At 42.9% G+C, this 143880-nt stretch overlaps 8 protein-coding genes across 11 annotated transcripts; 5 read left to right on the top strand and 3 right to left on the bottom strand.

Moving 5' to 3' along the window:
* Positions 1 to 28122: 28122 nt before the first annotated feature.
* On the top strand, positions 28123 to 50628 carry LOC115109116 (adenomatous polyposis coli protein 2-like). Its single transcript, XM_029633720.2, has 14 exons — positions 28123 to 28280; positions 30037 to 30127; positions 30295 to 30586; positions 30792 to 30900; positions 31779 to 31892; positions 32160 to 32246; positions 35575 to 35661; positions 38464 to 38851; positions 38962 to 39060; positions 39184 to 39323; positions 41001 to 41078; positions 41239 to 41355; positions 41491 to 41705; positions 41826 to 50628. Exons 1-14 carry the CDS (start codon positions 28140 to 28142, stop codon positions 47407 to 47409), a joined length of 7542 nt encoding a protein of 2513 aa, XP_029489580.2. The 5' UTR covers positions 28123 to 28139; the 3' UTR covers positions 47410 to 50628.
* A 5235-nt stretch (positions 50629 to 55863) lies between these two features.
* On the bottom strand, positions 55864 to 56670 carry LOC115117907 (UPF0449 protein C19orf25 homolog). The gene is given in 3 exon segments (XM_065009924.1): positions 55864 to 56327; positions 56530 to 56649; positions 56652 to 56670. Coding segments are annotated over 3 exon segments (603 nt in total).
* A 621-nt stretch (positions 56671 to 57291) lies between these two features.
* On the bottom strand, positions 57292 to 70693 carry reep6 (receptor accessory protein 6). Of its 2 annotated transcripts, XM_065009631.1 has the most exons (7): positions 70369 to 70692; positions 68078 to 68171; positions 67389 to 67527; positions 66251 to 66419; positions 60946 to 61025; positions 58628 to 58671; positions 57292 to 58186 (listed from the first exon to the last, which is right to left on the bottom strand). In XM_065009631.1, exons 1-6 carry the CDS (start codon positions 70499 to 70501, stop codon positions 58630 to 58632), a joined length of 657 nt encoding a protein of 218 aa, XP_064865703.1. In that variant the 5' UTR covers positions 70502 to 70692; the 3' UTR covers positions 57292 to 58186; positions 58628 to 58629. The 2 variants fall into 2 exon arrangements, with proteins under 2 accessions (XP_064865703.1, XP_064865704.1); XM_065009632.1 differs by lacking the exon at positions 58628 to 58671 and having other exon boundaries at positions 70369 to 70693.
* A 1101-nt stretch (positions 70694 to 71794) lies between these two features.
* zgc:113223 (uncharacterized protein LOC541424 homolog) lies at positions 71795 to 77123 on the top strand. The gene is made up of 8 exons (XM_029633428.1): positions 71795 to 71967; positions 72300 to 72357; positions 72618 to 72742; positions 72965 to 73039; positions 73212 to 73307; positions 73908 to 74036; positions 74546 to 74707; positions 76790 to 77123. Exons 1-8 carry the CDS (start codon positions 71899 to 71901, stop codon positions 76943 to 76945), a joined length of 870 nt encoding a protein of 289 aa, XP_029489288.1. The 5' UTR covers positions 71795 to 71898; the 3' UTR covers positions 76946 to 77123.
* Positions 77124 to 91256: 14133 nt separating this feature from the next.
* Positions 91257 to 106084, bottom strand: LOC115109114 (thimet oligopeptidase-like). The gene is made up of 14 exons (XM_029633717.2): positions 105968 to 106084; positions 104781 to 104987; positions 101230 to 101378; positions 100559 to 100666; positions 100221 to 100323; positions 99785 to 99942; positions 99312 to 99447; positions 98508 to 98650; positions 93916 to 94139; positions 93250 to 93451; positions 92700 to 92886; positions 92398 to 92526; positions 92111 to 92247; positions 91257 to 91852 (listed from the first exon to the last, which is right to left on the bottom strand). The coding sequence occupies exons 1-14, from the start codon at positions 105978 to 105980 to the stop codon at positions 91691 to 91693; spliced, it is 2058 nt and encodes a 685-aa protein (XP_029489577.1). The 5' UTR covers positions 105981 to 106084; the 3' UTR covers positions 91257 to 91690.
* Positions 106085 to 106143: 59 nt separating this feature from the next.
* On the top strand, positions 106144 to 112193 carry LOC115109115 (small glutamine-rich tetratricopeptide repeat-containing protein alpha-like). Its single transcript, XM_029633718.2, has 12 exons — positions 106144 to 106252; positions 106856 to 107004; positions 107136 to 107242; positions 107327 to 107417; positions 108184 to 108283; positions 108456 to 108560; positions 108675 to 108810; positions 108881 to 108943; positions 110614 to 110651; positions 110813 to 110989; positions 111169 to 111291; positions 111434 to 112193. The coding sequence occupies exons 2-11, from the start codon at positions 106905 to 106907 to the stop codon at positions 111278 to 111280; spliced, it is 1029 nt and encodes a 342-aa protein (XP_029489578.2). The 5' UTR covers positions 106144 to 106252; positions 106856 to 106904; the 3' UTR covers positions 111281 to 111291; positions 111434 to 112193.
* Positions 112194 to 113815: 1622 nt separating this feature from the next.
* Positions 113816 to 119478, top strand: LOC115109113 (zinc transporter ZIP3-like). Of its 3 annotated transcripts, none has more exons than XM_029633713.2 (3): positions 113816 to 113898; positions 116656 to 116987; positions 117365 to 119478. In XM_029633713.2, exons 2-3 carry the CDS (start codon positions 116778 to 116780, stop codon positions 118100 to 118102), a joined length of 948 nt encoding a protein of 315 aa, XP_029489573.2. In that variant the 5' UTR covers positions 113816 to 113898; positions 116656 to 116777; the 3' UTR covers positions 118103 to 119478. The 3 variants fall into 3 exon arrangements, with proteins under 3 accessions (XP_029489573.2, XP_029489575.2, XP_029489574.2); XM_029633715.2 differs by lacking the exon at positions 113816 to 113898 and adding an exon at positions 113906 to 114767; XM_029633714.2 differs by lacking the exon at positions 113816 to 113898 and adding an exon at positions 115270 to 116359.
* A 1755-nt stretch (positions 119479 to 121233) lies between these two features.
* LOC115109112 (excitatory amino acid transporter 5-like) lies at positions 121234 to 140513 on the top strand. Its single transcript, XM_029633712.2, has 11 exons — positions 121234 to 121532; positions 123592 to 123671; positions 124339 to 124554; positions 132341 to 132383; positions 132528 to 132735; positions 134219 to 134318; positions 135280 to 135513; positions 136843 to 137037; positions 138021 to 138155; positions 138427 to 138529; positions 138827 to 140513. The coding sequence occupies exons 1-11, from the start codon at positions 121287 to 121289 to the stop codon at positions 138989 to 138991; spliced, it is 1725 nt and encodes a 574-aa protein (XP_029489572.1). The 5' UTR covers positions 121234 to 121286; the 3' UTR covers positions 138992 to 140513.
* The last annotated feature ends 3367 nt before the right edge of the window (positions 140514 to 143880 follow it).

The raw sequence follows: 143880 nt of genomic DNA, 5'->3' as shown, positions 1-143880 counted from the left end.
GATCACGAATATCCCACCAACGGGACATAAGAAACTGTAATATCCTATGCTTCACGGAATCGTGGCTGAATGACGACATGGATATCCAGCAAGCGGGATATACACTGCACCGGCAGGATAGAACAGCACACTCCAGTAAGACGAAGGGGGTCTGTGAATATTTGTAAACAACAGCTGGTGCACGAAATCTAAGGAAGTCTCTAGATTTTGCTCGCCTGAAGTTGAGTATATTGTGATAAACTGGAGGCCACACTACTTGCCTAGAGAGTTCTCTACTTTTCGTGGCTGTTTATTTACCACCACAGACAGATGCTGGCACTAAGACCGCACTCAATCAGCTGTATAAGGAAATAAGCAAACAGGAAACCACTCACCCAGAGTTGGCGCTCCTAGTGGCCGGAGACTTTAATGCAGGGAAACTTAAATCAGTTCTACCAAATCTCTATCAACATGTTAAATGTGCAACCAGAGGAAAATAATTCTAGATCACCTGTACTCCACACACAGAGATGCGTACAAAGCTCTCCCTCGCCCTCCATTTGGTACATCCGACCACAACTCTATCCTCCTGATTCCTGCTTACAAGCAAAAATTAAAGCAGGAAGCACCAGTGACTCAGTCTATAAAAAATATGATCAGATGAAGCAGATGTTAATCTACAGGACTGCTTTGCTATCACAGACTGGAACATGTTCCGGGATTCTTCCGATGACATTGAGGAGTACACCACATCAGTCACTGGCTTTATCAATAAGTGCATTGAGGACGCCCCCCCCCCCCCCCATCACAGTGACTGTTCGTACATACCCCAACCAGAAGCCATGGATTACAGGCAACATTCGCACTGAGCTAAAGGGTAGAGCTGCCGCTTTCAAGGTGCGGGACCCGGAAGCTTATAAGAAATCCCACTATGCCCTGCGACGAACCATCAAACAGGAAAAGCATCAATACAGGGCTAAGATTGAATCATACTACACCAGCTCCAGGGGCCGCCAGTCTGCAAGGAGCCGCCAGAGCCGCCAGTCTGCAAGGAGCCGCCAGCACCGCCAGTCTGCAAGGAGCCGCCAGAGCCGCCAGTCAGCCAGGATCCGCCAGAGCCGCCAGTCAGCCAGGATCCGCCAGAGCCACCAGTCAGCCAGGATCTGCCAGAGCCGCCAGTCAGCCAGGATCTGCCAGAGCCGCCATTCAGCTAGGATCTGCCAGAGCCGCCATTCAGCCAGGATCTGCCAGTGCCGCCATTCAGCCAGGATCTGCCAGAGCCGTCAGTCAGCCAGGAGCTGCCAGAGCCGTCAGTCAGCCAGAAGCTGCCAGAGCCGTCAACCAGCCTGAGCTATCTCTCAGTCCTGATCTACCTCTCGGTCCTGAGCTACCCCTCGGTCCTGAGCTACCCCTCGGTCCTGAGCTACCCCTCAGTCCTGAGCTGCCCCTCAGTCCTGAGCTGCCCCTCAGTCCTGAGCTGCCCTTCAGTCCTGAGCTACCCCTCAGTCCAGAGCTGCCCCTCAGTCCAGTGGGGCCCATTAGTAGGGTTGCCAGTCCAAGGTCGGTGACGAGGGTCGCCGTTCCTAGGAGGACACTAAAGCGGACAAAGACTATGGTGGAGTGGGGTCCACGTCCTGCGCCAGAGCTGCCACCGCGGACAGATGCCCACCCAGACCCTCCCCTATAGGTTCAGGTTTTGTGGCCAGAGTCCGCACCTTGTGGGGGGGGGGATACTGTCACGTTCTGACCATAGTTATTTTGTGTTTACTTTGTTTTAGCGTTGGTCAGGACGTGAGCTGAGTGGGCATTCTATGTTTTGTGTTTCTATGTTGGGTTTGTTGTTTGGCCTGATATGGTTCAACGGAAGAAAACCGTTACACCCAGACCATTATTCCTCCTCCACCAAACTTTACAGTTGGCACTATGCATTGGGGCATGTAGCGTTCTCCTGGCATCCGCCAAACCCAGAGTCCAATGGCGATGACCTTTACACCACTCCAGCCGATGCTTGGCTTTGCGCATGGTGATCTTAGGCTTGTGTGCGGCTGCTCGGTCATGGAAACCCTGTTGTGGAAATTCACCACTAAGGACTCAAAGTCAAACTAAATTAAGTAATGTTTATTAACGCACAAACTCAATACAAGACTGATGAAACTGAAAAGGGGCGTTCCCTTTCAGTCCCTTTATACTGCTACACAAACAAGTCATATAACCTTGATACTGAGAAATGTTATAACTCTTCTAGTCCTAAGATAATGTTTTACAAATACTGCCAAATTGCTTATTAGTGATAGTGTGGTTTACTTCTTTGTGCAGTCAATCTGTCACTCGCATGAACCCAACCAAGACAGGTTATTACAAAACAGCATTGTGCTAAACATACGATCTGATACACACAGAGACTATTTCCATTACAAACCATTCCATGAAGCTCCTGACAAACAGTTCTTGTTCTGACACTGCTTCCAGAAGCAGTTTGGAACTCAGTATTGAGCGTTGAAACTGAGGAGAGATTATTTTTAGGCACTACTCGCTTCAGCACTCGGTGGTCCCATTCTGTGAGCTTGTGTTTCCACTTCAAAACAGAACTTACTTTTTGAAGCTCTAGCAGGGCAGAAATTTGACAAACGGACTTGTTGAAAAGGTGGCATCCTATGACGGTGCCACATTGAAAATCACTGAGCTCTTCAGTAAGGCCATTCTACTGCCAATGTTTGTCTATGGAGAATGCATGGCGGTGTGCTCGATTTTATACACCTGTCAGCAACAGGTGTGGCTGAAATAGCCTTATCCACTAATTTGAAGGGGTGTCCACATACTTTTGTGTATCTAGTGTATGATTATCTTTGATTAGATGGGGTTCTTTAAGTCAGTCAGTTTAATGTAGTGCAGCCCAACATGCGGTGCTTTAGGCTGCCACATAATTTGTGTCAGTGAGTGGATGCTGTTTGCTGCCTGTTAAATAGCATAGTGGCTCCAGAGTGGCATGGTGCAGAAGGAACAGCTCCCAGGTTTCTCTCTCTCTCGCTGTCTCTCGCTCGCTCTCTCTCTCTCTTTCTCTCTCTATTGGTGGGAGTGGACATGAAGCTAGGCTTCAGGCCTCAACCCTATCAATACAATGAACGATTAATTTGCCCCTCCCCCACTAAATGGCAGAAAGGTAGGCCTCACTGACCTAGAATTAATGTGCTTTTGAGTGACATCGGCAGATGGAATCACGCATGGGATCGTTCAACAGACGCTTCCGATGAACGCAATCCAGCATCTGACCATGTGAAATGAACTCTTCACAGTGAAAACTTGGTCCCACAGAGAGTGGGAGGAGAGAAGGAGTCATTAGACAGACAGAGGTGTGAAAGAGGAGAGTGAGAGAGTAGGGAGAGAGAGATGAGGGGAAGGCGGGGAAAGATAGAAGGAGAGAGAATGGAGGGGCGAAATGGAGAGAGAAAAGGGGAAGAGAGAGGGAGAGGATGAAGGAGGGATGGGAGAGAGAGGGGAGAGAGATTAGAGAAGGGGAGGAGGGAGAGAGAATGGATTAGGTGGGTGCGAGAGGGAGGGAGGGAGGGAGGGAGGGAGGGAGGGAGGGAGGGAGGGAGGGAGGGAGGGAGGGAGGGAGGGAGGGAGGGAGGGAGGGAGGGAGGGAGGGAGGGAGGGAGGGAGGAGAAAGAGGAGGGAGGGGAGAGAGAGAGTCAGTCAACAGACAGACAGAGGTAGGAGAGAGGAGGGCGAGAGACGATGGAGAGGGAGAGAGAGACGAGAGGAGGGGGAGGCAGGGAAAGAAGGAGGGAGAGAGAATGGAGGGGGAGGAGGGAGAGAGAAAGGGGAGATTAAGGGAAGGGGAGAGAGAGAGGGAGAGGGTGAAGGAGGGATAGGAGAGAGAGGAAGGAGAGAGAATGGAAGGAGGAGGGAGAGAGAGAAAAGGGGAGAGTGGGGGAGGGGTAGAGAGGGGAGAGAGAGACAGAGAAGGTGGGGGCGGGGTGAAAGAAGGGGGAGGAGAGAGAAGAAAAGGAGTGGGAATAAAAAGGTGGAGAGAGAGAGAGAGAGACAGACATGAGATGAACAAGAAAAACGTTAACCCTGTGACACTCATATTTTCCCATTGACTGCGATATACTGAGAAAACATCGCTGATGTGAGGGGGGTGGCGCCACTGTCTGTACATTTTCCCAGACAGCCTTTCTTGGTGCAGCTGACACTAAAGATTAGCTGTTGTCTCCCTCCAGTGGTAAATTGAGAAATTACAAGAATAAGAGGCAACGCCCACCTCCAAAACAATGACGCATGGTTAACCAATTATGAACGGGGTCATGTGCCTTTCTTCATTATTTATCAACGAGTTGGGTCAGGGGACTGAATAACTAAATAATACCTGGAAAGGCAAAGTACTCAGGGGATCTGTTCGTTCAGCACCCCTCTGCCCTGGTCAGGAACCTCTGTCAAGGCAGCGGCACCATTCACCTGTTCAGCACCTTGGACAGCAACCCCTGGCAAGGCAGCGGCGCCATTCACCTGTTCAGCACCATGAACAGCAACCCCTGGCAAGGCAGCGTCGCCATTCACCTGTTCAGCTCCATGGACAGCAACCCCTGGCAAGCTTTGAGCAGAACATGTCAAAACTAAGCCTTGATACGACCAAAATGTGCACAGTATTATCATTCACAGATGCACACATTATAGGTGGGAACCAAATCTGACATCTGTGTGCTTTCCCGCACTTCCATATACACGTTTACAGTTAAAGTTAAAAGTTTAGGGTTAGATTTTGCTAACCAGTCTTTACGCCGAACGTATGAAGCACATTATAATACGTTCTATATTCAAAATTGCCTACCAAGAAAAATAAATAGCGTTTTTAGTGAAATTGAGAGACAGCGAGAGAGAGCGCGAGAGAGAGGGAGAGAGGTTGTGGTGTGTGACAGACTAGCATCACAACAGTAACACGCATCTGCTAGTGGCGAATTCAGTATCACTCCCACAGAATCCCGAGGTCTCATTCCACACCCTATTGAAATCAACACAGCTCGGGAAATGAGGTAAGAATAAAGCACAATTGTATGTCTTATAATTATTTTACATGCCAGCAACGAATGCATCATCAAACGTAGATTTTAAAGCTACGAATTGTTTGTTTTATCGGTTTCTTACGATGCTGCATGAAAATGGAGGTCGGGTTGGTTACGTTGCGAGCTGAGTAGAGGGAGAATAGTCCTGATGCGAATAGAATGTTAAACAGGCGGATGCATGGAAGTGTTTGTTTTTTCAAGATACACATGACGCTTTTAGCCTTGAATGCATTTTATGTTCAATCATCACTGCAAAAATGTATTTGTAGCCCAGATTGTCCAATGTATAGGCAGGTACTGAAAATGTATTGCAAGGTCGATTGAAATAGGTGGGCTTGTCCAGGTGACCTAATGTGATGGTTTCGAAACGGTACATGTGCAGGCTATTTCTCTAACTGATCATCTCTCCACTCGACGTCAATAAATCATGGACATATTTTGCATTGACATCGATTCGTGTATTTTCATAGCTACGCGGTGGCCTATTTGACGACGCCAATGGAAGAAAACAGTAGACCATCGCTGTTGTGTGATTGATGGACTCCTAATTGCAGTTGTTTTTATTATGTTGTTTGGCTGAGCAATGTAAGGCCAAATGGATATGCACAATGTTTAACAACTATGCATGCTGTTTTAAGCAGTTACATTTTTATTAGGTCTATATGGTAAATTCCAGAGGTATAAGGCCTACACTTGATTATTGAGAATGGTGGATAGACATTTAGAGCTGTACTGGCTGATGCGCAGGAGGCTGCGTGTGTGTCTGTCCTTATTTTGTAGCATGTGGATTACAAAATGTATCGAATTTACATTAGAATGCATGCACACACAAAAAGTTAATAAAAGTAGGTTATTTTTGTCAGTTTGAATCAATCACCGGAACCTCATCAGTGTAAAATATATTTTTGTGACATTTGTGTCAAATTACATCACACTTCATTAGAAAAATAAATATTGTATGCAAAGGAAATTAGTAGCCACATACAGCACAATACTACATGAATAATAATGTGTAAACCCAGAAGTAGAGAAGACATTTTAATACCTATTTTTTTAAATCATTGCTCTCACTGTAGACACACAATGGTAATCAGTACAGATCTTACACTAATGAGTCTCTTAGGGACTGGCCACCCACTGTGACCATGGCTTTGATTATCCTGTGAGTGGCTTCTATCATACAACTAGGGTGTGGCTGTGCCCTATTTGTTCTGTTGCCATCTGTGTATGTGTAACAGTATTGCTTCCGTCCCTGTCCTTGCCCCAACCCGGGCTTCAACCAAGGACCCTCTGCACATATCAACAACTGCCTCCCATGAATGGTTGTTACCTATCGCTCTACAAAAGCAAGGAAAACAACTACTTCAAGGTCTCAGAGCGAGTGACGTCACCGATTGAAATGCCACTAGTGTGCACCGCTAACTAGCCAGCCATTTCAGACCGGTTACATATGTCTCATATCAAGCATTCACAACAACATCCAGGAATCCAATGCTATTTCCTCAGTTTTCACTTCCCCACTGCAGTTGGTTAACTAGCGGCAAAACTGTATGTCATGATGTTCTGAGCTGTCTGGACACTGTCTGGACAAAACTGCCCAATGGAACTGAACTTGACCACCGAGAGAACTGCCAGGTTAAACAGACCCTCGATTCATAGCCCCTTTTGGCCTGGAAACTAAGCATCGCCGGCTTTAAAAGGCCTCAACATGGAAGGCGCTTACATAATGTTATATAGTGTGATGATTATTTAGGGAAGGGATGGGCTACTACACTACATGACCACTTGCTCGTCTCATTCCACCATTATGAGCATTAATATGGAGTTTTTCCCTCCCCTTTGCTGCTATAGCAGCCTCCACTCTTCTGGGAAGGCTTCCTACTAGATGTTGGAACACTTATGTGGGGACTTGCTTCCATTCAGCCACAAGAGCATTAGTGAGGTCGGACACTGATGTTGAGCGATTAGGCCTGGCTCGCAGTCGGCATTCCATTTCATCCCAAAGGAGTTTGATGGGGTTGATGTCAGGGCTCTATGCAGGCCAGTCAAGTTCTTCCACACCGATCTCAACAAACCATTTCTGTATGGACCTTGCTTTGTGCACGGGGGCATTGCCATGCTGAAAGAGAAAAGGGCCTTCCCCAAACTGTTGCCACAAAGTTGGAAGCACAGAATCGTCTAGAATGTCACTGTGTGCTGTAGCGTTAAGATTTCTCTTCACTGGAATTAAGGGGCCTAGCCTGAACCATGAAAAACAGCCCCTGACCATTATTCCTCCTCCACCAAACTTTACAGTTAGCTGTAACGGCTTTCTTCTGGTGGAGGAGAGGAGGACCAAGGTGCAGCGTGGTAAGTGTCCATAATGTTTTTAATAAAGACAAATGAACACTCGAACAAAAACAATAAACGATGACGTAAAAATATACAAAACCGAAACAGTACCGTGTGGCGACAAACACTCACACGGAAACAAACACCCACAAACCAACAGTGAAACCCAGGCTACCTAAGTATTATTCTCAATCAGAGACAATTAACGACACCTGCCTCTGATTGAGAACCATACTAGGCTGAACACAAAAACCAACATAGGAAAACAAACATAGACTGCCCACCCCAACTCACGCCCTGACCATACTAAAACAAAGAATAAAATAACAGAACTATGGTCAGAACGTGACATTAGCACTATGCATTGGAGCAGATCGTGTTTTCCTGGCATCCACTAAACCTAGATTTGTCTGTCGGACTGCCAGATGGTGAAGAGTGATTCATTACTCCAGAGACCGTGTTTCCACTGCTTCAGAGTCCAATGGATGTGAGCTTTACACCACTCCAGCCAATGTTTGGCATTGCGCATGGTGATCTTAGGCTTGTGTGCGGCTGCTCGGCCATGGAAACTCATTTCATTAAGCTCCCGATGAACAGTTTTTGTGCTGACGTTGCTTCCGGAGGCAGTTTGGAGTGTTGCAACCGAGAAAAGGTGATTTTTACGCTCTTAAGGACTCGGCGGTCCCTTTTTTGTGAGCTTGTATGGCCTACCACTTCACGGTTGAGCATTAGTTGCTCCTAGACGTTTCCACTTCCATGTCTAAAAACCTGTTTTTGCTTTGTCATTACAGGGTTTTGTGTGTAGATTTATGAGGTGGAAAAACGATTTAATCATTTTTAGAATAAGGCTGTAACATAGCAAAATGTGGAAAAAGTCAAGGGGTCTGAATACTTCCTGAAGGCACTGTATAGTGTAACTGACACGCCAGATTTTGTGAAGGTAAACAACTGAACCCTGATGTGGTTGGAAAGAGGTGGACTGTTTATTCTTTGTAAGAACAACAAGAAGTCTGGAATTAAGATTCAACAAGGTTGATGAATCAATTAGGTTAGTTTCTTACCAAGAGACCATTGTCATGTCTTTGGCTATGCCGGATTAAGTGATATGACATGCTACTCTATAAAATCATTTCTCTGTAATTAATAATACCTGATTAAGCTAATCATGTAAATGTAATTAACTCGAAAGTCAGGGCACCACAAAATAATGTTTATAGAGCTGTTATCTTCTGAATAAACTCTTAAAGACCTAGTAATCTTCACGAACCCTGGCTAAGAAGTTGGATCAGCTATACAACATTTGGTTTAATTATTTATTTACTAAATACCTAAATAATCACACAGGGTTACATGTACACAGAATGTATCATACATTGATTACAAATTATGTCATAAAGGAAAAAATCCCTAGCAGACGGAACAGATATGACGGCTGGTTACACAAAGAAAGGGGGTTGGGTTTGAGTGAAAGAGCGGGAAAACTGAGGAGCAAAAAGGTTTTGTGTCTCTATTGGGCCGTAGGCAGCTATGCTATCGTAAATGCAGTATGTTATGCATTCTAAATAACCGCCCATTTGAAAAAGGAAAATGCAATAAATATTTACTCTGAGCTGCGCTTCGGTAGATTGGTCGTAGATAGAAGGCGGGGTGGTCCAGCATGGATCTCTGGTCCTCTGAAGAATGTCTAGTGGTGAATTGGTGCGTGGTAGAATGGATACTCTGTCCTTCCTCTCCTAGCCCACGTCTATAGTTGCTGCACTAAGGCAACAGTTTAGGAGGTATCACTTCTTTAGTGAATAAGAGTTCAAAGTTCATACCAAGTTGCCATACTTTAAGCTCATGCTATATTCTGGCTGGTATAGTCGAAATTCATCCTTTCTGCGTGTGGATTGTCATCTTCACGTTGAAATTCGATGCTAATTTTGTTAGGTTCTTGTCGTTCAACCAGAGCTCACGCTGAGGTTGGCTTAGTTCTGTAGGTGACCTTGTCCTTTTTAACGCGGGGACCGCAAGTCCTGACGTCCTTGGAACAGGAAGTTGAATTTTCGTCAACGGGTTTATATAGTGGTGAAAGAAGGGGCGTGTTAAATAGTTTACAACCAAAGTCTGTTCACTTGGACGGGGCCTCTGAGTGAGCAGAGTTTCTCTATGACAAACCTTTCTCTCATTTAAGAAGCTAAAATTACATTTAATCTTTTCACAAATAGTTTCATTTTTAAACATTTAGATTGAACAACAATTCCATATGAATCTGATAACTAGAATGTGTAGACTTTCCAAGATACAGTTTATGTTGTCCTGTCATCAGTAATAATGTCTCAGATGCCAACTGATCTGACATCATGTTCATTAAGTACCAACACATATTTTCAACTGGTTGGATTACCGAAATTGGGTTCCGTTTCCCACCTTTTGATGTTCCCAGACTCTCTATGTTAACAAAGGGATTTTCAATAGTCACATTGGTAGAGTAGAGAGAGGAAAAATGGGAAAGGTATTTATGGGGGTCATAAACCTCCCCCAACAGGCCAATGTCATGACACCATTAATTGGCTAGTCTCCCAACATTTTACTGACTAGTCCAAAGCATTTAACATCACATTTGAAGCAAATGTAGGATATAGCACTTTATGAGTGTCTAATGACATGGTCAACCAAACCCAGAGAATCAGTATGAATAATTGGTATTATATATTTCTTTGTAAGACATGGTTCTTGAGGGAGGCATTTGTTACAGTACAGTAGCTATGATATATTCGTTTTTCCAAAGGATGATGTGTATTTCTTGACACTCTCAAGGGAATATCCAAGTTCAGCAATGTTTTCAGATTACAAATGTATATCACCTAATCATATACATTTCTATTTTCCTAATATTTCGGCAGTTGGTTGCTGAACCTCAGCTCAGATGCATGTCTATTAAATTGAGAAAATAACCATCTAGACATTTGAGCAGTTTGCCAGTTTCTCTCTATATAGCCTACTGCAATTGACATTCCCAAACATTGGTAGGAAGGAACGCAAATCTCCTACAGTTAATAAGGGCCTTCCTTCCACTTTCACTGAACGCATTCTTTCCTGTAATGGAGGCTGAAATGTTGCTGCTTATGACGCTGCTTCAGATACAATCTCTGAGGCAGTGCCTTTAAACTCCAAGCCAAAGTCATTGACATAATTAGCCAATGTGAACAAAGGCTTGCCTTGCTCACAGTGAATGTACGTCATTCAGAATGCAATGGAAGATCTCTTATCCATAGAGGCTATAGTGGGATATTGTTGACCTCTGTCACCTAAACTATAGGAAATGTCATCCCTTCTTCCCATGGAAGCCTACCACCTCTTTCCATTGTAAATTCATCGGTTGATGGTGTAATGCTAACCTCCTCTTTTGACTCATCCTTACTGTAGTAGTCGCTAGGAGACCCCCTTAGGTTACATACCATAGGGTTGGTCTATCTAGTGACTGTACGTACATACCCCAACCAGAAACCATGGATTACAGGCAAAATTTGCACTGAGCTAAAGGGTAGAGCTGCCGCTTTCAAGGAGTGGGACTCTAACCCGGAAGCTTATAAGAAATCCCGCTATGCCCCCGACGAACCATCAAACAGGCAAAGCGTCAATACAGGACTAAGATTGAATCGTACTACACCGGCTCTGATGCATGTCAGATGTGGCAGGGCTTGCAAACTATTACAGACTACAAAGGGAAGCACAGCCGAGAGCTTCCCAGTGACACGAGCCTACCAGACGAGCTAAATAACTTCTATGCTCGCTTCGAGGCAAGTAACACTGAAACATGCATGAAATGACTGTGAGATCACTGTCATGTTATGTCTTGTCCCTGTGCTTTCTCTTCTCTTCGTTTCCCCCTGCTGGTCGTATTAGGTTACTTTCTCTCTTTCTATCTCTCTCTCTCTCTATCGTTCCGTTCCTGCTCCCAGCTGTTCCTCATTCTCCTAACGACCTCGTTTACTCTCTCACACCTGTTTCCTCTTTTGCCCTCTGATTAAGTCTCTATTTCTCTCTCTGTTTCTGCTTCTGTCCTTGTCGGATTCTTGTTTGCTTTGCCCTTGTCCCGTCCTGTCGTAATCTGCCTCTTCATCAGATGCTGCGTGTGAGCAGGTGTCTCTGTCCTCTACGGCCCGCGCCTACCCAGAGGGACCTGCAGTCTGTTGCCGCTAGCCCTGCAATTCTCCTCTACTACTAGAAGGAGGACTCTCCTGCAAAGATAGAGGATTTATGTTTTCCCTGTTTGGACATCTCCTGTAAAGATTGAGGATTTATGTTTTCCCTGTTTGGACATTAAAAGACTCTGTTTCTGTTGAATCGCTGTTGGGTCCTCACTCACCTGCATAACAATCACGCTCTCCGACGGCCGATGTGAGTAAGACTTTTAAACAGGTCAACATTCAAAAGGGCCAGATGGATTACCAGGATGTGTACTCCAAGCATGCACTGACCAACTGGCAAGTGTCTTCACTCACATTTTCAACCTCTCCCTGTCTGCGTCTTTATTACCAACATGCTAAATGACTTAAATGTAAATGTAAATGTTTCAAGCAGACCACCATAGTCCCTGTGCCCAAGAACATTAAGGTAACCTGCCTAAATGACTACCGACCCGTAGCACTCACATCTGCAGCCATGAAATGCTCACATCAACACCATTATCCCAGAAACCCTAGACCCACTCCAATTTGCATACCACCCCAACAGATCCACAGAGGATGCAATCTCTATTGTACTCCACACTGCCCTTTCCCACCTGGACAAAAGGAACACCTATGTGAGAATGCTATTAATTGACTACAGCTCAGCGTTCAACACAATAGTGCCCTCAAAGCTCATCACTAAGCTAAGGAACCTGAGACTAAACACCTCCCTCTGCAACTGAATCCTGGACTTCCTGATGGACACGCGCCCAGGTGGTAAGGGTAGGTAACAACACATCCGCCACGCTGATCCTCAACACGGGGGCCCCTCAGGAGTGCGTGCTCAGTCCTGTCTGGTACTCCCTGTTTACTCATGACTGCACAGCCAGGCTTGACTCCAACACCATCATTAAGTTGTCTGACAACAATGAGACAGCCTATAGGGTAGAAACCTGACCATGTGGTGCAAGGACAACAACCTCTCCCTCAACATGATCAAGACAATAGGAGATGATTGTGGACTACAGGAAAAAGAGGACCGAGCACACCCCCATTCTCATCGATGGGGCTGTAGTGGAACAGGTTGAGAGCTTCAAGTTCCTTGGCATCACCAACAAACTAACATGGTCCAAGCACACGAAGACAGTCGTGAAGAGGGCACGACAAAACCTATTCCCCTTCAGGAGACTGAAAAGATTTGGTGTAGGTCCTCAGATCCTCAAAAGGTTTTACAGCTGCACCATCGAGAGCATCCTGACGGGTTGCATCACTGCCTGGTATGGCAACTGCTTGGCCTCCGACTGCAAGGCACTACAAAGGGTAGTGCGTACGGCCCAGTACATCACCCGGGCCAAGCTTCCTGCCATCCAGGACCTCTATACCAGGAGGTGTCCGAGGAAGGCCCTAAAAATTGTTCAAGACTCCAGCCACCCATGTCATAGACTGTTCTCTCTGCTACCGCACGAAAAGCGGTACCGAAGCACCAAGTCTAGGTCCAAGAGGATTCTAAACAGCTTATACCCCCAAGCTTTAAAACTCCTGAACATCTAATCAACTGGCTATCCCCCTCTTATATGCTGCTGCTACTCTCTGTTATTATCTATGCATAGTTACATTAATTACTCTACCTGCATGTACATATTACCTCAATTACCCCGACACCAGTGCCCCCGCAAATTGACTCTGTATCGGTACCCCCTGTATATAACCCTGCTATTGTTATTTACTGCTGCTCTTTAACTAATTATTTGTTTCTCTTATTTTCTTAAAACTGCATTGTTGGTTAAAACCTCTTATGGCTGAGACCCCGCTAACGGGATCAATATGACAACAGCCAGTGAAAGTGCAGGGTGCCAAATTCAAACAACAGAAATCTCATAAATTAAAAGTCCTCAAACATACAAGTATTTTACACAATTTTAAAGATACACTTCTTGTTAATCCCACCACAGTGTCCGATTTCAAATAGGCTTTACGGCGAAAGCACCACAAACGATTATGTTAGGTGAGTGTCTATTCACAGAAAAACACAGCCATTTTTCCAGCCAAAGAGAGGAGTCACAAAAAGCAGAAATATAGAAATGAATCACTAACCTTTGATGATCTTTATCTTCAACACTCATATGACTTCATGTTACACAATACATGTATGTTTTGTTCGATAAAGTTCATATTTAAAAAATCTCAGTATACATTGGCGCATTATGTTCAGTAGTTCCAAAAAATTCCAGTGATTTTGCAGAGAGCCACATCAATTTACAGAAATACACATCATAAATGTTGATGAAAATACAAGTGTTATAAATGGAACTTTAGATAAACTTCTCCTTAATGCAACCGCTGTGTCAGATTTCAAATAAGCTTTACCGAAAAAGCAAACCATACAATAATCTGAGTACAGCGCTTAGAGACCAAACAAGCCAAACAGATATCCGCCATGTTGTGTAGTCAACAGAAGTCAGAAATAGCATTTAAATATTCACTTACATTTGATGATCTTCATCAGAATACACTCCCAGGAATACCAGTTCCACAATAAATGTTTGATTTGTTCGATAAAGTTCATTATTTATGTCCAGATACCTCCTTTTGTTAGCCTGTTTGGTAAACAAATCCAAACTCACAATGCGCGTGCAAGTCCAGCGGAAAGTACGGACAAAAAGTCCAAAAAGTTATATTACAGGTCGTAGAAACATGTCAAACGAAGTATTGAATCAATCTTTAGGATGTTTTTAACAGAAATCTTCAATAATTTTCCAACTGCAGAATTCCTTTGTCTGTAGAAATGCAATGGAACAGAGCTCGCTCTCACATGAGCGCGCGAGACTATGCTTGTGGCTCTCTGCCAGACCTCTGACTCATTCCCCTCTCATTCGCCCCCACTTCACAGTAGAAGCATCAAACAAGGTTCTAAAGGCTGTTGACATTTAGTGGAAGCCTTAGGAAGTGCAATATGACCAATATCCCACTGTATCTTCAATAGGGAATGAGTTGAAAAACTACAAACCTCAGATTTCCCACTTCCTGGTTGGATTTTTTTCTCAGGTGTTTGCCTGCCATGTGAGTTCTGTTATACTCACAGACATCATTCAAACAGTTTTAGAAACTTCAGAGTGTTTTCAATACTGCCCCCAGCCATAAGAAGTTAAGGGCTTGTAGTAAGTATTCGAATACAAATTCCTGTTGTATTCAGCGAGTGTGACAAATAACATTTGATGTGATTTGATCATATGTCTGTCATTGGGACCCATTTTATGGTTTTAGAATCTGTAGAGACAGCTATAGCTAGCAAAAGCCTTTCCCTTCTTGTTGTAGGCTTGTATAAACAAAAGGCCCAGGGCGTGTCACTAAGATTATGCAATCTTCTTTAGTGGTTTTTACCATGCGCATATCTCCCTTTACATCTGACATGTAATACATCCATGTAATTGATGAAAACAAAATGTTGCGGACACTTTTGAAGGACATGTCCCCAGAGAGATAGATCGTTTTGTGTCTGGGTCTTTTAAGAACTTGTGCACAGAGTCAAAGGTCGCTGAGAGGCTTTTTGGCAAGTGAATTCCAGTCAACTCTGATGATAACACCGTATTGATTCTTCACATAGTGAGCATGTACAGAATAGTCAATCCCAGCTGTGACAAACTGATAGAATCAGACTAGCTTTTACAGTCCATTCCCTAAGCTGGGATGGCCAGTCAGTTCCAGGCTAGCAAAGATCTGTGCTGTTAGCATTAGCTGTAACGTTAGCAATGTTCTAGCTAAGAAGGCCTACTAACTATGTTGTGCTAGCTATTGTATGTGCTGACGATGCTGTGTAAGCTATGTGCTAGCTATTGTATGTGCTGACGATGCTGTGTAAGCTATGTGCTAGCTCAATCAAAAAAAAACACTCTGCTCTATGATATTTCCCCATGCGAGGACAATCCTTCTGTAAGCTTAGCATGTGTCCACTTGTCATGACAGTCACCATTTTGAAAGAAGAAAAACATCTGTGTCTGGAAACCAAACGTAACATTACCATTAGAGAATAAGCATTTGATCAGTGCACGACTTCTTCCCCCGTTTACAATATCTGAATAATTCATGTTCTGGGTTTCATTTTGGATGAAATTGTGAATGCTCCTCCTACTTGGGTCAATCAAAGTGTTTTAGAATGACAGTATATTACCTGGCCTTTTGACCCCAAAAGCTCCATCTCTGTCAGTATGGGCTGGTCTGACCCCATGCTCAATCCATGGAAGTGGGTTCCTCCATTATTGGAAAATGGGGCTGTGGTGAAGCATTTCATGTAAGATGGAAAATGTCCCTTATACTGCTTCATACGTATAAGAACTAGTTTTCATTAAACACCTGTGTTTGACTGTATGTTTTGGACCAAATTGACCATAATAATAGGTAGGTTCCAACAACCTGAGCAAGGCCTCATTGTTAATCCGTAGCCTATGGCTATTATTCTATTGCATTTTATACTAGCAAAATACTTAATAGCGGTTTAGACATACATCAACACCTTGAACGCGCCCATGGTACTGCCCTACTGTAAGAGCCATGTTGATTCTTAACCTACACCTACAGTATGATAAGATTGATTCTATTCAATTGTGCACAAGGACAAGACAGCCTGGTTGAGGAGAGAGATTCTCAGGCTCGGCATCTTCACTGGCAGGTGCCGTTGTCGTGGTAACCAGACAGTCTTGGAGTGACAGGGTGATGAAGGAAGAAATGCAGTAGTGGTGGGCGGGCGTGTTGGTTGGGGGAGAATCCTATTATGTATGCTACTCCTTTTCTTTGTTCCGGCTCACATTCATGGCCTTCGTTTACTGTATCCATGACTCACACTGTCAAAAATGTAATAATAACAATGATAGCGTAATAAAAGTAAACCTATAGCATTGATAATCATGATAATGCAAATCTAATACTAATCTTTTTTAAGACTGAAATACATGCAGAAGTTCAGTATTTGTATTATAAATAATTACGAGTTTTTATTAATCATTACTAATAACAATATTGTTACTACAGTTTAAGTTATGGTAAGAATGTTTTTAGGGATTCAACTAGGGAATGAATTATTTTGTACAAGCTTCCATTGACAGACAACAAACCTGCTATTAGTAGCTAATTACTTAAACAAATTACCATAATTAGGAAAAACAAGATGGGAGAGGCAACAAACAGCCTGTTTGGCTCTGACTAACACTCATGGACCCCTGGACTTGAGCCCTTGACTGCTTAACCACAACAGACAATACTCAGAAACCAAGTCTGCTTGTTCTTTCAAACTCAGATCCCCATTTATGTCCACGCAGTGTTTAAGTCATCGTCTGTCAGGAGAAAGTGCTCTTGATTAGCCTCTGTTTCACCTGACTTGGTTCGATGGCTACACAAGCGGCAGTTGCATCCAGTGGATGTGGCTCAGAACTTTGGCTCCTATTGTGTTTGCATGACTGGGGATAGAAAGAGCCGGCTGTACAGAGCTTACTAGCTAATCACAGCACTGCTCGGCCCTAGCCCACTGCTGCTGTGGGGCATCTATGCTCTAGCATGGTTGATGTTCAACCTGACCTTATAGGCGTGGAATGAGGCTCGGTTTTACCCTTTGTTTGTTTAGATTGTCTGAACATGGTTTTTACAAAATCCTAATCTGGCCATAAATCCATTCGGGTTCATCTTGCCACACTGCTCCATAGAGAGTTGCTGTGTACTGTGTTACTCACAGTAGGTGAGATAGTAGTGCCAGCTGAAGGCTGACTTCTTCCAGGTCATGGTTTGTGTAAGCTCTGGCTACTGCATATATTAGTCACTCACTGATCAAAATAAACAGTCATTTAATGTCAGATTGCGGTTCTGAATGGAAACTGCACGACCAGTTGTGAAGTAGGCAGCACATCATGTCAGTGGCATTCGTTTAGCTTGTATCAATAGCCTTACACTATATGAGATGCCCACTTAACCACATACAGCAGGGGTGTGATGTCCAACATGGTTGCAGGACAGAGTATACGAGTATATGATATGGCGTTGTTTTGCTCTATGACATCGATTACCCTCCTAAAACCCCTTCTGCTTAGTTTGCCTTTATTCATCTCATCCTCTCTTTTACCACCTTTTCTGAGCGTTGCCATAGAAACTGTCTCGAACTGTAGCACACCATTGGCAGGCTCGCTAACACTCGCACGGCTCCGTCTGAATTATATTCCTCTTGGGGACGATTTCCTCCTCCAGATTATCCAGCATGCATTGCGGCCCCACCAGCAGCAAATAGGACACAACATAAAGAGCCATGTTTGGGGGGAGAAAGAGAAAGGGAGGGAAAAAACGCCAGAGAAATAGACATCACCTGACAAATGTCACTGCAATTAATGCTTTTGCCACCGGGGCAATTAAGATGGAAGAAGGTCGCGATAACATTGGCCCGCAAGCCAGCTCATGAATATATTGCTTTGATGGAAGATACCTAATGGGCAAAATCAACCGACTGTATTGAATTCCCTTAGGACCACCATTCAGCACTCCCCCTCTCAGTCTCTACTCACTATCAGTGGCTGGCCTTCAGTAACACACTGCCACACTGCCTTCAAAGCTGTCCAGCAGAATAATAAATGTGTTTCATGTCTCCCACTTAGAAATGATAAAGAGAGTGGTGTGTTCAAGGCATGGCCAATGATGTCTCTCCATATGTGCACAGCCATTAGCTAGACGTGCTGAGGCTGCTTTGTGCAGGCCGGATGCATATATTATCTTGCACCTGCCTATTTTCAGTACATATTGCCTTGCTTATCTCTATATGTGGATACAGATAAATGTGTTAAGAAATGCGACTCACTGATGGAAAAAAAAGTAGGAAAAATACCATCTCTCTCATTCCTCCAACCCTCTGGGTTTATGGTAGAATGGCCAGACGGAAGCCACTTCTCAGTAAAGGCTCATGACAGACCGCTTGAAGTTTGTCAAAAGGCTCCTAAAGGAATCTCAGACCATAAGAAACCAGATGGCCTGAATGCCAAGTGTCACGTCTGGTGGAAACCTTGCACCATCCCTACGGTGAAGCTTGGCCATATACCACAACCCCCTCGGGCCTTATTGCTTAAATATAAAACATTTAAACATGTACAATACTACATCAGCCTGATCTCTATTTTGTTCCACTGTGAATTCCCTAAGTGGTGACAGACACGCGGTAATGAAATGCAACGCTATTCCAGGGGAGGGTTTTCCGCACTGACATTGCCTGCCTGCCCGAAAGCAGTGGTCCATAGCCTGACCTTTGTGACCCGCCAAAGGCGAAGATGCCCTCCCCAGTAATATAAAAGTGGCCTGAATTGTGCTGGTGTGTGCAGAAATACCTCTCATGTCTGGAAAGCACCTCCCCCTCATCAACACTGCCACTGCGGGGAGGAAATCTCATCACTCAGGCTGACAAAGAACTGGCCGAGGTCCTTTAGCAATTCAGAAGACCCCTTTTTTGTGTGTATCTGTGTGTATTCATAGGAGTAATTGTTAAACAAATTCTCCAGATAATATTTACAAAAATAAATGCTGCGTTAACTTTAATTTCTTTGTTAAAAATAGCAATCATTATAATTCCATAATTAAAGAAAATGACTAGGGTGGACTATAAGGAGGCTAGGTAAGGAGTGATGTTGCCACTATGGTGCATCATTGTTGGAGACAATGGTTTGGTTTTCCAGTTCAGGGTATTTATTAACTAACAATTAAGCCCAGCACAAGGACACAACAAGTAGGATGGAGATTTGATGGCTTCTGAAGCAGGTAGGTTAGTTTGTGATACAAGTTATGGGCTTATGGTAGTGGCTGGAGCGGAATTAGTGGAATGGTATCAAAATACATTCCAGCCATTATTTTGAGCCGTCCTCCCCTCAGTAGCCTCCACTGAGAGGTAGATACAACACATTAACATAGAAGACAAAGTGCCATAACTAAGGAGAAATGTAAAAGTATAACAAACATGCTAACCAAACAAAGTTGGCAGGAGAGGGGGCATGTCCAGGGGGTAATTAGGGAATAGGTGGGCTGGCATGATCCTTCAGAACAATAGTAGGGCAGACGGTTGCGCTTGCTCTCCCTAAAAGCCAACTATGTTTACATTTTCAAACTACTTGCCATGCAAGCTTTATTCTTGAAAATGATGTGTGAAATTACAGGCCCAGGAGAATCACTGTCGCAGGTGCTGTTATCACCAGTCATGAAGAGCAGGAAGGCGTTAATAATGCACACCTGTCGTCTGAGTCTCCATAAAACGCAGAGTGATTGACTGCTTCAGGCATTATGCACAAATGCGTACTGGCTTCATTTGTTTTCATTGATGTCAAGGTGACTAGGGGATGAATTTGATTTGTTTCTATATAATTGCATTAAAGCCACCAGAAGTGAGTCATATTCGATTTTTTTTGCATGCGTCATATATTTATGATACACTTTCAAATCCTTGAAATCTCATTAGCAAAGCAGCAATGGCTCCCTGCACACAGTCATTTATCAAAATGGCTGCGCTGTATTCCCTCACTGACAGCATTTCTGATGTTGTAAGAAGAGGTCCAAATCATCAAAGAACATAGCCCAGACAAAATCTATGAATTTGATGCATACATAATTGATGGGCACAGAGGTTTTAAAATCATGAGTAACTGTAATGTCAATTTGATATGGTTTGGTATTCAACTTTTAACCAGCAAGGCTCCCAGGTGCCACAGAGGTCTAAGGTACTGCATCTCAGTGCAAGAGGTGTCACTATAGTACCTGGTTCGAATCCAGGCTGTATCACATCTGGCTGTGATTGGGAGTCCCATTGGGCGGTGCACAAATGGCCCAGCGTTGTCCGGTTTTGACTGGAGTAGGCTGTCATTGTAAATAAGAATTTGTTCTTAACTGACTTGCCTAGTTAAATAAAAAATCTTATACCATAATAACATCCAATATCTGTACCAATAACAGTTTCTTAACCAGATTAACAAGATGCTTAAACAAAACACAGAGCATCTGTGTTACCATGTCATGAGGCTTGAAAACGGGATAGACCCTCGCTGCCTTTTAGTCCTGTGTCTGTGTGTTTTGTAGCATATTGAATGGCCACACACAGAGTGAATACAGGCTCGGCCAAGCGCAAACATTGATCAAAACGGAGCTAAACTTGATTTGACAGATGATACGTTTCTCTGTGTACCATCTGCTACCAACCATACACTGCAGAGAGGACAGATGTGGCCATTGTTTATATGTATGGAAGAGCCCCAAGCATTGCTCTTTCTATGTATGTTGTTTATACAGTGCATTTAGAAAGTATTCACACCCCTTGACTTTTTCCACATTTTGTTGTGTTACAGCCTGAATTGAAAATGGATTCAAAGTGGAATTATGTACACAAAATATTCAATGACGTCAAAGTGGAAATAAGTCAATAAGTATTCAACCCCTTTGTTATGGCAAGCCTAAATAAGTTCAGGAATAAAAATGTGTTTAACAAGTCATATAATTTGCATAGACTCACTCTGTGTGCAATAATAGTGCTTAACATTATTTTTGAATGACTACCTCATCTCTGTATCCAACACAATTACCTGTAAGGTCCCTCAGTCGAGCAGTGAATCTCAAACACAGATTCAACCACAAATTCCAGGGAGGTATTCCAATGCCTCACAAAGAAGGACACCTATTGGTAGATGGGTACACATTTTAAAAAGCAGGCATTGAGTAATCCATTTGAGCAGGGTGAAGTTATTCATTACACTTTGGATGGTGTATCAATACACCCAGTCACTACAAAGATACAGGCGCCCTTCCTAACCCAGTTGCCGGAGAGGAAGGAAACCGTTCAGGGATTTCACCATGAGGCCAATGATGACTTTGATGGCGTAGCAATGCAGATGTTGTTTGTAGTTCTCCCGTGTACATTTTGTATTTTTCGTCTTTTTGTATATAATTCAATATATTTTCAATCTCTTTTTCCATTTTTTAAATTAAATATACCTTCCGGCAACCCACCTCACCCAATGTGATACGGATCTGCTATTTTTAGACCTTATAGCCAGAACCTCCATCAGAAGCTATCCATCAGAAGCTAACCAGCTAATTAGCTACTAGTCATTGTTAGCCACTGCTAGTGGCCTTTACCTTTAGCACAGACACCAGCCGCTTTTAGCCTGGATAATACTTGCCAGCCTGCCAGTCTGCCAGACAGTTTTTCTCCACTACAATACCGGATTCCAACCATAAGCCCTGGACCATTACTCCAGATCATCGCAGTTGCCACCGAGTGGCCCAGCCCCGAAGCTAGCCTTGAGCCAGGCCCATCTCACGGCCTGCTCAGTGGACCCTATAATAAGTCGGCTACATAGCTGATGCCTCCCGAACTCTTCACTAACACGACTAGAATCCACTACACTACCGGATTCCTGCCGTAAGCTCTGGACCTTTGCATCAGATCATTGCTGCTAGCTAGTTGCTACCGAGTGGCTATAGTGGCTAACACTATAACACTATAACACTCGAAGCTAGCATTAGTTAGCCGCGAGCCAGGCGCATCTCCTGGCTAGAAAACGAAATTACTCCAGCTACAATACCTCTTTTGCCAACTGGCCTGGACCCTTTGTCGACACGGAGCCCCGCCGCTCCATCACGACTTGTCTGCCGACATAATTCCATCCATTGTGCCCCCAACCGGCCTTTGCCGGACATCGGCGCAGACGCTTCTACTAGCCCCGGAATGCTAACTTTTTTTGAACGCCGTGTCTCTCGCTTGCTAGCATAGTAACGACTACCTAGCGGCTTCCCTGTTTCATCTATTGCTGGACCCTATGATCACTTGGCTATATAGCTGATGCCTGCTGGACTGATCATTAATCATGGTACTCCATTTTGTTTATTTTGTTTATCTGTCGGCCCCAGCCTCGAACTCAGGCCTTGTGTAGTTAACTGACCCTCTCTGCTCAATCATCGCCATTTTACCTGTTGTTGTTGTCTTAGTTGATTAGCTGTTGTTGTCTTAGCTAGCTCTCCCAATCAACACCTGTGATTGCTTTATGTCTCGCTTTATGACTCTCACTAATGTCAAAAATGCCTTGTATACTTTTGTTTAGGATTGTTATCATTGTTTTGGTTCACTGCGGAGCCCCTAGTCCCACTCAACATGCCTCAGATACCTCCTTTGTCCCACCTCCCACACATGCGGTGACCTCACCCAGCATAACTAGTGTGTCCAGAGATGCAACCTCTCTTATCGTCACTCAATGCCTAGGTTTACCGACGCTGTACCCGCACCCAACCATACCCCTGTCTGTACATTATGCCCTGAATCTATCCTACCACGCCTAGAAATCTGCTCCTTTTATTCTCTGTCCCCAATGCACTAGACAACCAGTTTTGATAGCCTTTAGCCGTACCCTCATCCTACTCCTCCTCTGTTCCTCGGGTGATGTGGAGGTTATCAGAGGCCATGCATGTCCCCAGGCGTTCTCATTTGTTGACTTCTGTAACCGTAAAAGCCTTGGTTTCATGCACGTTAACATTAGAAGCCTCCTCCCTAAGTTTGTTTTACTCACTGCTTTAGCACACTCCGCCAACCCTGATCTCCTTGCCGTGTCTGAATCCTGGCTTAGGAAGGCCACCAAAAATTCTGAGATTTCCATCCCCAACTACAACATTTTCCGTCAAGATAGAACTGCCAAAAGGGGAGGCTTTGCAATCTACTGTAAAGATAGCCTGCAAAGTTCTGTCATACTTTCCAGGTCTATTCCCAAACAGTTCGAGCTTCTAATTAAAAAAATGTATCTCTCCAGAAATAAGTCTCTCACTGTTGCCGCCTGATATAGACCCCCCTCAGCTCCCAGCTGTGCCCTGGACACCATATGTGAATTGACTGCCCCCATCCATCTTCAGAGTTCGTTCTGTTAGGTGAACTAAATTGGGATATGCTTAACACCCCGACAGTCCTACAATCTAAGCTAGATTCCCTCAATCTCACACAAATTATCAAGGAACCCACCAGGTACAACCCCAAATCCATAAACATGGGCACCCTCATAGATATTGTCCTGACCAACTTGCCCTCCAAATACACCTCTGCTGTTTTCAATCAGGATATCAGCGATCATTGCCTCATTGCCTGCATCCGCTATGGATCCGCGGTCAAACGACCATCCCTCATCACTGTCAAATGCTCCCTAAAACACTTCTGCGAGCAGGCCTTTCTAATCGACCTGGAAGGATATAGACCTCATCCAGTCAGTAGAGGATGCCTGGTCGTTCTTTAAAAGTAATTTCCTCACCATCTTAAATAAGCATGCCCATTTTGTAGAACTAAGAACAGATATAGCCCTTGGGTCACTCCAGACCTGACTACACTCGACCAGCACAAAAACATCCTGTGGCATATTGCACTAGCATCGAATAGTCCCCGCGATATGCAACTGTTCAGGGAAGTCAGGAACCAATAGACACAGTCAGTTAGGAAAGCAAACAGAAATTTGCATCCTGTAGCTTTAACTACAAAAAGTTCTAGGACACTGTAAAGTCCATGGAGAATAAGAGCACATCCTCCCAGCAGCCCACTGCACTGAGGCTAGGAAACACTGTCACCACCAATAAATTCACTATAATTGAGAATTTCAATAAGCATTTTTCTACGGCTGGCCATGCTTTCCTCTTGGCTACCCCAACCCTGGCCAACAGCTCTGCACCACCCGCAGCTACTTGCCACCGCCTCCACAGCTTCTCCAACCAAATCCAGATAGCAGATGTTCTGAAAGAGCTGCAAAACCTGGACCTGTACAAATCAGCTGGGCTAGACTATCTGGACCCTCTAAAACTATCCACCGCCATTGTTGCAACCCCTATTACCAGTCTGGTCAACCTTTCTTTCGTATCGAGATCCCTAAAGATTGGAAAGCTGCCGCGGTCATTCCCCTCTTCAAAGGGGGTAACACTCTAGACCCAAACTGTTATAGACCTATATCCATCCTGCCCTGCCTTTCTAAAGTCTCTGAAAGCCAAGTTCACAAACAGATCACTGACCATTTCGAATCCCACCGTACCTTCTCCTCTGTGCAATCTGGTTTCCGATGCTGGTCATGGGTGCACCTCAGTCACTCCTAAGGTACTAAACGATATCATAACTGCCATCAATAAAAGACAGTACTGTGCAGCCGTCTTCATCAACCTGGCCAAGGCTTTTGACTCTGTCAATCACCGTATTCTTATCGGCAGACTCAACAGCCTTAGTTTCTAAAATGACTGCCTCGCCTGGTTCACCAACTACTTCTCAGATAGAGTTCAGTGTGTCAAATCGGAGGGCTTGTTGTCCGAACCTCTGGCAGTCTCTATGGGGGTACCACAGGGTTCAATTCTCGGGCCGACTCTTTTCTCTGTATATATCAACGATGTCGCTCTTGGTGATTTTCTGATCCACCTCTATGCAGACGACACCATTCTGTATACATCTGGCCCTTTTTAGACAGTGTTAACAAACCTCCAAACGAGCTTCAATGCCATACAACACTCATTCCGTGGCCTCCAACTGCTCTTAAACACTTGTAAAATTAAATGCATGCTTTTCAGCCGATTGCTGCTCTCACCCGCCCGCCCAACTAGCATCACTACTCTGGACGGTTCTGACTTAGAATATGTGGACAACTACAAATACCTAGGTGTCTGGCTAGACTATAAACTCTCCTTCCAGACTCAAATTAAACATCTCCAATCCAAAATTAAATCTAGAATCGGCTTCCTATTTCGCAAACAAAGCCTCCTTCACTCAATCTGCCAAACATACTGTTGTAAAACTGACTATCCTACCGATCCTTGACTTCGGCGATGTAATTTACAAAATAGCCTCCAACACTCTACTCAGCAAACTGGATGCAATCTATCACAGTGCCATCCGTTTTGTCACATAAGTCCCATATACCACCCACTACTGCGACCTGTATTCTCTCATCGACTGGCCCTCGCTACATATTCGTCGCCAGACCCACTGGCTCCAGGTCATCTATAAGTCTTTGCTAGGTAAAGCTCCGCCTTATCTCAGCTCACTGGTCACCATAACAACACCCACCCGTAGCAGGCGCTCCAGCAGGTATTTCTCACTGGTCATCCCCAAAGCCAACACCTCCTTTGGCCACCTTTCCTTCCAGTTCTGCCAATGACTGGAACGAATTGCAAAAAATGCTGAAGTTGGGGACTTATATTTCCCTCACTAACTTTAAGCATCCGCTATCTGAGCAGCTTACCAATCGCTGCATCTGTACACAGCCCATCTGTAAATAGCCCATCCAATCTACCTACCTCATCCCCATATTGTTTTTATTTACTTTTTTGCTATTTTGCACACCAGTATTTCTACTTGCACATCATCATCTGCACATATATCACTCCAGTGTTAATTTGCTAAATTGTAATTACTTCGCTACTATGGCCTATTTATTGCCTTACCTCCTCCCGCCATTTGCACACACTATATATAGACTTTTTTCTATTGTGTTATTGACTGCACATTTGTTTATTCCATGTGAAATTCTGTGTTGTTGTTTGTGTCAAACTGCTTTGCTTTATCTTGACCAGGTCGCAGTTGTAAATGAGAACTTGTTTTCAACTGGCCTACCTGGTTAAATAAATGTTCAATTTAAAAAAATGTATAAAATAAAATTCAGTCTACTTTCCACCAGACACTGTGAGATGCAGGACAACAACTAAAACATCAAATCTACACTGGAGTTGCTTACCAAGAAAGCAGTGAATGTTCCTGAGTGGCCGAGTTACAGTTTTTACGTAAATCTACTTGATAATCTATGGCAAGACCTGAAAATGTTTTTCTAGCTGTAATGAACATGATGGGAGACAGAGAGCTGGTTTCCTGTGCAGCGCACAGCAGGTGTTTATTTGTGAAGGACCACAGGTGGAGGCAGGTAGCTGGGTCCAGGGGCAGGAAGGTCATACACAGGGTTCCAAAAGGCAACAGTACAGGCAACGAAAAGGCTAGAAACGTCATCTGGGAGATCAGGCAATAGGTTGATAACAGGAAATCCGATGAGGCTGAGGTACAGGCAGGGAATAGGCAAAAGGCTTCGTTAGTGAGGCAGGCAAAAACTAACATACACGGGAGGAGAAAATCACGGGAAAAAACAGCGCTCCAAATAGAAGTGTGTCACAAAACAAACAATACCTCACAGTAATGGGGGGCAACGAACTGAACCAAATAGTGTGTGATATTGACATACCGGTGTGTGAACAGGTGATCAGAATTCAGGTGATTGGGATCTGGAGAATGAGCTGCGTTCAGGGGATCTAGGTGTTTGAGAGTGTGAGCTGGAAAGTGGGCTGGAAAGTGAGCTGCGTTCAGGGGATCTAGGTGTTTGAGAATGTGAGTTTTGACAAATTTGACAGAGCTTGAAGAATTTATAAAAGAATAATGGGCAAAAGTTGCTTGAATAATTTTGAAAATTAATGATGTTGCACAATCCATGAGTGGAAAGTTCTTAGAGACTTACCTAGAAAGACTCACAGCTGTAAGCACTGCCAAATGTGCTTCTACAAAGTATTGACTCAGGGGTGTGAATACTATTGCATATATTTATTTATTTTATTTTCACTAAATGTGAAAAAAAAATATAGAAACATGTTTTCACTTTGTCATTATGGGATAATGCTTTTAGATGGGTGAGCTATTTTGTATATAGGGACCGGGAGATTAGTCAGGATCGAGGGGAAAATGCACAGAGCAAAGTACAGAGAGAACCTTGAAAAAAACCTGCTCCAGGGCACTCAGGACCTGAGACAGGGTCAAAGGTTCACCTTCCAACAGGACAACACCCCTAAGCATACAGCCAAGACAACGCAGGAGTGGCTTCAGGACAAGTCTCTGAATGTCCTTGATTTTTATTTTATTTTATTTGGATCTCTTTTAGTCCCCATTTGGACTAATCTTCCAAGAGTCCTTAAACATTAAAATACCATTTAAAATACAAACACATTTTCACATATAACACACTATTACAAACATACATAAGTGACTTGGGCCTTGAGTGGCTGGGCCTTGAGTGGCCCAGCCAGAGCCCGGACTTGAACCCGATCTAACATCTCTGGAGAGACCTGAAAATAGCTGTGCAGCGATGCTCTCCATCCAACCTGACAGACCTTGAGAGGATCTGCAGAGAAGAATGGGAGAAACTCCCCAAATACAGGTGTGTCAAGCTTGTAGCTTCATACCCAAGAAGACTTCAAGGCTGTAATTTCTGGGGGTCTGAATACTAATGTAAATGCTATACATATATTTTTTTTTAAACAACAACAAGAACAACAACATTAAAATCTGTTTTTGCTTTGTCATTATGGGGTATTGTGTGTAGATTGATGAGGACCATTTTAGAATAAGGCTGTAATTTAACAAAATGTGTAAACAGTCTGAATACTTCCCGAATGCACTGTATTAGGAAATAAACTGCCTGTTTTCCTATAACTGTTGCTACAAAGACACAATGGAATTATAATAAGCAATGCGTAATGTGCTGGAGTTAGCCATGAAACTCATCTCCAACGCTCATTAACCTCCGGCCCCACTTGTTCTTCTGCCTTGCAGGAACCACAACATTGTCTGAAGATGGCAAACTCCACGGCTTCCTATGACCAGCTGGTCTACCAGGTGGAAGCTCTCCGCCAGGAGAATTCCCATCTGCGGAGAGAGCTGGAGGACAACTCCAACCACCTGTCCAAGCTGGAGAACGAGACCACCGACATGAAGGTGAGAGAGGTTAGAGGGACGACCCCAGGGCTAAGGGAGAAATAAGAATAGGAGGCTAACATTGGGCTGTTGATTTGATGATTGGTTAGAAAAGTGGATTTTCAACCATTTCCAGATTTCCTTGACCTCTTCATTTGTTGTTTGTTATTTCTATGCATCTGGAATTAAGATTTTTTTTTAAATATGAAGACACAGATGAGAATATGTTGCTTTGATGATAGCTCATAATAATTACAGCAATTGTCATTTGTTTTTTAAAAGGACACATTTTTCATTTGGGATTTTCTCTATGCCTACATTCCCTCCATTTTGTCAAGCCATGGCTAATAGTATGATTTAGATAGAGATAGGATATTTCCCCAATCAAAATCCACTCAGTTCTGCCTCAGATGGATAGAGTTCATCCCCAATTCTGAAGGATGCTGTAGACTTAATGTAACTCCTTCGCTAGAGACCCGGTTTCTCTCCTGAGTGACTGAAGACACTAATGCTTCATGGCTAGAATTCCTGGCCTGGATAGACGAGGCACTGAGCTACCCTTAAAATCATTCCTCTTTCTGCACTGATCTAACCAGTTGTCCTCGTTACAGTAATGATACCACCAGGGATTGAGACAAGCTGCTGAGGAAGAAGGAAACCATTAGACCACATAGCCCGCTAAGACATTTTCTCATTATCGATTATTTTGCTGCTTGAAATCCCAGCTTGTCTGACAGGATATTTCTTCTTTGATATAGTCATTTTTTTCTCTGTGGCTAAACCTGCTTCAAATTTCTGTACACTCCTCCCTGTCACACCATGTGCAATTAGGGTTTACTGTTAGGTCTGTTTGTCAACAAAACATTTGGTTTTTATAGACATGCTGCCAGACTGTCATAATAGGATATCTGTGTCAGAGTCTGTGGGGATATTATAGCCTAGGTCACAGTTTTGTGCCAGGCTAGCATTAAACGTTGCCAGAATCCCAGTTTGTGGGGAGTTTGGATTACTGGCAGAATTAGGGACCATCCCAAGAGGGGTGGAATCAGGGTTTCCAATGTGCTTTAGTGTGGCTTTAGCCTAAATGCGGTGTACTGTGGACACCCACTGAAACACTGGTTACCTGATTCTGAGTTATGAGCAGAAAGGTCAAAACATATATCATAATCTGGTTATTGAAAATGTCCCACTCGTCCTTCTTTCATAACAAATTATATCAATCTAAATTGACGAAGTGAACAACAAAACATACCAAAACAATTTCTCCATTCCAGCCAGAAACATCAATCATATAATAGTCTGGATAGGTCACCATTTTAAGATTTAATTGTAGGTGCCATCCCCAGGTCATGCTGGTACGCCCTATCACTCCTCTGGCACACAGCTGGATTATCCCCAGCTAAAGCCTTTATATTCCTGAGGGAAGCTTGAGCTATCAGCAGACAACCAGGACGCTCTGTAGGGAGCTCACAAAGCCAGACACTGGTGGCAAATAGACCTAACCTTCCAACCTCAAAACAACCCCTTGGAGAATATTGATTTGAGGAAAAGGCTTGGATTTGACATTGACTTGGCTGTGATTTCAGGCGGCCTACTGAGGAAAAAGAAATGACAGGAATAGGAGGCATACAGTAGTTGCTTTGCTTTTTTCATCTCTAGGAGGACATTGTAATTCCAAAAGGTTGTGACTCATTTTTGGATTCACTGTGGCCACAACAATTTCATTTGACTGGGATTCTGGTTGGACACAGATAGTGAATTGCTTTCTCTTCCCTAGGGGGTTCTGAAGGGGCTGCAAAGCAAACTGGAGCTGGAAGCTGGCACTTTGGCCTCTTCCGGGAGGACTGATGTGCTGGACCAGCTCAAAGGTATGTGTGCCTTAACCCTGTGCTTTTCTGTCTATTTTCCCACTATTTAATGTCTGTTTAGACTGATATTGTACAGAACTCATTAATTAATTCAATATCAGCTATTCCAATCATTCATTTTTAGAAAATAAAATCATATTCAAATATTAATGACATTTCTCTCTCAGAGTTGCACATGGACTTGACCAACTACTATGAGCTGAAGTACCAGCCGCAAAACATGCGCGTTCTCCCAGACAGTCTAGCCAGTCTGGCAGCTCAGTCAGGTGACATGGACGATTGTCTGGCCTGCTTGCCTCCCTCCTCCTCCAGAGCCAGGAGCCCCCTGCGGCCTTCATCCCGCCAGAGCTCCTCTCTGTCTGGGGAGGGCACGGCTGTGAACCCTGGAGCCCTGACCAAAGTCATGCTGGGAGACAGGCGCATCACGGCCCAGCATCTGGAAGACCTCTACAAAGAGAGGTTAGCACTTTACCGTAGTTCAATCAGATGTATGTATTACTAGTAATACTAAATCAAACATCTTTAAAATAATACCTTAAAAATAATAATTCACTATAAATCAGTAGTCCCTTCAACAACAACAAAAAAGTGAGCTACTATGAATCCCCAGTGATGTTGTGGTGGATGGTAGTCAAAGTGTTAAATGTAGCTGGGTGTGTTCCAGAACGATGTTGCTAAGTGAGATAGACAAGGAGGAGCGGGAGCGTCACTGGTACTACAGCCAGCTCCAGGGACTGTCTCAGCGGCTGAACCAACTGCCAGGCATCGACACGGTGAGAGCACTTTAACACCACTGAGTCTTCAGAATATTCTCTCCTGCACAGTGCTCAGACACAGTGGACCATAACGTACAGTACAAAGTATACTTACACTCAGTTGCAGGAAATGTAAACTGTCGCCCCCTCGTATTTCATTGTGTGCTTGTTGTTTGAAAATGACTCTTTGGAAACAGTTTCATAGACAGACACAACATGTCTTATTGCTCATTGCTTTCTTGCATGTTCATTGTCATGAAATCAACTCATTATTGTTTTAACAGGCACACAGGCGAGAGTTAAACCATCAAGTAGAACAATGAGCCAGATATTTCCCAGGATGTATAAATGTGAAGCATCCACTTGGTGTTTCCACTCACTACCAAATATGGTGATGAGAGGAAGCCCAGCGGCAGGCAGTGTGAGAAAATGGAGCGTGATGGATTTTGGCCGACATTCTGCAGATTTTTTTGTCAATGAAGCATTTGGTCTCCATGCAGTTCTCTTTCCAAAACTATAATCTGTAACAAACAGAGTGGACCGCTTCTTAAAGACTTTACCCTTTGCCTAAGTTTCACATTTTTTGTTGTTGTTTAGAAGGAGTGCAAGGGCGAATTCAGTTATTGCACACGCGCACTTCACAGAGTAGGTCGTTCCATAACAGAAAAATGCAAATAAATGCTAGATTGCACCAGTAGGATCTCTCTAGCTCATGCTTGGTTCTGCCCACTATGATTCATTTGGTCCCATTGTAAACAACAGGCTCTGGTCTATCTTGGGTTGAATCTTTGGTTAAACTCTTTGGCAGAGAAGCTAGCGTCCATTTTGTTTCAGAATGCCCCAAAATGGAGGCTTGTGTTGTGCGGAAACAAATCTCTTTTTCCTTATCTTAACAGTTCTCCATACAGATTGACCTCATTCGCCAGCAGCTGGAGTTCGAGGCACAGCAGTTGCGTTCTGTCATGGAGGAACGCTTCGGAACCAGCGATGAAATGGTCCAGAGGACACAGGTAAGGAGAGGCACTCTCTGCCATGTCTGTCTCTGTCATTGCAACACACACAGTAACATTTGGCAACTGTTCTCAATATCTTCACTTACATTATTGCGTGTGGAACTTCTTTCTGAAACATGTTTTGGATGCAACACACACATTTTACATGAAAAACCAAGAAATTAAAACTGCTCTCAGAGGTTGTTGTACAATGTTTGGACAATGTTTGTCGTGCCACAAAATGACTGTGGCGACTAAAGACTCTCTCTCTGTCTCCCCTCACAGATCCGTGTGGCTCGTCTGGAACAGCTGGAGAAAGAACTACAGGAGGCCCAGGAGTCCAGAGGCACCCAGGAGAAGAGCCTGTGTGAGGTGAGAACACAGTTCGGACATATAAAGTTTGTATTTGAAAACTATTTCTAGATGCATATTTTCAGTTTTTCCCGAACCCACTTCAGTCGCGCAAAAGAAGTAAGCTCGCCCTGCTCTTGCTGGCACATGTGCAGATCAAATACAACACAGTAAGTATGATTAAGAAGTTTACATGAAAGATCGCTCATAAAACCAGGTGTTTTAATCGGCGTATGCATACTTCGATTATGACCTAACGCCGATTTAAGATAAGCAGAGTAAGGTTTTTACATTACTAATGCCATACTTGGCTTACTGCCATACTCAGTTTAATATCAAATTATTAGTCTGCATGTGAACATACTGTATTCAGAGATTGAGACAAGCAAGTGACAGTGACAGATAATCCTGTGTTCAGTTTTCACAAAATGATTTTGTACTGTAAAAATGAAAGATGACAAGGATTATTTTCTGTATATAGCCACGCTACTGTTGTTTTTATTTCTTTACATACCTATTGTTCACTTTTTTTTTTTTTGCACTATTGGTTAGAGCCTGTAAGTGCCTCCTTGCAGCATGCCTAAGGCATGTTCTCGCAGATGAGCAGGGACCCTGGGCATCTTTCTTTTGGTGTTTTTCAAAGTCAGTAGAAAGGCCTCTTTAGTGTCCTAAGTTTTCATAACTGTGACCTTAATTGCCTACCGTCTGTAAGCTGTTAGTGTCTTAACGACCGTTCCACAGGTGCATGTTCATTAATTGTTTATGGTTCATTGAACAAGCATGGGAAACAGTGTTTAAACCCTTTACAATGAAGTTATTTGAATTTTTACGAATTATCTTTGAAAGACAGGGTCCTGAAAAATGGACATTTCTTTTTTTGCTGAGTTTATAATACTGTAGATTGTGGAATGTTGTGTTATCCTGTAATATACAGTTAATCCACTTTTTTTTCTCTCTCTCTCTCTCTCTCTCTCTCTCTCTCTCTCTCTCTCTCTCTATCCCCCTCTATCTCTTTCTCTCTAACCCCTCCCTCTCTTGCTCTCTCTCTCCATCCCACTCCGTCTCTCTCTGTCCCCCTCCGTATCTCTCTCTCGTTTTCTCTATCCCCCTCCATCGCCCCACTATCTCTCTCTCCATCCCACTTACCTTGCTCTCTATCGGTGCCGTGCCGCTATGCAGAACACAGGCTTTGCCCCTCTTTAGCTTGGCTCCAATTGGTAGCTCCTCCCAAAGACTATAGTGTTGCTTGGGCACTGCAAGCTTGGCACAGCAGGAGTGGGTGTTTCGGGTTGAGTGGGTCTCAGACCGGCCCGTTTAGGTGTCTGTGTATCTATCCTCTGGGGCTCTGTAGGAGAATAGCAATGAGTTCTCTAGTACCAGGATGCAGGAAGAATGTGAATTGAAAGGGACAACAATAGACACATTGTTCCATGTTTTTCTGGGCTATTGTCAACCATCTTGCATCACACAGCAGGTTCCTATGCAATCCATTGTAAGCGTTTGATTATTTATTTGAACTGCGTGGCTACGACAATTAAAGGGGTAAAATCCACGGCAGATTCAATCCATCAAAACACAGACATATTTAGCATGTTTATCTTGTTATCGGCGAGATCACACTTTATTACTTACAACATGGTGGAGCTATTCAGACTAGCATATGTCTAATAGCCCTTCCCCTTTGTCTGAAAGCTTGTCTTCGGTGTGATCAGGCACAAGCCTGGTTACCATGGTGATCGACTGGGGGAATGAAAGAGTTGATAGATGACTCTCTGAAGATTTGTGATGGAGCCAATCGGTTTGTTGAATCCAAATGGAGTGTGTCTGTATGCTGGGAGTGTGCAACTCATACCTTATGAGAAAAGACATGAATGTTTGTCTGCACGGCCAATATTAAGATGCAGGAGGTGAAATTAAATGTATTGATATCAGTTAGTTGTCTACTGACAATAACATCTCACTCTGGTGTTCACTTCAGGAGATACTGATGCTGATTACTAAATAGTTTTTTAAATGTTTGGACAGCAAATTTAGGTCATTTATTTTTTTCCTATTATCTACTAATGCCAGAGGCTGGATACATTTGTTATTTATTCTGGCCTATTTATCGGGTATAATTATATTTGCACGATAATTTTAATGGAATATTAACAAACATTATTTTAAATTAGATGTTCATAATCTTTCTATTCAGATGTAATTATTTCAAAATAAGTTTGTTAAACCCAATAAACTTAACCAACTCCAATTGTGTACATTCAGTATTGAGTATAATTATAGAATATAATTTATCTACAAAGATATTAGTCTATTTTAGACAATTTATTATATTTTTAATAATCAATAAGATTGTAATTTAGACTGAAATTAATAACCAAATACATTTTTTCAAGGGAACTTGAAGGCCAGTCTTGATTTGTTTTGGATGATATTATATCAGTACTTTGACTCCAAGTATCGATTTTGAACCATTTTTGTAATATATACAGTAAATCAAATCAAATGTATTTATATAGCCCTTCTTACATCAGCTGATATCTCAAAGTGCTGTACAGAAACCCAGCCTAAAACCCCAAACAGCAAGCAATGCAGGTGTAGAAGCACAGTCAAAGGTTTGGACACACCTAGTCATTCCATTTTTTTTTTTTTTTGCTATTTTCTACATTGTAGAATACTAGTGAAGACATCAAAACTATGAAATAACACATATGGAATCATGTAGTAACCAAAAAAAGTGTTAAACAAATAAAAATATATTTTAGATTCTTAAAAACCCTTTGCCTTGATGACAGCTTTGCACACTCTTGGCATTCTCTCTGTGATGTCTTCACTTTTGTTCTACAATGTAGAAAATAGTAAAAAATGAAGAAAAACTCTGGAATGAGTCACTTTTGACTGGTACTGTATATATATATTTATTATATCATTTTTTTCTAGGTAGTATTAGCTAGCGCTGGTCGGCTGTAACTCCACAAAACTCTGGTATTTTTCATCCTGTTCTTCTTTTGTTTTTCTCATCTTCTATTTAAGTTTTTTCAGCACTTTTATTTCCATGACTGATCAACATTTTTCTCATGCTCTCTCGTCCCTCTGCAGCCGACATATAGTGAGCAATATGCTGAGGAAATTGCAATAGAATCACAGTATGGAATCGCAATACATATACAGTAGAATCGTGATAATCGCAATACATACCGTATCAGCAGCGATGTATTGTGATAATATCGTATTGTGAGGCAATTCCCAGCCCTAATAGAAAGTTCAAAGCAAACCGCCTGCAATTGACTTTAATGCTACAAAATGAGAAATTTGAAACCATGTCATTTACGATCCCTCTCTTTCTTTGCAGATCTCAAGCTGTGAAAAGCAGCCTATTCCCGAAACTGAACATGCGTTGACTGCTTCTGCTCTGGATGCACAAGGAGATGGAAGCAAAGTAAGGTCATCATCACATCTTTAGTAATAATGAATGGAGTTTGCATTAGTGGCTCTGCATTTTTTAGATGACTATTTGTGTGTGGACAATAATCAGATCCCATCGAGCCATGTGTAGTGAAAGTAGATCTTACATGCTTATGATAATATTCAACCACCATTTTCCGACGGGGTATTTCGATGGTTTTACATATGTAACCCTCTCACCAGGCTCGAATTTGACTCTTACAATATTACCTTACTTAGATTTCTGAACGAGATGGGATATTAGGTGAGAAGGACATAAGAATCCCTATTGTAAACTCGCCAGGGTGATTACAAACTAGGGTAATAACTTCAGATAAAATTTTAAATTGTAGGTTTCTTCCTAGGTTCTGGCCTTTCTAGGGAGTTTTTCCTAGCCACCGGTGCTTCTATATTTGCATTGCTTGCTGTTTGGGGTTTTAGGCTGGGTTTCTGTACAGCACTTTGTGACATCGGCTGATGTAAAAAGGGCTTTACAAACGAAGCACCGGGGAGTGCTGGCTTTCCGGTTGGTGGTGACGTCGGGTCCGGGGGCCGCCACCGATAGAACCGGGGGTGCCTAAGCCAGCTCGTCAGGCTGTCACGCCCTAGCTGGCTCAAGAGATTTTTTGCCCCGGTTGGCTCGGAAGGCGGCCATCCCACGTCAAGCCTCAGCCAGATCGTCAGGTTTTTACGCCCAGCCGTCTCTAACAGGCCTTCATGCCCCAGCCGTCTCGTCAGGCTGCTACGTCTCCGACGGATCATCTGACTACCACACCTCAGCAGGATTAACAGGCCTTCATGCCTCAGCCGGATCGTCAGGCTGCTACGCCTCCGACGGATCATCTGACTACCACACCTCAGTGGGATTAACAGGCCTTCATGCCTCAGCCGTCTCGTCAGGCTGCTACGCCTCCGACGGATCATCTGACTACCACACCTCAGCAGGATTAACAGGCCTTCATGCCTCAGCCGGATCGTCAGGCTGCTACGCCTCCGACGAATCATCTGACTACCACACCTCAGCAGGATTAACAGGCCTTCATGCCTCAGCCGGATCGTCAGGCTGCTACGCCTCCGACGGATCATCTGACTACCACACCTCAGCAGGATTAACAGGCCTTCATGCCTCAGCCGGATCGTCAGGCTGCTACGCCTCCGACGGATCATCTGACTACCACACCTCAGTGGGATTAACAGGCCTTCATGCCTCAGCCGTCTCGTCAGGCTGCTACGCCTCCGACGGATCATCTGACTACCACACCTCAGCAGGATTAACAGGCCTTCATGCCTCAGCCGGATCGTCAGGCTGCTACGCCTCCGACGAATCATCTGACTACCACACCTCAGCAGGATTAACAGGCCTTCATGCCTCAGCCGGATCGTCAGGCTGCTACGCCTCCGACGGATCATCTGACTACCACACCTCAGCAGGATTAACAGGCCTTCATGCCTCAGCCGGATCGTCAGGCTGCTACGCCTCAGCCGGATCGTCAGGCTGCTACGCCTCTGACGGATCATCTGACTACCACACCTCAGCAGGATTAACAGGCCTTCATGCCTCAGCCGGATCGTCAGACTGCTATGCCTCAGCCGGCTCGCCAGGCTCTCACACCTCTGCCGGTTCGTCGGGGGTACTGTCACGCCTGCTCCCACTCTTTCCCCCTGGTGCTCGAGGGCGCCAGGCTCCCCAGCATTACGCACTCCTGCCACCATCATTACGCCCACCTGCCTTCCTCCGTCACGTGCATCAGCGATTATTGGACTCACCTGGACTCAATCACCTCTGTCATTACCTCCCCTATATCTGTCTGTTCCACCGCTCTGTTCCCGGCTTCAGCATTGATTGCCATATGTCCTTGTATACCCGTGTGCTGACTCTGTTCCTGTCTTGTTTCATGTCTGTTCCTAATTAAATGTTTGACTCACCATACCTGTTTCTCTACTCTAGCGTTGGTCCTTACAGTTACTGACTACTCATAGATATTTCCTCAGCACCGTATAGCAGTTTGGTGCAGGTGAGGTGTCCTCACAAGATCCACAGCAAACACAGTTTTCAATGCAGCCAGTACTCCGTAGCAGCAACCGATATCCCGTGGAAACCATAATTCGCCGATCGTCCACAAGTAATTCTCTCCAGACCTTGCAAGATGCTAGGCTAGCCTTGAGGATGTTGAATGTATCCACAATGCGAAGGCAGCTCCAGTCTCCAATAGGTCTTTCTTAACAATATAATAATACTCTCTTGGAAAAAATAAAATCAGTATTTCCCTTCAAAACTCTGTAGGTATGTCTTTGTTCCCTCCTTATAGTCTTCTTTAGTCGTTTTTCTTCACCAACACTGATAACGTCTCTCCTCTCTCTTTTTTCAACGTCCCCCCTCTCTCTTTTTTTCAACCCAAGCCTCCTGTTAACCAGGTCAACTCTCCCATTGGCCACATCATAACAAGCTACTTCATTAGTCACAACTTAACCAGATACATGGGAAACTTAAACTTAACAGTAAACCAACCTATTCACTTGTACATTAAAGAAACATTGCTTCAAAAGAAATGCATTAACAACATAACAAATCAGGAGCAATTCAATCACCTTTTAAATATAATATCAATGAATTATAACAAATAAACTCTATGCTTGGTTTTAACAAAGGTATTAGACATAATATGCAAGTTATGCTTATAATCATTGCTATAAAATATTGAGGCATCTCTCAGTCGACTTATCTGCCAAAATAAAGGTAAATAAATGAATGAATAAAATATGTACTCTCCACGGCCATGTATTTCACCTGGATTAGGTGGAGATGGTGTTCTGGCTGCTCTCCATGCTGGCCAACCGGGACAAGGAGGAGATGTCCCGCACTCTGCTGGCCTTGTCCAGCTCCCAAGACAGCTGCATCGCCATGCGCAAGTCCGGCTGCGTTCCCCTGCTGGTGCAGATCCTGCACGACGGCCCAGGGGGCGCCGGAGAGTCGGCCAGGAGTGTAGCATGCAGCCGGGAGGCCCAGTCCAGAGCCAGCACTGCCCTGCATAACATAGTGTACTCCCAGCCCGACGAGGGCCAGGCCCGGCGGGAGATGAGGGTGCTGCACGTGCTGGAGCAGATCCGCTCGCACTGTGACAGCGGCTGGGACTGGATTGAGAGCCATGTGCATACTCCCTCTCCTGGAGGTACTACAACCACAGGTTAGTAGAAGAGGATTCTTTTAGGAGATTAATGTGATCTCTATAGTAGACTGTGGATTATATAGTGATGTGAGAGTAATTCAAGATGAACTTGTCCGTGTTCCGTTCAGACATCCCTGAGCCAGTGGAGCCCCAGATCTGCCAGGCCATGTGTGCTATCATGAAGCTTTCCTTCGAGGAGGAGTACCGAAGAGCCATGAATGAACTAGGTTAGTGAACAACACGTCAACGGGAAATATACAGACGATAAAGCATAACCATAAAGAAAAATATGATATGTGAATGAATCTATTATTCAGTTTGTGATGTGCTTGGCGGGTGTATCTGTTTAGGAGGGTTGCAGGTGGTTGCAGAGGTGATGCACTTGGACCAGGAGCTGTACGGCATGCAGAACGATCCCATCAATATGGCACTTCGACGCTACGCGGGAATGGCACTGACAAACCTTACTTTCGGAGATGTCGTCAACAAGGTATCATCCGAAAAGCATCGAACCACTGAAAGGGATACATATTTATCTGATTTGTAAAGGCATTTTTCAATAAAGACAAACACCTTAGCCAAATACATTTAAACTCAGTTTTTCACAATTCCTGACATTTAATCCTAGTAAAAATGCCCTGTCTTAGGTCAGTTAGGATCACCACTTTATTTTAAGAATGTGAAATGTCAGAATAATAGTAGAGAGAATTATTGATTTCAGCTTTTATTTCTTTCATCTCATTCCCAGTGGGTCAGAAGTTTACATACACTCAATTAGTATTTGGTAGCATTGCCTTTAAATGGTTTAACTTGGGTCAAATGTTTTGGGTAGTCGTTCACAAGCTTCCCACAATACGTTGGGTGAACTTTGGGCAGTTCCTCCTTGCTCGCACATACTTTTTCAGTTCTGCCCACAAATTTTCTCTAGGATTGAGGTCAGGGCTTTGTGATGGTCACTCCAATACCTTGACTGTGTTGTCCTTAAGCCATTTTGCAACAACTTTGGAAGTATGCTTGTGGTCATTGTCCATTTGGAAGACCCATTTGCAACAAAGCTTTCACTTCCTGACTGATGTCTTGAGATGTTCCTTCAATATATCCACATAATTTTCCTACCTCATGATGCCATCTATTTTGTGAAGTGCACCAGTCCGTCCTGCAGCAAATCACCCCCACAACATGATGCTGCCACCCCCGTGCTTCACGGTTGGGATGATGTTCTTCGGCTTGCAAGCCTCCCCCTTTTCCCCCCAAACATAACGATGGTCATTATGGCCAACAGTTCTATTTTTGTTTCATCAGACCAGAGGCCATTTCTCCCAAAAAGTACGATCTTTGTCCCCATGTGCAGTTGCAACCCGTAGTCTGGCTTTTTTATGGCGGTTTTGGTGAAGAAGCAGTGGCTTCTTCCTTAGTGAGCGGCCTTTCAGGTTATGTCGATATAGTACTTATTTTACTGTGCATATCGATAATTTTGTACCTGTTTCCTTCAGCATCTTCACAAGGTCCTTTGCTGTTGTTCTGGGATTGATTTGCAATTTTCGAACCAAAGTCCGTTCATCTCTAGGAGACAGAACACGTCTCCTTCCTGAGCTGTATGACGGCTGCGTGGCCCTATGGTGTTTGTACTTGCGTGCTCTTGTTTGTACAGATGAACGTGGTACCTTCAGGCATTTGGAAATTGCTCCCAAGGATTAACCAGACTTGTGGAGGTCTACAATTTTTTTTCTGAGGTCTTGGCTGATTTCTTTTGATTTTCCCATTATGTCAAGCAAAGAGGCACTGAGTTTGAAGGTAGGCCTTGAAATACATCCACAGGTACACCTCCAATTGACTCAAATGATGTCAATTAGCCTACTAGATGTTTCTAAAGCCATGACATCATTTTATGGAATTTTGCAAGCTGTTTAAAGGCACAGTCAACTTAGTGTATGTCAACTTCTGAGCCACTGGAATTGTGATACAGTGAAATATTAGTGAAATAATCTGTCTGTAAACAATTGTTGGAAAAATTATGCACAAAGTAGATGTCCTAACCGACTTGCCAAAACTATAGTTTGTTAACAAGAAATTTGTGGAGTGGTTGAAAAACAAGTTTTAATGACTCCAACTTAAGTGAATGTAAACTTCCGACTTCAACTATATGTCTGACCTTTATTTTACACAGGCCACTCTCTGCACAAAGAAAAGCTGCCTGCAGGCCATTGTCACCCAACTTGCATCTGATAGTGAGGAACTACATCAGGTTCGATGTTGTTACTACTATACTAAAGCTATTTCCAGAGTGTATTAATTCTGTCACCCTTTCAGGATCACTAGGCATTACTCTTTTTAGTTTCAGTGCTTCAAATACATTTTTACAATACCACATGGCTGAAGAGGTTATGTCTATTGTTCCCTCACAGGTAGTGTCGAGTATTCTTAGAAATCTGTCATGGCGTGCAGACATCAACAGCAAGAGGGTCCTTAGAGACGTGGGGAGTGTAACAGGATTGATAACCTGTGCTCTTCAAGCTACAAAGGTAAAATCACACCTAGATTATGTGATTAATTCATGTTGGCAATTGTAAGCAAAGCAATTATCAAAGGAAATAATTGCAAAAAATTAAATATTTTTTAAATCTCTAATGCAATGTTAATGCAAAATCCCATTTTAGGAATCCACCTTGAAGAGCCTCCTCAGCGCTCTGTGGAATCTGTCAGCACACAGTCCTGAGAACAAGGTGGCCATTTGCTCAGTAGATGGGGCTCTGGGCTTCTTGGTCAGCACCCTCACCTACAGATGTCAGACCAACTCACTGGCAATCATTGAGAGTGGAGGTGGCATCCTGCGTAATGTGTCCAGTCTTGTGGCCACCAGGGACGATTACAGGTATTTCCTTGAATGGAATTCTACATCAGTGCAACTGTTCAATGATTATTGTCATCAATTTCTGCACATTTCATTCTGACATGCTTGTATACTTAGTATGTTCTCATTCTTTCAACACAGGCAAATCCTCAGGGACCACAACTGCCTCCAAACGCTGCTACAGCACCTGCGCTCCCACAGCCTGACAATTGTGAGCAACGCTTGTGGGACCCTCTGGAATCTCTCTGCCCGCAGTCCCAAGGACCAGGAACTGCTGTGGGACCTGGGAGCGGTCAGCATGCTGCGCAACCTCATCCACTCCAAGCACAAAATGATAGCCATGGGAAGTGCCGCAGCTCTACGGAACCTGCTCACGAACCGGCCCTTCAAGTATAAGGATGCCGCGGTCATATCCCCTGGTTCCTGCATGCCCTCACTCTACATGAGGAAGCAGAAAGCACTAGAGGCTGAGCTAGATGCAAAGCACCTTGCGGAGACATTTGATTCTATTGAAAAAAAAACCTGTGCCAAGCATCCAAGCATCAACAAGCCACTGTGGCACATCGAGAGCCTGGCAAAAGATTATGCATCTGACTCGGGCTGCTTTGACGATGATGAGGCCCCTAATGTCTCCAGTAGTCTGGACACAGGGAGTTTCTCCATGCTCTCCATGTTCTTGACCAACTCCAACTTTCTTCAAAACCAGCCTCGCAAGAAGGACAGTGAACCGGAGAGAGATGTGGAGCCACCACAGACAGAGGAAAAGAAGCCAGTGCCTCCAGAAGATGAGGTGTCTGTTGCAGCAGAAAAATTAGCAAAAAAGATCACCAACACTGTGGCTAAGATTGATAAGCTTGTGGAGGACATTACCATGCATACATCTTCGGAGGACAGCTTTAGCCTTAGCTCAGAGGACCGTTTTGCAGACCTGCCCTATGGATCAGATGAACTCCATGAGGCCCGGGCCAAGTCATGCTCCCCCTGCCGCCTCTCTGATACCAGCAGCTATGCACACAGAGAACGTCTAAACAGAGCCCATGCTATCTTACGTCTCAAAACTACCCATGCAAGTTTGTCCACTGACAGTCTGAACAGTGGCAGCACCAGTGATGGCTATTGTGGTAGCAAGGACCAGATTAGGCCCTCAGCGAGACGGCCTAACAAGCTTGATCTTAAGGTGGCCCATCAAGAATACCTTAACGTCGGAGCTCATGTCCTCAATGAGGCAAGTCAGATCGACGTACCAGAGAGAGATTCTGTGGACAGCAAAAATGTGAAATTGCCTGATCTTAATAGCACAGAAACAGAGAAGAGCCAAGCGTTGCCCCCTCAAACACCAGCTAGCCTATCAACTAAATTCTCTTCTGATGTCAGCATGACTTCCATAAAGCTGTCCCCTTCCTATCAACATGTCCCTCTAATTCAAAGTGTCGCTAAGTTTGGTGTTGCAAAGACTGCCATCAATGTACATGCAGCTCAAGCAATGAGGAGACAAGCCTGGGTCCCAACTGTGATGACTGGGGGGAGTTTAACCAAGTTTTCTCCAATGAGCTCTGCTAGAAGTCCTACCATTGGACCAATGGAGACACTGCAGAAGTATTCAGTGGAGAACACACCAATCTGTTTCTCCCGTTGCAGTTCCCTGTCCTCCCTCTCCTCTGGTGATGAAGCTCTTGACGGGCAGAGTCAAAGTGAAAATGAGTTAGAGAGTGACTCATCACTTGAGATCATTGAAGTGGAAGATGAGGATCTGGTAAAGAGGGAGGAGGAGAATGAGACCTTGGAGGATCTTAGTGATAGCCAACTGCTAGTCACTGATTCAAAAACCTGTCAAAGCCTTGGGACTGATCCAATTGAAATTCCCTGCCCAACCAAACATGAAAAGGTGTTCCTGAGGGGTGTCTCACCAGGCATACTTGAGGACAGATCACCTTCAAGTTCGTCAGAGAACTACATTCATGAGACCCCACTTGTGATGAGTCGTTGTAGCTCTGTCAGCTCACTGGGTAGCTTTGAATCTCACTCAATTGCCAGCTCCATACTAAGTGATCCATGCAGCGAAATGATCAGTGGGACCATAAGTCCAAGTGATCTTCCTGACAGTCCAGGGCAAACCATGCCTCCCAGTCGAAGCAAAACTCCATGCTTTGCTGAATCAAATGGTACAGGAAGCCAAAACGCCGGGACAGCAGGGCAGTGGGAAAGCAGCTTGCGCAAGTTCATGGATATTGCAGACTTTAAGGAAAGGTTCAACCTGCCTCCAGATTTAGACACCATGATCTACTTTACAGTGGAAAAGCCGACAGAGAACTTTTCATGCGCCTCTAGCTTGAGTGCTCTACCTCTTCATGAGCACTTCATTCAGAAGGATGTTGAACTGAAATTGACCCCCATACTCCAGCAAAAGGACAACAATCCAACATTCCCACAGGCTCAGGGAGAGCCAGATGACAATGAGCATCCTTCCTTTATGGACCAAGGGGAAAGATATAGTGAGGGCAATTCAGATGATGATATAGAAATTCTCAAAGAATGCATCAATTCAGCAATGCCCTCCAAGTTCAGGAAAGTAAGGCCCTCCCTGATCTCCACCTTACCCACCCATGTTCTAAACTCACAAACCCGAAAACCTATACCTGTTTATATGATGGTTCCTAACAATGCCAATCAAATGTGCTCAGGGAGAAGGATTGTAATGCAACAAAAGGACTTATATCTGGATGATTCCTCATATACTGATTCTGCCGAGGGCACCCCTGTCAACTTTTCCAGCACGACATCGTTAAGTGACGAAACACTTCAGTACCCAGTGAGGGACAAGGGGGCAAAAGATTGGAGGGTAAGAAATATGAACAAACAGGAATTGTTGGATAAAGAGGCAAAGAGAATTGAAGACCTTCGGGTTTTCTCGCACTTCCACAAGAACACTAAAATGACCAGTCAGCCTGACATACCAGTCAATCAAATGAACAGGTCAATCAAACATGTCATTCCCACTCAAAGAGTACTGATGCAGAGCAAAGAGGTGGCTGATAGAGTGGCTAACCAGAGAAAGCATGATCAATCACCCATTCAACAAAGACAAAAGCAGGGACAGGTCCTGACAAGGAAACTGGATCTGCCTATCATAAAGCCAAACACAGAGGGGAACCAAAATCAGAGAGCACTCCAGGGGAACAATGCTTTTCAGTCCATCCGCTGTCCCACAGAGGAAGCCATTTACTGCTTATACAATGAACAGACAGACAAAGAGGAGGGAGTGATTAAAAGGGCAGGGAAAAAACAGATGAGAGAGTCCAGCAAGAACACTCTCTCCCGAAGTATGACTAATATTGGTCGGATTGACAATTCCCAGACAAGACCCAAAGGTTTTAATAGGATCAAGCACAAACTAATAATGGACGAAACACCCCCATGTTATTCTCTTAGTGGATCTCTTAGCTCTTTGATTGATGCAGAATTTGAGGAACACCAATCAAAAGCCCAGCAAATATGGGTGAAAAACAAACACAACAAGATATCTAACCAGGCCCAACAAAAAAGACCAATGCACATCCACAATCAGTATGAGGAACAAAGCTCACCAAGCTCAGTCAGTATGGATCCAGAGGATGATCTTCTGCAAAAATGCATAACATCTGCAATGCCCAAGCAGAGGAAGAAGCTTTCTGCAATGCCCAAGCAGAGGAAGAAGCTATCTGCAAGAAAGAAAGCAGAGAAGAAGCAGAAACAAAGAAACGTCATGCAGAATGTGGCCAGTGGATGGAACAAAGAACAAGAATTTGACAGTGAGGATATAGCATCTGATAAAGACTCAGACCTCAACAGTGTTGAATGGAGAGAAATACAAGAAGGCGCTAATTCTGTTGTCACACGCTTACAAGCATCAAAGTCTCAAGAACCGTCCTCTGAAGAGACCGAATCTGTCCTCTCTTTTATGTCTGGATCTAGTTTTACTCCTAAAGAAAAGAAGATCTTTAAGGACAAAAAAGCTAACAAACCTCTGGACTTTAACCAACGTAAGCCAGTTCCAAATCTGCCAGTGGTCTTCAGAGGTAGAACAGTGACATACACCCCTAAGAAAGAGATAAATCTCTCACAAATACCTCCTCCTAACAAAATGTCACCCAAGACAGATGCTCCAAAGAATCCAAACCTTGCTCAACAGAGGTCAAGGAGTCTCCACCGTTTGGGACAACCCCATGACTCCACACAGTGGTGTTTGCCGAAAAGAAGCTCAACCCCACCTCCGAGGATACCAAAGAGCTCATCATCTGGATCATCTCAAAGCTCTACTCCATCGAGACAGTCACCGAAGAAAATAACCTTCCCTTCACAAACTAGTCAATCTGTTTCCAAAAAAGATACCACACCAGCAAGTAGTCCACCTGAAAGGAATGGACGTTCCACTGTTCCTTCAAATCCAACCCCAAAATCTCCAGCACACAAAACACAGAAGTCACCCGTCCGAATACCCTTCATGCAGAATGCAGCAAGACAGTCCAGAACTCTATCACCATTGGTAACCAACCAACACACAAGTATCAGCAGGCAAAACAGTCAGGTGGCAGGAAAAAGAATACCTCCAGCCACTCGCATGACATCTGTCCATTCAAGCTGCAGCGAATCTGACCGCAATGGGTTCCTGAGGCAATTGACCTTCATCAAGGAATCAAAGACTATGATGAGACGTGACGGTCCGTCCTCACGCTCTGTTCCTACCTCGCAGCATGCATCGCCCAGAAAAGCAATCCCAGGTGCTCCTGCAGTCTTCCTCTGCTCATCTCGATGCCAAGAGCTAAAGGCAGTTGCTCAGGGACCAAGAAGGATGCAAGAAAGGGGGCCAGGGCAAAGGCAAGAGTCAAGGCAGGGGCTACAAAGTCAGACTGTGACTCTGTCCAGAGCCTGCTCTAGTGACCGAGACCTCTCAACCAGGCATCCAGCCAGGAGAACCAGCTCAGAGAGTCCCTGCAGGTTGCCTCAGAGGAACATCTCTGCAACCAAGCAGCAGGAAAGAGACACAATCAAGCGGCATTCCTCATCGCCCAGCATTAACATACTGAGCAGAGTAACCAGCCGTTCCTCCCTCCGCTCCTCGTCCTCTGACTCAAGTGGGCGAGCCAAGAGTGAGGACGATACAAATAAGAAGCAGCAGAGAACTGGATCACGTCTCAATGACAGAGTCACCTGGAGGAGAATTCGGGATGAGGATGTTCCTCAAATCTTGAAGAGCACTCTGCCATCTACTGCACTGCCTCTGTTGCCTGTTCCTGAAGGGCCAAAACCTAAACCACCGGCACTGCCAGGGAAACTGCCGACCATTTTACTTAATTCAAGAAAGACGAGCGACGCCACAGTCCAAACAGAGGATTTCTCATCCAACAAGACCAACTCAAGCACTTCTCCAACTGTTGAGACAGCTCCAGTCATCTCAGAGGAGGCAGCGAGACTAGCCCTCCTTAGAAAGATCAGCATTGGCTCCGGCCAAGATGGAGGCTCTGATAGATCCCTAAAGAGCTACAGCACAGCCTCTACTGGAAATTCACACTCTGTGGAAACTCACACAGGTGGCGTCGGTCATTTCCGTCAGAGCTCCCCCAGCATGGCGGTTAGGGTTACCCCATTCAACTACATACCCAGCCCCATGGCTTGCTGCCTGCAAGACACACAGAGCCAAGAAACAACAATCAATGAGAAGTCATGTGATAAATCTGAAGCGCAGTAGCTACTACGTAGTACCGTATGTACTTCTGTACATTTGAGATTAATAAAATCCTACTGTGTTCCTGATTGATACTAACACTCAGATGGCTTAGTTGTGAATATCAATCATTTTACCTCGGGTATTGAACCTTTTTTCCCCTCACTGCTTCAGAAATATGTCTTCAAAAAAGAACACTTGTCATGTCAAATCATCTGATCCCACATGCCATTCATACAAGTTGGATGTATGCATAAGACAAGACTTCAATGGATAGACTAACACTATCCTTTAGAGAGGAGTTACGGGGAATAGCCTATTCTCTTACAAAATAACATTTTTGTACTTTTTGTATTTGTATATAAATCATTGCCTGTTAGAAAAGTAGTGTAGACATGACAACATACAAAAAAAAGAAAATTGTATGTGGATTCCAAGACATACAGTACCATCATCAAAATGAAGGAAGTACCATTAATGAAAAACAATATGCAAATTATTGAGTGAAAACCTGGCTGGAAGAGTTTGTGTTTTTGGAAAGGTACTACTGTGTCTCCAAACTAATTTGAGAAAGACCATTGAAATACATCAAAATAAGGACATAATCTCATGTACAGTATTTCTTATGTACTCACATGTCACTGCTTCGCCTTCACCACACTACTCACTACTGAGGATACAACACTGTTAGCATTCACCACACTACTCACTACTGAGGATACAACACTGTTAGCATTCACCACACTACTCACTACTGAGGATACAACACTGTTAGCATTCACCACACTACTCACTACTGAGGATACAACACTGCTTCGCCTTCACCACACTACTCACTACTGAGGATACAACACTGTTAGCATTCACCACACTACTCACTACTGAGGACACAACACTGTTAGCATTCACCACACTACTCACTACTGAGGATACAACACTGTTAGCATTCACCACACTACTCACTACTGAGGATACAACACTGTTAGCATTCACCACACTACTCACTACTGAGGATACAACACTGTTAGCATTCACCACACTACTCACTACTGAGGATACAACACTGTTAGCATTCACCACACTACTCACTACTGAGGATACAACACTGTTAGCATTCACCACACTACTCACTACTGAGGATACAACACTGCTTCGCCTTCACCACACTACTCACTACTGAGGATACAACACTGCTTCGCCTTCACCACACTACTCACTACTGAGGATACAACACTGCTTCGCCTTCACCACACTACTCACTACTGAGGATACAACACTGCTTCGCCTTCACCACACTACTCACTACTGAGGATACAACACTGCTTCGCCTTCACCACACTACTCACTACTGAGGATACAACACTGCTTCGCCTTCACCACACTACTCACTACTGAGGATACAACACTGCTTCGCCTTCACCACACTACTCACTACTGAGGATACAACACTGCTTCGCCTTCACCACACTACTCACTACTGAGGATACAACACTGCTTCGCCTTCACCACACTACTCACTACTGAGGATACAACACTGCTTCGCCTTCACCACACTACTCACTACTGAGGATACAACACTGCTTCGCCTTCACCACACTACTCACTACTGAGGATACAACACTGCTTCGCCTTCACCACACTACTCACTACTGAGGATACAACACTGCTTCGCCTTCACCACACTACTCACTACTGAGGATACAACACTGTTAGCATTCACTTTTGAACCACTGCAGGAATTATTATTGCTAATAGTTAACCTTAAACAATCAGCACTGCTGGAACTCTGTGTTATCTGTATTCTGTCTTTAAAGTAGTATTTCAATGCGTGCAGGCATACGGTAGAACTATAAGCTTCCCAGTGAGCAAAAACAACTCTGTGTTGCTCCTTACAGCATGTTAAATACACCTGTATTACACCTCTTAATATTGTGGATGTTGGACTAAAATCAACTTCTCAGTGGTATTCTTCATTATTTAAAAAGTTCAACAAAAAAGAACCAGTAAACATGCATTTCTAGTCCATCTGCAATCTGGATCAAGTGGCAATGAAGTAACGTCATGCTCATTGATGCTCGTTGTATATGAACAGGCTAAATGACTTGACTGTATTTCAACTTAATAGCTGTAAATGCCTTTGTCTATTGAATGCTATAACATATTTGTGTTTGCCTCTAGAATCAGTTATACTTAAAGTAATCACAGGCAGGTAAAAGATGGTGTTAAGGTGGCTGATGGTCACTAAGAGAGAAACAACTGTTGGGTTTTACAGACGTGTACTCTTACAGAAATGATTCTGTATAACTATTTACAGAAATGTGTTAATATTTGCTTAAACGTCTTGCTGCCAGTAGTGATAGGTCAAAGAACTCAAGTATAAGAAATTAAAATAATTAATATTCTCTGTAGTTGTAACATCACCTGTTCATATGTTCTCCGGTCATATGTTCTCTGAGAGGTGTAACCAAGACAAAAGTGCTTGACAAAAAGTAAACTAATCTGGCTTGATCTCCATGACATTTAAGGGCTGTTTATTCTCATTAAATGTGCAGTGTTGAATTGTGTCAACAAGTAACATGTCCATGTTTTACTCGTGTTTTCAGTAATGCAATGAACCAAGTCTCTTTGTCACACAAACATTGTCGCATAATGGCCATTGATAATGTATAAACAGCCCTTAAAGACAAATAGTGAGTGTGCAGTATGTAGGAAAGTTTTGTCAAAGACGAAGACATTATCTTTGAAAGTTTTGTCAAGATCCTTACAACTGAAGTGTTGTATATGCTATGTTACGATTAAAATGTCCAAGGTCGTCCACCATGAATGTCATATGCTTTGTTTACACCTGGCATTACAATACTTCAAGTTATATTCAGTGCTTGGAAGCACCAGAATGATTTGCAAACTGGTTGTGAACGAGTCTAATGAAATCACCTCCAAAGTTGGAACATAAAAGCTGATTTGCATCAGCCATGACTTGGAACTGGACTACTGTAGCAGTTTCCTGTGAAGATAACTGTCATTTTGATATTACCCACTTTGCTACAACTAGAATAAATGAAGTTGGACAACTGGGTGAAGGGAAGGAGGATTATAACAGATCAGATATGGGGGACAAGAAATCTCATGCCAGGTGTGAACAGAGCCATAGGCAGCAAATGGTACAATGTGATATAGGCCAAGGAATGAAAGTCATCCTAATAAATGTTCTCATCAAATAAATTGTGGACAACATTTCATTAACCTGGCTGACTAAAACCTTCATTTGAATTTTTCTTGAATTTGTCAAAACAATAAAATGGGCTTTCAATTATATTGACTTAGCATGCACTCATGCCAATGAAATGTGGACATACTGACAGTTTTATGAGCTAATCGGGATATCAACAAATGCACTTCTACACTGACATTTCATCCTGGCATTAATTTCATAATGACCTTTAAGTTTAAAAAAATATCACATGGCTAGATGTTATCACATGGCTAGATGTTATCACATGGCTAGATGTTATCACATGGCTACATGTTATCACATGGCTAGATGTTATCACATAGCTAGGTGTTATCACATGGCTAGAGGTTATCACATGGCTAGGTGTCATCACATGGCTAGATGTTATCACATGGCTAGATGTTATCACATGGCTAGAGGTTATCACATGGCTAGATGTTATCACATGGCTAGATGTTATCACATGGCTAGATGTTATCACATGGCTAGATGATATCACATGGCTAGAGGTTATCACATGGCTAGATGTTATCACATGGCTAGATGTAATCACATGGCTAGATGTTATCACATGGCTAGATATTATCACATGGCTAGATATTATCACATGGCTAGAGGTTATCACATGGCTAGGTGTTATCACATGGCTAGATGTTATCACATGGCTAGATATTATCACATGGCTAGAGGTTATCACATGGCTAGAGGTTATCACATGGCTAGGTGTTATCACATGGCTAGATGTTATCACATGGCTATGTGTTATCACATGGCTAGATGTTATCACATGGCTAAGTGTTATCACATGGCTAGATGTTATCACATGGCTAGATGTTATCACATGGCTATGTGTTATCACATGGCTAGATGTTATCACATGGCTAGGTGTTATCACATGACTAGATGTTATCACATGGCTAGATGTTATCACATGGCCAGGTGTTATCACATGGCTAGATGTTATCACATGGCTAGATGTTATCACATGGCTAGAGGTTATCACATGGCTAGAGGTTATCACATGGCTAGATGTTATCACATGGCTAGATGTTATCACATGGCTAGATATTATCACATGGCTAGATGTTATCACATGGCTAGAGGTTATCACATGGCTAGGTGTTATCACATGGCTAGGTGTTATCACATGGCTAGATGTTATCACATGGCTAGGTGTTATCACATGGCTAGATGATATCCCATGGCTAGATGTTATCACATGGCTAGGTGTCATCACATGGCTAGATGTTATCACATGGCTAGATATTATCACATGGCTAGATGATATCACATGGCTAGATGTTATCACATGGCTAGATATTATCACATGGCTAGATGTTATCACATGGCTAGTTGTAATCACATGGCTAGATATTATCACATGGCTAGATGTTATCACATGGCTAGATATTATCACATGGCTAGATGATATCACATGGCTAGATGTTATCACATGGCTAGATATTATCACATGGCTAGATGTTATCACATGGCTAGATGTTATCACATGGCTAGGTGTTATCACATGGCTAGATATTATCACATGGCTAGATGTTATCACATGGCTAGATGATATCACATGGCTAGGTGTTATCACATGGCTAGATATTATCACATGGCTAGATGATATCACATGGCTAGATATTCATATGACACATGTAGCTTAATTAACTCTTGCCTGACACTCGATCCATGCACATAAAGTCAGTGTGGTTGAACATTAAAACCATGTTATATTTATTCACAAATTAATATTTTATTCATATTCATTATATAAAATCTAGAAATGTAGACAATACACATAACTAATTTGTTTGACCATTTGTGAAAAGTCACACCAATTTATGGAGACAATGTTAATGCCAACAATTATTTGGAACAACAATTAACTGACAATGTACAATCAATCTGTTGAGTCCCATTTCCATTTCTGAGACCCTCCTGTGTGAGATTGAGGTGGTGTGACTCGAGGAACGGCAAGTTTTCTTGTGATGAATCTGTTCAAGCTAAGGTAAGGTTCTCACCCACCCCTGAGGTTAGATGCTCCCCCAGCCCTGGGGTTAGGTGCTCCCCCAGCCCTGAGGTTAGGTGCTCCCCCACCCCTGAGGTTAGATGCTCCCCCAGCCCTGGGGTTAGGTGCTCCCCCAGCCCTGAGGTTAGGTGCTCCCCCACCCCTGAGGTTGCTCCCAGGAGGTGCTCCCCAGGTTAGATGCCCTGAGGTAGGTGCTCCCCCCCTGCCCTGAGGTTAGATGCTCCCCCAGCCCTGAGGTTAGGTTCTCCCCCACCCCTGAGGTTAGGTGCTCCCCCACCCCTGAGGTAAGGTGCTCCACCAGCCCTGAGGTTAGGTGCTCCCCAAGCCCTGAGGTTAGGTGCTCCCCAAGCCCTGAGGTTATAGCTCCCTCAGCCCTGAGGTAAGGTGCTCCCCAAGCCCTGAGGTTAGGTGCTCCCCAATCCCTGAGGTTATAGCTCCTTCAGCCCTGAAGTAAGGTGTTCCCCAAGCCCTGAGGTAAGGTGCTCCTCAGCCCTGAGTTAAGGTGCTCCCCAATCCCTGAGGTTATAGCTCCTTCAGCCCTGAGGTAAGGTGCTCCCCAAGCCCTGAGGTAAGGTGCTCCCCCTGCCCTGAGGTTAGATGTTCCCCCAGCCCTGAGGTTAGGTTCTCCCCCACCCCTGAGGTTAGGTGCTCCCCCACCCCTGAGGTAAGGTGCTCCACCAGCCCTGAGGTTAGGTGCTCCCCAATCCCTGAGGTTAGGTGCTCCCCAATCCCTGAGGTTATAGCTCCCTCAGCCCTGAGGTAAGGTGCTCCCCAAGCCCAGAGGTAAGGTGCTCCCCAGCCCTGAGGTAAGGTGTTCCCCAAGCCCTGAGGTAAGGTGCTCCCCAGCCCTGAGGTAAGGTGCTCCCCAAGCCCTGAGGTTATAGCTCCTTCAGCCCTGAGGTAAGGTGCTCCCCAAGCCCTGAGGTAAGGTGCTCCCCAGCCCTGAGGTAAGGTGCTCCCCAAGCCCTGAGGTTAGGTGCTCCCCAATCCCTGAGATTATAGCTCCCTCAGCCCTGAGGTAAGGTGCTCCCCAAGCCCCGAGGTAAGGTGCTCCCCAGCCCTGAGGTAAGGTGTTCCCCAAGCCCTGAGGTAAGGTGCTCCCCAAGCCCTGAGGTAAGGTGCTCCCCAGCCCTGAGGTAAGGTGCTCCCCAAGCCCTGAAGTAAGGTGCTCCCCAAGCCCCGAGGTAAGGTGCTCCCCAGCCCTGAGGTAAGGTGTTCCCCAAGCCCTGAGGTAAGGTGCTCCCCAAGCCCTGAGGTAAGGTGCTCCCCAGCCCTGAGGTAAGGTGCTCCCCAAGCCCTGAGGTTAGGTGCTCCCCAATCCCTGAGGTTATAGCTCCCTCAGCCCTGAGCTAAGGTGCTCCCCAAGCCCTGAGGTAAGGTGCTCCCCAGCCCTGAGGTAAGGTGTTCCCCAAGCCCTGAGGTAAGGTGCTCCCCAAGCCCTGAGGTAAGGTGCTCCCCAAGCCCTGAGGTTATAGCTCCTTCAGCCCTGAAGTAAGGTGCTCCCCAAGCCCTGAGGTTATAGCTCCTTCAGCCCTGAAGTAAGGTGCTCCCCCACCCCTGAGGTAAGGTGCTCCACCAGCCCTGAGGTTAGGTGCTCCCCAATCCCTGAGGTTAGGTGCTCCCCAATCCCTGAGGTTATAGCTCCCTCAGCCCTGAGGTAAGGTGCTCCCCAAGCCCAGAGGTAAGGTGCTCCCCAGCCCTGAGGTAAGGTGTTCCCCAAGCCCTGAGGTAAGGTGCTCCCCAGCCCTGAGGTAAGGTGCTCCCCAAGCCCTGAGGTTATAGCTCCTTCAGCCCTGAGGTAAGGTGCTCCCCAAGCCCTGAGGTAAGGTGCTCCCCAGCCCTGAGGTAAGGTGCTCCCCAAGCCCTGAGGTTAGGTGCTCCCCAATCCCTGAGATTATAGCTCCCTCAGCCCTGAGGTAAGGTGCTCCCCAAGCCCCGAGGTAAGGTGCTCCCCAGCCCTGAGGTAAGGTGTTCCCCAAGCCCTGAGGTAAGGTGCTCCCCAAGCCCTGAGATAAGGTGCTCCCCAGCCCTGAGGTAAGGTGCTCCCCAAGCCCTGAAGTAAGGTGCTCCCCAAGCCCCGAGGTAAGGTGCTCCCCAGCCCTGAGGTAAGGTGTTCCCCAAGCCCTGAGGTAAGGTGCTCCCCAAGCCCTGAGGTAAGGTGCTCCCCAGCCCTGAGGTAAGGTGCTCCCCAAGCCCTGAGGTTAGGTGCTCCCCAATCCCTGAGGTTATAGCTCCCTCAGCCCTGAGCTAAGGTGCTCCCCAAGCCCTGAGGTAAGGTGCTCCCCAGCCCTGAGGTAAGGTGTTCCCCAAGCCCTGAGGTAAGGTGCTCCCCAAGCCCTGAGGTAAGGTGCTCCCCAGCCCTGAGGTAAGGTGCTCCCCAAGCCCTGAGGTTATAGCTCCTTCAGCCCTGAAGTAAGGTGCTCCCCAAGCCCTGAGGTTATAGCTCCTTCAGCCCTGAAGTAAGGTGCTCCCCAAGCCCTGAGGTAAGGTGCTCCCCAGCCCTGAGGTAAGGTGCTCCCCAAGCCCTGAGGTTATAGCTCCCTCAGCCCTGAGGTTAGGTGCTCCCCAGCCCTGAGGTAAGGTGCTCCCCAAGCCCTGAGGTAAGGTGCTCCCCAGCCCCGAGGTAAGGTGCTCCCCAGCCCTGAGGTAAGGTGCTCCCCAAGCCCTGAGATAAGGTGCTCCCCAAGCCCTGAGGTAAGGTGCTCCCCAAGCCCTGAGGTTATAGCTCCCTCAGCCCTGAGGTAAGGTGCTCCCCAAGCCCTGAGGTAAGGTGCTCCCCAGCCCTGAGGTAAGGTGTTCCCCAAGCCCTGAGGTAAGGTGCTCCCCAAGCCCTGAGGTAAGGTGCTCCCCAGCCCTGAGGTAAGGTGCTCCCCAAGCCCTGAGGTTAGGTGCTCCCCAATCCCTGAGGTTATAGCTCCCTCAGCCCTGAGCTAAGGTGCTCCCCAAGCCCTGAGGTAAGGTGCTCCCCAGCCCTGAGGTAAGGTGTTCCCCAAGCCCTGAGGTAAGGTGCTCCCCAAGCCCTGAGGTAAGGTGCTCCCCAGCCCTGAGGTAAGGTGCTCCCCAAGCCCTGAGGTTATAGCTCCTTCAGCCCTGAAGTAAGGTGCTCCCCAAGCCCTGAGGTTATAGCTCCTTCAGCCCTGAAGTAAGGTGCTCCCCAAGCCCTGAGGTAAGGTGCTCCCCAGCCCTGAGGTAAGGTGCTCCCCAAGCCCTGAGGTTATAGCTCCCTCAGCCCTGAGGTTAGGTGCTCCCCAGCCCTGAGGTAAGGTGCTCCCCAAGCCCTGAGGTAAGGTGCTCCCCAGCCCCGAGGTAAGGTGCTCCCCAGCCCTGAGGTAAGGTGCTCCCCAAGCCCTGAGATAAGGTGCTCCCCAAGCCCTGAGGTAAGGTGCTCCCCAAGCCCTGAAGTTATAGCTCCCTCAGCCCTGAGGTAAGGTGCTCCCCAAGCCCTGAGGTAAGGTGCTCTCCCAGCCCTGAGGTGTGATGCCTCAAAGACTGGTTCGAGGGCTCTCCCTTTGACCTTGGCCACGCTGATCCCCAACTGCTCTCCAGCTGTCCTCAGTTCCTCCCTCTGCTGCACGAGTTCACCTCTGACCTCTTGAAGCCGCTTGTTCATCTCCAAGTACCTGCAGCTCTGAAGATACTTTGTCTCCACTTCATTGTCTGATGACCCCCTCTTGGCATCTGTGGAAGGGGGAAATCCAGTTTAGTTCAATAGGTTTCCTAAAACACAGGCCACCAAATCGAGTAGACAATTTGCTGAAAGCTCAACATTAGATGCTCTCCCTCATAACATTACATGTGAAATAAAGTGAAGGGTGTCTGCTTGAATTCACTTAGTAATAGTGTAATCTATATGACAGATGTACAGTAGCTAGGTGCATACCTTGGATGGCATCCTCCAAGACGCTGAAGACTGGATCTTTCGGAAAGGCTCTGATGTCCATCAAGAGGTCCACAGTGGGCGGATCTGGTCGACTATGAAGCACCACTTACTTCTTATTTTAGCACCCATGCTGATATTCATTCTGCAGAACCAAAATGCGGATTATCTGGAATAATGGCGCCGTGGAGAAGTATGTCTTAAGATAGCCAGCTAATTTATATATCCAATTATCTATTATAGCTCAGAGTCCTATCTTGCTACTGGTGTCTGTCTACACATGTCAAATGTCCTAAGTAAGACAGTCATGGTTTTACGGGGTCTCCTAAACTTGCCACTTCTCTGTTGGTAGCTAGCTGAAGACTTTCTACGGTGCAATTTTACCAAGCTGTCTTACAAACGTTTAGAACTGTGCATACAACATAACTTAAACAATATCAATATGCAACAAAAAAATCATTATTGGACCTGAAGTTGAGACGTCATCTGTGTGAGACAGACACGTCATTACGCACGTATTTGTTATATTCTTTGATAACCTTGTTCATTATGTTTTTAATGTTATGTTTTTTATATCTGTTGAATAATACATCAGTTTTTATTGCCAACACGCAATTTATAAGCCGTTTTTCATCCCTGTTGAGACAATGATGATGACAACCAATAGAGGGTACTCTCCTCTAAAATGCTTTGTCTCCGTTGCTCCCTGCCAAAGAATCTGTGATCATCTTGATAAGCAACATGTCCAGTAAAAAACACACTAAATAAGAGGACACTTTTATTCATACACAATTGGTACAAATGTATGTGCTTTTGAGAGTACAACATCTGTACATGTAAAATAATAATAATAATAGTAATAATAATGGAATGTTATTGAAATATCTTATTGCATTGCTAACTCACAACTACAATAAGAAGCACTTACTCAGTTTCTCATTCCATTTCAATTATTGGTTAAATACATAGTAGCAGTATTTACCATTGGAAAATGATCTCACCAGGATTCCAAGACCCACTGCATTAAAATCTAACTTACAGTAGAGGTATGTGGCGATTTCATTTGAATACAGCCTAGATCTGACTATAATACAATTTTACAAGACAAAAAGAGAAAAAAACATGTTCAAATCAAAAAAAAGAAACAAAAGACAATGATGAATAAATATTTCATTCAGCACAATGAAGTATGTGAAAACAAAAACAAAGAGGTCTAAGACTAAAACACTGTGCCTATTGTTGAAGCATTGAGCCCACACACCCCCTTATCGGAAGACAAGGACATTGACTGTAAAGCAAAGACATTTCAGACAAATTCAGTTACTCTAATCAGGTGATGAGAAGGTCAAAATATCAGACATTGCATAGCATTCAACTGACCAGACACACGACCACGCGGCTGTGAAGTGATTTTCAGCTGCAGTGGTTTTGGTCGATATGAAGCTTGGCTATGTGTTTTTCCTGTCCCGTTATCTGTCTGTGTAATGGTATCCCATCTCTGTCAGGTTTGTTTCATTGTTCTCCCACCATAGGGCATCAAGTATAAGTGGTTCAGCAGTTTGCAAGTCAACATGGAAACCAAAGTCCTTCCGGTGAATCTGGCATGGTTTGGTTTGCTGTCTTCAGTACCATCACTGAGACGATGCCTCTACCTGTGGATCTGTAAATATAATGAAAGACACTTGCTCATAGTTCACTCAAAGTTGCTCATTGTTCTCTCAAAGTTGCTCATAGTTCACTCAAAGTTGCTCATTGTTCACAAAATCTAATTTTGTAAAAAATACTTTCAAATCCCAAAGGTAGTCTTATGTTGAAAGTAGACCATGTCTATATCTCTATTATTGATTTGCGATTGAGGCATAGCTGGGTCTACACAATGATGTCATGGAACATGAACTCATATCGACATGAGACAACTTTGGAAGTCTGAAAATATCTGACAAACTTTTGGAGTGAACTATGCTTTTAAGAGGTTAGGTATTTTGCTTAATGCAATTAGTAATCTATCTATGCCACCAGATCCAGCCACTGCCCTTGTGGTTGACCAGGTGAATACAGTGAGTACTCCTGTGTACACACAGTATCACTGCGTGTCACTTACCATTAGTCTACTTTGGGTTCAGTGTAGGTCAACTCATGAATCATCTTATGAACAGACATGGAATAGGACCAAACAAGACAATGAGGAGGAATTACTTTCAAACAAGCTTCACAACCATGTTATGAAAGGGAAACATACGTTTAGCATCCTTGAAATACAGGCTAATTGGCCGATAGTCGACTACCTCTTCTCACAGCTCAGGTAATGGCTGTTGTAGTGGTTCTAGATAAGACCCTGAGGAGGGAAGCCTGGGAGAAGCTTTAGTCCCGGCATGTGTTCTTCTCACAGCTCAGGTAATGGCTGTTGTAGTGGTTCTAGATAAGACCCTGAGGAGGGAAGCTTTAGTCTGGCATGTGTTCTTCTCACAGCTCAGGTAATGGCTGTTGTAGTGGTTCTAGATAAGACCCTGAGGAGGGAAGCCTGGGAGAAGCTTTAGTCCCGGCATGTGTTCTTCTCACAGCTCAGGTAATGGCTGTTGTAGTGGTTCTAGATAAGACCCCTGAGGAGGGTAATGGCTGTTGTAGTGGTTCTAGATAAGACCCTGAGGAGGGAAGCCTGGGAGAAGCTTTAGTCCCGGCATGTGTTCTTCTCACAGCTCAGGTAATGGCTGTTGTAGTGGTTCTAGATAAGACCCTGAGGAGGGAAGCCTGGGAGAAGCTTTAGTCCCGGCATGTGTTCTTCTCACAGCTCAGGTAATGGCTGTTGTAGTGGTTCTAGATAAGACCCTGAGGAGGGAAGCCTGGGAGAAGCTTTAGTCCCGGCATGTGTTCTTCTCACAGCTCAGGTAATGGCTGTTGTAGTGGTTCTAGATAAGACCCTGAGGAGGGAAGCCTGGGTAATGGCTGTTGTAGTGGTTCTAGATAAGACCCTGAGGAGGGAAGCATGTGTGTCTTCTCACAGCTCAGGTAATGGCTGTTGTAGTGGTTCTAGATAAGACCCTGAGGAGGGAAGCCTGGGAGAAGCTTTAGTCCCGGCATGTGTTCTTCTCACAGCTCAGGTAATGGCTGTTGTAGTGGTTCTAGATAAGACCCTGAGGAGGGAAGCCTGGGAGAAGCTTTAGTCCCGGCATGTGTTCTTCTCACAGCTCAGGTAATGGCTGTTGTAGTGGTTCTAGATAAGACCCTGAGGAGGGAAGCCTGGGAGAAGCTTTAGTCCCGGCATGTGTTCTTCTCACAGCTCAGGTAATGGCTGTTGTAGTGGTTCTAGATAAGACCCTGAGGAGGGAAGCCTGGGAGAAGCTTTAGTCCCGGCATGTGTTCTTCTCACAAGTGGGATTTGCTGATTTATGTCCTTGTTTTCTTTCTTCATAAACAGCCCTCAAGTCCAGACCTCACCATGTGGTTGCTGTGATAAAGTCTCTGACCAACCATATTTGAAAGCTTATTTTGTGTTAAGGCTGCACTTCCTACTACATTTCCTTCACAAGGCACTCACAAAACTGAATGTACAATAGACCCACATTCAAGCTTGCAGAAAGAGAAAAATAGCTTTGCTACTCATGGCAGCATTATCAGTATCCATTGTCCACAGAGGAGAGGGATTGGTTTGTTAGCACCCCCATTAACTTCAGCCTGACTCTACAGAGGAATCGCTCAGGACACTCCAACAACATTTACCAGCCGAAGGGGAGAAAATAGTGGTCGACCGTGTGACTGAGGGGCTTGACACTTGCACCATACAATGACAAGCACTTTCAATAGTGTTTTGACTTTCAATCCCACTGAGTGTTTTCATCTTCTGTTGTTGATTTTCTATTGTTGATTTTCTATGGCTATGTTCATTAAGGGACTGACAAGCGACTAGAATGAAGGAGTGGTTTGCATAAGGTTACAACAAAATGACAAAAATCATGAAAAGGGGGCTTGCCAAGAAAGACTTATTAAAGGACTAAGGGCCTATTCTCATTAAAGAGACTTGGAGTGGAGATATCGGGATGATTTTTCAATTTACATAATATGTAGATAAGTTTATCAATTCACATTACCAATGGGAGTGTCATAAGCCGAGAAAGGGAACCATTGTTCAAGATGAGATCAGTCATTCATTCTGAACAATGGAGTAAAGTGAGCTAATAATAAACAAATTTCTTGTTGAGTGCTGCAACTCCTTTCTGCCACAAATTCGTCCTTTTGGAAGTTTTTCTTGGTAAGCCCTTTTCATGATCTAAGGGAAACAACTCGCAGACACAGCTAACGTGCAAGTTAACTAATAGTGGGACTATGTTAGCTGAGCTGGAGGGTTGTTAGGGAGTAACTATGGACCAAGGAAATAAAGTAATAAGGAGTTTGATATGAAAATAAACTGTTTGTTTTACATACAGGTGAATCTGATGTGCTGGGTAAGCCTTTTGTCTCTGATGCTTGTTGTATGGTCTTGTTTTTCACCAGTGTTTGAAGGACTGAGGCCAGACAGGAAAGAGAGAAAGAGACATGCAAACAAAGAGACAAAGGTTCCATCAGAAACAAGCAATCTATGCATATGATATTGCAAAAGTAATTGGAAAATGTGTATACAAATAATCAAGGCTGAAACACACGCACATATGCACACACATGCACACACAACAGAATAGCTCTGTTTTTACTGAAAATTGAACGGATCTCAATATTTAGGCTAATTAGATTGTTCCGTATACTTTGCATTATTCTTAAAGCAAGTATGCATTCTTTCAACAGGTTGCCTCTTTCAACAGGTTGCCTCTTTCAACAGGTTGCCTCTTTCAACAGATCTATTTATATCAGCTGACCTGGTTCCTGCCATCCTTTCGTCTACCTGCCGTAAGCTGCCTATGACCTCAGCCGACAATGTTAATCCCTGCTAGACCATTTGCCAGTTTATGAACTCCACCACTGGTGTGACCTCATACAGTAGTCTACAGCACATTGATCCTATCCTCATTGTTTACACAGAGGTCTCTAATAGGATTTATACTGTGAAATACCAGGTAATTTAGGGACAGCATAGGGAAAATAGTATGTAGCTGAATCTGGTGCAATATGTTGGGCATCCTTTTAAATGCACTGCTAACCGATACAATACATTTTCATTAGCATTGCTACTGTCACGCCTGGCCTTAGTTATCTTTGTTTTCTTTATTATTTTGGTTAGGCCAGGGTGTGACATGGGTATTGTATGGTTTTTGTCTCATCTAGGGTCTTTTTGCTTGTCTAGGGGTTTTGTAAGTTTATGGGGCTGTTTCCTTTCTAGGTAATTGTATGTCTATGGTTGCCTAGATTGGTTCTCAATTAGAGGCAGCTGTCTATCGTTGTCTCTGATTTGGAACCATATTTAGGCAGCCATATTCTTTGGGTATTTTGTGGGTGATTGTTTCCTGTGTCAGTGTTTGTGCCACACGGGACTGTTTCGTTGCCAGTTCACTTTATTATTTTGTATTTGTGTTCATGTTTAGTTTTTCTTATTAAAAACCATGGACACCTACCACGCTGCGTATTGATCCGATCCTTGTTTCACCTCTTCAGAGGAAGAGGAGGAAATCTGCCTTGACAGCTATATTCTCCAAACATGCATAATTGAAACAATGGAGGCTCCTCAGATGAGGAAGGGGAGGACCATCCTCCTCAGTGAATTTCAGAAAAAAATAAAAATAGTGAAACATTCAAAAAGTTATCCTTTTTAGATAAAACTATACTAAATATATTCACGTCACCAAATAATTTATTAAAACACACTGTTTTGCCATGAAGATCTACAGAAGCAATAGCAGCACTCTGTAGGGTAGCACCATGGTGTAGCTGGAGGACATCTAGCTTCTGTCCTCCTCTGGGAACATTGACTTCAATACAAAACCTAGGAGGTTCATAGTTTTCACCCACTTCCATAGACTTACACAGTAAAAAACTTCCGGAGGACTTCCTTCAACCTATCAGAGCTTTTGCAGCATGCACTGGCATATTGTCCACCCAATCAATGCATCAGAGAATTAATATAGTACTGAAAGCATAAACTACAGCTAACTAGCACTGCAGTGCATAAAATATGGTGAGTAGTTGACTCAAAGAGATAGAAAGACAATAGTTTAACAGTTTTGAACAAATTAATGTCCTCCTAAATTCAGGAGAAGCGGCAGAGAGAAAGCGCTAGCTACAGTATATTTGGTTTTATGTTTTTTAACTTTCACTTAGCTAGCAAATGCAGCTAGCTAGTTTAGTCTATTCAAACACCTGGCTCAAACAGAGAGGGATGCTATGTTAGCTAGCTGGCTATGGCTATCCAACACTGGAACTCTTCCAAGTCAAGCTAAGTGTTTGGTTTTATTAATTTATTGTCATCGGGGCCCGCCGGTGTAACTGCTAAACTGTTTTCTGACTGTACACTGTACTGCGTGATTGTAGCAGGTTTACTAACGCGTTAGTTCTAGTAGTTCTAGTTGACAATGAAGTGACAACTATGTAGGCTGTGTGTAGGGGTTTTTCACCTGGCCACAGACAGCTGATGTGTTGTGCACTGAAGTCCACAAGCGAGGGAAAAGATGAGAGGAGGAGAGCACGTAGATAGTTGGAGGAGGAATTGTATATACAACGAGCAAAGTGATCATGCTGTTTTTATGTGGCTGCTATGAAAGTGAACTGTTTGCGTGTGATCAAGGGTGTATTCATTCCGCCGATTCTGTTGAAAAACGTTTCTTAAATGGGACGAAACGGAACGAAACAGGGATAAACATACCTGAATTTGTCCAATAGAAACTCTAATTTGCAACTGTTGGACTAATGATTATACCCTAGTTCAGCTAGATGCAGGAAGAGTGTGCAAGGTGGTAATGAATGTGTCACTGTCTGACATCTTGATTACTCAATATTCTCTCGACCTGTGCACCTACTTTGTAAACTTGAATTCCTAGACTAGGTTGTAGTGACCTTCATGATGGGTATGGGGAAAAATTTGGGTATCATGTAGTAGCCTAAACCTATTGATGTTTCATTGAACTGGGTGAATGGAATATAAATGACAGTCATCCAACATGCTGTAATAGGAATAAGGCCATGCTCATAAAAAATAAAACATCATCCTCCCTCATCTTAAACAGCACCGGCTGCCACTGGATTTGAACATTTATTTTTGGTGGGGGTAGGAACTCAATGTACAGTGCCTTCGGAAGGTATTCAGACCCCTTGAATTTTTCCACATTTTGTTACGTTACAGCCTTATTCTATAAAATGGATTACATTATTTTTTATATTCCTCGGCAATCTACACACAATACCACATAATGACAAAGTGAAACAGGCTTTTAGACGTTTTTGCAAATTTATAATAAATGAAAAACAGAAATACTTTATTTTCAAAAGTATTCAGACCCTTTGCTATGAGACTCGAAATTGAGTTCAGGTACATCCTGTTTCCGTAGATCATCCTTGAGATGTTTCTACAACTTGATTTTAGTCCCTCTGTGGTAAATTCAATTGATTGGACATGATTTGGAAAGGCATACACCTGTCTATATAAGGCCCCACAGTTGACAGTGCATGTCAGCGCAAAAACCAAGCCATGAGGTCAAAGGAATTGTCCATAGAGCTCAGAGACAGGATTGTGTCGCGTAACAGATCTGAGGAAGGGTACCAAAACATTGCTACAGCATTGAAGGTCCCCAAGGACACCGTAAAATCAAAAAAAAAAAAAAAAAATATCAATAAAAAAAACAAATAATTAAAGATCCGCAGTAAAATAACAGTAGTGAGGCTATACACAGGGGGTACCGGTACAGAGTCAATGTGCGGAGGCACCGGTTAGTCGAGGTAATTGAGGTAATATGTACATGTAGGTGGAGTTAAAGTGACTATGCATAGATAATAACCAGAGAGCAGCATCAGCGTAATGGGTGGGCAATGCAAATAGTCTGGTTTGCCATTTGATTAGCTGTTCAGGAGTCTTATGGCTTGGGGGTAGAAGCTTTTAAGAAGCCTTTTGGACCTAGACTTGGCGCTCCAGTACCGCTTGCTGTGCGGTAGCAGCGAGAACAGTCTATGACTAGGGTGGCTGGAGTCTTTGACAATTTTTAGGACCTTCCTCTGACACCGCCTGGTACAGAGGTCCTGGATGGCAGGAAGCTTAGTACGTACTACCCTCTGTAGTGACTTGCGGTCAGAGGCCAAGCAGTTGCCATACCAGGCTGTGATGCAACCAGTCAGGATGCTCTCGATGGTGTAGCTGTAGAACTATTTGAGGATCTGAGGACCCATGCCAAATCTTTTCTGTCTCCTGAGGGGGAATAGGCTTTGTCGTGCCCTCTTCAAGACTGTCTTGGTGTGTTTGGACCACGATAGTTTGTTGGTGATGTGGACACCAAATAACTTGAAGCTCTCAACCTGCTCTACTATAGCCACGTTGATGAGAAAGGGGGCGTGCTCGGTCCTCCTTTTCCTGTAGTCCACAATCATCTCCTTTGTCTTAACCATGTTGAGAGAGAGGTTGTTACCCTGGCACCACACGGCCAGGTCTCTGACCTCCTCCCTATAGGCTGTCTCATCATTGTCGGTGATCAGGCCTACCACTGTTGTGTCGTCGGCAATCTTAATGATGGTGTTGGAGCTGTGTCTGGCCATGCAGTCATAAGTGAACAGGGAGTACAGGAGGGGACTGAGCACGCACCGCTGAAGGGCCCCCGTGTTGAGGATCAGTGTGGCAGATGTGAGTGCTACGGGTTGGTAGTCATTTAGGCAGGCTACCTTAGTGTTCTTGGGCACAGGGACTATGGTGGTCTGCTTGAAACATGTTGGTATTACAGACTCAGTCAGGGACAGGTTGAATATGTCAGTAAAGACACTGGCCAGTTGGTCAGCGCATGCTCAGAGTGCACATCCTAGTAATCCATCTGGCCCTGTGGCCTTGTGAATGTTGACCTGTTTAAAGGTTTTACTCACATCGGCTACGGAGAGCATGATAACGCAGTCATCCGGAACAGCTGATGCTCTCATGCATGCTTCAGTGTTGCTTGTCTCGAAGCAAGCATAGAAGTAAAATAGCTCGCCTGGTAGGCTCGTATCACTTGGCAGCTCGCGCTGTGCTTCCCTTTGTAGTCTGTAATAGTTTGCAACCCTGCCACATCCGACGGGTGTTGGAGGTGTAGTACGATTCAATGGCCTCCATCATTCTTAAATGGAAGAAGTTTGGAACCACCAAGACTCTTCCTAGAGCTGGCCGCCCGGCCAAACTGAGCAATCGAGAGAGAAGGGCCTTGGTCATTGAGGTGACCAAGAACCTGATAGTCACTCTGACAGAGCTCCAGAGTTACTCCATGGAGATGGGGGAACCTTCCAGAAGGACAACCATCTCTGCAGAACTCCACCAATCAGGCCTTTATGGCCAGATGGAAGCCACTCCTCCGTAAAAGGCACATGACAGCCCGCTTGGAGTTTGCCAAAAGGCTCCTATAGACTCTCAGAAGAATGGGAGACACTCCCCAAGTACAGGTGTGCCAAGCTTGTAGCGTCATAACCAAGAAGGCTCAAAGCTGTAATCACTGCCAAAGGTGCTTCAACAAAGTACTAAATGAGTTTGAAACCCCTGCCCTAGGGAGGTTGAAAATAAGCTAATACTTCAACAGAGTGAACTATCACTTTGAGATGTACATTAAATGCAATGGGGCTTGGAGCAGTTTCTCTGTACCTTCTCTGGTGACGGACTCGGCTGCGTTCATGGCTTTCCCGCTGAGGTCATTGACCATGCTGTCCACAGTGGCCTCATGCTTGAGGAAGAAGGGTCGCACCACCCGGTTGTACAGGATCTGAGAGCCGTTCCATGCAACGGGGGCCATGCACCACAACAAGAACAAGCACTGGGAAAGAGGGAGGGAAAAGACAGGAACATTTTGACACGTTGAAGGAACAACATAAGCAAAGCATGACTCCTCCATGAGCATAATAAACCATAAATACATGTGTTTGACGACAGGTATTTCACAGCATACCCAGAATTTATTGACAGGAATGTATGAACTGTATGTATAACTAGCTCATAATAGCTTGTAAATTGTTTATTAATGTGTTATATACCATATTCCATAGCCTATAGTGATTTTGAATTAGAGTGTAATTGTAAGGTCAGTAGTTGGTCACAATTTTTTTAACCTGTTCAGGGGCAGAACAACAGATTTGTACCTTGTCAGCTCGGGGATATGAACTTGCAACCTTTCGGTTACTAGTCCAACGCTCTAACCACTAGGCTACCCTGCCGGATCTGAGGACCCATGCCAAATCTTTTCAGTCTCCTGAGGGGGAATAGGCTTTGTCGTGCCCTCTTCACGACTGTCTTGGTGTGTTTGGACCATGATAGTTTGTTGGTGATGTGGACACCAAAGAACTTGAAGCTCTCAACCTGCTCTACTACAGCCACGTTGATGAGAATGGGGGCGTGCTCGGTCCTCCTTTTCCTGTAGTCCACAATCATCTCCTTTGTCTTAATCATGTTGAGAGAGAGGTTGTTATCCTGGCACCACATGGCCAGGTCTCTGACCTCCTCCCTATAGGCTGTCTCATCGTTGTCGGTGATCAGGCCTACCACTGTTGTGTCGTCGGCAATCTTAATGATGGTGTTGGAGCTGTGTCTGGCCATGCAGTCATAAGTGAACAGGGAGTACAGGAGGGGACTGAGCACGCACCGCTGAAGGGCCCCCGTGTTGAGGATCAGTGTGGCAGATGTGAGTGTGTTAATGAGTGAGTTGAGTGAGTTGAATCAGTTTTGGCTTAGAACATAAAGCACACAGATAGTGTCTTTCTGTGTGAAACACATCTAATGCTCTCCTTACCTTGAAAGCATAGTAGAAAGGAAACCAATAAAGGAAGATGTCGGAGAAGAATTCCCCCACACTGAAGATTCCGTAGACCACCCAATAGGTCAGCCATTTTGTGTCATCATCTTTGTTTTTACCCTCGAGGGCTTTGATTCTACATAGAAGAGTGGACAAAGTAACCAACATTACATAAGCCTACTTGAGGCAAGGTACTACATAACATAAAATGGCAATACATACACAGTCTGGCTAATAAATAATACTATCAGGTCTCTACAATCAGGAATCTGTCATGGGCCCAGATTCACAAAACCTTCTTAAGAAGACATTTCTTCTTAACTGCCATTTTTTCTTTAACTATAGACTTAAGTAGAAAGTTAAGTAAAGTTGTTATTTCTCCAAAGGGTTCTTGTAAATTTCTTACGCAATTTCTCATGTTTCTCCTTAAGCAAAAAGTTAAGAAGAAATTAGAGTCTTGAAAATACATTTATTGGAAATGTTCTTAATTCCAAGATTGCTAAACCCTTGTCTTAAACTCAGGGCATTGAGAGAAAAAGCTCATGAAAGCAATTGAACATGTTCCTTTATAATCAGGTAGTTGCTGTAGTGTACATTAGAAGTAGATATACAGTACATAAAGATATACAGTTTTAAGTTAATGGTAAATACATGTAACTTTAAACCTAGTTTGCTACTGTACTTACGAATAATATGCAGGATACACAAAACCAATCATGTTACAGAGGAGGGAGGCGCCATAGCCGTATACCAAATACAGTCCTGTCAGAGACACTGCACCTGTCGATAACAGAAAGGACACAACGAGAGGTCAGACTTTATACTGCACAAATATCTTAATCAAGCATTGCACTGCTACTTCATGAGAATGTAAGTAGTCTTACGGAAATTAGGAAAAGAGTCTCAAACGCTGTTATTGACTTAGGTAAATGATTTACAGAACGGTAGAATGCCATGCAAAATGCATAACTGTCTTCATAATTATGGATGAGCGAGAGAGAGAGAGAGAGAGAGAGAGAGAGAGAGAGAGAGAGAGAGAGAGAGAGAGAGAGAGAGGGAGAGAGAGAGACCAAGCCATGAGGTTGAAGGAATTGTCTCTAAAGCTTTGAGACAGGATTGTGTCGAGGCACAGATCTGGGGAAGGGTACCAAAACATTTCTGCAGCATTGAAGGTCCCCAACAACAAAAGTGTCCTGCATCATTCTTAAATGGAAGAAGTTTGGAACCACCATGACTCTTCCTAGTGTTGTCCGCTTGGCCAAACTGAGCAACCAGGGTAGAAGGGAGGGGAGGTGACCAAGAACCCGATGGTCACTGACAGAGCACCATAGTTCCTCTGTGGAGCTCTGTGGAGATAGGAGAACCTTCCAGAAGGATAACCATAACTCTCAAACCATGAGAAACAAGATCCTCTGGTCTGATGAAACCAAGACTGAACTCTTTGGCCTGAATCCCAAGCGTCACGTCTGGAGGAAACCAGGCACCGCTCATCACATGGCCCATACTATCCCTACGGTGAAGCATGGTGGTTGCAGCATCATGCTGTGGAGATGTTTTTTAGTGTAGGATTGGGAGACTAGTCAGGATCGAGGAAAAGATGGCCAAAGCAAAGTACAGAGAGATCCTTGATGAAAACCAGCTTCAGATTGCTCATGACCTCAGACTGTGGTTGAAAGTTCACCTCCCAACGGGACAATGACCCTAAGCACACAGCCAAGACAAAGCAGGAGTAGCTTCGAGACAAGTCTCTGAATGTCCTTGAGTGGCCCAGCCAGAGCCCGGGCTTGAACCTGATTGACGATCTCTGGAGTGACCTGAAAATACTTTACGTTTTTTATTTTTAATACATTTGTTAAAATTTCTAAAAGCCAAACGTAACATATCATACTCAATGGAGTGTCTCTGATTGACATACAGAATCATACGAAATGCTCTGAGTATGGTGGCGCTGTCCAGGGCTAATACCAACATGTAACATGGATCAGTATCAATGGAGGCTGGTGGGAGGAGCTATAGGAGGACCGGCTCAATGGCTGGAATGGTATTAATGGAACGGTATCAAACACATCAAAGACGTGAAAACCACATTATACTCCGTTCTATCAATTCCATTCCAGCCATTACAATGAGCCCATCCTCCTATAGCTCCTCCTATAGCTCCTCCTCTCCTCCAGACTCCAGTGATCAGTACCACCCACTGGCATGAATACACCTGTCCCATGCCTTGCCTTGTCCTCTGGAGGCTGACAATGATGCATTAGACATAACTACAAAGATATATTTTAAATTTAACTAGGCAAGTCAGTTAAGAATAAATTATTATTTACAATGACGGCCTACCCTGGCCAAAACCTAACCCAGACAAGGCTGGGCCAATTGTGCACCGCCCTATGGGACTCCCAATCACGGCCGGTTATGATACAGCCCGGAATCGAACCAGGGTCTGTAGTGACCCCTCTAGCACTGAGCCCATAAATGGCATGGCATGGCATGGCATGGCATGGTATGGTATTGACACTGTAGTTGGATTTCTGACAGTGAAATCTTTGAATGAAGTTGCCTTGTTTTTGTTTACATAGTAACAGCAATAGCATTTTATATTATAATAATGCACCATTAAAATATTCCTATTCCCAAACATAAAAACATTATATTATTAAGTAGTTCGATTTATTTCAAGTTATATTGATAGAGTTTCCCCTGATGAGAGTGTGTAAATTGGTCAATACCAAACTTTTTGCGACAGCCTAATTTACTTATAGGTCTACCATTTGGCTGGCTGTAGTTCGTGTTCACAGCCAGGATTAACCGAAACCTGTTGTGTATTCAACGAACATAGGTTTACAATGCATTATAGCCTTCACAGGTTGCCATCATAGACATAATTAGACATCATATTTCGATGTAGGTATCCAGTTATCATCTTTTCATGCACATAAAACACGTCATCATAATAGGCTACACAGAAATGACATACCTCCGGCAAAACATTTTTTCTTGATCCCCGTTTTCTCCTCCAGTTTCCCAAGGAAATCTGTCACTATGTTTTTCTCATTTAGAAATGTATCTGCGCGATCTCGAAGTTTGTCAAGTAGTTCTGAGATTCCCATGGTGAACTATTACACGTTTCGGAGTTTCTTAAGGGTAAATTATAATAATAAACATGTAAATCATGTAATTTGAAAAAATCCCTGTGGAGATCTAAGTACCGTGCAGTTCAAATCCGCTGACGGGACATGTTTCGGCTCCTCAATCCGCTTTGCTGGAGAATCCCTGGGTGCGTCATTTTGCGGTGGAGAGGGAATCGTCAATGATCACGTCTGGCTAGAAGGAACCCAAAAGGAATAGGCTACAGGTTATAATTCTCTGAAGTTGTACAGTGCCAAATTCCAACAGGTGCATCCGCTACACTGTATTCATTTCAGCAGGTTAACAACCTGTAATTATATGGGTATGTGTCTATAATTTGTCTCTATTTCCAACGGGAATAATATTTGTTGCTGTGTGCAATGTATTATGTTACCCAGCAGGTGTCAGTGTATGCATTCATAGTGAGCCCTCTGCTGGCTGGCCCGCCAGGACTGGAATGAAGCCCTGGCCTAGACAATGACCTCAGGTCAGTTTTGCGTTGTTGAAGTTTAGCCCATTGTAAAGGTAAGCTGATCCTGCATATGTGCCATGGGGCAACTTCAACTTTAAAGCTAGAATCCTTAGTTCAGGGGAGTCAAACTCAATCCACGGAGGGCTCAGTGTCTGCAGTTTTTGGTTTTTCCTTTCAATTAAGATCTAGACAACCAGGTGAGGGGAGTTCAAGGGTGGAACGAAAACCCACAGACACTGGCCCTCCATGGCGAGTTTGACACCTGTTCCTTAGTTGATACATACATTTTTTCTTTATTATAAATTAATGCATTGATTCTTGAAGTGTATTATAAGTGCCTAAAGAGCTTAATTCAACTGTCATACTCCATCAGAACCCTACATATTGTAGTACAATGTACAATGTACTACAATATACAAAGTGTACAAAGTACAATGTACATTCTGTACATTGTTATACTCCAATGTTGGTAGGTAAACAAAATAAATGTAAACAAACACCATATAGCCTCATAACATGGTTAAAACTATACTTTTGACATCATGGATGGTGAGTCCTGCATACGTAGGTCTCTCTTTGAATTTGACAGCGGTTACAGCTTTTGACCAAAACACAGGCGTGGTGACCGCCTTGTTATTGTTTCAATGAAAGGATTCCAGTTTTAAGTGAACTGGACCATTATAAATAATGAGGAATGTATTTGGGGTCAACGTCAGGTAGCCAAAGTTCTCTATCAGGTGTAAAGAATGCGTCTTGTAGTGTTGCAACCAGTCCCTAGACAAGCTGAGACACATCTTGAGAGTATAAGCAGGAGAGGGGAAAGGGGAAGACAACTCTTTGCTGTAGTCTGGCGATTTCAAACTACCACACCCGACTTCTCAAGAACTCACATAATACACAAGGAGAATGGTGAAAGGAATTAAAAAATATATAACCATTAAATACACTTTATTCGTCTGCTGTTACATTTTTTGGGTAAGTTGGCAAAAACTTTATCATTAGCAGAGACATGCCTTGTGTAGCCCGTATATATTTTCTTTTAATATTGTCAAAGGATGCTCTGCTAATCAGAAAGATAAGACTGCCGATAGAAGTGGATGTCCTGGGTGTATGTCGTTAACAGTCACAATTTCACAAAAAGCCTGCTGTGTTTACTTTAAAGTTCAGTGATTGACTATTCCTTGTAGCTAATGACAGCCTGCCTACACAGAATGTTCCAAGTGAAAGGCTACTATGAAATACAAATGACAAGTTTGTAAATCCGACTGCATGCTATATTACAATTAGTTCAACATTCCTTTCTCCAGGTAGCAAGTGCTGTTCTTATAGCAGTAGGAATCTACGCCAAAGTTTCCAAAGAGAAAGGTCAGTCTAAATGTCATAAACACACATTTTCAATGACAAGTGCTTGTCTAGACTCAACTGACACATATAGCCTATTTAGTGCGATACATGCCACTGATGAGACTGTGTGTGTGTGTGTGTGTGTGTGTGTGTGTGTGTGTGTGTGTGTGTGTGTGTGTGTGTGTGTGTGTGTGTGTGTGTGTGTGTGTGTGTGTGTGTGTGTGTGTGTGTGTGTGTGTGTGTGTGTGTGTGTGTGTGTGTGTGTGTGTGTGTGTCCACAGATGTTGTGGACACTTTGATGACTGACCCAGCTCTCTTGCTGATCGTCATTGGCTCCCTAATGTTTATGATCACCTTTTTTGGGTGCTTCGGTGCATTGCGCAATGGAACCTGCCTACTGAAGACAGTGAGTCGCTCCTTGCTTGAGACAATAGTTTACATTATCACTGTGATGAGTTAGCCACACATAACATATTGATTTAAGTACATTGGAAAGCCATAGATAGATGGTGGTGAATAGTAGACATGTAATTATCTAAACATTGTTTATCATTATAATTATTACAGAGAGTAATTAATGCAACTGTCCTGGCCTACTACAAGGTTGAAATGTCCCTTCTGTTTCTAGTTTTCAGGGATATTGGTGGTAATCCTTCTCCTACAGATTACAGCTGCAGTGCTTGGATTCCTGTTCACTGACAAGGTAATGTGAGAACCTTGAAAGTCGGTTTTATGCTGAGAATTGCATCCCCTTTATAGCCAAGCAGGATGCAATTCTCAGCATGCCAACATTTAGAATACAAGTTAACACCATAATCAAATTATGTTGTATTAGATACTTTTGACTCATGAGATGCTTTCTGATGTTCTTTCAGGTTTTGGAGAGGACTGAGAAGTTAATGAGAAAGGCAATTGTTAGCTATCGGGAGGATTTGGACTTGGAAAATGTTATTGACTTTGTTCAAAAAAAGGTGAATTACACTGATAATCACAGTCAAAGTGGTTCCCATGGTTCAGTTGGACGAAGCATGGTGCTGGCCCTAAAATATAATTACTATAATTGAGGATTTTATTTCTTTATAGATCACATATATCAAGTATTTGTGTATTGGTGTCTTTGTGTAACTGCTGTAGAGTCAGGCGCAGGACAGTAGATATGAGGAATCAAACGTACTTTACTCAAAAAATGAATATATAAAAAGTAACAGAATACATGCACACCATCTCAGACCAAAATACAAATAAACAATCACTCACAAAAACCATGGGGGTAACAGAGGGTTAAATAATGAACAGGTGATTGTGGGATTGAAAACAGGTGTGTGAAACAAAGACAAAACAAATGGAAAATTAAAAGTGGATCGGCGGTAGCTAGAAAGCAGGTGATGTCCTCCGCCGAACGCCACCAGAACAAGGAGAGGGACCGACTTCGGCGGAAGTTGTGACACTTTGGATAAAATAATCTGATAAATTCAAATATTATTACTATATTATCTATTTAAGTACAGCACTGTTCACTTTGCTGTACAGGGGTTTATTGATACTAATGCACTTGTCGGTTCTGATTGCAGTTCCAGTGCTGTGGTGTTCACACCTATGAGGACTGGTCCGATAACGTCTACTTCCACTGCTCTGCGGAAAACCCCAGTCTGGAAGCCTGTGGAGTGCCTTTCTCTTGCTGCCTACGACTGCACAATGAGGTCAGACAAACAAATAACCTCAAAACAACACATTCATAATTCATAATATATTTCCTTCACTCAGCTTTATTAAAACACTACAGTATATAAATGACCTCTGGGAACAACCTTTGCTATGATTAGGACATGAGAAGAAGTAGACCACAACACTATGCACTGCATACCGACGGAACAATGGAGAAGCAGGCTGCTGACTCGACTGAAATACTTCCTGTGTTAGCAGAATCCATGCAAGAGCAATGAAACACAACCTACTATCCTAGAATATAATGACACAACTGCAGTGAAGCAACTCAATCTAAACCTCAGGGGAAAAAAATTGAATCAAGTTTATTCACTATAGTCAATCAGTTTGCCTGGTGTCAGAAGATTCAGGTGTTTTATAGCAGTGCCGCAACAAAAGCCTGCACACCCAGTAGCTCTCCAGGAGGAGCGTTGGCCATTCCTGGACTTCAGTGTCTGTCCCAAAACTCATGCTTACTAATGTTATATCCACTGTATTCTCCCAGACAGTTTTCAACACCATGTGTGGCTATGAGGTCCAGAGTATGGAGCCCAGTTCAGCAGGGAGGAGTGTGTACACCAACGGCTGCCTGGATAAGGTTCTGTGGTGGGGGAAGCAGAACCTCTTCCTAGTGGGGGGAATTACTGTGGGTCTGCTCTGCCTAGAGGTAAGACATGGCTCAGTATTAGAAGATTGCAAACATTCGTAGATTCTGGAAAAGTACAAACCCCTTTCCAATGTAGTGCAGTTCAGCAGTTACAATTTAAATACATTTGTTACTTGCTCTGGAAATCTACCTGGCAACAAAAATCAATTTAAAATCATTAGGAATCAAATGTATGACGAACCAGTAAGAAGATGGCATGAACAAATATACAATGTATACACACTAGCGTTCAAAAGTTTGGGGTCACTTCGAAATTTCCTTGTTTTTGAAAGAAAAGCATTTTTTTTGTCCATAAAAATAACATCAAATTGATCAGAAATACAGTGTAGACATTGTTAATGTTGTAAATTACTTTGTAGCTGGAAACGGCTGATTTTTTAAATGGAATATCTACATGGGCGTACAGAGGCCCATTATCAGCAATCATCACTCCTATGTTCCAATGGCACGTTGTGTTAGCTAATCCAAGTTTAGCATTTGAAAAGGCTAATTGATCATTGGAATACCCTTTTGCAATTATGTTAGCACAGCTGAAAACTGTTCTGATTAAAGAAGCAATAAAACTGGCCTTCTTTAGACTAGTTGAGTATCTGGAGCATCAGCAAGAAACTTAAGATCTCGTACAATGCTGTGTACTACTCCCTTCACAGAACAGCGCAAACTGGCTCTTACCAAAATAGAAAGAGGAGTGGGAGGCCCCGGTGCACAACTGATCAAGACAACAAGTACATTAGAGTGTCTAGTTTGAGAAACAAACACCTCACAAGTCCTCCCCCCACTAGAAGGCCAGCATCCTGGAGTCGCCTCTTCACTGTTGACATTGTGACTGGTGTTTTGCGGGTACTATTTAATGAAGCTGCCAGTTGAGGACTTGCGAGGTGTCTGTAACAGCTTACAGACGATAGGCAAATAAAGCAACAACGTCACCTATGGGCACAAACCCACCGTTGCTGGACCAGACAGGACTGGCAAAAACTGCTCTTCACTGACGAGTCGCGGTTTTGTCTCACCTGGGGTGATGGTCGGATTCGCGTTTATCATCGAAAGAATGAGCGTTACACGGAGGCCTGTACTCTGGCGCGGGATCGATCTGGAGGTGGAGGGTCCGTCATGGTCTGTGGCGGTGTGTCACAGCATCATCTGACTGAGCTTGTTGTCATTGCAGGCAATTTCAACCCTGTGCTTTACAGGGAAGACATCCGCCTCCCTCATGCGGTACCCTTCCTGCAGGCTCATCCTGACATGACCCTCCAGCATGACAATGCCACCAGCCATACTGCTTGTTCTGTGAGGGATTTCCTGCAAGTCAGGAATGTCAGTGTTCTGCCATGGCCAGCGAAGAGCCCGGCTCTCAATCCCCATTGAGCACGTCTGGGACCTGTTTGATCGGAGGGTGAGGGCTAGGGCCATTCCCCCCAGAAATGTCCGGGAACTTGCAGGTGCCTTGGTGGAAGAGTGGGGTAACATCTCACAGCAAGAACTGGCAAATCTGGTGCAGTCCACGAGGAGATGCACTGCAGTACTTAATGCAGCTGGTGGCCACACCAGATACTGACTGTTACTTTTGATTTTGAACCCCCCTTTGTTCAGGGACACATTATTCAATTTCTGTTAGTCACATGTCTGTGGAACTTGTTCACTTTATGTCTCAGTTGTTGAATCTTGTTATGTTCATACAAATATTTACACATGTTAAGTTTGCTGAAAATAGATGCAGTTGACAGTGAGAGAACATTTCTTTTTTTGCCGAGTTTATATTATTAGGGAATTCTCAGCTGCAAAAAGGCCACAAAACCAGTCCAATAACATGTTTAATCACATTTGAAGATATACTGTGCCAGTTTAGTTGAAAACAAGCAGAAACACATAAAGCTACACAAGTCACAGAGAGAGAAAGAAAAAGACAGTGATTTCTAAATCAACAGAAAGACAGTGATTTCTAAATCAACACAAAGACAGTGATTTCTAAATCAACACAAAAACAGTGCATCGAAAAGGACTTGAGAAAATATGTGTGATTGTAGGCATGTTTGTTGTGGCCATTCTTTTTTCATCATGTACCAACTTTTTGTTTTTTTGCAGCTGTGTATGATTACTTTGGCATCTTGCCAGGTGTCTCGTATAAAGACCGTTCAACAGAGGACAAAACAAGATGGTGGAAAACATCCTTCCTTGACTAGAGAAAGACTAGACAGCAATGTTTGGTACCCTGCTTCCTGGGACTTCAATAAGGAATGAAAGGGCCCTCTTGGTCCATTAGAGTTGTACATGAGCAACAGCTTTGAACAGAAGTCGTGTGTACGCACTGTGAATCGATGTACTTTCATGTCAAAAGGTTGTTCAAGAAAGCACTGTGTGGTCCACTGTGCACAGATGTGACCTTGATGTTTGTATGTTATTAAAACTGTGATTCTGATCATCGCCGGGTTTTTCATTGCAAGCCAGAAAGCAAAGGCATTAACGATCAAACACATGATTTCCAACCACAGGAGAAGTCTCAGATTATTTGATCAACATAAGGAACTTTATTTTGAAACGGATGTTCTATCTTAGTTTGAACAGTTTCTCACATCAGGAAAATAATCCTGTAACAACAGGAAATGTGAATGAAAATTACAAACTTTAGAAGCCGTTTTAATCCTTGAATACACTAGAATTTGCATTATAGTGAAGACATCAAAACTATGAAATAACACATATGGAATCATGCAGTAACCAAAAAAGTGTTAAACAAATCTAAATATATTTTAGATTTTAGATTCTTCAATGTAGCCACCCTTTGGTTTGATGACAGCTTAGCACACTCTTGACATTTTCTCAACCAGCTTCATGAGGAATGCTTTTGCAACAATCTTGAAGGAGGTCCACATATGCTGAGCACTTGTTGGAAGCTTTTCCTTCACTCTGTGATCCAACTCATCCCAAACCATCTCAATTGGGTTGTGGTCAGGTGATTGTGGAGGCCAGGTCATCTGATACAGCACTCCATCACTCTTCTTGGTCAAATAGCCCTTACACAGCCTGGAGGTGTGTTGGGTCATTGTCCTGTTGAAAAACAAATGATATTCCCACTAAGTGCAAATCAGATGGGATGGCTGCAGAATAAGTGTGCCTTGAATTCTAAATAAATCTGACAGTGTCACCAGCAAAGCATCATCACACCTGCTCCTCCATCCTTCACGGTGGGAACCACACATAGATAATCCATTCACCTACTCTGTGTCTCACAAAGACACGACCAAACAATCTCCAATTTGGACTCATCGGAGAAAAGGACAGATTTCTACCGGTCTAATGTCTATTGCTCGTGTTTCTCGGCCCAACCAAGTCTCTTCTTCTTATTGGTGTCCTTTAGTAGTGAAGCATTTATTTGGGCTGCAAACTGAGGTGCAGTTAACTCTAATGAACTTATCCTCAGCAGCAGAGGTAACTCTGGGTCTTCCTTTCCTGTGGCGGTCCTCATGAGAGTTATTTTCATCATAGCGCTTGATGGTTTTTGCGACTGCACTTGAAGAACCTTTCAAAGATGTTGAAATGTTCCGTATTGACTGACCTTCATGTCTTAAAATAATGATGGACTGTCATTTCCAAATAATTGAAAAATAATAACACAAGGAATAAATGGACTTCGACATGTTTCAGTAATCTGTACCTGATAGAGAACGCCCTTCTTGGATGCTATAAGTAGTCTGCCATGTTTTGCAGTGAAAGGTTAGTTGTAAGGGTTAAACTATGTGAAGAGTTTTCCAAGCGGGTCTGCACTGTCTTGGCCTCGGCGGATGGATGGGAAGATGTGCTGCGTCTGAGAGGAAGACGACCATTCTGTTCAATACTCCAGGAATTATGGAGATACCGGTATCTTTGACTTGGAAGAGTATGTCTGCTGTGTTAAGATGCCATACTTTCACCTGCAGGTAAAGCAGAAGTGTTAAAGGGCTGATGATATTAATTTGGGGAGTCCCTGCTGTACGTATCAAAAAAAGCTAGAAACAGAATGATTGAAAAGGTGCATTTGAAGGAAAATTCATCATCAAAAAAATGTATTTGATATAAGACAATTACCTCCTTCACATCCATGTCATACATGGCCCCCTGAGTGGGTAAAGACGAGGGCCCACTCCTCAGACACGTGGATGTGTGAAGTGGAAGGCGAGGGGTTACTAGACACCGCCTCCAGCGTACAGTACAGCTGCCGGCCACTCAACAGGCTCCACCTCCTCAGAGTCCCATCAGAAGCCAATCGCCGCTGTCAATTGCTCTCACTGATAGCACTTTAGCTGTAGAGCACAAACAAGTAGACACACACACACACACACGTAAACACACAGAAATAATAAGCAGAATTTGGATATGCCTCACAGCGATTCTGGCAAGGAGATTATTACACAATCAAATACCTTTCCTAAGAAATGCATGCACGCACACACACACACAGAGAGAGAAAGACTGAGCAAGAATAAGCAGAATTTGAATATGACTGACAGCAATTCTGGCAAGGAGATTATTACACAATCAAATACCTTTCCTACGAAATGCATGCACGCACACACACACACACACACACACACACACACACACACACACAGAGAGAGAAAAGAATGAGCAAGAATAAACTAAATGTGAATATGCCTGACAGCGTACCCATACTAAATCCTAACCTTAACGATTAGAGAGGTGAAATAGCGACTGAACTTGGATCATCCTATACTCCTGGGCTCATTCGCATTAAATAAGCGAATCCTACAGTACTGTGTAGCAACCTTCCTGGAAACCAGCAAGCGTTGTCTTTAGCGCTCCTCCTGGAAACTGGAGGAAGGTGCACTTGGGGGTGAGGATGGGGTCGGGACAGCACAAGAGCCAGTCGTGACAGAGGTTACAGAGTCGTCCTATCAGTGAAGGGTACATCTCAGCGAAAGAGTGGAGCCTGGCCAAGACCTCCATGTAGAAAAGGGAGGGGACTTTGGAAAGGAAACATAGTATTAGAATGGAGTGAGATGGTTGGTGAGACAGTGTGAAGAGCAGGCTCTCCTGATATCATCCATCTAGCTCATCCATCCTAAGTATAATGTCAATGTTTCTGGTTCCAAGCCATAGAGGAATGTATTAGGGACTCATATCCATCAATAACCAAATAATCTACCCTACAGCATGGCTTCTAAATATGTGAAATTGTGATCTACTTTATCAGAAACAGGACAGATTTAAAACCAACAGAACATGCGTCAATTCAAACCTGACACTTGACTAAGATGCCAACCCCTGACCCAATAGAGACCGCCCCATCTGTCCATCTAGGAAGTTCAGGGTGGGCTTGAGGAGAATGAACGTGTCTCGGATCAGAGTTTCGGGACAGTCCATGAGTTCGGTGCAGAGGGGCAGGTCCTCAATGACACTGGCCACCCCACAGGTCAGAGACTTACAGTACAGCCACTCACTACAGCCTGTGGGGCAAAAGAGTCTCCGCTTCAAGGTAGACTTTGTAATATGACATCATCATACACAGTAAGGGCAACAACAATTCAAATTGACGTTCTTGACATTAGCCACTCCTTTAGCGAAACACAGGGGCTGAGGGGGCACCTTGAGAAGACAGGTGTATATTAATGATTCAACACCACACAAATGTCCCATGGGAACATTTTCACAATGGAAACACGGCCGGTTAGCTTCATGCTAGTTTCAGTCCTTATTTACTGTGAGTTTCTGGCTGTAGTTAGCATGAGATAATTGGTCGAACTGAACTGAAATCCCATCATTCTGTTACCTTGAGGTCAGGATCCATTGTGGTATTCAGTGCAGGTCAAAGGACAGCTATAAATTGGCCTTGGCTCCAGCTAGCCAGGAAGTACTCTGCCAGGACGCTGTGTCTCTCAGCCCGCTGCTCTGACCTCATCTACCTCCCTCGCACTGTTTCAAATTGTTAAACTGGGCTGTCCAGACCATTTTGATTCAGATCTAGATTTCACATGCATTGTCAAATCAAAATCAAATCAAATGTATTTATATAGCCCTTCGTACATCAGCTGATATCTCAAAGTGCTGTACAGAAACCCAGCCTAAAACCCCAAACAGTAAGCAATGCAGGTGTAGAAGCACGGTGGCTAGGAAAAACTCCATAGAAAGGCCAAAACCTAGGAAGAAACCTAGAGAGAAACCAGGCTATGTGGGGTGGCCAGTCCTCTTCTGGCTGTGCCAGGTGGAGATTATAACAGAACATGGCCAAGATGTTCAAATGTTCATAAATGACCAGCATGGTCGAATAATAATAAGGCAGAACAGTTGAAAGTGGAGCAGCAGCAGGGTCAGGTGGACTGGGGACAGCAAGGAGTCATCATGTCAGGTAGTCCTGGGGCATGGTCCTGGGCTCAGGTCCTCCGAGAGAGAGAAAGAAAGAGCGAAGGAGAGAATTAGAGAACGCACACTTAGATTCACACAGGACACCGAATAGGACAGGAGAAGTACTCCAGATATACCAAACTGACCCTAGCCCCCCGACACATAAACTACTGCAGCATAAATACTGGAGGCTGAGTGTCCTCAACACTCACATTACCATATCAAATTATACAAACACTGTACACTGTACAATTGTACAACGCTGTACAATTGATCGAGGGCGTCTATTAAGATAAAAAAGTGTGTGTCCTCGCTCTGACACCCCAGCTAGAAGGCTATGGAAGAACCTCATCAGGTCCTCATGCATGTTTGCTGTTAGGAGGTGGGTGGCGGCAAACTGAACGCAGTGCAGATCCGGCGGACGCAGTCCACGTTGGAGCTCTTGGCTGACATCCCCAGAAACCTTAACACCACCACGGCCCTGGGATCCAGGAGGCCACGCACCTCCTGAGCCAGCTTGCAGAGCAGCACTGTCTTACCCACGCCCGGAAGCCTGTGCACCATCAGGGGCGCTTGTCAGAAGTTGGTGTGCTCCCACATGGCCAGGCAGATCTTCCCCAGGAGGCCCTCCCTGCCGCAGAACACACCCAAACCCTTCCTGGTGCTCAGAGCCATGTGGTGGCTCAGCTCCTAAGGCAGCCACCTTTGGTCTTCTTCCTCTTCCCCCTCCCCCTGCCCTTCATCTCCTCCTGCCCCCTTCATCCTCACCGAACCAGCCGCTAATGGGGAAGCAGCATCAAAATCAAATCAAATGTATTTATATAGCCGTTCTTACATCAGCTGATATCTCAAAGTGCTGTACAGAAACCCAGCCTAAAACCCCAAACAGCAAGCAATGCAGGTGTAGAAACACGGTGGCTAGGAAAAACTCCCTAGAAAGGCCAAAACCTAGGAAGAAACCTAGAGAGGCACCAGGCTATAAGGGGTAGCCAGTCCTCTTATGGCTGTGCCGGGTTGAGATTATAACAGAACATGGCCAAGATGTTCAAATGTTCATAAATGACCAGCATGGTCAAATAATAATAATAATCACAGTAGTTGTCGAGGGTGCAACAGGTCAGCACCTCAGGAGTAAATGTCAGTTGGCTTTTCATAGCCGATCATTGAGAGTATCTCTACCGCTCCTGCTGTCTTTAGAGAGTTTAAAACAGCAGGTCTAGGACAGGTAGCACGCCCGGTGAACAGGTCAGGGTTCCATAGCCACAGGCAGAACAGTTGAAACTAGAGCAGCAGCCTTGGTCTGGGACACAAACTGCTCGCAGAGGCTCTCCCGGTACTATGCGTGCTTGCAGCACAGTACCTTGCAGCTGGGCTTGATGTCTCCCTTGCTCAGCTCCACACAGTGCAGGTTGAGGATGCCAGGTGTGGAGGTGTAGACACGCAACTCGGTATCCAGCAGGCCATCAGCCATCACGTCCATGTACTGGGCCAGCTGCCGTCCTTCTTGTGCAGTTGGGCCACACAAAGAGGACGGTGGAGGGCTTGATCTTGTCCCCATTCGATGTTTGCAGAAACTCTTCGATCTCATGCTCCATCACTACTGAGGGAGAACACCAGAAAATGGGTTGATCCATTCTACAATGTGGATTTTTCTACAATAAGTTACAGATGGTAAGCAAATAAGCTACCAAGTCATTGTGAATTCATAGTAGTTTAAGTGTAAATTGAACTAGAAAGCCACCATGAGAACATACCTTGATCTAGCAACACTTGTCTACACACCACAAGGCAAACAACTGGTTTTTAGCTCGCTCCTATTCTAACATAACTGATCCAAGATATTTCTAAACTCTGACCATATTTGAAGAACTGTTGTTTTTGTTCAGCAGTGATATCCCCGTCTTCCTCAACCTGCTCGGCCCGCAGAGCGTGGGAGCTGCAATAGTCGAGCCTCTGTGTAGCGCCAGGAAATTACATTGTCGTCCTGCAGCAGCCCACTGTCAGGGCAAAAGTCATTGTAGTGAGGCAACAGAGTTGTGATTGTCTGAAGTATGTATTGCTGTCTTTTCTGAAACATTTATGAAGAAGCCCCACCTGGTCCTGTAGTAGCTTGGACAGCAGCAACTCAAATTGTTTCCCACAGAGTACACGGGGGATAAGGCGGTGTCCATACTGGTCCCCTAGCAGAGCCTTGAGAGCCAGGGGACAAATGGAATCAAATTAAATGAAATCAAACTACACAAAATACTGTTGGGATTATAGATTTAAAGAGCCACTTAATTCAAGGAAAAGAAAAGCCAATGAACATTTGTGCAGGGTTCTCCAACACTAGTCCTGGAAAGCTGCTGAATAATCAACGAATCAGTCTTCAATCTAAAGCACAGTTAATTACAGTAAATCAGGTGTGTTAATGTTGGTCTGGAACAAAGCCTGCATATTCAGTAGCTCTCCAGTCTGGAGTTGGACTCTGTGCTAGAGGAACAGCACATCTACACAGTAAATCTACAAGGAAACTTGGTCCCACAGACACTCTCTTGCAAGCCTGTATTTCCTGAAGACACAGTTCTGTGGTTATTTGGTCCACGGCGATGGCATCCTGGAGGCCCCATCACATATCCACAACCTTTGGCGACAAGGAACTTTAAGTCAATTTTTAATAGCTTATTAGCGTACACCTAATATGTTCCCCCTGTTGATGATGCTCAATATATATTAAGGTTGAATCAAAAGATTACATGTAACAAATATGAAATGAAATACAAGATTAGTATGCGAAATTGAATGAAACAATAATGTATGTTGATGCTAATATGTACAATAATCCATTATGTTTCTATATGATAACAATAGCATAATATTTTAATATGCCATATACTCTTTTTTAACAGTTTCACTAATTCATTTTAATTAACTTAATCATTATGACACACCCCTCACTATTGTCATTGGTTAAACAAATTGCAATGCAAATAGTCCAGGTAGCCATTTGATTAACTGTTCAGGAGTCTTATGGCTTGGGGGTAAAAGCTGTTGAGAAGCCTTTCGGTCCTAGGCTTGGCGCTCTGGTACCGCTTGCCATGCGGTAGTAGAGAGAATAGTCTTTGACAGTTTTTAGGGCCTTCCTCTGACACTGCCTGGTGTAGAGGTCCTGGATGGCAGGCAGCTTAGCCCCAGTGATGTACTGGGCCGTACACATTACCCTCTGTAGTGCCTTGCGGTCGGAGGCCGAGCAGTTGCCGTACCAGGCAGTGATGCAACCAGTCAGTATGCTCTCGATGTTGCAGCTGTAGAACCTTTTGAGGATCTGAGGACCCATGCCAAATCTTTTTCATTTCCTGAGGGGGAATAGGTTGTCATTTTTTTATTATTAAAAATAAATGTTAACCTTTATTTAACTAGGCAAGTCAGTTAAAAACAAATTCTTATTTTCAATGACAGCCTAGGAACAGTGGGTTAACTGCCTGTTCAGGGGCAGAACGACAGATTTTTACCTTGTCAGCTCGGGGATTTGAACTTGCAACCTTCCGGTTACTAGTCCAAGGCTCTAATCACTAGGCTACCCTGCAGGTTGCCGTTGTGTTCTTAGACACAGGGACTATGGTGGTCTGCTTGAAACATGTTGGTATTACATACTCAATCAGGGACATGTTGAATATGTCAGTGAAGACATCTGCCAGTTGGTCAGCACATGCCCCGAGCCCACGTCCTGGTAATCCGTCTGGTCCCACAGCCTTGTTAATGTTGACCTGTTCTTACTCACGTCAGCTACAGAGAATGTGATCACACAGTCGTCCAGAACAGCTGATGCTCTCATGCATGCCTCAGTGTTGCTTGCCTCGAGGCGAGCATAGAAGTGATTTAGCTCGTTTGGTAGGCTCGTGTCACCGGGCAGCTCACGGCTGTGCTTCCCTTTGTAGTCTGTAATAGTTTGCAAGCCCTGCCACATAATACGAGCGTCGGGGGTGTAGTACGATTCAGCTGGCGGTGGAATTGCAGCTGAGGCTCACCTTTAATGACATGGGGGACAAGGGACATTTTAATATGTACTATCATTGTTTCCAGCTTTCGCCAATTCCTTTTAGGAGCTGATGGGCTTGATGCCACTTGTCAAATCAATTATCAGAGATCTCGGAAACTGAGCTTTCCTTTTACCATGTGATAGGGATGAACATTTTCCTGAAAATCTACCAAGTTTCTATACCAGGAGATATTCATATATATCCGAAGGGTCTGGGGAAATACAGCAAAATATGAAGTGCCCATTTAAAACTAAGATATGGTCACTATGCCAGAATTCTCCCCGGCTTGGCTGCGCCAAAGATCTCAGAGCAAATAATACTGATATGTAATAATGGAGCCCCACTCATCTGAAGTCAGTACCGTGGATGTGCCAACTTCTGTCTGTAGCGTGGAAACATTTGGGCTACAAAATAATGACCACTCTATGGAAAGATGAGATTCTCATGAACATGATGGTGTTCTCTGTTTTCGACATCTCCCACAAGGTTCACAGGACTCGTCTGATGGTTGTAACCGCAGATTTCCTCCTCTTCATCTGAAGAGGAGTAAGGATCAGACCAAGATGCGGCGTGGTAAGTGTTCATGACGATTTTAATAAGAAAAGCACTGAACACTATGAAATACAAAAACAATAAACAAATATGTGAAATAACCAAACCGAAACAGTACCACGTGGCAACAAATACACACACACGGAAACAAACACCCACAAACCAACAGTGAAACCCAGGCTACCTAAATATGGTTCTCAATCAGGGACAACGATAAACAGCTGCCTCTGATTGAGAACCATACACAAACATAGAAACACAAACATAGACTGCCCACCCCAACTCACACCCTGACCACACTAAATAAAGACAAAACAAAGGAAATAAAGGTCAGAACATGACAATGGTAACCCAGTTCCTGATTTAAAAAATGAATGGAAGTATTGAGGTAGTTTTGTACCAAGAAAAAAAGGGGTTATATGTAAAAATATATATATATATATTTCCTGAGCATTCTTAGATATAGAGTACTACCATATGAGTCATAATACACATAAAACCTAGCAGTCAAATAGGGAAATGGTTCCAATGGTTTTTCCACCATTCATTGTTCCCATAGGGGATTTTAGAAACACTTGAAATAAGGGCTGTGTTTCATGTAGGCCTACCCTGGCATGATTGTTTCATGTAGGCCTACCCTGGCATGGCGTTTCATGTAGGCCTACCCTGGCATGATGTTCATGTAGGTCTACCCTGGCATGACGTTTCATGTAGGCCTACCCTGGCATGATGTTTCATGTAGGCCTACCCAGGCATGATGTTTCAGGTAGGCCTACCCTGGCATGACGTTTTGATAACCATATTGTATATCTCTCTATGTGGGGCTCTATGGGACAGACACTTCACCATCTTATTCCTTATACTTTTGGATTGTGTGTTTTGCCATTTATGAATGTGTTATTCAATGCAAACTGAAAAACAGCTTCAATCTCAAGGCCATCAGACTGTTAAACAGCCATCACTAACACAGTGGCTGCTGCCTACATACAGACTCAAATCTCTTGCCACTTTAATAAATGGATTTAACAAAAGATATCACTAGTCACTTTAAATAATGACACTTTAATAATGTCTACATATCCTACATTACTCATCTCATATGCATAAACTGCATTCTATTGCATCTTGCATATGCCGCACGGCCATGGCTCATCCATATATATTTTTTTGTACATATTCTTATTGATCCCTTTACATTTATGTGTATAAGGTAGTTGTTGTGAATTTGTTAGATTACTTGTTAGATATTACTGCACTGACAGAACTAGAAGAACACATTTCTATGGGCTACAGTAGTAAATGCCAAATTCAATATTTAATCAAATATTTTGTTTAAAAAATATATATATACATACAGGGATCCAACCATTCTAAATTAAATATCTAAATGATCCATATGGTCTGACCATCTTAAAACTATTCCATGAAACTCTTCTTTATAAATACCCATATCTACTCTCATGCTGTTGCTGATCACACATTCTTTACAGAAGCTCTTATATGGGCGAAAAGTATGAGACAGGACAGAGAAGCAGGGGAAATGTTATAGCGGTATTTTGACATGCATAGTCGATGGATGCTGAAGGCCGACCTTCAAACTCAGTGCCTCTTTGCTTGACATCATGGGAAAATCAGAAGAAATCAGCCAAGGCCTCAGAAAATAATTTGTAGACCACAAGTTTGGTTCATCCTTGGGAGCAATTTCCAAACACCTGAAGGTACCATGTTCATCTGTACAAACAATAGTACGCAAGTATAAACACCATGGGACAACACAGCCATCATAGCGCTCAGGAAGGAGACACGTTCTGTCTCCTAGAGATTAACTTACTTTGGTGGGAAAAGTGCAAATCAATCCCAGAACAACAGCAAAGGACCTTGTGAAGATGCTGGAGGAAACAGGTAGAAAGTATCTATATCCACAATAAAGCGAGTCCTATATCGACATAACCTGAAAGGCCGCTCAGCAAGGAAGAAGCCACTGCTCCAAAACCGCCATAAAAAAGCCATACGGTTTGCAACTGCACATAGAGACATGTCCCCTGGTCTGATGAAACAAATATAGAACTGTTTGGCCATAATGACCACTGTTATGTTTGGAGGAAAAAGGGGGAGGCTTGCAAGCAAAAGAACACCATCCCAACCATGAAGCACGGGGGTGGCAGCATCATGTTGTGGGGGTGCTTTGCTGTGCAGGAGGGACTGGTGCACTTCACAAAATAGATGGCATCATGAGGTAGGAAAATTATGTGGATATATTGAAGCAACATCTCAAGACATCAGACAGGAAGTTAAAGCTTGGTCGCAAATGGGTCTTCCCAATGGACAATGACCCCAAGCATACTTCCAAAGTTGTGGCAAAATGGCTTAAGGACAACAAAGTCAAGGTATTGGAGTGGCCATAACAAAGCCCTGACCTCAATCCCATAGAAAATTTGTGGGCAGAACTGAAAAAGCATGTGCGAGCAAAGAGGCCTACAAACCTGATACAGTTACACCAGCTCGGTCAGGAGGAATGGGTCAAAATTCACCCAACTTATTGTGGGAAGCTTGTGGAAGGCTACCCAAAACATTTGACCCAAGTTAAACAATTTAAAGGCAATGCTACCAAATACTAATTGAGTGTATGTAAACGTCTGACCCGCTGGAAATGTGATGAAAGAAATAAAAGCTTAAATAAATCCTTCTCTACTCTTATCCTGACATTTCACATTCTTAAAATAAAGTGGTAATCCTAACTGACCAAAGACAGGGAATTTTTACTAGGATTAAATGTCAGGAATGGTTAAAAACTGAGTTTAAATGTATTTGGCTAAGGTGTATGTAAACTTCCAAATTCAACTTTATATGTGACTGCAACCTCTTTAACATGAGGTTATAATTCACTTGGGATGTACTACTGCTATACAACCACGAGGACTGCCGTAGTGTCTCTAAATGAAATACACTACACAAAGGTATGTGGACACTCCTTCAAATTAGTGGATTCGGGCCATTTCAGCCACACTCATTGCTGACAGGTGTGTAAAATCGAGCAAACAACCATGCAATCTCCGCAGGTGAACATTGGCAGTCGTGAAGAGGGCACAACAAAACCTATTCCCCCTCAGGAGACTCAAAAGATTTGGCATGGGTCCTCAGATCCTCAAAAGGTTCTACAGCTGCAACATCGAGAGCATCCTGACTCGTTGCATCACTGCCTGGTATGCTTGGCCTCCGACCGCAAGGCACTACAGAGGGTAGTGTGAAAAGCCCAGTACATCACTGGAGCCAAGCTTCCTGCCATCCAGGACCTCGACACCAGGTGGTGTCAAAGGAAGGCCCTAAAAATTGTCATAGACTGTTCTCTCTGTTACCACACAAAAAAAATGTATTTGATTGACAGTAGAATGGCCTAAACTGAAGAGCTCAGTTACTTTCAACATGGCACCATCATAGGATGCCACCTTTCCAACAAGTCAGTTTGTCAACCTTCTGCCATGCTAGAGTTGCTCTAAGTGCTGTTATTGTGAAGTGGAAACACATAGAAGCAACAACGGCTCAGCCACAAAGTGGTAAGCCATACAAGTCCACAGAATGGGAGAGTCGAGTGCTGAAGCACGTAAAAAAATTGTCTTTCCTTGGTTACAATACTCCCTACCGAGTTCAAAACTGCCTATGGAAGCAACACCAGCCCAATAACAGTTCGTTGGGAGCTTCATGAAATGGGTTTAAATGGCAGAGCAGCCACACACAAGCCTAAGATCACCATGCGCAATGCCAAGCATCGGCGTGGTGTTAAGCTCGCCGCCATTGGAAATGCGTTCTCTGGAGTGATGAATCACGCTTCACCATCTGGCAGTCTTTTGGACAAATCTGGGTTTGGAGGAAGCCAGGAGAACGCTACCCACAATGCATAGTGCCAACTGTAACGTTTGGTGGAGGAATAATGGTTCGGGCTAGTCCCCTTAGTTCATGTGAAGGGAAATCTTAAAGCTACAGCATACAATTACATTCTAGACGATTCTGTGCTTACAACATTGTGGCAACAGTTTGGGGAAGGCCCTTTCCTGTTTCAGCATGACAATGCCCGTGTATAAAGCGAGGTCCATACAGAAATGGTTTGTCGAGAGCGGTGTGGAAGAACTTGACTGGCCTGTACAGAGCGCTGACCTCAACTCCATCGAACACCTTTGGGGGGAATTGGAATGCCGACTACGAGCCAGGCCTAATGACCCAACATCAGTGCCCAACCTCACTAATGCTCGTGGCTAAACGGAAGCAAGTCCCCACAGCAATGTTCCAACATCTAGTGTAAAGCCTTCCCAGAAGAGTGGAGGCTGTTATAGCAGCAAAGGGGGACCAACTCCATATTAATGCCCATGATTTCAAATTGGATGTCCGACAAGCAGGTGTCCACATACTTTTGGTCATGTAGTGGACACTCAATGGTTTCTCTAACGTGGCTCGACAGTGATCAATCCTCAGAGATATGTTAAGATTATAATTATAAAGTAACAGTTGTGTTCTTAGGACAGTGTGTTGTAGCAGCTTTATGGTAGCAATTGTAACAGTTGTGTTCTTAGGACAGTGTGTCGCAGCAGCTTTATGGTAGCAATTGTAACAGTTGTGTTCTTAGGACAGTGTGTCGCAACAGCTTTATGGTAGCAATTGTAACAGTTGTGTTCTTAGGACAGTGTGTTGTAACAGCTTTATGGTAGCGAGTGTAACAGTTGTGTTCTTAGGAGTGTGTTGTAACAGCTTTAAGGTAGCGAGTGTAACAGTTGTGTTCTTAGGACAGTGTGTTGTAACAGCTTTATGGTAGCGATTGTGTTCTTAGGACAGTGTGTTGTAACAGCTTTATGGTAGCGATTGTAACAGTTGTGTTCTTAGGACAGTGTGTTGTAACAGCTTTATGGTAGCGATTGTAACAGTTGTGTTCTTAGGACAGTGTGTTGTAACAGCTTTATGGTAGCGATTGTAACAGTTGTGTTCTTAGGACAGTGTGTTGTAGCAGCTTTATGGTAGCGATTGTAACAGTTGTGTTCTTAGGACAGTGTGTTGTAACAGCTTTATGGTAGCGATTGTAACAGTTGTGTTCTTAGGACAGTGTGTTGTAACAGCTTTATGGTAGTGATTGTAACAGTTGTGTTCTTAGGACAGTGTGTTGTAACAGCTTCTATGGTAGCGATTGTAACAGTTGTGTTCTTAGGACAGTGTGTTGTAGCAGCTTTATGGTAGAGATTGTAACAGTTGTGTTCTTAGGACAGTGTGTTGTAACAGCTTTATGGTAGCGATTGTAACAGTTGTGTTCTTAGGACAGTGTGTTGTAGCAGCTTTATGGTAGCGATTGTAACAGTTGTGTTCTTAGGACAGTGTGTTGTAACAGCTTTATGGTAGCAATTGTAACAGTTGTGTTCTTAGGACAGTGTGTTGTAACAGCTTTATGGTAGCGATTGTAACAGTTGTGTTCTTAGGACAGTGTGTTGTAGCAGAGCCTCCTTTTACCAGACAGGATACTGAATCTGTCAAAGACTCTGACCAGAATGAGTTTGAGGTCCCATGCTCAAGGTACAGTACATATTGCAGCTCTGCAGAAACTGGAGAGCTACTTCTTCTGAGAAAACTGACAGAAGTCAACAAATGCCGACAAAAGGGTCAAGTCAATTCTTTGTTAGTGTATTTTGCTCTTCCTTACTTGAATACAATTGCAGTTTAAAATATACCTCCAAACTCAAAACACAGCACAAAAGGGGGGAAACTGGCTGATATTGCATGCAGAGCAATCTTTCCCAACCCTGGTCAGTACACATTTTTAATGTAACCCTGGACAAGCACATCTGATTCAACTCATTGAGGGCTTGATGATGAGTTGACAAGTTGAACGAGGTGTGCTTAATAAAACTGTGTACTGTTGGGGTACTGGAGGACCAGGGTTGGGGAACACTGCTGTAGAGCAGCAGAAACGGGAAATTCTTCTCTTTATCAATTCTTGTCTTTGTCTGGGTTTTTTGTAGTTGAAAATGTAGGTCCCTTGTGCCTGTGTCTTAAGTGTATGATTGGTTGGGGATGTTTACACTGAGCTGGCTGTGATTGGTCAACAGGCACATGGAGTGTCCGCCTCCAGCTCAACCGTTAGTCCTTTGCTCAGAAGGAAAGCTTCTTGCTTTGGCTCCCGCCCTAGGAAGTTCTTCAGCATCAGTTCAGCATCCTCCGAGCCTCCGGGCTTCAGGATAAAGTTTCTGTAGTCAAGCCCCACCTGGGAGAGATGGAAAAAGATCTCGGCATTAAACAGGAGGCCATTTTAGTCCAAAAACAATTACATTTCTGTGATGGTGAAATCTTTGGAGCTCAAAAACCAAAGTCAGATGACATGACTCCAGTCCTGGAGGGATGCAGGCAGTCACTGCTCACTAGCATCAATAACCAATGACCGCTGATATAAATGACTAGATAATAGCTGAAGATGGTCAAGTGTAAAAACAGCATTGTAAATAACTAGCTCAGCTGTGCCAACCTTTGGGTTCATGATGCCCTCCTGCTTGAAGCGGGCGTAGAACATGTCCATGGAGTAGACCTCGCTCCAGAGGTAACCGTAGTACTGGGCGTCATAACCACCTGCCAGGTGGCCAAACGTGGCAGGCATGTTGGTTCCTATGGGCACAATGGCAAAGAGAAAGGATTGTTTAAAAGCAGTGACAATGATCATAGGAGTTGGCAAGATGGCACAAACATATCTGGGACCAGGCTACCAAACTACAGCTGTGATGGTGGTCTGGCTCATTAGTTGAGGTTGTCTCTGACCTGAGGATGCGGGCACACCCAGGATCTCCTGGCACAGCCGGGCATACTCCTCAGCTGGGTCCAGGCCATTCTTGGTGTGGAGTGCCTGGTCCACCTTGGCCAGGACAATCTGACGCAGGTTAAACAGACCTGCATGGGAGGGAGAGAGTTAACACAACACACTGATGATACCTGTAAACCAGGTAGTTCATCAGGAGTCTGGTTGGTGACCACAGCCCAATAACCCAACTTCCAGCACTGGTGTACAACGTGTTAAGGGGTGTTCTATTAAGGAACCAGGACATTTTTTTGTGGTGACCAACCCGTGTTGGCCAGCCGGGACTTCATGAGTTTATCCAGCAGGTCGTCGGGGATTGGGGCTCCCGTCTTGTAGTGTTTGGACATGCGCTGCAGGGGCTCCTTCTCCCACACCCAGTTCTCCAGCATCTGGGACGGCGCCTCCACAAAGTCCCGCTCCACGTGAGTCCCGCTGAACATGGCAAAGTCCGCCTGGTAGCAGCAGAGACAGAAGAGAGATGGGTATCTGTTAATAAACTAATCCTGAGGTGTAGTAGGTTTTAGTAGTTCATATCAGTCTGAATAAAAAACATCATGCATGTATAATATGAAATAGATATTTTAGATTGAATGATCAGAGGAGGACAATGCCCTCTCGGGCATTAAAGTAACATGTAAGAAGTCCTTGTTACAAAGTCTTTCAGGTGGATTTGACAGGAAATGAACAGCCAGAGTGGGAAATATATTAACCATCACACTAAAATGCCTTTATTCAGACAAACATTAATTTCAGTGCACAGGAACCGAACAATGCTGTATACTAGTAATGACACACCCACAAGCACACACACACACCTGAGCGCAGAGCTGGTGCATGACATGGCCAAACTCGTGGAAGTAGGTCTCCACCTCGTCATGCTGCAGCAGGGAGGGGGCATCGGCCGTGGGCTTGCTGAAGTTGGCCACCATGGCTGCCACCGCCATTTGGCGGGTCCCGTCCGACAGCAGACAGCCGGGCTGCAGGCCGAAGCAGGCAGCGTGGCCGTACTTCCCCTCTCTGGGGGGGGGGTTAAACACAATCACCATGACTGTTAAACATGACTGGCTAAATCTTCGTTTTTTTTTTTATTGTCTCCCTCATTATGTTGATGAGCAAAAGGTGAGCTCCTTCTCTAATTTAATTGCAGTTGAACTTAATTTACAAAATGACACCGTAACTCTGCAGAGCAATGAAATACAGATTTCTTCCCTCCAAAACAAATGACAAAATCCTTATAAAATATTGATATATCAAAACAATCGTACAAAACACATTGCTTTGCTTTTCATGTATTGATGTGAATATTGATGTGCATATTGATGTGTATAGTGTTTGATGTGTATACAGGGGGCACATGTTAAAGAGACCTTGGTCTCAGCATGAATCCCTGTTAAAATAAAGGCTAAATAAAATAAAATAGTAAACCAAAGGCGGCCATCTTTAAAATCCTTTTCTATCTCCTCTGCTTTCCTCCGACTCACCTTGGGAAGAGGTCCAGGTAGAACTGGCCCACCACCGTGCCCGAGGTGCGGTCCTTAACGCAGTAGAGGGTGACGTCGTCGTGCCAAACTGGGGCGCCCTCCACCAGATCAAAGGTGAGGTTGAGCAGCTCCTGGTAGATGTCCAACAGGCCCCGGGTCACCACCTCCATCGGGAAGTACTCTTTCAGCTGGTTCTGGTCCACCGCGTACTGGGTCTCCTCCACCTAAAGGGGGGCAGAGCAGAGGAAATAGATTTAATTAAACACTTCAACTTTATTTATACCCCCAGGGGCAAATATAAACCACATAGCCGAAAGGGTCAGCTTCAGCGCCGCAGTAAAAAAATACAACAACGTTTAAACATAAATATACACACACACACACACACAGGGGAGAACAAGTATTTGATACACTGCCGATTTTGCAGGTTTTCCTACTTACAAAGCATGTAGAGGTCTGTCATTTTTATCATAGGTACATTTCAACTGTGAGAGACTGAATCTAAAACAAAAATCCAGAAAATCACATTGCATGATTTTTAAGTAATTTTTTTAAATGTTATTTATTTTACTAGGCAAGTCAGTTAAGAACAAATTCTTATTTTCAATGACAGCCTAGGAACAGTGGGTTAACTGCCTGTTCAGGGGCAGAATGACAGATTTTGTACCTTGTCAGCTCGGGGATTTGAACTTGCAACCTTTCAGTTACTAGTCCAATGCTCTAACCACTAGGCTACCCCTAATTTGCATTTTATTGCATGACATAACTATTTGATACAACAGAAAAGCAGAAATTAATATTTGGTACAGAAACCTTTGCTAGCAATTACAGAGATCATACGTTTTCTGTAGTTCTTGACCAGATTTGCACACACTGCAGCAGGGATTTTGGCCCACTCCTCCATACAGACCTTTTCCAGATCCTTCAGGTTTCGGGGCTGAGGGAAGGAGGTTGTTGGCCAAGATCTCACGATACATGGCCCCATCCATCCTCCTCTGGATCATCCAGATGGTCATTGGCAAACTTCAGACGGGCCTGGACATGCGCTGGCTTGAGCAGCGGGACCTTGCGTGCGCTGCAGGATTTTAATCCATGACGGCGTAGTGTTTTACTAATGGTTTTCTTTGAGACTGTGGTCCCAGCTCTCTTCAGGTCATTGACCAGGTCCTGCCGTGTAGTTCTGGGCTGATCCCTCACCTTCCTCATGGTCATTGATGCCCCACGAGGTGAGATCTTGCATGGAGCCACAGACCGAGGGTGATTGACCGTCATCTTGAACTTCTTCCATTTTCTAATAATTGCGCCAACAGTTGTTGCCTTCTCACCAAGCTGCTTGCCTATTGTCCTGAAGCCCACCCCAGCCTTGTGCAGGTCTACAATTTTATCCCTGATGTCCTTACACAGCTCTTTGGTCTTGGCCATTGTGGATGCACACATACATATACAGTGCCTTGCGAAAGTATTCGGCCCCCTTGAACTTTGCGACCTTTTGCCACATTTCAGGCTTCAAACAAAGATATCAAACTGTATTTTTTTGTGAAGAATCAACAACAAATGGGACACAATCATGAAGTGGAACGACATTTATTGGATATTTCAAACTTTTTTAACAAATCAAAAACTGAAAAATTGGGCGTGCAAAATGATTCAGCCCCTTTACTTTCAGTGCAGCAAACTCTCTCCAGAAGTTCAGTGAGGATCTCTGAATGATCCAATGTTGACCTAAATGACTAATGATGATAAATACAATCCACCTGTGAGTAATCAAGTCTCCGTATAAATGCACCTGCACTGTGATAGTCTCAGAGGTCCGTTAAAAGCGGAGAGAGCATCATGAAGAACAAGGAACACACCAGGCAGGTCCGAGATACTGTTGTGAAGAAGTTTAAAGCCGGATTTGGATACAAAAAGATTTCCCAAGCTTTAAACATCCCAAGGAGCACTGTGCAAGCGATAATATTGAAATGGAAGGAGTATCAGACCACTGCAAATCTACCAAGACCCGGCCGTCCCTCTAAACTTTCAGCTCATACAAGGAGAAGACTGATCAGAGATGCAGCCAAGAGGCCCATGATCACTCTGGATGAACTGCAGAAATCTACAGCTGAGGTGGGACACTCTGTCCATAGGACAACAATCAGTTGTCTATTGCACAAATCTGGCCTTTATGGAAGAGTGGCAAGAAGAAAGCCATTTCTTAAAGATATCCATAAAAAGTGTTGTTTAAAGTTTGCCACAAGCCACCTGGGAGACACACCAAACATGGAAGAAGGTGCTCTGGTCAGATGAAACCAAAATTGAACTTTTTGGCAACAATGCAAAACGTTATGTTTGGCGTAAAAGTAACACAGCTCATCACCCTTAACACACCATCCCCACTGTCAAACATGGTGGTGGCAGCATCATGGTTTGGGCCTGCTTTTCTTCAGCAGGGACAGGGAAGATGGTTCAAATTGATGGGAAGATGGATGGAGCCAAATACAGGACCATTCTGGAAGAAAACCTGATGGAGTCTGCAAAAGACCTGAGACTGGGACGGAGATTTGTCTTCCAACAAGACAATGATCCAAAACATAAAGCAAAATCTACAATGGAATGGTTCAAAAATAAACATATCCAGGTGTTAGAATGGCCAAGTCAAAGTCCAGACCTGAATCCAATCGAGAATATGTGGAAAGAACTGAAAACTGCTGTTCACAAATGCTCTCCATCCAACCTCACTGAGCTTGAGCTGTTTTGCAAGGAGGAACGTCTCTCGATGTGCAAAACTGATAGAGACATACCCCAAGCGACTTACAGCTGTAATCGCAGCAAAAGGTGGCGCTACAAAGTATTAACTTAAGGGGGCTGAATAATTTTGCACGCCCAATTTTTCAGTTTTTGATTTGTTAAAAAAGTTTGAAATATCCAATAAATGTCGTTCCACTTCATGATTGTGTCCCACTTGTTGTTGATTCTTCACAAAATAATACAGTTTTATATCTTTATGTTTGAAGCCTGAAATGTGGCAAAAGGTCGCAAAGTTCAAGGGGGCCGAATACTTTCGCAAGGCACTGTACACATATATATATATATATACACTGCTCAAAAAAATAAAGGGAACACTTAAACAACACAATGTAACTCCAAGTCAATCACACTTCTGTGAAATCAAACTGTCCACTTAGGAAGAAACATATATGCTGGTGCGGTTGACCTGGCCTCCAGAATCACCCGACCTCAACCCAATTTAGATGGTTTGGGATGAGCTGGACTGCAAAGTGAAGGAAGAGCAACCAACAAGTGCTCAGCATATGTGGGAACTCCTTCAAGACTGTTGGAAAAGCATTCCTCATGAAGCTGGTTGAGAGAATGCAAAGAGTGTGCAAATCTGAAATCAAAGCAAAGGGTGGCTACTCTGCAGAATGTAAAATGTACAGTCGTGGCCAAAAGTTGAGAATGACAGAATTATTAATTTTCAAAGTCTGCTGCCTCAGTTTGTATGATGGCAATTTGCATATACTCCAGAATGTTATGAAGAGTGATCAGAGAGAAACTTCTCCCAACCATCCAGGAACAGTTTGGTGACAAACAATGCCTTTCCAGCATGATGGAGCACCTTGCCATAAGGCAAAAGTGATAACTAAGTGGCTCGGGGAACCAAACAGCGATATTTTGGGTCCATGGCCAGGAAACTCCCCAGACCTTAATCCCATTGAGAACTTGTGGTCAATCCTCAAGAGGCTGGTGGACAAACAAAACCCCACAAATTCTGACAAACTCCAAGCATTGATTATGCAAGAATGGGCTGCCAGAATGGCCCAGAAGTTAATTGACAGCATGACAGGGCGGATTGCAGAGGTCTTGAAAAAGAAGTGTCAACACTGCAAATATTGACTCTTTGCACCAACTTCATGTAATTGTCAATAAAAGCCTTTGACACTTATGAAATGCTTGTAATTATACTCCAGTATGCCATAGTATCTGACAAAAATATCTAAAGACACTGAAGCAGCAAACTTTGTGGAAATTAATATTTGTGTCATTCTCAAAACTTTTGGCCACGACTGTATTTTGATTTGTTTAACACTTGTTGGGTTATTACATGATTCCAAATGTTTTATTCAATCGTTTTGATGTCTTTACTATTATTCTACAATGTAGAAAACGGTAAAAAGTTTTAAAAAATAAAGAAAAAACCTTGAATGACTAGGTATATCCAAACCTTTGACTGGTACTGTGTGTGTGTATATATGGTGTAGCAACTATTTAATAGTTTCAAGTTTTATTAGTCATATGTAGGGGATACACATGGTTCCTTCTCGACAATGCAACAATAATAAATAATACAAAAATAAGAATAGGGACATGAAGTAAATGGCTCAGTAGAATATAATAAACATTTTAGCATGAGTATAATACAGGAAGGCACAATTTATAGTCCAATATTTACACGGGGGATTGGGGGGAAATACAACAGAACAATAATCTTTGCATCCTGCAACTCTGATATCATCCCACACCGATGTATTGATGTGTTAAATAAATCGCTGTTGGGTCACTGAGCATAACAGAGTTGTAGACATTTGTCTTTTTTCCCTCCTCTGCCCTACCTGGGTCATGAAGTAGCGCGTGTCCCAGGCTTGCAGCTCGCCATTAAAAGGCAGGCTCCTCTTCTGGCACTCCTTCTCCTTCAGCGCGAGGATGACCTTGCGCTCCTCCTCCCCCAGGGGCTTCAGCTTACGGGCCAGCTCCTCTGGAAAGTAGAAACATTACCTTATTGTCAAAGGTACACAAAGGATATGTGTATCCTCCGAAAGACAGACAGACGTTGGAGCAAAGTGGTGGTAACTAGTGTGTGTGTGTATTGTTTTTTGCAATGTGAAACATTTTGTGTTGTAGCAGTTGTGTTTGTTAATGCATAGTTGAGTGTGAGCCAGTGCCCTCAACAAATACAATATGACATCAAAACTTTGACTAAAATGGAACAGGGTGGTTACGGCCTCTGGGGTGTATAGGGAAGCAGCTGCAGCACACACACTTCTACATTTTTTATTGTCACATACACAGGATAGGTGCATTGAAATGTGTTGTTTTACAGGGTCAGCCAGAGCATTACAGTGCCACTGGAGCAACTTAGGGTTAATTATTACATATTTTTCACATTGTCGGCACAGATATTAAAATCTGTGACCTTTCGGTTAGTGGCGCAACACTTTAAATGGTAGGCTACCCGCCTTCCCAATACTTTGTTTCTGATAGAACTGACAGCAGCCTCTGCAGCTAACAATAGTAAACCACAAACAACTAGCCAAATTGTACACTGGTCAGTTGAAAATGGAATCGCGGACCATAACAACCTTTCAATGAGTTGTACGAACTGAACTCCTTTCTCAACCCCTCTCATCTCGACCCACCTAGGAAGCCAGCCACCTTCTTGCCAGACTTGGCCATGTTCATCTCCAGGACAAAGTCAGTGTGGGTGGTGAACCCCAGCAGGGAGCTCTTCTGAGCCCTCAGCTGCACCAGCTCTTTCAGGATGGCAGAGTTTTCCTACACCAGGAGAAAATTACAGAGGTTGGAATCTGAAATGAATTCGAGGGGACCATTTTTCGGGTTATACTTGGTGCTCAGAGAAAATAAAAAATGTGGAGCTGAAACGCACCACCCACAGCCTTTGTTGTCTATCATACATTTTGGCTGAAATAAACTTAATGGCACATTTCCGTGCAGCAGTTTGACTTTATCTGAGAGGGCTCAGCAATTTTCTTGCTTCGAATACTTTCTCTGGCCATTGCCGTGTTTAAAAAAAAATATTACAGTAGGTTACCCAATTCTCTTCCAATACCGGATAGTATCTCTGTCTCACAGAGAGCAGACAACGGCTCACCTCTTTGCAGCGAGAGTTGAAGGCCTCCTCCAGTTTCCTACGGGTCTCAGGGATGAAGCACTTCTTCATGGTGGGGAAGTAGTGAGGGTACTTGAGGGTGATCTTCAGCTTGTCCCCGTCCTTCTCCAGCGAGCTCAGGAAGTCCTCGGGGAGACCGCCTAAAGTTCATCGTCATACATGTCAAAAGTCATATTTCTGGATTTGCTTTCAATGATACAGCGCTTGTTGCTTATTTTTTAAGCAATTCAATTGGAAACCTGAAAACCGGACTAGAAACAGAGATCATTTTCCTGAGTACAATTTACAGGTATCTTTCCCCTGAATCAGTTATTGCCGCACTGCACTGCCACCGTCGGTGAAAGTTATGTTTTTGGCATTCTTTTGACCGTGACTTCTACAAAAGAACAGGGACCAAATCTATATCCTGTGAACTCACCCAGCTCCTCTCTGGTGAAAACCAGACTGGTGGTGTCCTCGTTCAGGTGTTTGTTGAAGTCAATGCACAGGTTGCTAAGCTTCTTCTTAATCCTTTTGACTTCCTGTTTTGAGATCGAAGTAAGACAATGGGTTGACAATGACCCTAATGATCAGAGGTAGAGCTGGGTTCAAATACTATTAGAAATCATTTCAGATACTCTAGCTGTGCTTGTCTTAAGCACTACAGGCAGGCTAAAGCAATCGCTCAGTATTGGAAAGATGGAAAATAGTATTTGAACCCAGGCCTGATCAGAGTATGAGCTTTGGAATTTAAAACCTTTCAGTAAAGTCCCTTACATCCTGTGTCTCTTTGGTCAGGTGGAGGCCATTCCTTTGGCCCAGCTTGATCAGCCTCTCCATGTACCTCTTGGATTCATCAGTGAGCGTGTCAGCGTCAAGCTTCCCCTGTGAGAGGATAAAAAGCAGAACTCAGCTGATGAGCATGATTCTGCACCCAGCTTTGCATAGCCATAGGATAATGCTAAAGACAACATGATGAGGCAATAACATGTGAAAACATACAGGCCTCACCTACCGAGATCCTATCGCTACATCGCAACAGGCCAAAGGGCGTTTTCCCCTTCTTTATTAGTCCTGATCCCTCAACAAAGTATTTATCAGCTGTACTGATCTGATGAAGTGGGCAGATGAAAGCACATCTACTGAGTGTGTTTTCAGATCAGTTTTCATCAGTCAGACTGCAGATGAAGAATAAATAAAGAATAAATCAAATGTTTTTCTTCCCCTTAATAACTTGTACCTCACAGATAACTACTTTATTGAGGAAAAATGTACTCACTACGACTGATATGTGGTTGTCTCAGAAGAATGCACTAACTGCAAGTCGCTCTAGATAATAGTGTCTGCTAAATGACTAAATGTAATTTAGCACAATATAAAGAGATGAGGACAGGAAGCCACTTCAGACTATTGAGATGGACCTCCTTTATTGACCTCTTCCTCCTCACCTCCAGTGCCACGATCCTCTGGTAGACGTCCTCCCTCATGCTCATCTCCACGTCAAACTCGGACAGCTTCTTGTCGGCGTCGGTGCTGGCCGTGCGTACATCCTTGGAGGAGGACACGTGCTGAGGGAAGTCCAGCATATTGCGCTCAACTGGAATAACATGTCAAAATGCAAGAGTGAGTAGGTATTATGAGTGTCATTTTCTTTGCAAGTGATTTTTATTATTATTTAAAACAGGGAATCGCCCTGAGACCAAGGCTTCTTTATTATTTAAACAGGGAATCGCCCTGAGACCAAGGCTTCTTTATTATTTAAAACAGGGAATCGCCCTGAGACCAAGGCTTTATTATTTAAACAGGGAATTGAGACCAAGGCTTCTTTATTATTTAAACAGGGAATCGCCCTGAGACCAAGGCTTCTTTATTATTTAAACAGGGAATCGCCCTGAGACCAAGGCTTCTTTATTATTTAAAACAGGGAATCGCCCTGAGACCAAGGCTTCTTTATTATTTAAACAGGGAATCGCCCTGAGACCAAGGCTTCTTTATTATTTAAACAGGGAATCGCCCTGAGACCAAGGCTTCTTTATTATTTAAACAGGGAATCGCCCTGAGACCAAGGCTTCTTTATTATTTCAAACAGGGAATCGCCCTGAGACCAAGGCTTCTTTATTATTTAAAACAGGGAATCGCCCTGAGACCAAGGCTTATTATTTAAACAGGGAATCGCCCTGAGACCAAGGCTTCTTTATTATTTAAACAGGAATCGCCCTGAGACCAAGGCTTCTTTATTATTTAAACAGGGAATCGCCCTGAGACCAAGGCTTCTTTATTATTTAAACAGGGAATCGCCCTGAGACCAAGGCTTCTTTATTATTTAAACAGGGAATCGCTCTGAGACCAAGGCTTCTTTATTATTTAAACAGGGAATCGCCTGAGACCAAGGCTTCTTTATTATTTAAAACAGGGAATCGCCCTGAGACCAAGGCTTCTTTATTATTTAAACAGGGAATCGCCCTGAGACCAAGGCTTCTTTATTATTTAAACAGGGAATCGCCCTGAGACCAAGGCTTCTTTATTATTTAAAACAGGGAATCGCCCTGAGACCAAGGCTTTTTATTATTTAAAACAGGGAATCGCCCTGAGACCAAGGCTTCCCTTTAAAACAGGGAATCGAGACCAAGGCTTCTTTATTATTTAAACAGGGAATCGCCCTGAGACCAAGGCTTCTTTATTATTTAAAACAGGGAATCGCCCTGAGACCAAGGCTTCTTTATTATTTAAAACAGGGAATCGCCCTGAGACCAAGGCTTCTTTATTATTTAAAACAGGAATCGCCTGAGACCAAGGCTTCTTTATTATTTAAAACAGGAATCGCCCTGAGACCAAGGCTTCTTTATTATTTAAAACAGGGAATCGCCCTGAGACCAAGGCTTCTTTATTATTTAAAACAGGGAATCGCCCTGAGACCAAGGCTTCTTTATTATTTAAAACAGGGAATCGCCCTGAGACCAAGGCTTCTTTATTATTTAAACAGGGAATCGCCCTGAGACCAAGGCTTCTTTATTATTTAAACAGGGAATCGCTCTGAGACCAAGGCTTCTTTATTATTTAAAACAGGGAATCGCCCTGAGACCAAGGCTTCTTTATTATTTAAAACAGGGAATCGCCCTGAGACCAAGGCTTCTTTATTATTTAAACAGGGAATCGCTCTGAGACCAAGGCTTCTTTATTATTTAAACAGGGAATCGCCCTGAGACCAAGGCTTCTTTATTATTTAAAACAGGGAATCGCCCTGAGACCAAGGCTTCTTTATTATTTAAAACAGGGAATCGCCCTGAGACCAAGGCTTCTTTATTATTTAAAACAGGGAATCGCCCTGAGACCAAGGCTTCTTTATTATTTAAAACAGGGAATCGCCCTGAGACCAAGGCTTCTTTATTATTTAAAACAGGGAATCGCCCTGAGACCAAGGCTTCTTTATTATTTAAAACAGGGAATCGCCCTGAGACCAAGGCTTCTTTATTATTTAAAACAGGGAATCGCCCTGAGACCAAGGCTTCTTTATTATTTAAAACAGGGAATCGCCCTGAGACCAAGGCTTCTTTATTATTTAAAACAGGGAATCGCCCTGAGACCAAGGCTTCTTTATTATTTAAAACAGGGAATCGCCCTGAGACCAAGGCTTCTTTATTATTTAAACAGGGAATCGCCCTGAGACCAAGGCTTCTTTATTATTTAAAACAGGGAATCGCCCTGAGACCAAGGCTTCTTTATTATTTAAACAGGGAATCGCCCTGAGACCAAGGCTTCTTTATTATTTAAAACAGGGAATCGCCCTGAGACCAAGGCTTCTTTATTATTTAAACAGGGAGTCCTGCACACAATAATACAAATTCACAATTCCAATGCAATAAAAACATGCAACATTTAAAAGCAATTTTTAAAAAGTAACATACAAAACAAGATCATGAAAAAACCATTCTTCACTAATAAAGTAATCAACTGTATCATGACAATGATTATATTTGGGGCTTTTTCAGTGCTCAAAGTGCTTTCGTTACTGAAAGAGGGGGACTCACCTCATCCTTTACCAATGTGTAGCACCCACTTGTAGTTTATAAATCCAGTCTAATGTGACAATTTTCAGCTTGAAACATAAGCTCAGGTTTTGGGAAATGTGCATTGTGATGAAACAGTTAATAAAGGGCCTAAAATGATGAGAGGCGGGATAGTGATAATAAAAACATGCTCTTTTGTACGAGATATTTTGCTGCACCGGGTTTATAAAAGACTACAACTGCATGATGTAACATGTACAGCCCAGTGTCCACTGCCTGTGCCCTGGTTTCAAAACAATGCCAAAAACACTATTGTGGTGAGCATAGGCTGGTCAGCTATTCTTTATGTAAAAAGTGCTGATTTGTCTATAACATTGCATACCTCTTTCCTGCCAACTCAGACATTTCCCCATCGCTTACAATGGCAGTGGAGTAGACGCTAGGTGTGGTCGCTATGAACTGCTGGACCGAACTGATTATATATCTTTAGTTTTGTTTTGTGAAACCTGCCCATCAGCTACCAACAAAGTGCATGGACTTGTTCTTTGCCCTCTTCACACAAGTATATTGGTTCTACTGAACAAATGCACCAATTATGTATCAACCTATTTATTTTATTTAACTAGGCAAGTCAGTTAAGAAAAAATGATTAATTACAATGACGACTTACCGGGGAACAGTGGGTTAACTGCCTAGTTCAGGAGCAGTTACTGGCCCAACGCTCTAACCACTAGGCTACCTGCCGCCCCAAACCTTTAGGTTCCTACATAGAGGAAATTATAGGGGAAACCTGTTGGGAAGCACTTGTCAAGTCACATACACTACCATCTAATTATTTCCTTGATGGCAGACAACTCTTTAAATAACTGGAGAGGTCGACACCATATTTTCACCACACTGCTGTAACCTTAATTCAGTCATTTCAATTCACTGTCACAATAGAGGAAAGGGGTTAAAGAAAGGTGTCTTTTTGGAGTATGAGTCTCACCCACCTGTGTACTCCACCTCTACATCAGCGAGGGATTTCAGGGTGTTCTCATAGGAAACACTGGCCAGGTCCAGGGCCCCAACACAGTCATACACCTTTTTGGTCTTGTCAATAAGCTCATCTGAGAGCTGATGGATTTGCTCTGGGGTCAGGTCCCAGCGCAGGCGGTTGTCAGCACACACTCGCGCACCACTGCCAGACGCCACCTCTCCTGTGGGGTGAAATAAGGAATGGTCACGAGTTGGATGGTTCGTCTTGGAAAAGGCCTAACTGCTGAACTGTGAGGAAGTGTACAGGTTATAAGGAAATAGCTTGGCGGCATTCAATGGCATTTGCTATAAACTATGCCTAGTTTCAGCATCAGCACTGCTCACGTGGTCAGGAGGTACTGTGGCTGATGTACAATCAACACTACTGTGACCGTTTTTACACCCCATAAAAATACTAGCTAGCAACAGTTCAGTGCTGCCCTTAAAACACTAGCAACCAATTGGCAGTATGCAAATGACAACCCATGATAGTAATAATAGTGTTGACATTTCTACTATTTAATCTATGGAAACTATGTGGATGTGCATTGTAGTAGCTAATCCAGTGATACTTTGGGGTTCAACACTGATTATCTAACACAATTAGCTAACGCTAGCAAACGATCGTTTAATTAATACATTAGGCGGTTGTCATCCCCCCTACTGAAATATATATCTAGCTAGCAAATGTAAGAGGGCATTGTCAGTACAGCTTACTTTGTACTTCACAAAGATTGCAACATTTGGAAGGTTCCGGTTCATTATCAAAACGCGCCAGTGGGATTCTTGCCAACTTGTAATCACGCCTGGCTTTTGATCTAGTTGGCTAGGTAGCTAACTGAATGGGACGGATGCATGCTGTATTGTAACTAGCTAACTATCAATCGTGTTAGTGCGTGGCTAAGCTGGTTATTTAGCTAGATGCGATGAACCTGCAGGGATGTGCTTGCTTGCTACAAACAACATTTTAATAGCATGCAATACATTTTCTGTTAAATAAGGTTAACGTTAGCTAACTAACGTAAAGCGTTAGTAACCAGAAAGCGTTATCAAGTCCAGCACAGACTGACGATTGAATATGCAAAACGTTGATCTTATTCATTTGACAAATACCTGTTACAAAATACCCAATGTAATATTAATGAATTTCGTAAAGACTCACCTCTCGGTGCCATATTTCAGAAATCTGAGAAGCAACGTTCGCGGTGAGTTTTACAGCCTGTGGTTGACGATGCCAATTCAGCGATTAGGGGTTTTGACCACTGATGTTTCCCTTAGTTACCACAGCCACAAAGTCTAAATTTGAGGCACGCACACTGACGTAAGGACGCATGCTTCAGCCAACGCAGATATGACGCGTCACACATGCGACGAAAATCAACACATTTTTTCCCCCATCACCACCAGCTAACGTTAGTGCAAGGAACGTCTGAAGCAAAGGCAACTGGTAAGAGTAATTATTGCTAGTTAACACATTTGTATATATGTTATATTGTGTGGCATAGCTGAACGTTCTTTAAACTACATAGCTATCTGTCAGTTGAGTAAATCGGGGTAAAGTGCTCAGAAAGCCATGTTATTGCCGTCATGTCAGTGTAGCTATCTAGCTTAGCATTAATCAAGATACTAGTTAGCTCTAGTTAAGCTATCCACGTACGTTTAAACAACTCCCTACACGTAAACAAAATTAGCTTGTCTGTTTATGTGGCAATACACCGAGTGCTTTCACATGGCAGGCCAACTGCTAGCTGTGTTAGCCGTATTAGCTAGCAGCCGACCATAAGCAACTTACTAGAACAGTCTAGTTAGCAACGTCACCTGCCAAGTAAACTAGCTTGATTGTTAGCATGTTTGTTGTTAGTTTCGTTTCTTAATCCTAGACTATCTAGTCACTAGCGGACTAAACTCCACGTTGAACTTAAGTCCGCTATCGAAACAGATGGTAACGTATAGGCTTTTTTGTTATGTCGCTATAATAGAAATGTAAGAGACGATTAATCCCAACCAGGATGTTTTTTTATACATACATCTAATTAACTTTCTTCTTCAGGGTCCCTCGCAATACACATTCTACTGAGAGGTTTGGACCTCAATCCAAAATGACAGACACAAAGCGTCTTGCCATCTCCATCATTCAGTTTCTTCATGATCAACTGGGCTCTGGGAGTCTATCGTCAGATGCTCAGGAAAGTTTAGAAGGTAAGTTGGAGTAAGGAAGCCAAGAGTCAGTCTGAGGAGATGGGTTCTCAGCCTACGTTGGATGATGGCCAGGGACTCCACTGTGTCCAGTTATTGTCATTGCCATTCCTAAACATCTGATTATTTTCCAGTTGCAGTCCAATGCCTGGAGACTGCCTTCGAGGTCTCGACCGATGACCAGACCCCCCTATCTGTCACTCAAACATTACCAGAGATTTTTGCCTCTGCGACACAGAAGGTAGACTCAAAAGACATCCACTTAATATGAAGGTGATTGTGGCCAATAGGCCTTTGTCTCAGATGTGTTGACTGTCTGTTGCAGCATCCCGAAACCTCCCAGGTGAAAATAAACACAGCCACAGATTCCCCTACTGGGGAGGAAGTAGCAGAGGCAGAGAGACTCAAAACTGACGGTAGGACCTCCTCGTAATAGTTTGTGCATTACTCAGTCTTCACGATCAGCTTTAGTATTTTATTAGGATCCCCATTAGCTAAAGCAGCAGCTACTCTTCCTGGGGTCCACATAAAACATGACATTATGGAACATTAATAGACAAGGACAGTACTATGTTCTTTAAAATAAGATTGTATGAAAATGTGCTTTTATGCCTTGACATTCCATGCATTGTGTACTCATAATCATCATCAATGCTAATGGCTATACTGCTGCAATTAATTTCTCCCATGCGTGCTCTAGTGCTACAACTGCTTTCTCTAAGCCAGCCCTGATATCCTTATTTCACAGCTCCAGTGTTCTGTCACAACACCAGAAAGAATCTCACAACATCAGGGGGAAAAACAGAAACAATCCCTGTCCTTATACCTTTAGCAGTCTGACTCTAATATTATCAACAGATATGAACATTTGAGTCTAACATCCTCAACTTAGTACAAACACACTGGCAGAATCATGTGTTTACCATATGTGTCCTTCCGTCTGACTTCAATGCTAAGCATAATCATGTGATGCAAAGATGCTATTGAATGTTAACACAACACATGGAAATGTGAAGTTCAATCAAAGTAATTTAATCCTGCTCAGTTCCCCTGATGTGAACAGATCCACATACCACACTGAACGTTGCGCTCCCTCTAAAGTTCCCATGACGTGTACTTAGCTCTCTTCAAATCTAAAGAGCTGTTTGTAGGCCTATAATATTTGTATTTTCTTTATGGCAGGCAATGATCAAATGAAGGTTGAGAAATTTGGGGCAGCTGTGGAATTCTACTCAAAGGCTATTGCCATAAACCCCCAGAATGCAGTCTACTACTGCAACAGGTATTGACCAACAAACTCCTGAACTTGGAGGACTCTGACAATTAGTCACACATTGTGTATGTCCAAATGCACATTTTGACGATTTTCACTCATGTATGCAGCTTTAGTCAAGCAATAAATCAATTTAAGTTTTTGTGAAGTACTGCTAATTGTATGGAATTGTTTTTGCTAGGGCTGCTGCATACAGCAAACTAGGCAACTACGCTGGAGCAGTTCAGGACTGTGAACTTGCCATTGGGATTGACCCAAACTACAGCAAAGCATATGGAAGAATGGGGTAGGTTAGACACTAGCGTTCAATATTACCGTGGACATGGGCTAGTGTGTTGCTGCTTTGTTATTGACTGATGATTGTGAACATACATTGACTTCAAACGTCCCATGCTTCCAGGTTGGCTCTAGCCAGTTTAAACAAACACACAGAAGCTGTAGGTTATTACAAGAAAGCCCTAGAGTTGGACCCAGAGAACGACACCTACAAATCCAACCTGAAAATAGCAGAGCAGAAAATGGAGACTCCAAGCCCAGTAAGTTGGTAACATCTCAACCACAATGGAGAATGTATATCATTGTTGATCATGTTATTTTTTTCTTCAGACAGGAGGAATGGGAGGAGTTGATCTGGCTGGTTTGCTCAGTAACCCTGGTTTCATGAACATGGTGAGTTCCCATGAAAGCTGAAATGTGTAACTTTTTGGGTGACCTGACCAAATACACATAGAGATAGGAGTTATAGATCTGTCATTGTCTTTGAAAGCAAGTCTAAGACGCAGTAGATATGTTGTGTGCTATTTCTGTGCTTCCCATTCTTACATTTCATTTTTGTATGTTTTAGGTTTTGTACACAAGCTCAAAATACAATGTTTTTGGTTATGGGAAATATGTATTTCACAGCGGTTTAGATGGTACAATGATTCTCTACACTAGCTTGTTTTGTCACACAAACTGAAATTAGGCAAACCCCCCCCCCCCACCACCACCCACCCATAAAATGGCGGCGCGATTTCTGCGTAGTGCACCTTTAACTAAAGCTGGCCTTTTTCAAATGGAAAATACTAGGAATGACAAGAGAACATTAATTGGCTAATGGCAATCAAGCTGCGTCAACCATAAACAAAAAGTACCGCCATCATGCTCGTAAACAATTTATAGTGTTTAAAAGCCATATTAAAGTGCCTTCAGAAATTATTCACACCCCTCAACTTTTTCTACATTTTGTTACAGCCAGAATGTAAAATGGATTAGATTGCGATTTATCTTGTCACTGATCTATGCACAATACCCTTTTTTTTGTCCGAGTGGAATTCCATTTTTCTTTTAAACTTGTACAAATTAATTAAAAATGAAAAGCTGAAATGTACACATTGGATGTTGTATCAATACACCCAGTCACTACAAAGATACGGTCGTCCTTCCTAACTCAGTTTTCAGAGAGGAAGGAAACTGCTCAGATTTCACCATGAGGCCAATGGTTACTTTAAAACAGTTAAGAGTTCAATGGCAGTGGTAGAACTGAGGATGGATCAACAACATTGTAGTTACTCCACAATACTAACCTAAATGACAGAGTGAAAAGAAGGAAGCCTGTACAGAAACATTCATCCTGTTTGTAACAAGGCACTAAAGTAATGCTGCAATAAATGTGATAAAGCAATTAGCTTTTTTATCCTGAATACAAAGTGTTATGTTGGGGGCAAATCCAATACAACACATTACTGAGTACAACTCCATATTTTCAAGCATAGTGGTGGCTGCATCATGTTATGGGTGTGCTTGTAATCATGGTTCATTCTGCTATCCACCAGACACTGGGGGATTAATTCACCTTTCAGCAGGACAATAACTTTAAAATACAAGGTCAAATCTACACTGGAGTTGCTTATCAAGAAGACGGTGAATGCTCCTGAGTGGCCGAGTTAAAGTTTTAACTTAAATCTATGGCAAGACCTGAAAATGGTTGTCTAGCAATGATCAACAACCAATTTGACAGCCTGAATTTTTAATTTATTTTAATTTTAAAGGATGATAGGCAAAAGTTGCACAATCCAGGTGTGGAAAGCTCTTTACCCAGAAATACTCTCTGCTGTATTCACTGTCAAAGGTGCTTTTACAAAGTATTGACTCAGGGGTGTGAATACTAATGTCAATTAGATATTTCTGTATTTCATTTTCAATAACATGCTTTTAATGAGTTTCCCACTAGTTGGAGAGGCGTTCAACTGGACCCCCCCCCCCAGTCATATTTATGGGATGTCATGAATGCAGCATATGTAGAGAAGGTTTACTGAATTAGAAATCATATTGACATTGTTAGGGCTGCTTTGTCCTAGGCGTCCGGTTTGATGAACAACCCACAAGTACAGCAAATGTAAGTTATCCATTAATTGTCTATCAAATACATTTGTATTTTTTTTAGATGTAGCACAAGTACTTTGTAAATTCACTCTGAGATTCCACAATTAGTTGTGAAATGTAGGGCGCTTTTAAAGTAAATGCATGTAGACCACCTTTCTTGTCTGTATTGTACAGGATGTCGGGGATGATGTCAGGGGCTTATGGGCCAATGGGAGCTCCAGCAGTGCCTGGGTTAGGACCAGGGTTAGGAGCCGCACCATTAGGAGCTGGACCAGGGTTAGGAGCCGGACCGGCAGCAGGAGTTGGAGTAGTGGGAGCTGGTCCAGGTGACATCTCTGGTCTCATCCAAGCGTAAGTCTACCACCAGCTCTACTCACTCTGTGCCAAATATTACTTGTCTATTATACCCGTAGCATCAGTGATAAAGACATGATAACATTTTAATGTGAGTATTAATAAAATGCATTGTTTTTGTGACTTGTACTTGGTAACTGCCATTCCATCACCTCGCTGTGTCCATGTCCATTTAGGGGCCAACAATTTGCGCAGCAAATGCAACAGCAGAACCCAGAGCTAATTGAACAGCTGAGGAGTCAAATTCACAGCCGGACACCTAGTGGTAGCAACGAAGAACAACCTTGACCCTCAGACGGGTAAGATTAACATTTTGAAATGGTTATGGGTTGGTCCATGTATTGTAGATTAGTACTGGGTTTTTGCAATGTCTTTATTCCCCTTTACAAAGCGCACATGTAGAGCTCATCATAAAATGGTCTGCTCTCCCTTTTCTGACAGAGGAAGATTTGTGTGGAGAAGTGAAGACATGTATTTTTTTTTCTATGTATGATTTGTATTATCTCCCAACTCTATGGACAAAAAGCTTTTCATCACTGAGTAATTACTGCATGTGTGCTCCACCCCCCCCCCCTGTTTTTAAGGAAACTGATCAGCAAAGCCTTGCGGGAATGATGAAATTTGATAAACCTGCTGTCAACAGATATCTAGTCCGAAGTGTCTGCAATGTCACACCAGTTTAGCTCTTGGTTTAGCTGTTTAATGTTACTATTCCTTGCCAGTGAACTGTTGTCGGAACTGAACACCCCCCCGTGAACTACATGCAGCTGCATCACTTGAGCTTTATCATTTCAGGTACACAGAAACACCTTGAGATTATTATGCGATGATACAGTTTAGCAGTCATATAAATTTGAGAAGCATCTATTTGTACAATGAAATACTGGTTGGCAGGGATGGTATCTAGAGTACTGTCAATATTATGGGAATTTCTGTGAGTATGTAAGTCGCTCTGGATAAGAGCGTCTGCTAAATGACTTAAATGTAAATGTAAATGTAAATTTCAAATTAGCATATCAAATAGGACCTATTGGTGTCCTCTGTAATCCAGGAGTTGTTTAAGCATGATACACTGTTTTTTGTTATTTTATAATACGAATGTCAGTGTTACACTGTTTGGGTTTTTTTCTAATGTGGGTGGCTGTCTGTTTTTGTTCACAATCTATGATTAAATCATACTAATAAATTACCCTAACATGTTTGCTTGATTTTTTTTTATTTAAAAAAAAAATAAAAATTAAACCCATGTGTTATTTCAATTTAGGAAATTAATTTAAATTAAATTGAAAATTCCATTTAGAAAATATATTCATGAATTAAAGTTTTGACTTGATTGCATTGTTATTGATGCATTTTGTACAAGACTAAGCTCAGGAGTTTAGATTTAATTTACAGTAGAGAAACCTCAGTCATCTGGAGACCTCTGTTTACAAAAGCCCTTTCATTGAAACGGTATCACTTAGCTCATTGCAAGCTTTTGCTGCGCTCAAAACTCGTAAATTTCCAACTTCAGTGTGTTCAACACAACTGGGAACTTCAGTAAAATAACAAACCTTTGCTGGGAAAAGCGTTTTCACTGGTCATCCAACTCGGAATTCCAAGTCGGAAACTTAATCTTTATAAAACCAAAGATAATGGATGTACTATCAAGATGCATGTTTTGTTCTTCAAATTCGACACTCATTGCTCTCCATAAAAATAAAAAAAACACCCCAAATACAATAGGATTTTGAGAGTTCTTTGTCAGAGGCCATATTGTAGAATGGAAATGTTAAATGTACTGTAGAAAAAAAATCTTCTGGAATGATTTCAATTGTCTACAGTATGGGCTGGTTTCCCAGACTCCAGTCACACCTAGGCTTAAGACTGGAGAGGACGGAAGAGGGTGAGTTGGAATATACAATATTTAGCTTTGGTACAAGCATGCTAGGGGTTGGAATATACAATATTTAGCTTGGGTACAAGCATGCTAGAGGTATACCAGATGAGACGAGCTGACCGTGGCCCCTATTGCAGCATAAACACAGGGGTATCGAGAGACTGGCGCCGTCCAACGCCAACCCTGAGTGCAACAAGCCAGGGACTCAGCCCCCTGTAATAGTAAGTGGTATGAAATCCCAGTTGAGATTGGGGAGTCGACCAAGCAGAGACCGCAAGGATGGTTCATCAGTCCAGTACCTTGGGACCTGATGCTTCTGCTTGGCTCTCAGCATTAGGGAACTAGCGTCCTGTCCAGGAGGTAGAGGATACTAGTACATCAAACTGCCTTACGTGACAGAAACAGGAGAGGCTTCTGCCCATATGGGCCGCACAGACCAGGATTATTTGTCCAAGGTTTAGCTACGTAATGTAATTTACTTGAATTTACAAGACTGAAATCAAGCCTGAGTCTCACATAAGAGGAGCTTTGTAGGAGAAAGCCCTGTATCCATTTGTTTTCTAAAATATTGGAGGAACAAGAAGTCCTGCATCTTGTGGTTCTCTTCTGTTTTCCCTTTAACACATACTCTATTGCAAGTTTTCACGATGCGAGATATGACAAGTTAGAATAGCAGTTCATTTTTATTGTTGGCTTGATGGATGATCTAACACACGTCTGTCTACTTATTGTAGCTATCTAACGTTAGTCATCAGAGTTAGCTAGTTTACTAACGACCTTGACTAATACCACTCCTTTCTGTCCAGACGCTTTATCAATTTTGTTTACAACAAATGTGGTCCTTCTGTTTATAATGGTTCAGATTGTCTTCAAGAGGCTAGTAAAATACTTCTGCAGACGGGACTATGACGTATCGTTTACAAAATCGATATCCCTTCTAGCCAGTTGTCTTGAAAGCATCTCCGCCAATCAGAAACGTTTTCGTCATGTGAACAGGAAGTGTTACGGGGGGGGAAAGCTGTGAAAGGTCAGTGTAGAGGTATTTCATATTTCTCGTCAAAATGCCCGATAGAAATTATTATGTACGTTTCAGCTGCTGGGAAAGCTTGCAACGTGACTCAAATTAATATTAATGATAACTAGCACCCACTTAAAGCTTTGTTTTGTGAACTGGTCGACCCGATAATTTGCCAACGTTATGTTGACATGCGTGCTAGTTTGGCTAGAATAGCTATAGGGGTCTTCTCATAAACTAGGGAAACGTTACCAGTGCGCTGGACAACTTTGTTACAGCTGTTGCTAAATCATTGATAATCTGCTTATTATTTTCATGTCATTACATTAAGATATGAGGGGGAACATAGCTATATAAGGTTATATTCAATAATATTCACGAGTTGATTTAAAACCGACGTTTAACCCATTATCATGGTTGGTGTCTTAAAAACATGACTTTTCTGTCCTTGCATTTACGGCAGTGTAAATTGTAGTTGTATCAAATATTAAGCATGAATCAGTTAAATTAGATATTCAAGTTGAACCTTGTAAGAATCCTGGATCTAGCTGTCGGACTGTTTTTTTTTTTGTATAGAGATCGCTGAAATATTTAATGTGATTGTAAAATCGAATGCTTCTAACCGAAAGTCACTTTACCTTGATACTTAACCCAAATCCTTACTGTCATTAACATGGTTCTTCAACAATTTAGCATAATACTTGTCAGATGTGCATTTGGTGTCAAGCTGTTTAATTACGCGGTAATAGTCTATCCTATTTTACACGTCATCATTTGATCCAGGAAGGAATTTTCTGAATGACAGTCAAGTGACGAACAGCTGTTGTGATGGTGCGTGCATACGATGTACCAGCAGACACAGCCTAAGTGCTTGAAAGAAGGTATTCGCGAGGAATGTCCAGAATATATTGGTTTATTCATTAAGCTGATGAAGACAGTTGTGCCTGGATCCCCATTGAATCTAATATCCTTAGGGAATTGATTTTGATCATGTGATTTACAGCGTTAGATTTAACAGAGAGTGCATCAAGGTAATGAGTTTTCGTGCTTCGGATTGGACACGGGGTCTATTGTGCGCAATTGTGTAAAATAGACTATTGTGCAACACCCCACACTTCATTTTTCTGGATCTAATGACAAATGACATAGCCCAGTGGGCTTCTTCACCGCATGATTTGGTAATGAAATAACATGACAAATACATTTTGGTTTCCATGTTACACCTTAAATGTTAAACAATAGGCCTACAAGGGGCTTGAAGTAGCCTACTTGAACTTTAATTTGGAGCTCAGAAATTGAAGTACTAGTATAGGCGCATTGGCAATTTTAGCATGTACATTTTCGTGGGGCAACCCCCCATTTTCGTGGGGGGTTGCCCCACCAAAATGCCACTACACAACGCTAAACAATACATTGATTGCACTATAACAGTGGCAAGCGGTACCTACAAACTGTTAGGGCCTACATAAAGCTGTCCCAACAGCAGAGCTTTCTTTCCAGCACCATGGAGTGAATCCTTACCACCACTACCCCTGGCTATCAGCGGAGCCTTGTCTGGCAGCGAAACAATTCATCCTGCCTTGTTTACTGCCTTTTTTTTAAACAGCTGATATGGCTGACCATATCTCCCTGCATATTACATCATTTATGCAGCAGCTTATAAGACATTTTTGGACTCACCTTGTGTGCGGCGGTCCTTCGCTTGCAAATTTTGTCATCGAAGGAAGAGAGATTTACAATTCTGAGTCAGATGACAAAGCGTATTTTCCCAGTCTGACTTCCCAGTTGCAATGCTTGCGGTTTGCCACTGTCACCGATTCCTTCCTAACAACTCATTGTTGAATTTGCGATGGCTGATGAGCACCGATATGTTTTTATCTATAATTTCTCATTATTTCTCTTCATATGACAAAGATTAAAAAGGATTTGCCAGTAGATTGTCTACTTGATTTATGATAACTGCAAGCTAAGCTTTTGAAAGTAAGATGTTGACATGATCAGTCCAATCAAAGCTACTGTAGATATGTGATTTGACGTCATTTTATCTGTGGCCAATGACCTTCTTGGAAGGCCACTTCTAATCTAAGTCTATGGCTGAACCCAATGGGCTCACATTTTTTATATCTACCCTTACTAAAGGTGGGTTAAGTAGTGTCCACATGGTGACAGAACACTGAGCCAATCACGGTGCAATGCTCCTATTTTCTGCTGGCCTGCCCCAGCACAAACAGCGCTGAGTTAGACTGAAACACCTGCATTTTGGAGCTGCCTGTTTTGTACGTGGCTTTACTAACTTTTTTTTAACGTTGTCTGCAAACTGATATGTGACACGTATTAATTCCAAAATAACATGCAGAACAGGCAAGCCCCCCCCCCCCCACACACATTTATTTTTTTGCAAAAAATGTGGGTCTCAAAATCTGGGTTTTGGTCGCTTAATCATTATGAAAAGAGCGATGGTACGATTCAAATGGTGAGATTAATTCTACCGCTATTCACAACCTTATTATGTGTGCCTGCAATATCGATTTTTGTCCATATTGCCCAGCTCTAAATTATGCTTTGCAACATTCAAGATTGCATATCTAGCTATCACAGCTGTTATCATGTTGAATCAAACCAGTCAACAAGGTGGCCATATTAGCTTAGTTAAATGATAGCTAGCTAGCTGTTCTAGTTTCTGACTGATTGTCATGACAAATAAAGCTATAAAAGTTTGTTTGCACATCTTTGACATTTTTCTTTTTTCATTTGTTGTTCATGTCACAGCTGGAATTGTCTCTGGGACCAGGATGACGAGACTCTCTGTGACCTGACAGAGAAAAGGAGCAGAAGAGGCTTTGAGGGTTATGTGCCACTCATATTACTGAGCAATACCATATCTGGACATCATGGAGCTTGTAGTGGCCAAGGTCCTTTGCCTTCTGGGAGTATTTGCCCTCATGTTGGCTGGAATTCTTGTCCCAGTGCGCCTAATGATGCAGGTGGATTATGAAAAAGCCCAAAACTACAGGAAGGCTCTTGCACTCTGCAATTCTTTTGGGGGTGGTGTATTTCTGGCCACTTGCTTCAATGCTCTTTTGCCAGCAGTAAGAAACAAGGTAGGTAGCCATGTCTTATCAAAAGGGAACCATGGGGCTCTCTCTGAAGCTTGGCTGATGTGTAAAACCCATGAATTCAGACAAAGAAGTTCGTACTCAAAAAGATGTCGCGTAAAGCTTACTTCATTATTCAATGTTTTTAATTATTTTCACTGCATCAGGGATAGCGTACACAGACGTCTCGGGCTTTACAGCTTTCTTCGGTGTGTGTAGGTCTTGAAAACATGGTATTTTGCAGAGTAAAATGTATTTTAAATAAAAAATATATATATATTATCTTTTTAATTATATTCCGATAATCTGTCGAAACCGCAACCATTTTGCTGTTGCAGAATGTTTATATGCTGATGTTAATTTATTGAGTGTCTTTTCTTTAGGTGGATGAGGTCCTAAAGCTGGTGAATATAACCACAGACTACCCCCTGGCAGAGACCATGATGATGCTGGGCTTCTTCCTCACCGTCTTTGTGGAGCAGGCAGTGCTCACCTTCAAGAAGGAGAAGCCATCTTTCATCAACCTGGAGACCTTTAACGCAGGGGTCTCCGAGGCTGGGAGTGACTCTGAGTATGACACTCCATTCATTTCACCCACCCGGGGCTCCGCTGTGGGCCACCACCATGGGCATCACCACGGACACCTCAGCCCCACTGAGCTGGCCAGAGCTGGGCCTCTGCGGCTGGCCAGCCTGGTCCTGGCTCTTTCTGCCCATTCTGTGTTCGAGGGGCTGGCCCTGGGCCTCCAGGAGGACGGGGCCAAGCTGGGAAGTCTCTTCCTGGGGGTGGGCATCCATGAGACCCTGGCTGCTGTAGCTCTGGGGGTGAGTGTGGCCAAAGCTGCTTTGCCCATGAGGGATGCCATCAAACTGGGTGTGATGGTCAGCCTCATGATACCCATTGGCATCGGACTGGGCATGGGCATCAATAGTGCCCAGAACCTGGCAGGCAGTATTGCCTCTGTGGTGCTCCAAGGCCTGGCTGCTGGTACTTTCCTCTTTGTCACCTTCTTTGAGATCCTGTCTCGGGAGCTGGAGGATAAACATGACAGACTGCTGAAGGTGCTCTTTCTCATACTGGGCTATGGGGTACTAGCAGGCCTAATGTTCATCAAGTGGTGATGGGCAGAAGAGGCCTTTTTAATGCACTGAGATGTCTATGAGTATCTTACTGGCCACACTTTGCATTGTGTGCACACCTGCACTACCACAGTAAACTTTTTTTGTTTTGATAAAGGGGTAAGGTAAATCAAGTTTAATAGTTTTTTTTTCTTTGCATTTAAACGGGGACATGTTTGCTTACTAAGTAAGGCTACGTTACTGTTTTAGTTTCTGCCATAGTGAATACTCCCATGTTCCTGCCATTGAGTAGCAATAGTAAAGTCAGTCACTTTGACAGTATGCTTTTGCATGTGTTGCCAGACACATGATTACATCTCATGTAGAGATATCAGGAAAAGTACTCTATAGCATTTCAAGTAAAGACACTGTTGTCTTATTGGCATTTTGCAAGATGAGTGAAGTGATATACAACTTTATGTTATAAGTAGGTTAACTACTGTATCCCTAATCAAATATAAGAACCAGTTCCCTGGAAAGCTTTTGAGTAGCCTGTTGTATGGTCCTGATATCTATCGTCCGAGATGAAATCCATGGTCTACTTTTAATTTTTTTTTGTTATTTTAAACATTATACATTTTAACAGGGAGTCACATTGAGAACCATGTATCTTTTTATAAATGATGTACAGGTTTTATGGGTAGTAGAAGGTCTATTATATTTCATATTTTGTTTTAATGATTATGAAGGATGGGAAGACCAATGTGGTCTCTACTGTACATTGTTGTCACATTTGTGTTGTTTGCAAATAATGGGATCCCTGTGACTGAAACCTTCAGACTTGGAGCTCTTGTTTGTATTATGTGTTAGGTGTCTTTACCACAGTTCGCTATGACAGATACATTTTATACAGCTTCTTAGATGTAATTTAGCCATTTTCAACTAAACACTCCTATTGCAAATACTGCCCAGGAGTATCCTTGTTTGTTTCATATATTTGTTTTCTCCTAATGTGAATGTGTAGAACTTGTTTTGCAGATGCCACTTACTGAAGGAAGCCTACAGATAAAGGTACATTTATCAAGTTCAGAACTTGCTGCACTCTCTAAAATCTACATAAGATCAATTCAATTGTTGTTGGTCACATACACATATTTAGCAGATGTTATTGCGGGTGTAGCAAAATGCTTGTGATTATATAAACATATAGTAGGCTAGGTCAGTTTGAATTTGTTCATGTCAATTTTTGCTTTTAGGGACTTTAAACAAAAGGAAACATTAATTGCTATTTTAATGCTGTATTCCAAAATAAATTGTACTGCTAAATTATTCAGTGGCAACCAGATTTCCTTATATAATGAGCAGTGGAAATGCACATAAGTTATGACTTGTATTGCAACATGGTAATGGTTTAATAAACTACTTTATGTTAGATGAAATAGTAATCCTTCAAGGAAAACTGTTTGCAATGTTATGACAATTAATTTATTTTCCTTTGTTGAAACTATACCATGTTTTGGCAGTAAAAGTTTCCAGAAATTTGAATTCGATTGATTTTAGCACTAAAGACAAACCTTACCCACTCCTTGGCCAGATAAGTCTTTGCCTGAGGACTAGAATTGGCAGTACTAGAGTAGTATCCTGTTAAATACATCTAGAGGGTCAGAGTAGACATGGTTTTGACTCAATGCCCTGTTCAGCATGTTAAAAGTTAAACTTCTAGCTAATTACTGAGTGGGTATTACTGAAGGTTCTGAGTATTCCCCTACCAAAATAATTCTTATCAAAGTAAATGAACCATGGGAACAGTCAACAGTGATTCAAATCTACTACTGTAATAAATATGTTTCACATTCTCAAACATGATGGGATATAAAAACCAAGGGTATAGGGGGAATTCAACCTAATTACAAATTCACCTCACCATATTAATACCCAGAAAGACAGCAAATCATCATTCACTGACTCCAGGACCATGCTAGGTATCCATGAGATGTTAGCTCCGGCCCTCATAACTCAATGCAAATGGGTCCGTATAGATCAGAAACCTTTTCGTGGCAACAGGAAATATTACTGCTGTCCTGTGCTGGACAAAAGTATACCAAAATGCTTAGGTTGTTATATGTTAATGGAATGTTATAATACGTTAATTATTATGTAGCAAAGAGTACGTCAATAGTTAAATGTAAATCCACAGAAAATACATTCAGTGGCACATTAAGAAGATCTTGAATTAATTGAAGACCTTTTGGCACACACATCTAGGTCAAAATGTGGCACAACCTCTTCCCAAGCCTCTCAAACTAGTTGCATTAACCATTGCTTAACTGTTGGCTCACCTTTCCACCTACGCATCTTATATAGCCTGTGCGGGGTTAGGATTTGATTGGATTGCAGCCATCCCTTTGTTTTGTTATCTAGATCACAATGACGATCAAACTTTATAAGATTGACCTTAATGGGGATTCATCTACTGATTCTTAGATGTTCGAGATGGGATCAGTTGAATTGGGATTCATTTAATCTCAGTTCATAAATTCAATTTGAAAGCACATTTTAAAAAATAATCAAGGATGCGAATGCAAACGTTTCTGAATGTATAATTTAATTGTGCAATGCTGGAAAAAAAATTGGCCTACAGGCGGCCATATTAGTCAGCTAATACTTTGTTATTTAATCATTTAAAAATATATATTTTGTATTATTCTATTTTTCAGGGGGTGCTGCAGCATCCTCAGCACCCCTACTTCCCACAGCTATGCCCTCAGTAGCCTATAACGTGTCCAAGAAAGTTAAAGGTCCTGCGAAAAGCAAGGTTGTTGCAGATTGCCTGTTACACCTAGAAGAGGATGGACCTTATGTTCTTAGCTTTGTTCCTCTAGGCTTTTCTCTAGGCCTCTAGGGAGTTTTTCCTGGCCACTGTGCTTCTGCTTCCACTTCTGCTTGCTCTTTGAGTTCTGCTGATGTCAAAAGAGCTTTATAAATGTGATGATTGCTTGAGATGACAAGACATCAACAATGAAGAAGTACATAATCATGGCAGACGCCTAACAAGAGAGAATTGTTAGATTTTATTACACACTTTTAAGCCTCTTAGTCCCGCTAATTCTCCCTGACTAGGCTGTGGCTGGCAGGTGTTTACTCTACACAGCAATGATGGCTTAATCCCCATGTAGGCTATGTGGTTCCTCAGAATCGCCCCACTCCAGAAGAATTTGACGGTCTTCCCAGTGAAGGACTTGGAACTATGGAGGAGCTACTACTGCCCACTGAACGCGAGGAGACGCGCTCCAACAATAGCTCATATTCTCCAAGAGGAGAAACCATGTACCAACGTGTCAATAGATTTCTCCATGGGGCTTTTGTTGATGACTTGAAACAGTGGTTAAGGGGCTACGTGAAGCGCAACGGCTTGCTGACGCTCTCGGTTTTTGCCGTGTTGACGGGCTGTGTCCTGGGGGCTGTGTTAAGAGGGAGCCATCTCTCTACCCAGGTAAGTTGCTCGTTATCACAGTCAGATGCATGTGCAAATTCTGTTTGATTATTTGATGTGCCAGCCTTCCAGGTCCATATGTCTCTTGGTTTGAAAGTCTCTTAGCAGTGCATACATACACTGAGTGTACAAAATATTAAGAACACCTTCCTAATATTGAGTTGCCCTCCCCTCAGAACAGCCTGAATTTGTTGGGGTATGGACTCTACAAGGTGTCAAAAGCGTTCTACAGGGATGCTGGTGCATGTTGAACCCAATGCTTCCAACTGTTGTGTCAGGTTGACTGGATGTCCTTTGGATGGTGGACGATTCTTGATACACACAGGAAACTTGAGTGTGAAAAACCCATCAGCGTTGCAGTTCTTGACACAAACCGGTGTACCTAGCACCTACTACCATATCCTGTTCAAAGGCACTTAAGTCTTGCCCATTCACCCTCTGAATGGCACACATACACAATCCATGTCTCAATTGTCTCAAGGCTTAAAAATGCTTCTTTAACCAGGTCTCCTCCCCTTCATCTTCACTGATTTAAAATGGATTTAACAAGTGACATCAATAAGGGATCATAGCTTTCACCTGGATTCACCTGGTCAGTCTATGTCATGGAAAGAGTAGGTGTTCTTAATGTTTTATACATTGGGCACTTTTCTGTTTGACCACCTCGCCCTCTTTTCGTGACGGCGTTCCACTTAAACGCCTACAGAGCTCCTGTTTGCATTGCCTTGATGCACTGGAGCATTTCGTTGTTGGGTTGTAGAAAGCCAAAGGATATCATCAGCAGCCAGACCTAATGAACCATTGAGAGAAGCTTCAAGTGCACAACACTATCAGCAAAGGATGGGAATGGAACCCTGTAAAGTGTTGTGTGTTACAGTTGTTATAGGAACAGCGAGCCAGTGCACAGCTATAAGAGCAGCCTGCATTCATCCTCTTGATTGAAAAAAGTGGTTGTTGGGAAGGAGATAATGACCTCTACTAAGCAAAATGTTTCTGAGAGGAAAGCACTCCGTTGACGCACATGTAGCAGTCTCAATGCATTTTGTGGAGGAAGAAATTGTCATCTAGACCATAGATGGTGAATCGATGAATGGCTTCAGAAAAGGAATTGCAGCATATTCTTGGAAAGCAACAGGAGATACCTAGATGGTTATAGGCCATCTTTTGGGACTCATACGTTTAGGAAGGAAATGTATCATCTGCCCACATTATCACGCCCTTCCAGTTCACTTGTACGTGAAAGATGAAAGAAAACCGATGTTCAGAACAGGTCAATCCAAGCTCAGTCGTGTCAGGAGAGGAGAGGGGATTATTTGATCTCAGACTGAGAATTGGCTTGCCAAAGCAAACATGGCCTTAAGTGTGCTCGATAATCACAGGTGACGTGTGACCCATGGCTGATGTTTAAAAGTGAGCAAAGGTTTAACTGGAGGGAATTACTGTGCGTGTTACAACTAAGAACTGTGTCACTCATCAGGGTTGTGGTCAATTCCATTTCAATTCTCTTCAATGTATACTTTCTGAATTTAAATTAAATTCACCCCAACCCTGTCACCTACAGCAAGTCATCTATGGCTCTGAGACCTACAGTATCAACGCCATCCAAACATTTGAAACCACATCGATTTTATATTTGATCAATGACTAATGTAAATTATAAAGATTCTATTCCTATGAACCTGATCGAATCAACCAAGATTATTCCACTTTTTTTTGTACTAATTTGAAAACCAAGAACAACCTTTTCACAAGGGGTGACTCTGAAAAGCAAACGGCATTTGAGATTCACCCAAGTGTGTGCTGATGGGAACTTTTTCCTATTGGAAAGGAATACTTGAAACAAAAATATCTGTCCAACCTTTGAAAAGGGTCTCCTGTGGAAAGAGTTTGAAGTCAGGAACACTGCTTGGGTTTCTTAAGTTTTTTAATATGTTTGAAGATGCATCCTTTTCCTCAAATTAAGTCACCAGCTGCCACTGCTTTGGAGGGGTTCATGTCTACTTATAATGTATAATAATTGTTTTTATGTAACTTATGTTTCTTCTGATTTCCTCTCCAGGCTAAGATATATTTCTCGTTCCCTGGAGAGCTTCTCATGAGAATGCTCAAAATGCTTATCCTCCCCCTCATCACATCCAGGTAAACATCTGTGATGTCAGCCTCTGTCCCATAATATGGTTTTATATTTCATCAGCAACAGCGGAATACAAATATTTGATGTTCACTCAACACAAAAGATATTCAGCCTCAAAAGTGACTTTTAAAATGCTTTTGAGAAAATTGCATAACTGGACAAGGGATGTTGACTAATTTTGCTGCTGTTATCACACTACACCCAATGAAAGTAGCTTACCCCCTACAGAATGGTAATTTTGCTGCTGTTATCACACTACACCCAATGAAAGTAGCTTACCCCCTACAGAATGGTAATTTTGCTGCTGTTATCACACTACACCCAATGAAAGTAGCTTACCCCCTACAGAATGGTAATTTTTGGAAACCAAATGTCAATAGATTCCATATTGTCTACATAACATGACTGGTTCCAGTTATATCACACCTGTCCAATGGTATAAGAAGTAGTAGTACTTACAACAAACATTTGAAACGGGGTCCCCACTTCATTAGAAATTTGAATTAGATCTCGCTTAGGTCCACACTCCTAGTCATTCTCCGTAGCTTCATTTAACAGGTCAGTAGATTGGAACCATATTTGAGTACAAATTTAGGCACCAGAGCAATTATTGGGACATTTTTTATTGTATATTTCCATTATTTGATGCTCTCTCTCTTTTCCCTTTTACAGTTTAATGTCAGGCCTGTCATCCATGGAGCCCAAATCCTGTTGTCGTGTGGGTGTTCTCACTGTGACTTACTACCTGTGGACCACCTTCATTGCGGTGGTGGTGGGTATCCTGCTGGTGATCATCATCAAGCCTGGGGTGGGCACTGAGATGGACAGCATCAGGCTAGGAGGAGGGCCAGTCATGACTTCTGCTGATGCCTTGCTAGATCTCATCAGGTGAGTGACCAATGAAGATAAACCTGAAGCTCGACAAGCAATATCTACAAACAATCAACACTGTCTAAGGCAGGGGTAGGCAACTAGATTCAGCCGTGGGTTGATTTTTGTCAGAGAGGATGGTCAGGGGACTGGAACATAATTATAATAATTTGTACACTGCAAATTGACCACAACTAAGCCCAAAAATGTATTTTATTCTAAAATAACAATAATTTCATAGCTTGATTACATTGAGACACGATCACATACACTCCATGGTCAAAAACATGTGGACACCCCTTCAAATTTGTGGATTCGGCCATTCCAGCCACACCCGTTGCTGACAGGTGTATATTTCTGCCCTGCTAGAGCTGCCCCGGTCAACTGTAAGTGCTGTTATTGTGAAGGACAAACATTTAGGAGCAACGATGGCCCAGCCGCGAAGTGGTAGGTCACATAAGCTCAAAGCATATAGTGTGTAAAAATTGACTGTCCTCAGTTGCAATACTCACTACCGAGTTCCAAACTGCCTCTGGAAGCAACGTCAGCACAAGAACTGTTGGTCGGGAGCTTCATGAAATGGGTTTCCATGGCCGAGCAGCCGCACGCACACAAGCCTAAGATCACCTAGCGCAATGCCAACGGTCAGCTAGAGGGGTGTAAAGCTCGCCCCCATTAGACTCTGGAGCAGTGGAAACACGGTCTCCGGAGTGATGAATCATGCTTCACCATCTGGCAGTCCGACGGCCTAGTCTAGGTTTGGTGGATGCCAGGAGAACGCTATTTGCCCCAATGCATAGCGACAACTATAAAGTTCGGTGGGGGAGGAATAATGGTCTGGGGCTGTTTTTCATGGGTCGGGTTAGGTCCCTTAGTTCCAGTGAAGGGAAATCTTAATGCTACATTATACAATGACATTCTAGATGATTCTGTGATTCTAACTTTGTGGCAACAGTCTGGGGAAGGCCCTTTCCTGTTTCAGCATGCAATGCCCCAGTGCAGAAAGTGAGGTCCATAAAAAAATGGTTTGTCAAGATCGGTGTGGAAGACCTTGACTGGCCTGCACGGAGCCCTGACCTCAACCCCATTGAAAACCTTTGGGATGAATTGGAACGCTGACTGCGAGCCAGGCCTAATCACCCAACATCACTGCCCAACCTCACTAATGCTCTTGTGGCTGAATAGAAGCAAGTCCCTGCAGCATTGTTCCACCATCTGGTGGTAAGCCTTCCCAGAAGAGTGGAGGCTGTTATAGCAGCAAAGGGGTGGCCAACTCCATATTAATGCCCATCATTTAGGAATGAGATGTTCGACAAGTAGGTGTCCACATACTTTTGTACATACTCATGTAGTGTGTGTCTCTTTCCTAAATTACTTATTTTTTTGTGAATTACTGGTGATTTTAGACTCTTTTTTTAAAAATGGGGTTTACTTGGGGGGGGCAATATCTACAGCAATCAATATACGTCTAGGGCCTAGGTGCTGGGACAAGCAATATTACAAAATACCTATATTTTATGGACAACCAATATCTACAACAATACTTTCAGTCTAGGGACAAACAATATGGTCATTTTCATGTTAAAGGAAACATAAGCACCAACATGTGAAGATCATAGGAGCATGTCAATTTGGGTGTCAAATGAAAGCTAAGAGTATATATATATATTTTTTTTATGATGGTAAAAGGGTCTTAGAAAACATCCTAACAGAAAACGTCTCAAGGTATTAGAAATACATCAAAAGTAAATACCCCTGCCAACTAATATCAACATTTATATTAAGTTTAGGATCATTTTTTGCCTTGTGCCTTGAAATTATGTTACCAAAAACCCACATATCTTGAAGATGTTTTCTAATTTCTCTCCCTCATGAGGAGGATAATGAAAGTTCACAGAAGTAACAGGTCAAGGTAGACATATTAACTAGTTATGTTTTTTATCCATTTTATTTATGAATTATTACATTTAAAAATATATATATATTTAACCTTTATTTAACTAGGCAAGTCAGTTAAGAAAAAATTCTTATTTTCAATGATGGCCTAGGAACAGTGATTCAAAATCGAAATTCTGTTACCAAATCGGTAATGGAATTTCAGAAAAATATGAATTGCTGCAATTTAATTAGCTACAATGGGAAATCATGGTAGTTACAAACCCCAGTTGGGTCACCTGCTATTGTCTTCCCTTCCACTGGCATACTGTTATGTTCAGCTGATGTTCAACTGTTTTCTCTCTCTTTCTGTCATCTGGTGGTCAAACCAAAAGTCTGGACAACCCCTCCTCTCTCTCTCTCTCGCTCCAATTAATGTCACCTCTCCCGGCTCTTACTGACCGGACCAAATCCGAACCAGTCATAGACGTCTATGTTTCACAAATTCGGACATCCCAGTACAGTACATTACAGTAGAGCACACTACTGTACACTAAAGAAAAGTGTAGTACAGTACAGTAGTGTAGAATAGAGTGGAGTAGAGTTGAGTACACTATAATGTACTATACTCTACTCTTCTTTACTATACTGTACTGAACTCTACTGTACTGAACTATACTCTACTTGTATATACTCTACTGTACTGAACTCTACTGTAATGTACTGAACTATGTTCTATGTTGTACTGTACTGTACTGTACTGTCCAAACTTGTAAAACCTAGACGTCTATGATTGGTTCAGATCCGGGCCAACCAAATTTGGTCTTGTTTGGTGGCAGAGCTTATTAAAATAATAGCCAGGGTATAGAATAAAATAAAAATATGCAATATCCTCATCTTTATGTACCTATTTAGAATACATCACCTTGAAGAGAATGGCATTCATAGTTCATTATTATGCATTTCTGTGTAGCACAGATCAGGGACCCATGATGAAATTCCTTTGACACAATTCTGTTACCGGTTATAAATCCACCTCATTTACTCTAGTTCAATAACCAAAATATTGTTTTTCATAGTCAAGGTGCCATGTCATAGCCATGTCATAGCCATGTCATAGCTGACACCTCATTCTTAATTCAGAGCAGATATTTACATTTTTGGAAAATGTGATCACATAAAAAACACAGGGAGATTTTACTGTTTCCAAACTTCGCATCTGCACAGTTCTTCCAGTAAATGTGTTTTTGTAAACATTTCTTTGTAAATTGTAAAAAGTAGTCCTTGTGCATAGAGTTGTATGGTTTGTTCAACTTTGAAATCAATGGTTTTTATGATGCATATATATTAAGTGAAAAATATTAGTGTCAGCACAATTCCGTTAGCGTGGAATTGCCCATATACAATACTTACAATGTAGGGACCAACACAGCGGCCTTGTGGTTAGTGTCTCCGCTCTGAGATTGGAAGGTTGGGAGTTTTATCACTGGCTGAGTCAGGACTCTAAAAATGGGACCCGATGCGTCTCTGTTTGGCACTCAGCATTAAGGAGATTGATTGGGGGTAAGGTCCTGCGATCGACTAGTGTCCTGTCCAGGGGGTCTACTTGAACATCAAGCTGGCTCACGGTACAATTATAGACTCCTGGCACTAGATTTAGGGACTCTCAGTCCTGTAGCATGACACTTCAGTGCTGATGACAAATCAGGCTGAGAAGTCATCCAGCACCCACAACCAGACCGCCAATTTCCATATCAAGTGTCCACTCCCTTCATAGGACTTCTTTCTGTGCAAATCAAACACACGTTTGCTAACTGGGAATCCACTGTCTACAGTTGATTAAATACTGGACTCAGTCTAGTTACAACCTTTACCTGTCTCACAGAAACTAGCATTCTCACACAAACTAGTATCTGTAGTTTCAAAACAGCCTATATATCCAGTCTAACAACAATCAATTACCAGAATCTCACATCAAACTCCTATCTAATATCAGTCCCAATCACATTGGGCGTTGTATGTTTTTAAATGGCAAAAAATAGGGAGCTGCATATTGGCTTTTAATGTAATACAAGACATGCTAACGTGTCAAGCCTATGTCTTAATAAAGTCATCTCTAATATTTGGGTGTTAATCCATATGTTTTTCTCCCCTCAAATGAAGAGCATAAATAGACATTCCAGTCCAAATGACTACTTCTGGCAATAATTAAATTGATAAAACATACAAATAAATAAATATGTGAATTGTTAGATACTACTTCACTGTTGGAGCAAGGAACACAAGCGTTTCGCTACACCAGCAATAACATCTGCTAAATATGGGTATGTGACCAATTTGATTTGATATGATGAAAACTTGTCCTCTAGCAAATGTTGCAACTTGAGACTTGACTTTGCAAAAAGAAAAAACACTTGCCACTCGATATCGACTTGAATTTTGTCATCTCACGCACTATATTATCCTATATGTCCTTTGTCGTGTCTTTGGCATCATTAAACTGAATACTTATTTTTATCAAATAAATTCTCTGTAATTATTATTACGTGATTAAACTACTTTAATCATGTAAATGTAATTAACTAGGAAGTTGGGGCACCAAGGAAAATATTCAGATTACAAAAATATTCCTAATACAACTTTTCAGATATTTTAACATCTGATCAATTAGTCTTCTAATGAATGAATTATTCTTTACCTCACGTTAGTCTCATTCCAAACGTCGTAAATTGCTGGTTATCTGCACGAACCCAGTCTTCACTATGAGTCATCCATACATCAATTGTCTCAATAATTTATTTATTAACTAACTAATTCACAGAAATGCACACACAAACAGAGTAAATATGGTTACAAGGAAATGATATGAGATGCGCCCTAGTGGGCTAAACCGGTATGGCGGCTTGGTAGACAAAGGGACTGAGAAGGGCGCGAAAGATAAAAGACACTACAAAGTTGATAATTATAACAATTGAAATGCTAATCCTTTGCACATGAACGCTCACTCGTTCGGGAATAATTGCAATCAATATATATATTTAAGCTCAGTGTATATCGTCTTGATCTCTTTTGGAAAGTTTGTTTCTGTTGGAGAGTTTGTCCACCATCTCTCTCTCTGCCGTGGTTATAATGGATAGTTCAGAGTAACATTCAGCAATGTTGTTATAGATAGATGTTTCGGCAGTTGTCGGCCTTCGCATTCACGGGTACACAATTTCTAGCTGCAGACTAGTAATTAGTATCTAAGAGTAGTTCTTATTCTGTCGGATCGATAGTTTCAGAGTTTAACCACGTGCTATGGTTAAAAGATTCAACAATCAACTCAAACCTTAACTCCCTCTGTGATGAGGTACTGGTCTGAAACCTTAGCCCTCTCATGATTATCGAGGTAAATTGGTCTTGAAGATAAATCCCCAAGGTGGGGGTTATATTCGGAAGAGCAGAAAAAGGCTGTCCCATGACGCCAGATCAATGTCTGTGCTCATGGGGCGGTCCAATGACTTACTTAACTTTAAAGGGAATTGGGTTCCCTTGCATTAAACAGTTTAAAATCAAATGACATAATTTCACAAATAGTTTCATCATTACTCATTCATTTTATACAACAATTAGATGCAAGCCTCATAACTGAGACTCTTGTATAAACAGAGTTATGGTAATGTGCTGTATTGTCTCTCATGAGTTTCAGAAACATTAAACGCAATGGATCAGTCGTAGCTGGATTCTTCCCCGACCGTGTACACCTTCTCCAAAACATGTACATTATTCACTTCTCAAGTTCTATGCTGGAGAAGAGGTTCCTTTGTTCTCATGTGAAACCTTCTCTCTCTATATACTGTCTGGCCATGAGGAAGAGAGTCTCCTCCGGGAATTTACGACCTGAGATAACAGCAGCCTGGGTGTAGGCGAGAAAGAGAGGGGGAAGTAGGGCCAAAGAGGGCCACGTCATGACTCCTTTATAACGGAGTGCTGCAGGTTATATGCTTTCTGTTCTGTGTCTTGAACACTCAGAGTCACTTAAATCACCGGTTGCGCAGGCCAGACACAAACTATGTAATCTAACGCGCACAGCCCCATTGTCCTCCAGTATTTATTTACTAGCGAACGTGATAACACATCACTCCCAACATACACAAGCAATAACTCTTCACAGCACCCTACACCTAAACTGTATGGAAAGAAAACGAGACGATTTATCAGTCTGATGTAAAGGGAAGGACATTTTTAAAATAAAATGTTCTATAAGTAAATGTTAAATAAAAAGGTTGCTGCAGTTTGACAGGGTTTTCATCCTCCCTGGGGCCAGGAGTTTTTCCAGAATTAATTTAAAACCATGTGTCCTGTTTAGAAAATACTGTATCTGTATACCTAGGTGAGTAGGTGGCAGGTAACCTAGTGGTTAAGAGCGTTGGGCCAGTAACCGAAAGGTCAATGGTTCACATCCCTGAGCTGACTAGGTGAAAATCTGTCAGTGTGCCCTTGAGCAAGGCACTTAACCCTAATTGCTCCTTTAATTTGCTGTAAATGTTAATCTGGTCCCACTCCCATAAAAATACCTTTTTACAACTACTAATTAATCACTGTCAGACCCTATAGGGTCCTAATTTATACCTGGTTAGGTTACCAGATTAGGAAAATCTCCAGGCCCCAGGGGAAACAATTTGCCCCACCACGCTGGGACCTGTGGGGCAACCTCTGCATCAGGGCATCATCAGTCCCAAAAATGGTTGCATTCAGTTTCAAAGACTGTGGTAGTGGGGGGGAAAGGGATGCAGTTTGTAAAACATGTGGGTCCAAAATCACTGATGTATTGCAACTGCATTGAAATTGGCATAAAACACAGTGACTTGAGGACTCTAAACCCCAAATTAGTGACTTGACCTGAGCCGTGGAACTTGGAATTTTACTTGAGACTTGCCCATTATTACTTGGGAATTGACTCGAGACTCAAATATTAAGACTTGAGACTTGCTTAAGACGTCCAAATTGTGACTTGGTCCCATCTCTGGTACTAGATACAGGCCTAACATGCATGCTACTACCGATTGTTGTCAATGCTTGCGTAGTCCTGTGCAGTAGCAATGACTGTCTCACAATCCAGTTAAATCACAGGGGTGATTAGCGTATTTTTAGTCATCCATAAGGGATGATTTACAGATGAACTCAATCATGAACGGTGGGGATACAATGATCTCGGTGGAGGATCTCTTCGCCAGCACACGTCAGGAGAGAGTCTGGCTCATGTCTGTCTGATCGTACCTCCCTCTTTTTAAGGGCCCTCATGGGAGTGGTCTGCCCACTTTATCTAATTAATAAGTTAAGGAAAGCCCGGAAGAGAGGAGAGCCCGAGTTAAACTGATCAAATTAATTTACATTTTTATTTAACTAGGCAAGTCAGTTAAGAACAAATTCTTATTTACAGTGATGGCCTGTAGGGGGCCTATAACATACTGTGGGGGGCCTATAACATACTGTATGGGGCCTTATAACATAGGGGGGAAATGGCCTCTATTGTGTTCACAACTGAGACACTTCACAAGTTCTTACTTTCTTTGCAAATACATCAAATTACTTGTTTGGCCCATGCAAATACTTTAAACACATCAAATATTTTATGCAGACATATCTCAAAATGTGTATTCATCACTGAATATATACATTCTGTAGAATACACCAGATCAATTCTCAGAGTGCAGGGGACCACTTTCCTTTGTATGGTTCACAACTTCCTGTAACAATTCAAAAGGATGCTATTTGTGATAATCATAATCATCAAGTTGGAATAATTATAACGTATTATGACTCTCTCTTGTGCTGTATTGATTACACCTTACTGACACTGATCATTAATGAATGACCACGTGTTTCACCCTTAATGCATACACCAACATATCAACATGCTAAATTATAACATATTATATTTTTACAGGAATATGGTTCCTTCCAATCTTATTGAGGCAACATTTCAGCAGGTGAGTAACACTAGACCAATGATACATTTACCATTGTTCCTAATAAGTCAGATGTTCCATTGGTTGTGATTAACAAATCCCTACAGCTGATGGGTATTGTAGTTTATATTGCCTTACTCATCTGCAATGTTCTTATTGTTCCAGTACAAAACAGATCTGGTTCCTATCCTGAAAGTCTCCAGGGTCACAGTGCAGCCCAACTTTGTGTACGCCATACCTGATGAAAGTGACCCCAGTGGTCGGACGGTGTCCCTGGAGCTCACTCCACCCCCTGAGATCCACTACAAGACCAGACCTGGCAACAGCCAACAGATGAATGTGCTGGGGATCGTCATCTTCTCTGCCACTATGGGTAAGACCAGCAGTGGTGTAAAGTACTTAAGTAAAAATACTTTAAAATACTACTTTACTGTACTATTTATATTTTTGACAACTTTTACTTTTACTTCACCACATTCCTAAAGAAAATTATGTACCTTTTACTCCATACATTTTCCCTGACACTCAAAGGTACTCGTTACATTTTGAATGATTTGCAGGACAGGAAAATGGTCCAATATGCTCACTTATCAAGAGAACATCCCTGGTCATCCCTACTGCCTCTGATCTGGTGGACTCACTAAACACATGATTTATTGCAGGGTGCCCCTGGCTATCCGTAAATGGTTTGCTTAATATAAGGAATCTGAAGCGATTTGCTGTGCCTTTAGAAATGATTCATTCCCCTTGGTTTATTCCACGTTGTTTTGTTACAGCCTGAGTTCAAAATGAATTAAATAGCTTTTTTTCTCTCACCCATCTACACCCATCTGCACACAATACCCCATAATGACAAAGTGAAAACATGTTATTAGAATTTTTTTTGCAAATTTATTGAAAATTAAATACAGAAATATCTTATTTACATCAGTATTCACACCCTTGAGTCAATGCATGTTAGAATCACCATTGGCAGTGATTACAGCTCTGTGTCTTTCTGGGTAAGTCTCTAAGAGCTTTGCACACCTGAATTGTATAATATCTGCCCATTATTCTTTTAAAATATTCTTCAAGCTCTGTCAAGTTGGTTGTTAATCATAGCTAGTAAGCCATTTTCAAGTCTTGCCATAGATTTTCAAGACAATTTAAGTCAAAACTGTAACTAGGCCACTCAGGAACATTCAATGTAATCTTGGTAACCAACTCCAGTGTATATGTGGCCTTGTGTTTTAGGTTATTGTCCTGCTGAAAGGTTAATTTTGTTAGAATGCAGACTGAAACAGGTTTTTCTCTAGGATTTTGCCTGTGCTTAGCTCTATTTCATTTATTTTTATCCTAAAAAACTCCCTTGTCCTTACTCATGACAATAATAACCATAACATGAAGCAGCTATCACCATGCTTGAAAATATGAGGAGTGGTACTCAGGGATGTGTTGGATATGCTCCAAACATACCACTTAGTATTGTAGACATAAAGTACATTTCTTTGCCACATTTTTTTGCAGTTAAGTATATTTTAGCAATTACATTTTATTTTGATAGTTAAGTATATCAAAACGTTTAGACTTTTACTCAAGTAGTATTTTACTCGGTGACTTTTACTTTTACTTGAGTCATTTTCTATTAAGGTATGTTTACTTTCACTCAAGTATGACAATTGGATACTTTTTCCACAACTGACTGTATTCTGAAGGTCAGTCTTTTCTGTTTCCTTCTTTTTTCTGTTTATATTAAGTCTGTTTACATTATACATCTGCAGCTGTCTATCCCTCTAGTATCAATATTATATCTATCCATCTCGACTAGACTGAGAAGATAGAGCCAGATATATATATTTTTCATTTTGTTCCTTCAGGGCTGTTGCTGGGGAAAATGGGCGAAAGAGGAGCACCACTAGTCAACGTGTGTCAGTGCGTCAACGAATGTGTCATGAAAATCACCAACACTGCTGTTTGGTAAGTGGGGTACCAGCTTTATAAGTACCAGCATCTGTGTCCGTTACCATATTTATCATTAGTTTAAATTATAAAGGTTCTAATTTACTGGCTCAGTGGGTTAGAGGATGGTACCGGCAACACCAGGTTTGTGGGTGTGATTCCCACACTGTATACTGAATACTGTACACTGTATACTGAATACTGTACACTGTATACTGAATGTGTGTCACTATAAACTGTCACTTTGGATACAAGCATCTGCTAAATTACCCAAGAAATATCATAAGTCTGTTGCATTTGATGGCAACCTAGCCTTTTGGCTTTCTGCTATGAACAGCATAACCCATGAACATTCAAACTAGTGGGATCTAAAGAAACAGTCTGCTACCCAGATGTGTGTTCCGTGTTACTTTCTGAGGCTACGGCCTGTACACGGGCATGTGGTGAGAACGTGGTCATCGTCTTGTGGTCAAGATGTGGTGGAGACGTTAGGCAATCATCTTGACTCGCTCCACCCAGCAGTGAACTGCACATGCCGAGGATTAGTCGACCAGGAGTAGCACACTCTGTGCTCAGGGTCAACAGTGACTAATCCCAGGGAACTTTGGCACCACCCATGCAGCTCAGGTTTACCTCAAACGGCCTGGCCAAATTGTTCAAACGGCCTTACCATAGAAGTTCAATTGCTAATAGGATTTACCTCAAAGCCTTGAATGACTCTTGGCCTTGAATCAACTCAGGTGGCACAACACAGCAATTTTCTTCTTACGATTTTTTATGAATAAAGTAGTTGTCTAGTTTTCACAATACATAATGTAATAGAAAATAACAATTTATTTAGTTTTATTCTATTCCACTGGGTGGAAACTGCTCATTAGGAAAAACACATTGACATTTCACCTAGTACAGACAGTCTTTGAAGGTGTGAAACACAGTTGTATATATAGAGTAGGTCATTCGTTCTTCCTTTTTCTTTCAGGTATTTTCCATTTGGGATCATATTCCTCGTAGCTGGAAAAATCCTGGACATGCAGGACCCATCTAATCTTGGGAAGAAGCTGGGCTGGTACACCATCACTGTTCTGGCCGGGCTGTTTGTTCACGGCCTCATCCTCCTCCCCTTCTTCTACCTTGTCCTGACTCAGAAAAACCCCTTCACTTATATCAGAGGCCTGCTACAAGCCTTGGTCATAGCCCTGGCCACCTCCTCAAGGTAAGCAGTTGTCTCTCTGAGCCCATTTTTCTCATCGAACAATTATGTTCATTGTCCTGAAGGTCTGCAGTATGCAACCAGGGTTGGGGTCATTTCCTTTCTTAATTCAGTTAGTTCAGCATGAAATTAATTGGCATTCAACTCATGTTGAATTGGAAATTGAGCTTTGCTTTTTATGAGGAATTGAATTTCAGCTCACCCCCTGAATAGAAAAGTAACTGCCCCCCCATTCAACAAAGTTCCATAACACCTGATTCATCAGGTGTGTTAAGGCATCAGCATGCTTCAATTTGGCTGGCGCTGAACCAAACCTGTGTGCTCGCATATTCCCTTAAAAGACCTTCACTTGAAAAATAAGAAAAAAGCGACAATAGTACTGTTTGTCCATTTTGAGATGCCGTAGCTAGTATGCATTTCCTCAGAATAGTCCGAATGAATCTAAGATAACTCAAGAAATCTGTCATTTATTTTGGCGTTTTTGCAGAGATCTTAGTTGCGTCGTTTCACATCTAACTATACTGCTTGGTGCAGTATTTTTCAAAACAAAAAATGTGCAGGAAAACGAATCGTCTCTGGTTGAATGACAGCTAAGACTTTATTGAAAAATCCTTACTGTTGACCAATCACAGACGAAGGGGCGTAGACTTTGGCTCCAAACTTCGGTGTTCCCCCAGCTAAAATATAATATGCCAGAACAACAGTCGAAAAAACGCTCACTGAAGTCTAGTGTTGGGCAGGGACAAATGCACTGTGGCCCTCCAGGACCAGATGTGAATAAAACTGTCAGAGGATTGACCTGAATGCGTGAAAAATGTTCCTTTATTATTATTTTTTTAACCAGGCAAGTCAGTTAAGAACACATTCTTATTTTCAATGACGGCCTGGGAACAGTGGGTTAACTGCCTGTTCAGGGGCAGAACGACAGATTTGTACCTTGTCAGCTCAGGGGTTTGAACTCACTAGTCCAACGCTCTAACCACTAGGCTACCCTGCCGCCATTGTAATGGTGAGTTTGATTGATCAGTGTCAAACACTACAAAACCTTTACCGTAGGCAAATTCATCTGTATCATGTTGCAATTGATCCCCAGTATGGTGAGTTTCAAGAGAAGGACAGAAATGTATTAAGATAATAACTTAAATGTCAAAAAGTATGTTTAAAAATGAACTTTAAATAGCTTTAAAGCTCAGTGTTGCAATTGTTGTAAGTAAGGAGTGCAAACAGAAGGATGCGAAAAGGAGGAAAACTGACAATATTCTATCCAGAGGATATCAGTTCATAATGGTAGAAGCCCCTTAGTCAACGATCTCTCTCTCTCTCTCTCTCAAGTTCTGCCACTCTACCCATCACTATGAAGTGCTTGCTGGAGAACTGCAATGTGGATCGGCAGATAGCACGCTTTGTGCTGCCTGTGGGGGCCACCATCAACATGGACGGAACGGCTCTTTATGAGGCCGTGGCGGCCATCTTTATTGCCCAGGTCAACGATTATGAGCTGGACTTTGGCCAGCTGGTCACCATTAGGTATGTACAGTGGTGGAGAAAGTACCCAATTGTCGTACTTGAGTAAAAGTAAAGATACCTTAATAGTAAATTAGTCACGTAAAAGTGAGTCACCTAGTAAAATACTACTTGAATAAAAGTCTAAAAGTATTTGGTTTTAAATATATTTAAATATATCAAAAGTAAATGTACTTGCTAAAATGTACTTTAGTATCAAAAGTGAAGGTATAAATAATTTTAAGTTCCTTATATTAAGCAAGCCAGATGACACCATCTTCTTGTTTAATTTATTTATTTACGGATAGCTTGGGGCACACTCCAACACTCAGACATAATTTACAAACCAAGCATTTGTGTTTAGTGAATCTGCCAGATCAGTTAGTAGGGATGACCAGGGATGTTTTCTTCATAAGTGTGTGAATTGGACCATTTTCATGTCCTGCTAAGCATTCAAAATGAGTACTTTTGGGTGTAAAAAGAAAGTGTATGGAGTAAAAAGTACATTATTTTTTTTAGGAACCTAGTGAAGTAAAAGTAAGTTGTTAAAAATATAGATAGTAAAGTACAGATAACAAAAACACTACTTAAGTAGTACTTGAAAGTATTTTTACTTAACTACTTTACACCACTGGGTATGTATTGGGTTTCAAATCATAAAGCTACCATTGCATCTGCAGGGTGAAACTTTGAGTCCAAACTCAAAAGCAGTAAGCACCCGGTGTAGTCTGCCATGACAGCCTTGGTCCTGGGTGCTGAGATTATAACCGGTGTGACAAAAAGTAACATTCCTCCTGATATTAGTACATGTGAATGTGCATTATCGCTGTACTGAGTAAATATCATTATTTTCATGATGAGATTCAATCACTGTGTTTGATTTAATAAAAAATCCTTACAAGCAATAAGGCTGTCAAAAGGTATTGCTCATATCAGTGTTACCATGGCAGAATAGTATTGTAATGCACCTTCTTAGCTTTGTAATTGATTGTTTTGGTCTCTAACAGTATAACAGCTACAGCTGCCAGCATAGGTGCTGCTGGGATTCCCCAGGCTGGCCTCGTTACCATGGTCATTGTCCTGACATCAGTGGGTCTGCCGCCTGATGACATCACCCTTATAGTGGCCATCGACTGGGTGCTGTAAGTTCACTATGACATAAATTAGTAATATTCAATATCTACAGTAGGCCTACAGCATATTAGAACATATGCTACACATGTAGTTAATAGTGACTTAAACGGCTGACAATGATTTAGAATGGTTGTCAAGGGAAACCTTAAATTGTTTACTAACTTCATGGCATAGGAGAGACTGGTTGTTATGGGGAAGTATTTTGGTGCATTCGGAGACAATGTTTGTGGTTGGAGTGGAGGCTGATCTCTGGAGCTTTTGTATTCCCTGTCTTTTCAGGGACCGATTCCGAACCATGATCAACGTGCTTGGAGACGCCCTGGCAGCAGGAATCATCGGCCACTTATGTCGGAAAGACTTTCCTCGCGGTGGTACTTGCAAGGTAGGCAGCTGTCACTGTCTAGCTGCAACCATATCATATCATCCACCTATAGTCCTGAGTTTCTGTAAAACTGTTTTAATGTGAGGTATAAGAGACCCTGCACAAAAATAATTACTGAGGTCTTAGATTAATGTAATGTGTGTGCTGGCCAGGGTTACAAGAAAACCAATATTAAAGCAATATGTCATGTGAATATAGACCTCTGAACATCTGAACAGTTTTTGTCACTTATCACAGAGATACTGATCAGTGTGTGTGTGTGTGTGTGTGTGTGTGTGTGTGTGTGTTCCTTCCCAGTCTCAGCCTTCATACGGCACACAGAACAAACACAACTTGCACGACATGCAGAATGGCATGCCACTGACCGAGTTGCCTTTGCACAAGCAAGACTGTTGTTATGAGGTGATGGAAGACACAGTCAACGAGAGCCCCACTATATACTACAATATCTGTCAAGTTTAACACCTGGGAACACGCTAACCTCAAATGCTGGACATTTTTGGAGCACTTTTCCCCCACCTCTGCCATGAAACAGTATTAAACTGCTGTCATCTACTCCTTTTTTTGTGACTTAACTTTATGTGACTGAACATTTTGTTCCACTTTGATGGTGACACTTGCAAAGGTCAAATCAGTGTTTTCCACAAATATTTTTTTAAATATATTTTTTAACAGTGATGAGTTAGGAATTGCCCCATTCTACCACTACCATCTTATGTGGTATTGACTATGGCTATTAACTTGGCTCATCCAACATCAACTGGATTCCCTGGATGTTTTTATTTCATTTATTATTGTTCTCTACTGAACTGTTTCTCATCATGATCCATGAGTTTATAACTTCATCCATTTTGAACAACTTTATTGGGAGTTGTAGTCTATGTGCGTTGTTGATTTGTTTGACAAGCATAGGAAGTATTGTATGGTGATATTGTACATTCTGGGTCAATTGCAATGAACTCATATTTAACTCAACTAAATCTTCCTTTTAATGTACCTAACATTTAGTGGCAGTTTCAACCATCTCTAAATGCAATAAAGTACAGGGAGAAATGCTGTAAAATTCAAAACACCTCTTCTGATTATCTTTGTATATGAGCCCACTTTATTAATATTCATAGACTTTCAAAAAACAAAATGTAGTGTTGCCTTAAATAAAATATTTAATTTATCATCTACAGAGACACCAACCATTTCGTCTGCCAACACATAAGCAAACTAACATACCATTCCTCCCTTAATCCTAGCAACATATTACTTTAGGAATAACATTGTTTCTTCAGATTAATTTATTGTACATATTTTGATAAACATATTTTTGTTGTTGATTTTAAGTGATTTCTGGTCTATTTATATTTTGCTATAAAATGCAACATCAACATGGACTTGAGTTCCTTCCCACTGGTCACAAACTGAATGAATCAACATTGTTTCAACGTCATTTGTCAACATATTTAGACATGGAATCTACATGTAAAATACATTTCATTTGAAAAAAAGTCAACGTAAACTGTTTTGAGGGTGAAATTTCAACTACAAGATTATGTCATCATGGGAACCAATTTTCAACCTTGTATAGAATTTGTACCTTTGAACAATGTCAGATCGTCATCGTTATATCCACTATCAGAGAGAAAAAATAATAGGCTGGGCAGCACCTCCTACTGGATAGTTGATCTATCTACAGCTATCCATTTGGTCTCCCATCCAGGGTTTTAACTAAAACCAGCCCTGCTTAGCATTGATATTGTTTACTGACTACTACCAATGTGCTATCTTGAGAATTATTTTTGAGAGACCTCTTTATATCTGGTTCTATCGAAGTCATACCGAAGGATTGATTTAGCAGAGCAAATTAAATGTAACCATACTTTATACGTCGAATATAGTCAACGATACTATACTGAACAAGAAATATCAACGCAAAATGTAAAGTGTAGGTCCCATGTTTCATGAGCTGAAATAAACTATCCCAGAAATTGTCTATATGCACAAGAGTTTATTTATCTCAAATTTGGTGCACAAATGTGTTTAAATGCCTGGTTACACACATTTGTTTTCATTGAATGTTAATTTCTCTACCATATGTCGTTTTAGAGAATTTGTCAGTATGTCCAATCGGCCTCACAACAGCAGACCACGTGTAACCACACCAGCCCAGGACCTCCACATCCGGCTTCTTCACCTGCAGGATCGCCTGAGACCAGCCACCCGGACAGCTGATGAAACTGTGGGTTTGCACAACCAAAGAATTTCTGCACAAACTGTCAGAAACCGTCTCAGGGAAGCTGGAGAAGTGTGCTCTTTACGGATGAGTCCCAGTTTCAATTGGACCGGGCAGATGGCGTCACGTGGACGAGCAGTTTGCTGACGTTGTGAACAGAGTGCCCCATGGTGGCGGTGGGGTTATGGTATGGGCAGGCATAAGCTATGAACAAGGAACACAACTATAACCCCATGCTGTGGAGCAACAGGTAGCCTAGTGGTTAGAATGTTGGACTAGTAACCGAAAGGTTGCAAGATTGAATCCCAGAGCTGACAAGGTAAAAATCTGTTGTTCTGCCCCTGAACAAGGTTAGTTAACCCACTGTTATTAGGCTGCCATTGAAAATAAGAATTTGTTCTTAACTGACTAGCCTAGTTAAAAAATACTACATACCTCAAAAGAATAGTTTGGATTTCTCAAACTCAGATCTTTTAATTTCTGAATGTATATTAAAACTACATTGTATCCGTGTGTTTAGCCCCTTGAAAAAGTATTTGAATGAATTGTTTTGCCTTTCCTCCATCTCACTGCTGGCACTACATTGCTCCTGCCCTGGACTGGTGTATCCAGGTCTTAAGTGTGAAATGCACATTTAACACAATATATCCATGGACTTAGTTATGTCTTTTTCAAAACAAATTTTGTACAGTTTTATCGATGGCAATTTTAATGCACAGAGATACCGTGACGAGATCCTGAGGCGCATTGTTGTGCCATTCATCTGCCGCCATCACCTCAAGTTTCAGCATGATAATGCCTGGACTCATGTTGTAAGGATCTGTACACAATTCCTGGAAGCTGAAAATGTCCCAGTTCTTACATGGCCTGCATACTCATCAGACATGTCACAAATTTAAGCATGTTTGGGATGCTCTGGATCACCGTGTACAACAGCGTATTCCAGTTCCTGCCAATATCCAGCAACTTCGCACAGCCATTGAAGAGGAGTGGGACAACATTCCACAGGCCACAATTAACAACCTGATCGACTATACTCGAAGGAGATGTGTCGCACTGCATGAGGCAAATGGTGATCACACCAGATATTGACTGGTTTTCTGATCCACGCCCCTACCTTTTTAAGGTATCTGGGACCTACAGGTCGATCACCACATTCTTTTGGAGAGATTGGAAACCCAAATTGGTCTACACGGACATGTTCTGGCCTGGTTTAGATCTTATCTGTCGGAAAGATATCAGTTTGTCTTTGTGAATGGTTTGTCCTCTGACAAATCAACTGTAAATTTCGGTGTTCCTCAAGGTTCCGTTTTAGGACCACTATTGTTTTCACTATATATTTTACCTCTTGGGGATGTTATTCGAAAACATAATGTTAACTTTCACTGCTATGCGGATGACACACAGCTGTACATTTCAATGAAACATGGTGAAGCCCCAAAATTGCCCTCGCTAGAAGCATGTGTTTCAGACATAAGGAAGTGGATGGCTGCACACTTTCTATTAAACTCGGACAAAACAGAGATGCTTGTTCTAGGTCCCAAGAAACAAAGAGATCTTCTGTTGAATCTGACAATTAATCTTAATGGTTGTACAGTCGTCTCAAATAAAACTGTGAAGGACCTCTGCGTTACTCTGGACCCTGATCTCTCTTTTGAAGAACATATCAAGACCATTTCAAGGACAGCTTTTTTCCATCTACGTAACATTGCAAAAATCAGAAACTTTCTGTCCAAAAATGATGCAGAAAAATGTATCCATGCTTTTGTCACTTCTAGGTTAGACTACTGCAATGCTCTACTTTCCGGCTACCCGGATAAAGCACTAAATAAACTTCAGTTAGTGCTAAATACGGCTGCTAGAATCCTGACTAGAACCAAAAAATTTGATCATATTACTCCAGTGCTAGCCTCTCTACACTGGCTTCCTGTCAAAGCAAGGGCTGATTTCAAGGTTTTACTGCTAACCTACAAAGCATTACATGGGCTTGCTCCTACCTATCTCTCTGATTTGGTCCTGCCGTACATACCTACACGTACGCTACGGTCACAAGACGCAGGCCTCCTAATTGTCCCTAGAATTTCTAAGCAAACAGCTGGAGGCAGGGCTTTCTCCTATAGAGCTCCATTTTTATGGAAAGGTCTGCCTACCCATGTCAGAGACGCAAACTCGGTCTCAACCTTTAAGTCTTTACTGAAGACTCATCTCTTCAGTGGGTCATATGATTGAGTGTAGTCTGGCCCAGGAGTGGGAAGGTGAACGTAAAGGCTCTGGAGCAACGAACCACCCTTGCTGTCTCTGCCTGGCCGGTTCCCCTCTTTCCACTGGGATTCTCTGCCTCTAACCCTATTACAGGGGCTGAGTCACTGGCTTACTGGGGCTCTCTCATGCCGTCCCTGGAGGGGGTGCGTCACCTGAGTGGGTTGATTCACTGTTGTGGTCATCCTGTCTGGGTTGCCCCCCCCTTGGGTTGTGCCGTGGCGGAGATCTTTGTGGGCTATACTCAGCCTTGTCTCAGGATGGTAAGTTGGTGGTTGAAGATATCCCTCTAGTGGTGTGGGGGCTGTGCTTTGGCAAAGTGGGTGGGGTTATATCCTTCCTGTTTGGCCCTGTCCGGGGGTGTCCTCGGATGGGGCCACGGTGTCTCCTGACCCCTCCTGTCTCAGCCTCCAGTATTTATGCTGCAGTAGTTTATGTGTCGGGGGGCTAGGGTCAGTTTGTTATATCTGGAGTACCTCTCCTGTCCTATTCGGTGTCCTGTGGGAATCTAAGTGTGCGTTCTCTAATTCTCTCCTTCTCTCTTTCTTTCTCTCTCCCGGAGGACCTGAGCCCTAGGACCATGCCCCAGGACTACCTGACATGATGACTCCTTGCTGTCCCCAGTCCACCTGGCCATGCTGCTGCTCCAGTTTCAACTGACCTGAGCCCTAGGACCATGTCCCAGGACTACCTGACATGATGACTCCTTGCTGTCCCCAGTCCACCTGGCCATGCTGCTGCTCCAGTTTCAACTGTTCTGCCTTACTATTATTCGACCATGCTGGTCATTTATGAACATTTGAACATCTTGGCCATGTTCTGTTATAATCTCCACCCGGCACAGCCAGAAGAGGACTGGCCACCCCAC

Source organism: Oncorhynchus nerka, linkage group LG25 (genome assembly GCF_034236695.1).
Source record: "Oncorhynchus nerka isolate Pitt River linkage group LG25, Oner_Uvic_2.0, whole genome shotgun sequence".
NCBI classification, from domain to species: Eukaryota; Metazoa; Chordata; class Actinopteri; order Salmoniformes; family Salmonidae; genus Oncorhynchus; species Oncorhynchus nerka.
This window is presented reverse-complemented; position numbering and strand designations above follow the sequence as displayed.

Coding starts and splice junctions, on each gene's coding strand:
- LOC115109116 (XM_029633720.2), top strand. CDS start 28,140: ATGGCAAACTCCACGGCTTCCTATGACCAGCTGGTCTACCAGGTGGAA. Junction 30,587..30,791: donor GAAGACCTCTACAAAGAGAG/GTTAGCACTTTA, acceptor GGTGTGTTCCAG/AACGATGTTGCTAAGTGAGA. Junction 41,706..41,825: donor GCCACCAGGGACGATTACAG/GTATTTCCTTGA, acceptor CTTTCAACACAG/GCAAATCCTCAGGGACCACA.
- reep6 (XM_065009631.1), bottom strand. CDS start 70,501: ATGGGAATCTCAGAACTACTTGACAAACTTCGAGATCGCGCAGATACA. Junction 67,528..68,077: donor GTGTATCCTGCATATTATTC/GTAAGTACAGTA, acceptor TCTTCTATGTAG/AATCAAAGCCCTCGAGGGTA. Junction 66,420..67,388: donor CTTTCTACTATGCTTTCAAG/GTAAGGAGAGCA, acceptor CCTCTTTCCCAG/TGCTTGTTCTTGTTGTGGTG.
- zgc:113223 (XM_029633428.1), top strand. CDS start 71,899: ATGGTGAAAGGAATTAAAAAATATATAACCATTAAATACACTTTATTC. Junction 71,968..72,299: donor TCTGCTGTTACATTTTTTGG/GTAAGTTGGCAA, acceptor TCCTTTCTCCAG/GTAGCAAGTGCTGTTCTTAT. Junction 73,308..73,907: donor TTGACTTTGTTCAAAAAAAG/GTGAATTACACT, acceptor TTCTGATTGCAG/TTCCAGTGCTGTGGTGTTCA.
- LOC115109114 (XM_029633717.2), bottom strand. Junction 92,527..92,699: donor GTCCCGGCTGGCCAACACGG/GTTGGTCACCAC, acceptor CCTCCCATGCAG/GTCTGTTTAACCTGCGTCAG. Junction 92,248..92,397: donor GGGTGTGCCCGCATCCTCAG/GTCAGAGACAAC, acceptor TTGTGCCCATAG/GAACCAACATGCCTGCCACG.
- LOC115109115 (XM_029633718.2), top strand. CDS start 106,905: ATGACAGACACAAAGCGTCTTGCCATCTCCATCATTCAGTTTCTTCAT. Junction 107,005..107,135: donor TGCTCAGGAAAGTTTAGAAG/GTAAGTTGGAGT, acceptor ATTATTTTCCAG/TTGCAGTCCAATGCCTGGAG. Junction 108,944..110,613: donor ACCCTGGTTTCATGAACATG/GTGAGTTCCCAT, acceptor GCTTTGTCCTAG/GCGTCCGGTTTGATGAACAA.
- LOC115109113 (XM_029633713.2), top strand. CDS start 116,778: ATGGAGCTTGTAGTGGCCAAGGTCCTTTGCCTTCTGGGAGTATTTGCC. Junction 116,988..117,364: donor TGCCAGCAGTAAGAAACAAG/GTAGGTAGCCAT, acceptor TCTTTTCTTTAG/GTGGATGAGGTCCTAAAGCT.
- LOC115109112 (XM_029633712.2), top strand. CDS start 121,287: ATGGAGGAGCTACTACTGCCCACTGAACGCGAGGAGACGCGCTCCAAC. Junction 123,672..124,338: donor CTCCCCCTCATCACATCCAG/GTAAACATCTGT, acceptor TCCCTTTTACAG/TTTAATGTCAGGCCTGTCAT. Junction 135,514..136,842: donor GCCCTGGCCACCTCCTCAAG/GTAAGCAGTTGT, acceptor CTCTCTCTCAAG/TTCTGCCACTCTACCCATCA.